This window comes from Chinchilla lanigera, unplaced genomic scaffold (assembly GCF_000276665.1).
Source record: "Chinchilla lanigera isolate Chin_1 unplaced genomic scaffold, ChiLan1.0 scaffold00039, whole genome shotgun sequence".
In the NCBI taxonomy this organism is placed as follows: domain Eukaryota; kingdom Metazoa; phylum Chordata; class Mammalia; order Rodentia; family Chinchillidae; genus Chinchilla; species Chinchilla lanigera.
Window position 1 is genome coordinate 16,391,189 of NW_004955440.1, and position 144,179 is coordinate 16,535,367.

At 40.6% G+C, this 144,179-nt stretch overlaps 2 long non-coding RNA genes across 6 annotated transcripts; one reads left to right on the top strand and one right to left on the bottom strand.

The window, feature by feature from the left end:
• Positions 1–50,933: 50,933 nt before the first annotated feature.
• Positions 50,934–76,770, top strand: LOC102030478. 5 transcript variants are annotated; one of them, XR_001235238.1, is made up of 9 exons: positions 50,934–51,141; positions 56,452–56,581; positions 59,007–59,162; positions 59,871–60,035; positions 67,091–67,229; positions 71,016–71,157; positions 73,626–73,845; positions 75,165–75,241; positions 76,700–76,770. It is a non-coding gene; the product is annotated as an uncharacterized LOC102030478 (long non-coding RNA). The 5 variants fall into 5 exon arrangements; XR_001235240.1 differs by lacking the exon at positions 71,016–71,157; XR_001235239.1 differs by lacking the exons at positions 75,165–75,241; positions 76,700–76,770 and having other exon boundaries at positions 73,626–74,289.
• A 7,902-nt stretch (positions 76,771–84,672) lies between these two features.
• Positions 84,673–87,695, bottom strand: LOC102003383. The gene is made up of 3 exons (XR_262033.1): positions 87,390–87,695; positions 85,988–86,146; positions 84,673–84,914 (listed from the first exon to the last, which is right to left on the bottom strand). It is a non-coding gene; the product is annotated as an uncharacterized LOC102003383 (long non-coding RNA).
• Positions 87,696–144,179: the final 56,484 nt, after the last annotated feature.

Genomic DNA, 144,179 nt, shown 5'->3' on the forward strand with positions numbered 1-144,179 from the left:
TCATGTCATCTGCAAATAGTGATAATTTTACTTCTTCCTTTACTATCCTTATTCCTTTTATTTCTCTCTTGTCTAATTGCTCTGGCTAATGGTTCTAGAACTATGTTGAACATTTTCTCACTAGTGTAAGACCTGAAAGAGTGAACAAAAACTAGGAGGTATGATAGACATTGTGAAACAAAATGAAAATTCTCAAAAGTAAAGGGCAACTGGGGTGTGGGAAAAGAAAAGGGAAAGAAGGGGAAATTATATAAGTATGTATATACAGGATAGCTAACATAGTTGTACTCCTGTCTTATATTGCTCTACAGAAAGGAACAGTTAATGATTACTTGTTTAATCAATCTTGTATGTCTCTATTTGTTCTCCTGAGAAAGCACTGTGAAGACATCAGTAAGTAATACAACAACCATGGTTAGTTTCCTACAACTTTGTCTGTAACTTTGTTTTGTTTGTATTGTTCTTATGCTATTTTGTAAATGGATGTCTGTTTGTTAATATGCTTTCCTTCTTTTATTTTTTAAAAGAAAAAAAAAGCATGTTTGAAGGACAGTGCATAAATAGAAGAGCATTTACTAAATGCAGAGAAAACTCAAATTTAACTGCTTATGAAGACGGATGTGAGTAGTCTGATTCACTCAATCTCAGACTCCGGAAATAAACTTGAAGTGTCTGAGATGCTGGGGAAATGGTGTGGCTTAAAGTAAGGCATTTGACTGAAAGCCTGTAGAAGGATCCACCAGACCCCAGTGCTCACTAGCTCGTACAACTAGGCAGCTCTGTGCCCCACCTAGAAGAAAATCAGATGTTTATTCTGTGGGGAAATCAAAGCAGAAAAGCTCAAAAATCAGCAGTCTGTGATTTAGGAAAAGGTGGAGTGAGTGGTCATTCCGAAAACAGGAGGAGCAGTAAAGTTCTCCATCTTAGTGTGCAAGCTCTCCTGCTTGGCTTGCATAATTCTGGGAAACACACTTTTCTCTAGAGAAATTGGCCGGAGTAAAGAAAAAATACAGACAGTGGAAGTTATGATCTCCCAATTAATTGGTCAAGTCCCTGTAATTATCCTACTATAAAATAAATGATAACAACTAGAACAATGATAAGTATCTTTCCCCCCTACACATATGCACACAAAAATATAAATTTAACCTGGCTTTACTGCCTCATTCTTAAATATCAACAGATAAGCAAACTAGACATTCAGATACATAAAAGAGGCTTCTAACATAAGAAGCAAAATGACCAAGGGAAGAAGAAAAGGAACTAGAGGAAAAAGGAATGGAGGAAGTATAAAAAATTTCCAAATAGCATTCTATAATTCATATCATCAGAAAGATAAAATGTTAACAACTATGAAATAAGAATGGGAAATTGTTAAAATGGAAAAGTAAGAGAATATAAGAAAAAAACTGAGGAAAAATTTAAAAAGATGAAAGTAAAACTGGAAAACTCCCCCAACTGAGAAACAGAATAATATAAAAGGGGGAAAAAGAAAGAAATGATATGAAGGCAAGAGGATAAATTTAGAATTTTAATTACATGAGTACCATACAATACAAGAGAGAGGGATAGAAATTAAGGATGTAATAGAACTTTCTCTAGCACAATAATGAACATCTAGACTTTAAAAACAATAGAAATTCTCAGTAAAACAGTCACATTATGGTAAATTTCAAAATACCAGTGAGAAAGAAAACTAGGGTAAGATAATCTACTGACTCAAAAAAACTTGAAAATCAATATCTTGTATAACATTTGCATCTAGGATATATAAAGTGCTTTTGACATTCACAAATAAAAAAACAAAAATCTAATAAAAATGGATAAAAAAATCTAGAAACATCTTTGCCAAACATGGACCAATGATAAATAAGCACATGAAGACATGCTCAGTGTCATTAAAATTAAAGAAAGTGCAATCTAAAACCACACTATTACCACTACAGATATAATATCTACAATTAAAATGGCTTCTCATACCAAGTATTGGTGAGAATATGATACTATCTTGTAATTGTTGAGAAACAAGTTTGAAGTTTTGTGAAAAGTTTGACATATACACATGATCCAGTTATTGCTCTGTTAGGTATTGACCAAGAGAGATGAAAATGTGTACATCAGTGCTCAGAGTAGCTCTTTGTGTAACAATAAAAAGATAGAAAATAACCCTATTGTCCAAGAACAGATAAAAGGATAATAAAAGCTATGACATATTCAAACAATAGAATATTACTGACCAATAAAAAGGAATAAGCTACTAGTACATACATAACATGGAGGAATTGTAATATAATTGGGGTGTGAACAGATGCAGATCAAAAAATATATAGCATATGATTATATTTACATAAAATCCTAAGAGGTGCAAAATAGCCTACAGAGACAGAAAAAATGATTGCCTTGGGGTTGATAAAGTGGATAGAAGTACAGGGGAGGATTATAAAGAAGCTGGAGAAAATTTATGTGAATAATATATATGTGTACTTTTTGGTTGTGGTGGGTTTCATCTGTACGTACATGTCATATGTTGTATACTTTGAACCTGTGTCATTTGTTGTATGCTAATTTACCTAAAAGTTTTTAAAAACTTAAAAGTATAGAAAGAAAATTATATAGAAAAAATTCATCAAGGAAGGTTAAACCTCAAAATGGGAAGATGAGGAAGCTGTAACAATATCCAAAAAGAATACAGACCAGTACTAATGTTAAAAACTAGGTAGATTTTGAAACATATTTATTGGGTTTGTGTAGTCAGGACTCAGTATATATTTGAGAGTGGGGGTGGGGTACAAGTAGGTGATACCAAAAGATTACTAAAGATCTCAGCTCTGAAGCCTGGATTACTAATTGGCTGGAATTCCACTGAGGGGCAGACTAGTTAGGAAAAAATTATGAGTTCAGTCTGCAATACATGAATTTAAAAAAAGAAATAGAACTCCCAAAAGTAGTTGGGTAATGGAACTAAAATTCAGAGTGGTAATACTGGAAATCCCCAACAAATGGAAAATGATCCATGCAGATTTTAATTGGTTGGGTCATCTAAGAATTCAACTAAGACATAAAGGTTCAGACTTAAACTCTGGGAAAAATTAATATTTATGATTGGACAAGACAGGGCCTTTCACAATGTAGACAGAAATGTATTCTGTTAATTGAAACTTCAAAAACATCTATGTCTGTTACTTTTTCTCTTTGCTGAGTCAAAAATAACAGACACCCAAAGTTAAAGGAGGAAAGTTTTAATTGGCTCACAGTCTGCAGGGATTTCAGTCCGTAGTTGGGTGGCTCCAAGGCAGAGTGGCATGGCAGAGGAGAAACAGTTCATAGTGGCCAGAGGTAGCAAAGGAGCGAAGTGGCGAAGAAGTGAACAGCAAGCAATAAGCAACAAGCAGCAACCCACTATCCCTTGTAACTTATCCAGGCCACTCTGAGGGTCTGAGATCCTTAATTCTAGCATCACACCATGAATCAATCCCTGCATCACAGCCTTGATCCCAGAAGCACACCTTAGACCCAGCCACCTCTAAAAAGCCCTATCTATGACCATATGAGGCTTTGTGGAACATCTAGATACAAGCCATAACAATCTACTTCAGGGAAAAAGAAGTAACATATATACGTGGACATTATGACTCAACAGTCAGAGAACTTTCACATCAGCCAAAAACTGCAAGTCAACAACAGCTCATTGTGAACTGGCAGACATTCTGCTCTGGTTTTCAATTGCAAGAACTCTATGTGGGCATTCAGGTATGCAGACAATTAACTCCCACCATAATACCTGCTTTAGAGGAACTTTGCAGTAAAAGCCTCTTGGCTTCAGACTTTGCACTAATTATGGCAGCTTCACTCATGGTTAAAGGGGAGAACTGACTGAATTCCACATGGTGTTTTTAACCCCATAAATTTGAAATGAGGCAGTTTTTCAACTACACTGCTGCTAACTTTTACCCTGCCCACACCTGGTCTAATATTTTAATGTACTTGGAGTTATTAATACCAGCTTTGACATGTACCAATATAATGACTAGAAATTGTTCATGATTCTTGAAATGGAAAAAATAAGTCATGTGACAGACATATAAATGTGCTATTATGTTTTCCCAAATGATATTTCTTTGGGTCATTTTATAAATACTGAGCAGGAAAGCTATAATTACAACCTCATATATAAAACTAAATATTATATCTAGTAAATGCAAATAAATGATTAATAACCCATTATTTATTAACTACCAAAAATAGCCCTTAAAGCTCAGACATTTTACTCTTAGGAAACTCCTAATCTGATTCCATCAACTCTTATTTTAGATGTGCCCAACAAGCTTGGTTTACTAGCTTACTTCCCAAGAGTAAACTATAAGTAATCAGCTTGATACAGACAGGGTCTCATTTTGAGACAAGTGCACTAATAACAGCAAATTATGATAACAGATAAAGAGAAACATGAAAAGAAGAGGAGGAGAAAAAGATAGCTTTCAGAAGCAGACATCAGAACCCCAAGGGTAGACTAGTTTATGTCTATTCAGTGTAAAGTAGGTGAATCGCTACACTTCATTAGCCTCTGATGAGTAACAACAATAGTTACCAAAGTTTCATACTGCCTGTAACACTATATGAGTTACTTAATAAGATTTCAGTGAAGTTAAAATTGGTAAGAGTTGCAGAAAAGTGTTTCTGTTGTTGATAAATTTTGCTTATGTGAAGTAGTTTATTTGTGCATAATGCATGCTCACTCTTAAAATAAAAACCATTCATGAGAAATGAGAAGTAACATCTTTAAAGATTATTCACTATTTCAAATCCTAAGTACCTATTAATTGGCCAGATTTATCTCTTTGTGTTGCTTAAGGCTTCTCGACTTCTGCCTATGACTATAGTTATTTGCACAGAATTGTCCTGGTCCCTGTTATATTATTAGACATTAGCACATGGAAGGTAAATACGAGACACTTGAATTCATCTTTGTATCATGTACCAGGTGTTCTCCCACACTCTGCTGTAGCTAACATGTGTAAAGTGTTCAACAAATGAAGAAAAATAACGTACAAGTGCACACACCCATGTCCTTTGTTCTTTTAGTGACAATAAATGATAGTATCAAATTTTACCTTTGAGTAACACTGTAAAATGTAAATCATATAAAGACTCATTAAATATGATTTGATCTCAAAATATAAAATTAAGCAAAAGTTCAAATGCATACATGAATAAAAGTTGGAGTTATTAAAACTCCTTAAGGAATTACAGTATAACCAAAAGCTAATATTGCCTATTAATGAATTTTTGAAAATATAGAGGTTGACATTATTTATTATTATAATTTCAATTATATGCATGGTAATGAGTGAGATCACAATTTGCATTTTGTTTTGAGAAAAGGCTTAAAATTAATACAAAATTTTATTTGCATGCTCCCCTTTTAAATCATCATACATTTCTAATTAGTAGTGTCCAAAATAAAAGATTTTTATACTATACATATTCAAAATTATGTACCTTGCATTTTAAAGCTAACTTACATGTTATTTGCAAGGCAATTTGTTAAGGTTTAATTTTTATACTTTTGAACACAGAGAAATGTGTTTAAAATTCACACCCAATGAAATAATCTTTATCTTGAATAGTATTTCATAATCAATACATAATAGTCATGCTCATTGGGTTCAATCACAAGATAATGAGCAGGACTCATGGTTCTATTCAGAAATAAGGCAGTAACACAGCATCATTATTTTCACAAAAATACTCAAAATTTCTCGGATTGTCGTGCATTTGTCCTTTTTTGATGCTTACAGTAACACACCATAAATATTTAGAGAATAGATTTCAATTAATAAGATAATGACATATGAGTATAATTTGCAACTTTGATGTCTAGGTGTATGTTTTGAGTAATAACAAATGAGAAAAAAACTCTGAATAACAACAGACAAATCCTCAGAACTCAGTCACCCCGGAAGATTGGGAGCCTGAGGCAGGAGAAACACAAATTCAAGTTTTGCCTCATCAATTTAGTGAAACCCTGTTTCCAAATAAAAGAGCTGAGGATGTAGTTCAGTGCTGGAGCACCCCTGAGTGCACTCCCTAGTACTGCAAGAGGAGGGAAAAATGTAGATCTGTAAGTTCGCTAAGCTCTTTTATTAGTATAAGCTTGTGAGTGATCCTGTTTTGAATAGAAAACTACTAGGTCAGAGCAGGGGACTATTTCACTCCTTCATTCAGTACTGAGTGTTGCAATGTACCGGTCACTGTGCCAGAGGCAGGAAGTATAAATACAAATATAACAATCTTTCCCTTAAAAAGTGTATGCATAAAAGAAATAATTGATAAGCTGACTTCATCAAAGTCAGAAATTGTAAAAGAAACAATGTCAAGAAAGTAAGACAAGCTATAGACTAGGAGATAGTGTTTACAAAGACACATCTGACAAAGGATTATTATCCAATTTACAGAGAATTCTTAAAACTCAACAGCAAGAAAATAAACATCCCAATCCACAAGTAGCAAAAGACCTGACATCTTATCCAAAAGTGCACTCAGATGATAATAAAGCACTTGAAAATATCTTCTACTTCATATGTCTTTAGGAAAATGCAAATTAAAGCAGTGACGTACCAGTACAAACCTATTAAGCTAGCCGCAATCCAAAGTGCTGACAAAGCCAAATGCTCATGAAGCTGTTAGTGTTGCAGGAGGTCTTGTTTATCACTGGAGGGAATGCCAAGAGGAAGACCGCTGGCAGTTTCTTACAGATCACACACCCTTAACATACAATCCACCAAAGAGCGCCGCTGGCGTACTGGTACCATGCAAGGCTCCCCATGCAATCCAGCAATCGTGTTCCTTGGTATTTATTCCAAGGAAATGAAAGCTGATGTTCAGAAAACAGCCCTGCAGGTGAATGTTCAGAGCAGCCTTATTCAAAATTGTGAGAACTCAAATACAACCAAGACATCCTTCAGTCGGTAAATGCATACGCTGTGGTGTATAGCTAGATTATAACATATTAGCATGAAATGAGCAATCAAACTATGGAAAAATATGGGGAAACTAAAATGCATGTTATTATGAAAGAAGCCAATCTGAAAAGGCTACATGTTGCATAATTCCACTGTGTAACATCCTGAGAAAGGCAAAACTGTGAAGACAATTAAAAAATCAGTAGTTTCCAGGGGGAAGAGGGGGCAGAGATCGAGAGTTGGAGGACAGAAGATTTCTAAGCAGTGGAACTCCTCTGTATGACACAACAGTTATGGAATGCTCTGTTGCTCCAAATCCATAAAATGCACAGGAGCAGCAGACCCTACCATAAACCAGTGGGTCTGGAGTGATGTGTTATTAATGTGGGCCCACCCGCTGTAAGAAATGCACCTCGACATTTTGGGGTGTTGACGGAGAGAAGGCTGTGCGTGTGTGGGACGAGGGGAACGGCAACAGTCTGTACTTTCCACTCAACTTTCCTGTGAACCTAAAACTGCTCTAAAAAGTCTGCAAAAGCTCTGTGGCTGCCAAGAAATGCAGACAAGCAAGCAAAGGATGAACCGTGGGATGTCAAGTGTTACATAGCACACATCTCTGCACAGGAAGACAGCACAGAAACACGGAGAAGGGCGAGAGGATGTCCACACTGGTGAGAAGAAAGGGGTGTCGCGGAGGCCGATCTTTGCGTATGTCCCAAGTCCATAGCAGGAAAAGCCCTCAAACACATCCAGGAGTAGAGAACGAGGAGAAGAAGTGGCCAAAGTCCTCTTAAAAGAGGCAAGAAACTGACAAGAAAGGAAGTTCAGGAGTTGATGGTGGAGGCGGCCTGAAGACGAGTACCTCACTAAAACCTAGGGGCGTGGCATCCGAAACATTTGCATTCCGAGTATTTTCTATGCAGAGGCTGATTCGAGAGTTCATGGAGGCGACACAGTGCCAGGGGGAAGAAGAGCACAAGCCTTTTCATTTACTCCAAACGCAGAGAAGTTCACATGCTCAGTCAGCAGGTATGTGATCAGAGGTCCTCACCAGCCACTGCCATGACAGACTTGTGACTGAACTCTGCCACCGAGCTGCCGCGTTGCTTACCCACCATGAGCTTTAAGAATATGCTCAAAGACATCCCAAAAACCTGTGTTACTATGTATCTGCTTACCTTAATGAATGGTCTCTCCAAGTACTCTTTATATTTCTTTTTTAAATTAGTAAATAAGTACTCTGCAGCTGAAATAAAACAACTGAGGAAATTTGTAACCCACATAATTGTTAAAAGTATTTAAACTGGATTATAAAATCACAGAAACCTACTACATGTAGAAATAAGTAACAGTTTAAAAAGTATAAATAAATGAGAGGATATAATAGGAAATCAGAGATTAAATTAAAAGTGCCCACCATGAAACTCTGTGCTACTAGTGTATAAACATGGCAAATCTTTTTGTAAACAAATAAAAAAGCATTTGGTCATTCACACAATACACGATGTCATTAAGAAAAAAACAAGCCAACTCCCAAGGAGATGCTAAGTCTACAATGAAAACCTACCCAAGGGCCAAAGTTTTTCCAAGTTTACTGAAAAATGATAAGCTCAAGGAGTTCAATCCATCCAAAGAATAAGAAATATGAGGAATTCATACCAAGTGTGTTACAATCAAAAGAATCAAACCAGTGATAGAGAACCTTAAAAGCAGTCAGAGAAGAATTGCACATTACACACAGAAGAGGATGACTAAAGATTTCAGAATGTTGGAAGACGGTCATGCAGACTGTGAGAGTTAACTGTTAATTTCAGTAAGAAATGCCCAAATAAATCGGCTCGGCATAGTTCTGGCTGCGGCTGGGAGGCTTTACTGAGAACACAAGACCTGCCCTAGGGAGCCTTTAGCCTCTGTGGCACAAAAGGGAGGTAAAGAAGGAAGGCTCGCTTCTCTTTCTTTGGAGGAGCGCCAGTCTTCACCTTCACCTTGGACATCATCTCCTGGCTTCCAACACTTCAGCCTCCAGTGAAGACCCTTCGGCCTTCCATCACAGACCCTTCAGCCTCCTGACATGGACTCGCACGGGACACTGCAGTGAGCTCCAGGACTTCGACTGGATCCTTCGGATCCCCAGGTTACAGGCAGACCTTCTGCGCTTTTCCACACCTGACTCTGATCACAGACGCATGTATATTCGTGTATGTATATTCAATTTAAAATAGCTACTTAAAATAAGGGTCAAAAAGAGAATTGAAATATATTATGCACATATATCAACCCCCCCACAAGGAATGTAATCATGTACTGCAAATATGTAATAATAAAGTTTAAAAAAAATCTTTAAAAGGTCATTCATTGCTTGATTAGGCAAAAATAACAACATGTAGGATTTGTACATATAAGTGAATCATTTGGTAGCAAATGAAGTGAATTGCATAGCAATAACATATAGGCCATGAAGGGAAGAATGGAAACACCATTATAAGGTTAAGTGGTACAGTGTCAATTGAAAGTAAACTGTCATGAGTTTTAAAAAGTATACTTAAATCCAAAAGCAACATCTCAAAGAAGGTGGAAAAGGAGAGCAAGGGAAAAAAATAACAGATGACATAGGCAGAAATGAAACAATAAGATGGTAGATTTAAATCCACCATATCAACAATTGTATTAAATATAAATAATCTAAACATTTTAATTAGAAAGCAGAGATTATCATCTTAAATAAATATGCAAGCCCCAACTATATGGTGCCTTTAAGGAACCATTTTAAATATAAAGATACAAATAGATTAAAAGTAAGCAGATTTTTTTTTAAAATGTCATGCTAATACAGATCAAAAGAACAATGGAGGGGCTGGGGATTTAGCTCAGTGGCAAAGCACCTGCCTGGCAAGCGCAAGGTGATGAGTTTGATTCCTGGTACCGGAAGAAAAACAAAACAAACAAACAAACAAACAAACAAAAAGAACAATGGAATAACTATATTGTTATCTGAAAAATAGATTTCAGAGCAAAAAATCTTAACAGGACTAAAGAAGCTAATTTCATATAGATAAAGGGATATTAAGAGTATGTAAGAATCTTAAATATTCCTGTACCTAAGACTAGAGCTCCAAAACACAAGAAGCAAAATTCATTCGATCTATTAGAAGAGATAAACAAATCCAATAGTTTAGTCAGACATTTTGCCATGTCCAATAAATAACTGACAAAACAACAAAGTACAAAGGCAAGGACACAAAAGACTTGAACAATACCGTCAACTTAACCCACTTTGACATTTATAAAGCACTCTGCCCAACAATAACAGAAGATGCATTGTTTTCAAGTTTGCATAGATTTTGTACCAAGAGACCATCTTCTAGGTTGAAGAGAGCTACACTTTCCTGCATATTAAAACAATTATTTACTGGTGCTACTTGGAACACAAAGTGAAGGAAAGAGAGGGTAAAACAATATGAAAGGATATCAGAGGTCAGAGCCTGATTTGTAGAAAAATAGGGTGGAGACATTTTAAAGGCAAAGAAATCTAATATCCAATTTTGAATTACACGTTTTGTTAATTCCCCTCCCCTCAATGAATGTCTCACACACAGCTGCTTCTGGTGAGGGCAGATAAGCAGGACATGTAATAAATGGTCCCACACTGGACTTAAAGCCATGGCAGAGATAAAGGAGCAGCTTTAGGACTTAGAGTAATGAAAATTCAACAAAAGCAGGAAACTGGAGTCAGAGGTGATTAGCGCAAATATATCTTCAAAACTCCTGATGACGTTGTTCTTGCTATAAAACACTGTGGCAGGGTTTGAATTGACCTTATCCTGATATTTGGAGCAGGATTACCCCTGGAACATCTGCATTACATTTCTTTTCTCCCCCAGCAGACAGAGAGAAGGGTAGCAGTACAGATTTATTACTCTGTTGTTATAAATGATATCATACCCCTACAAATAGTCAAGGTACAGACAGTGGCTACAAATAGTTTTTAAGTACATTGTCCACTGCATACCTATCACCTCACTTAGTTTAAGCAAGGTATCTCAAAAGGCACAGCCACAAGTGGATACAAATGGTAAAACAAAAATTAGGGTAAGAGGGAGGCAGGGAGAAAGAGAGGGAGGGAAGGATGGAGAGAGAAAGAGAGAGAGAGGGAGAACAGAGAAAAGAGGGAGGAAGAGGAGGAAGAAGGAGAGCAGGAGAACAAGGAGAAGGAGGGAGGGTGTTATGGTTTGTGTCTGTATGTCCCCCCAAAGCCTCATGCGGCCATGGGGCAGGCTTTTAGAGTTTGACTGATTATGGGTGTGAGAGCTACATCCGCCTTGGGGTAGATAGTTTGCATATGTAAGGGAGAGGAAGAGGCTGCTCGTGGCCACTCCTCCCTTTTGTGCTTGTTGCTTTGCTGTGTTCTGCTGCCATGAGCTGTAGCCCTCTGCCATGTGCCACTCTGCCTTGTAACCTGCCAAGTATGGACGAAAACCTCCACAAACTGTAAGCAAAATAAACCCTTCTTTCCTTAATTGTGGGCATCAGATATTTTTTCCCAGCAATGAGAGAAAAGTAACTAAGACAGAGGGAGAAAAGAAGCAGGCAAGCTAGGATGTCTCCAGGATGGGCGATCAGACTGATAAACAGGAACTTATTCTCAGCATTCGCTGGGCTAAACTCCAGCTAGTCATGTGTCTCTGCCACTACATGTTTTTAACATTTTAAAATTGAAAACATATAGGGATGTGGAAATGCAAATCACATCCTCTGTTTGGTTGCTCATACAGGCTCAGGATAAAAATAAAACAGAAGTTTTCTGCTAGTCATAGCAATTTCCAACTTTCTTTCAAGTATCTTGTCCATAGAGCGAGGGCTCAGGAGCTCAGGAGCTTACTTTAGAGTTGCAGAAGTGGGACAAAATTCTCTGAATTTGCACTTTTTAAGGCAAGGAATCTTAGCCTCCTAAACTTTGGAAAGCACCCTGGTCCCTTTGCTCAGACCATAGGACTTCCATGCAAGGAGCATCACCTGCAATCAGCAAGTGCAATGGGACAGGGGTGAGGTAGAACTCAGGTCCCAGGGCAGGGAGAATCTCTAACAGGCTAAAGTCAGCATATTATGCTGCTGCCATCTTTCTAACTGTCTGTATTCCCAAAATGTTATTTTACAAGGTGGGGAAATTTTCTAGATCACAAATTTTGCATCTTTGATAGCTGGCATAGTGCTACCTAACCTAAAAGACTGCTCACTTAGTGGTTGTAGGTTGAATTACAGTAACTTCAAAGAAAATAAACAAGCCTAAAAGAGAAGAAAATATGATCATGCCCAAGGTAAGCCCTTCAGTCACCAAGTCACAATAAATCAGATGTCCCTCTGAGAGATAAAGGTATGATTTTTTCCAGCAGTCTAAGCAAGATAACCCATTGTACTCAAGTGACACATGACCAGAAGGATAGTTTATGTTATGGAGATGTTTTTTCTTTTTTGTGTTTTTGAGACAGGGTCTTGCTATGCAGTTTAGGCTGGCCTTGAGCTCACTTTGTAGCCCAGGCTGGCCTTGAACTCACAACAATCCTCCTGCCTCAGCCTCATGAGTGCTGGGATTATAGGCATGTGCCTCCATGCCCTGCCAAATTTAGAGAAATCATGTGTAGGGCTTTTCTTTTATTTCAACACAATGTACTATACAAATAAAATTAGAGGCCAATGTACAAAGTAAGCAACAATTTCAAAATTATCTCTTTCTTCTTTCTGTGTCTTTTGACCCTTTTTCTAGCACTGAGCTCCTTTTATCCCGTTTTGCTAAATCTACCTCCTTCCACTCTTCTGCACCCATCAGAATAAGCTAGTTTCTGAGTAACCAGCACCCAAGTAATACCAAGCGTCTTTTCCTTTAGAAGATAATAGTTTGGGGGGCTGGGGATTTAGCTCAGTGGCACAGCGCCTGCCTGGCAAGCGCAAGGTCGTGAGTTCAGTTCCTGGTACCAGAAAAAAAAAAAGATAATAATTTGGGTAACAAGAGAGATGGTAACAATTGGATAAACACATCCTTAGCAAGGTGTTGACTACTAAGCATTTCGCGTGTTACCCTTCTCCGGCATATCTGCATTTGCATTGCTGGAAAGTACATTTTAACTTACAAGAATGTACAGTGATGGGAATACGTAAGGAGCCAAAAACCCTGGGTACAAAAAAGGGAAGAAAAATGAAGGCTGTGCAGTAACATTATAATCCAGCATCAGAAGAATCACTTGTTTTCATCCAAACCATATGGAAGTAAAAGAGTGGTGCTCTTCTCACTGGCCTCCAGCCATTTCATCTAGAAGTGTTTGCAGTGGAATAAAAAGGAATGCAATAAATATCTGGAATGAACATATTAGAACTTAATTTCTCTGTTAAGAAAACTGCATAACCTTGCCTACGTGTGCTTCTTCTTTAGACATTAACAGAAAGTGTAAATGAGAGTGAGAGTGTCTTCTAAAGCAAGTGAAATAGAGACGATAGCAGGTTCTCAATTTCCCCTTTGTCTTTGACCTTGGTTCCTTTTTCTTTCTCCATTCAACCACATATTTTTTCTTTTTTTTCCTACCTCACCTGCCTCTGAACCATGACTAACCAACAAATCACAAGGCTTGCAAAACATCGCTCTGAAAGCACTCTCTGACAGTTACCAAATGCAATCACAACAACAGCCCTGAGCCACAGGGATGAAAACCAGAACACTCTCCAACTGAAAGTTTCACAGCAATTAAAGACAAAAACCACCATGCTAGCCAAACCACAAAGTATACACTCCTCTCTCTGCCTTACTGTATAAAATGACAGCCCTGTTTCAGCTCCGTGGTATCTAGTATTTAGGTTTTTCCTGCTGTGCACAGGGTGAATGAAATCTTTTAGATTTATTTAATGTATTTATTTAACATATTTTCTTTTCATAGTCTTAATGCAAATGTTAACATTCAAATATAAGCTTCTGCTCATCGAGTTACACAGTTAGATATACATACACATACTGTATCAGTTGGCTTTCTGTTACTATAACAAAATACCTGAGGCCAGGCCCTTTAAAATAAAAAGATTTAACTCCTGGTTCTGGAGGTTCACAAACATAGTGCCAGTGTCTGTTCAGCCTCTGGTGAAAGCCCTCCGGGCTGCCTCACAGCTTGGTGATTGACATCATGACCAGCACTGTGCATGTTACAGGGACAGACCACACGGTGAAACAGGATGCCAGAGAAATCAAGGGTCTTTTATAACAAATTTTTCTCCCAGAAGCTGACTGGGAGCCCATGGTAATCGTACCAGTAGTGACCTAATCACCTACCAGTAGGCCCCACCTCATAATGGTCCCACTGCCTCTTACATCTCCAAATTGTGGCACACATCATGAATGTGTTTATAGGTATGCATGTGTACAAATCACACATATGTGATTATTGCAATTTTTACCAATGGCATCTTCTACTTCCCTTCTAATCAGGGTCGGGATGTCAGATTTTGCTGCAAAAGACTCTTAAGGTTGCATGGTTACTCCTGAGCAGGTAGGAGCTAAATTTCTACCTCACTCACTTTCTATCCTACATTTCATTAATATTTTCCCCATTTCTTTATCTTTGCAGTTTAAGATTCAGACAGTTTATCTGAAAAAGACAAAAAGTAATTAGTTAGTCTGGGTATGTAGCTCAGCATTAGAGTGCCTGCCCAGCTTGTGTGAAGCCCCAGTTCAACCCAGCACCAGGCAAAAACTACTACAAAGTAACGTGCCATGAATTCCTTATGAATATTGTGTGTGCTTTCCACTGCTGTGACAGAATCCCTGGGATAAACAGCTTCAGAGAAAAGATGTACTTTGGCTCACGGTTTCTGTCCATGGTCACATGACTATACAGGATGGTAGAAGGGTACAGCAGAGGAGAGCTACGCTCCCTTACAGGTGGTCAGGGGAGAGAGAGAGAGGGAGAGCCTGGTGTTCACTAAGTCCTTTGAGAGCACACCCTGTGACCTACTTTCTCCAACTTGACCCCAACTCTGCCATCAACAGGGATCAAAGCCTTTGTACATGGCCTTTGGGAAACATCTAAGCTCCTAACCATAACACTCAGTTATTAACCATTTACAGAAATAAAAGACTTACAAAGCTGCTTAAAGAGAGCAGGCATCAATTTGCTTATTATACTGCTATGACCTTTTGTCAAACTTGTATATGATGTAATTTTGTTCAGCTTTACTGAGGTATAATTGATAAAACTGTATAATTTTAACTTATATAATGTGATGATTTTATGTAAATATACACTGTGAAATTTGCACCATCAAGTAAATGAATATATCCATCACCTCATGTGTATGTTGAGAAACTTTAAAATCTATCCTCTTATTAAATTTGAATATATTATTAAATATAGTCATCATGCTATTATTTATATCCCCAGAACTTATACCTTGTATAACTGACAGTTTCTAAGCTTTGACCAAGTGTTATAATTTTTGGTTTGCTAAAACTTCCTAGTTTATATGGATACATTCATAGATTCTGAAGAGTTGAAAAGGAGACTTTGAAAGTCATCACTTATTTGTGCAGTGAGATTTCCCACATACGTAATCAAATTTGTTTTACAGATATTCAGGCTTTCCGGTTTGAGTGCGAACGTACAGGCACGAAGGTGTCCAGTGTTTCCTTAAATATAACTCCCTGGTGAGCTCATTTCTTCAGGACAGCTCTCTCATTCTACTAATGCTGAAAATTCTAGCAGAAATCATACCAACCAGTGAGAGCAAATGTAGCTATTTAATACTGGTAGCTGAATCTCAGTGGTCGAAATTTCTTATCTACACAACTGCGGGAAATCCAGTTTTCATAGAAAATTTCTGAGACTATCCAGCAGTGTCTATGTATCATGGTTCTTGCTCATCACTGTAATCAGCCAACCCAAGATGTTTCAACAGCAACTCCAGACAGCTCAACTCACTTCAACATCAAACTCTCCCCCATCTCGGTTTCCATTGGAACTGTTTGCATTTCCTGGAATCTCAGCCTGGAAACATGTATCTCCCTTGTACAACACAATCCTTGTGTATTATTCCCAGTATCTCAGAGAGCCCTTGGCAAGGCTACTTGGGCCCAGAATTGTTAAGCACATGATTCTTCCAATTCACACACACACACACACATACACTCACACACTCACACACACACACTCACACACACTCACCTTCTTCTGAGGCTAAGAGCACACATCTAGAGTGGCTGGGACAGGATAAGACAAAAGCTTAGCCACAGCCAGGCAACTAGAACTGTCATTTCCTTCCAGGGTACAGACTCTGGCACCGGCTGTGGGGTACCCTTTACTCTCTCGGGTCTACTTTGCCTTTTCCTACAATCTGACTGTGACAGTTTCCCTGACGTACAGTGCTTCATAAAGTGGATTTGAAACCAACTTTTACACAGTTAATCTGTCATCCCCATTCATAGGAGTCTGTACCTGCCAGCCCAAAAGTTCCTAAGCTTCTTTCAAAGTCATTACTCACATACATGCTGAGATTATGTGGTAACTGCAAATCAGTGAACACTGAATACTCAGAAGAAGGATTGCTCAAGAGTGGTGGTGTCTTACCAGAATCTCCACTTCTTCCAAGGTGGGGCTTCTTTTTTTTTTTAATTCTTCTAAGGAAAAAAAAATCTGTATCTTATTATTAATCTGCCCTTTCATTCAAGATTTACGTCTGGAGAAAACTTCTTTTTCATGAAAATAGAGATACCTATGACAGTCTGCTCCTTTAGGGCGGAATATACCACTTCCTTTCCCCCTGCCGCAGGGAACTGAGCCTCTATCGGGCTGGCCACCCCGCAGCACCAACCCAATTCGCTGGCATGTGCCACAAAATTCAGTTGCTCCAGCTCCATGCCTACTTCAGCAGGGTGTAGCTGGGCGTGTCCTTTCTTTCTACCAGAAAGTTCTAACCCTGAACTAGTCATTTTAATGAATTCGAGTTCCCCCAGATCAGACCACATCACACTGCCTGCTCTAGCTAAGGTCACCACTGACCTTCGTGTCGCTGAGCTATGACTGGCTCTGTCCAGTAACGCCTACCTCAGTCTTGACGTGCCCACACCTGAAACTCTCTTATTCCTCTGCCAAAATGGCCACGCACACTTTGTCTCATGGAAGTTCATCATTTATTGTTAGTATCTTCCTTTCAGTCTCTCAGGCAAAAAATTAACCAATTATTTTTTTAAAACTTGGTATTTAGTCTTGAGCGCTTTTATCACATCTGCTTATAATTCATCAGCAAATCCAGTCGACTTTTTTTCAGAAATACTCCAAGGTTTCCGTTCACAAATGCAACACCCGCCTCCAGCGTCGCCCCTGTTCGTGCGTCTGCCCTCTTGTGCCCAGCTGAGCTCAGCAGCCTCCCAGCTGGCTTCCTGCTTGTCATACAACAGCCAGTGCGATCCTGTTAAAGCGCAAGGCCCCTAACAGCCCTCTTCTCAACCCACCCTGGCGCTTTCCAAGGGAAAGTCTGGTCTCCACAATTTCCTGGCGTGCCCTGCGCTTCTGCGCTCTCTCCCTCCTTTAGCCACTCCAGCCGCGTTGGTCTCCTTGGCTCCTGGATGTTCCAGACACATCCTAGGTTCACTCCCTTACGGTGTTCTTCCACAGATGCCCCTATACCTTCCCTGCCCACCTCCTTCACATTTGCATGCAAATAGCATCTCATTTTTTTAAAAGGCTGGCGTTTAATGGACTATTACTAAAAATTATTTCCATGAACAGGCAAACACATCTATTTTCTTCTATGTTACCTATTAAAACGTTTCAACATTTCAAGTTGAGAAAAAGATTTTTAAGCTTTTCTTCCTAAGAATTCTAATTATAGAATAAAAATACTCAAAGATGTTTGACTTCTATCTTTTGATTCGTATGATGGCATTCTAATTCCTAGTCTAAAATTTTATATCTTTGCTTTTCTAAAATGTGATGATCTGCTTGCCCAAGACCTTTTGTCAGAAATCCACTCTGCACCCTGCTCTACTGGCTGCCTACAGCTTCCACTTCTAGACGTTTGAGCACACCAGCCCCTCCTCTGAGGTCACCACCGTGGGAGGGCTGCCTCAGCATGGCTGATTTCCTCCATATATTTATTCTATGGCTAGGTAAGACGCCACCTCTTCCATGGAATCCTCACAGAGTTACCTCTTCTTTCGAGGACCCAAAATTTTGATTTGCATTTCACCTCAGTGTATTTTTTTGTGTGTATGTGTCGTCTTTTTCTGTGACCTGTGTCCCCCAAATGGAGATCACATATTTATCCCACAAGGCTTAGAAATACCTCTCATAAAATGAGAATTCAATAAAATATTCATTAAATAATTAGATGGAAATAGAATGACTAACAACCAAGTTAAGATATATGTATTTTTCCACTGCTCTATTTTATACCTCATTACTCTTGTTATTCAAATGTGTGTCATTGTTATTTTAAATAAATATTAATGATTATTTTGAGGTCATTATCTAAAATATATTTTATTATTAAAAAATTATTAGTACTATTTTCCTCAACCTCTCATGTTCAGGTGTGGATGTATTTAAATATGTATATATATCTCAGATTTGCATTTATTTGCATATATATTCAACAACCATCTTTCATCAAAGAACAGGGAAGCAGGTTATACTGCCTATGTAGGTGTGTGTGTGCTTGTGTTTGCACAAACATCACATAACTTTTCAAGTGAGCTCTTGAACAATGGGAGTGACTAATATAAAAGCCCTGGGCTTTTCTAGGGACTAGGATACTTTGAAGTATTTCAGCAAGAACATATTGACCTCTTTGGGGAAAAGGATTATACGTGGCAATCAGACAGGACTATCTAATGTTGAAGATCAAAGGGTATTGACTGAAATCTGCAGTTGCCATAGCTACTGAGCCCTGTGAATTTACTATAGCTCTCTTATTACAAGCACAAGATTTACAGTTAAGACCTTCTTTATTGACAAGAGGGGTTATCAGTTCACGAAATCTGGGAGTTTATGGGAGTGATTTTCGGCCCACGTTGTTTTGCTAAATTGAATCTGATTCAGTAAAATTAAAATACAGTGTTCTCAAGACACACATTTATAATTTGCTCTAACTCTATCCATCTTTTTAGGATGTGCAAAATATCTTGAGAGTAAGTCTGGTCCTAGAGGATGAGACATTTGTAACGCATGTTTAAATAGGGCAGATTTTCCGGTGACGGCAACTTCTGAAACAGACGTTCAGCCTTGCAGGTGACAAGGTAGGACCGAGCCAGCAGTCTCAAATCGCCTCCCACGAAATATCTTAATACCTTTTCCCTGGTGGTACCAAGTGGATTTCAGAAGCCGGGTTTTGAATCCCAAAATCTCAATCATCAAAGCATGCCTGGTTATCTAAAGCTACTTTTGGAACCTTCCTTCAAATGCGGATTTTAAAAATAATCCTACCTTTAGCTGCCTTCCCTACAATTGATCTAGTTCTAAATTTATTAGAGTGAAACAAGTGCACATGCAGTAGTTATCCTCTTATCTGAAGCCAATGAAGCGGAGCACATTCACAGGCAACATGTTACATGAAGCCCGTTTGTTATTTATACAGAGGCAGTAAGGGACTAAAGAAGCCCAGGTTCCACTGTGAGATGCCCCCTAAAGCTCACGAAAAGCTGCCTGGGTAGATGTGAGGCCCTCCTTGCTCATCACAGTGCCTCCAAAGGGAACCCCACCTTGGGTTATATACCCTGGGGCAATGTGACTACCGGGGCTAAAGCGATGAAGGACATCTTGCTTCCAGAAGGGAGAGTGGGAAAGCCCCAACAGTCCCAGGTCCCTCCTTCTCACCTCAAGTATCACATTCAATGGACAGCAGCAAGAAGGTAGCCCAGGCTGTTCCCCGTAGCACCTCCCCAGTGTATCACATGGTTATAACTGAGAACTATAACCATTAAACTTTGGTAGGAGAGACTGGGCAGGTCCAAAGCCACCTAGAGAATTAGCCTGCATGTACAGGTCTGTTAGTTTAAAACTCACTTCATTTATTCATCCTTCTCCTGACATTTGCTAATGAACCACAATTACTGATGTTTTCTTAACTAAATGGGTGTGTTTACCAGAGAAGGAAAATGGGGGAAAAAAAGAAGGCCAGCAAGGATTTAACTTCTTTACACTCAGATCTAAAAAGATGTCGTAGGAGCAACTGGCTCCTCCCTAGCTGTTATTTGCCTTTATACTCATGGATGTGCCCTTCTGTGGTTTGCTGGGGCCTGAAGAGAAAGAATTGCCTAAGCCTGCCTTATTTCTTGCACTATAAATGGAAAGAAGTGAGCTCTGAAGAGCCCCTCACGTTACTCAGCCGGCCCAATTTGGCCTCCATGCTGTCTGCCTACCACTGAAACACAAGGTTTGCAAAAGAAAAGTTTAGTCTTGAGGCAGCCAAACTTGCAGAGACAGGAGAACAAGTCTCAACTCTGGCTTCGCAAGGATAGAGTTCAGAGGAGGCTGTGGCTGGGGCAAGGGTGGTATGCGGCACAGGGAAGGGGATTAAGGACAATGAGTGAAATAACCTGCGGTCTGCTGGTGGTAATCGAAGTTCACAGCTGTTCACAGGGTACGTGTGGGAAGCATGGCGGACGACAGCACTAGGGAGATATTCAGGTAGAGCTCTGGCCCTCTGATATCAAAAAGACAGCATCAGACATCTGCACAAGCCTAAGGGAAGGGGCCAGTAGCTGCAACATGCAGCTCTAAATTCTTGAAAAATAATAAGCAATACTCACATTCACATATCAGATGTGTTATCTAGAGCAAAGCTGCTGGCGGATGGATTAATACTTCACTGCTTAGCTAAGTTACTTGTAAAGTCAGGCATGAGCACTACCGACTAAAGAAAGGGAAGCTTGCGGGTTTATTCAGATTTCTCCTAGTTTTCACAGGTAGATACTAGAAAGTTCCAAAGTGCGATCAGTGGCCAGACCGCCTGGGTATGGACTCTCGGCCAAATCGCTGAGTCTCAGGTCTCTCAATTATACAAAAAAAAGCTTTTACCTCTAGTGCTTCTGTAAAAGCTGAAGGAATAAATGCCAGAAACATTTAAATATGACTCGAATATTGTGAATGTTTGAAATATTATGAATATGCAAGAAAGTTAAGCTAGTATTTTCAAGTCACCCTGTTTTGCTAAGAAGTTTCTTTTTTAAAAAAAATCTGGAAAAGAAAAGAAAAAATACTTGATTTTAAATATTATATTTTAAAATTCAATTTTTTTTTACCATGCCCTGCTCCCCTCTGGAAAGCCCCCAGAATTCAAGTTTTGTTCTTAGAAAACAGTAATTTGGAAAAATGGCCCAGTCTTCAGATCTTAATAGAAATACTTCAAAGTCATTAGATACAGCAAGTACTTATCCAAGTTCAGAGTATTAGGACACAATGGAATATTGTATCACAGTTTTTGGCAATGAATTATAATTGAAATTGACTCCAGTTTCCCAGTGGGGGGGAGGCAAGACTTTTCTGCTTTATTTTTAAAGCATCTCTCTAAGATGCTGTCTTCACCCTTAAAACAACAAAAGTAAAATATTCTGGAACTCCAAGGAAAAAGGCAATGACTGTGGTTTCCTTAATAATAGTAGTCTAAATCTACATGTTCTTAACCAGTTAAATGTGTAATTTTACCAAGCATATTGTAGAAAAGAAAGATGTTTTGTCTGAAGTAAAAAGCATCACACTTTCTTTTCTTTGCTTTTAGCGTGCCTCTGTTGGTCAGCAGAGAAGAGATAAACTAATGACATGTAAAATACCGCAGGATATAACCATCAAATAAAAATCAAGCTGGAAAAGTGGTACTTGGAAAAAATTTAGTTTCCTCAGGCTACATGCATTCACCCAATTGCTCATTCATCCTGAAGTCAAAAATTCTTTTCTCTTCCTCACGTGATCTGTAGCGAGGCCTTCAGGCAAAGCATTCTAGAATGTGAACCACAATTCCCTTATGTCTCTCCCAAGGCTTTCTATTTACATTTTTATCTGCACTACTTAGCTCTACATCAAACCCAAGGAAAAGCCAAACTAGAGTCTTTATTCAGAGCATACACATTGGAATCAACACATGAAGAAAGTTGCTATTGTGATAAATAGAAGTTGGAGCAAATATCCCCCTCTAATGAGAATTAATGCAGTTCTCTGTTGCTCTTATTCTAAGAAAGCTTTGTTGTAATTTGGCAGGATTTAGGTCTGTAGAGAGCTTTTTCCGGTTGGTTCACGAACAATTTTGATTTGAGATGGGACAATAATTGCTGGCCAGAGTATTGAAGCCCACAAGATAATTAAATAACTCAGAATAAAATGGACTTTGCAAGCTGTATTACTGTCACTGGACAAAGTCCAAAAAGGTTCCCAAAGAGAAGGTGAACCTTGACTCACCCTACCCACAGAATAAGTTCACTGAATCCTGTCACAGAAGTTTTAGGACTAGTTATTAAGAAGCACAGAAGAGATTTACTTAGGAAGAAGAAGTACAGACACGGTAGAGCTGGGCATTCAGAAAGTGAGATGTACGCATTGTAGTCTGAGGCTGTATGGGAGTTTGGGGTGTGTAATGGTTCATACATTGTGTCCACTTGAAGTCTAGAAGCTTAACTAAGTAACTCAGCAGTTCTACATTCTGGGGTGTGAAGAACATGCCCTTACCCTCTAGGATGTTGTTCACTGTGTCAATCTGAGAAGTTTAGAAGTTTAATTAAGTGAACGAGCAGGGGGCCAGGGTCCCCACTTTGTAAATATACTGGGTTTATGCAAGAGGAGGGCACACAGTTGGCATAGGTGGATAGCCAGCATACAATAGAAAGGAGGAAAAGAGGCTCGCTTCCCCTCTTGTTGCTTTTGCTGTCTTCTGCCACCTTGAACTGTTGCCCTCTGCCCTGTGCCACCCTAGCTGGGAGCCAGCCGAGTATGGACTGAAACCTCCACGAACTGTGCTATATAAACCTTTCCTTCCTTAATTTTGGGTGTCGGTATTTTGTCTCAACAACGAGAGGAAAGTAACCAAGACAGGGTGGAAGTCTGTAGAACTTGGCCCAGCCACCACAAGTGGCTATAAGTATCGTCCATCCATAAGGGAAAAGTTCATTGTACGGTTCTGCAAAAATTCATGATCTATTCTACAGGCAGAAGGAAAGGCCATGATGTGCTGTGTTTTAAGGACTTTTGAAAACGTTTCATTGGGTTTGTTCTTGAAGCTGCAGTTTTTATTAAAAGTACAATTTTAAAATTATTATTTGCTTTATCTCATTTCTACCTATATTCATTTTTTTCCTACTTCATGATTATTTCTTATTCTGCCAATCTGCTTTGAATTCAGATATTACCCAATGGTTTTATTATGCAGCTGTGCTCTGAACAGCCCATATACTAAAATCTAGCTGGAGTTTTCATCCAAAAAAATTTTTAAAAATTAAAGAAGTAAACTGTAATGGTTTTCCCAAATGAATGATACTAAAACAATCTTCTCTTTTTTCCTATAAGTTGGGTCTGTGAGTCTAAATCATGACAAATGTTGAAGCAGAGCTAAAAGATTCACAGCAAGCAAGGACTGGTGCACCTTGGACCTTAACTGTTATCAGCTAAAAGTATGACCTGTATTCTTCCTTACCCTGACTCTCCCAAAACCTTATCAGCCTCAAAAATTGGGTACATCATGAAAGCTAGGTTCCCACTGTTACAGCATCTCCAAGAATAAACTACATGAAAAAACAAAATTGTTGCCGAGGGACAGAGGACAAACTCCCCGGCCTTTAACTTGTTTCTCCTTAAAAACATTATTTGTGTTATTTTCTGATGCAGTCAGGTACTTAAAAATGCTTTTGCTAAAACAGCAACTCTTCACTCATGCCTACTGACCCTGAATGAGTAACTAAAGAGGACAAAGTTTCACATCTCTGCCTTCCTTTTAGAGCATTCTCATTATCACCGTATAACTTGAGGTCAGACCCCTGCTCAGCCTGCCATTGTGGGTATGTGTGTGGAAGGCAGGATAAATAATTTATGGAGTGTCTGTCAAAATTTGGTGATATAAGGATTATTAGCTCTAAATTTACCTAACCTATCTCATCTTCCTTTAACAATAAGGACAACAAAATATGAGTTTTCAGGGACATTCAACTCTGAGCTTTTATCCCCTGGAATAGGCACCTAAAATCTCCAGTCATTGCCCTAAACCTGCAGTCAACTCGAGATCTCAGCAAGTCCTCTGCAAAACTGAGTCTCCTTTTCCACAAACAGGAGCAATTATTTAATTGTCCCTCAAGCCATAAGGATCTATCTAGAGCTGAAAAACTAGGACTGAGATAATGATCAATCATACCTTGCAGTCCCTTAAAATTATGTGCCTTTGTCATCTGTTAGTGGGCTAGGTTAACTTTTTTTGTCATAACTGTTTTTTCGTAACTTTCCTTTGTTGAAGGGGTTGCCCCAGTCTCTGTCAAGGCAATGCCTTCTTCAGCTTATCTTCCCCTGAAGCTAAAGTTCTTCCTGGTTTCTCTTAAGTGCCACTTAATACTTTTGCCTATAAATTTCTGCAGTTGCCTCAGGTTTAATTTCTATTATCACTGAAGCAAGGACCCATGCTAGCCTGTGACAGTGGGGGAATGTATTTATGCATTTTTCTGTTAGAGATAAAAATGAATATGTTTGTAAACCAATGTCATATGTACAAAAATTTGCCAACAGATACATTTTCAAGTAGTTATTTCAAATATTATTATGAGGTCCCTAAAGTTGTTCTCTTACTAATTCTAATTTTATAATTTCAGTTGCTTCTGAAACTTAGAGTCAAATTTGAATTACTTTTCTTTGTTGGAAACATTTGACATTGCACTGTAGAAACAATAATTATCAGTAAATGCTACTGAAATAATCAAGGCAAAGACATTGAAAGTGAATACTGCAACAAAAAACCTTGTTAAAATCCCTAATTTTCTAGGACGTCCAGGAAGGTGGTAGGATGATGAGCAGCACAGAAAGAGCCTGTCCAATATTTGGAATCCAGATGATGAACTATAGCAATGTGAGAAAGGGAAGGAGGAGGGACCTGGGTCACAGGACCCATAAAAGTTCTGAGGTGAGAATTGGAGCCCACAGGGAGGGTGAAGAGAGGGACCGCAGTGCAGAGGAGGGAAGCAGCAAGTGACGCTTTCTCCTTGAGTCCCAGCCATGGCATGAGAGGGGCAGCTCAGACTTACAGAGACACAGTGGCTACTGGCAACCCCAGAGGCTGCCATGGAGAAATGCACTAGTGTAACGGAAGAGTGGATGCTGCAGAATACAGTGGCTGGTGGGTTATTCAGGTTCAGACGTCTTCCAGGAGAGGGTGATTGAACAGTAGCCATTTTATAAAAGGGACCAACTCAAACCAGAACTCAGAGCAGCCGCAGGTTGGCTCCACCTAGTTGCCCCAAGTGTCAGAGTGAGCCACAACCGAGTTCAAGTCAGCAGGAGGGCAGGAAGCTGAGACCAAGCTGGCAGGAGGCACTCACAGTGTCATAGGATGAAGAACTCTGGTGCCAGCCTCACTGCCAGAAACCAGAGGCAGCCTGAACTTCAGTGGAACTAAAGGCCAGATTTGCTGGGACTATCCACCACTGCCAGAATTCTACTGCTGGATTCCTGAGATCAATCAGCACAGATCTGGGCTCTATCCGCCCTCTCTGTCAAACCATGACAGCAGAGACATGCCCTGAGGGGGACATTTTTGTCTGCTTTTCTTTCTTTCTTTGATTTTTGAGTTTTTTATTTGTTCATTTGTTTTCTATAGTTTTTCTCTTTCTGTTGATGTTTGTTCTTGTTTTTACAGGAGAACATTTTCTGTAGGTTTTTATTCTGTTCTTGTTTCTCTTTCTTCCTTCTTTCTCTCCCTCCTGTCTTCTTCAACAGTTCCAAAGCTTGTGTAATCTTAATTTGCCCTCCATTCATGCTTCTAACTCTTTCTCTTCTATTTCTCTGTTTTTTCCCCTAACCACTTTTAAATATTCTGCACTGAGGGTAAAATCAGCATATTTTTTTTGTTTTTGTTTTTGTTTTTGTTTTTGTTTTTCTCCGGTACCGGGAACCGAACTCACGACCTTGCGCTTGCCAGGCAGGCACTTTTGCCGCTGAGCTAAATCCCCAGCCCCAAAATCAGCATATTGAGGACAAATTTACTGTACACAATTTCTTGGCTTGTTTTAGATTTTGTTATATAACTACAAAGCCTGTTTATATGGCTAAAGGTAGCAAATTAATAGTTACCATAGTTTATCATTTTTAGGGTGTGTTTGATGCTATTATCACTAATGATTGTACTATTTTATCCAAAGTGACATAACTGTTCTCGCCAGGTGTTTTCCTTATGTGCCAAGAGTGAGATCTCCAGAGGGTCAAAAACAATACTATAGGCCAATGCCAAAAACCAGGGACTAGGCCAAATAGGCAGTGACTTCTTATGCCCAATAAATTAAAGAGGTGGGATTTTGCAACAGATTCAAAATACAAAAGTCAGTTGTACCTGGAGCACATCTCTGACAAGCAGTCATTTCCTAAGAGTTCTTAATCCAAGCAATAAAGGTACTCACCATAAACAATTCACAAGCATCAAGGCAGGAATTGAACTTTGAAAAAGGAAAATGAGATGACATGGAAGCAACATGCAACCCCAGAGTTCCATCTTTCCAAAGGCAACCCAGGGAGCAATGACCTGGAACAATTCAAAAGCCACCTACCTGGAAGTTATAAAATGCAACAGCAGACATCACAAAGCAAATGAATGAGGCTCTAGAAAAAAAATCAATTCTGAAATAATTTCTCAAAAACTTCAGAGATGATGACCACAACAAAAACATGACTCAAGAGTGACCCAAGAGAGGATACAGTTTAAAAAAAAATAGACTAGCTTCAGAAAATGATAGAAACTGTGAATGCCCAACATTGGAAAATGAATCTATGAAACAAATTCAATCAAATAACCAGGAGATTAAATCCTGTGGAAAGTTTATGCAGAAGAATGAACCAATATTAGGACAGAATACCAGATCTACAAGACAGGGTTGCAGTTAGTGATCTTGAAAAGAAAGATTTCTTAAAAATAGAAAGAGACCATGAAAAATCAATCTAGCAGCTGCTACATGATGTGAAGAAAAATAATATAAGGTTAATTGGAGTTAATGAAAAAGGAAGAGAGAGTGCAAGCAATATTTAAAAACAATCTGTTTAAGGAAAAAATGGTAGAAAACTTCCCAAGCATGGAAAAAATTTTGACATAGATATCAGTGAGGGGAATTCCAATTAGAACTTCAGTTAGGCATGATCAAAAATTATCTCCATCCTGGCATATAGTCAGGATTCTAGAAATTCAACACAAGAAGAGATTACTAAAAGCTGCTGCAGAAAAGAAACAAATCACTTATAAAGGAAAGCCAAACAGAATTACAGCATACTGCTTAATACAAACCCTTAAGTGCAGCAGAGCTTGGAGTGGAGTATTTCAAGCCCTAAAAGAAAACAACCTATAACCCAGATTAATGTACCATGGAAACTGTCTTTCAAAACTGATGGAGAAATAAGATCCTTCATAACAAAGGACACCTGAAGAAATTCATGACCACAAAACCAGCACTCCAAAATGCTCTGAAGCACACTCTAGAAACAAATAACAAAAACTACAGCTCCATGAAACTCCACAGAAGACAGGATAGTTAAACAAAAGGGAAAAGAAAGAGAACCAACAACAGGAAAATAATATGACAAGGACAACTGAATACATATTAGAAATATCAGTGTAAATGGTCTTAATTCACCAATCAAAAGAAACAAACTGGCAGAAAAGATCAAGAAACAAGATCCAACAATATGCTACATAAAAGAAACATATTTGATTTTAAGGGCTGGGGATTTAGCTCAGGGGCAAAAGTGCCTGCCTGGCAAGTGGAAGGTCGTGAGTTCAGTTCCCGGTACCGAAGAAAAACCAAAAAAAACAAAACAAAACAAGAATTTTGGGCTGGGGATTTAGCTCAGCAGCAAAGCGCCTGCCTGGCAAGCGCAAGGTCGTGAGTTCGGTTCCTGGTACTGGAGAAAAACCAAAAAAAACCCAAAAAAAAAAAAAAAAAAAAAAAAAAGAAACATATTTGATTTTAAAAGAAATGTATAGACAAAGTCAAAAGGATGGAAAAAATACTCAATGTGATAGGAACCCAGAAAAAAGGAGTAGTTATTCTACTTGCAAAGTGGATTTGAAGCTAAGACTGATCAAGAGACACAAAGTCACTACATCCTTGTTAAGAGAATAATCTAAGGGGAAGAGATAACAGCACCAAATACCAGCACAACAATTATAAAAAACAAGTCTGAAGATATTAAAAATCAAATGAGCACTAATACAACTGTAATGGGGAACTTCAATATTCCAGTCACAAAGAGATATTAATCTAGACAAATTATCAACAAAGAAATATCAGAACTAAACAAAATATTTAAACAAATGGACTTAGTAGATGTCTACATGGTGTTCTACCCCGCAACATAAGGATACATATTCTTTTCAGCTGCACATGGGATGTTCTCCAAAATAGGCCACATACTAGCTCATAGAACATGCTTAAGTAAATACAAAGCAATCTAAAATATCCCATGCATATTATTAGACCATAGTGTAATAAAATTGGAAATCAATTGCAAAATAAATCACAAAATTTCATAAATACATAGAAATTAAATATCGCACTCCTGAACAACCAACAAGTGACAGACAAAATTAAGAAATCAGACAGGTTCTACAATTAAATGATGATGCCTATAGAATATACCAGAACGTATGCGATACAATGAAAGCAGCACTATTAGGGAAATACATAGCAGAGAACTTCTACACCAGGGAAAACAAAGTGATCTCAAATAAATAATCTAATGTTCTAATGTTAAACTTCAGATTTCTAGAAAGACAAGAACAAGTCAAGCCCAAAGTTTGTATGACTCAGTCAATTATAAAGATCAGAGCAGAAATTAATTCAACTTAGACAAGAAAACAATACAAACAATAAATAAATTCAAGAGTTTGTTCTTTGAAAGACAAGTCCCTAGCCAATGTTATTTTTTAAAAGGAAAGAAAAGACTCAAATCTGTGCAATTAAAAATGAAAAAGAGTGCAATCACAATACACCCTGTGGTAATCTAGGAGATTATCTGTACCTACTCCGAGAAACTGTACTCAAATAAGATGGGAAACACAGAAAAAATGGACAGATTTCTAGGTACATATGAATTATCAAAGCTGAATCAAAAGCATATGAACATTCTAAATAAATCAATATTGATCAATGAAATTAAAGATTTAATTAAAAGTCTACCAATAAAGAAAAGCCCAAGACCTGATGGATTCACTGCCAAATTTTATAAGAAATTTAGAGAAGATATAATTCCACTACTGCTAAAATTTTTAATGAAATTGAAAGGGAAATAACACTTCCAAATTCATTCATGGAAGCATGCATTACCCTGATACAAAAACTGGAGAAGGACCCAACGAAAAAAGAGAAATGCAGGCCAATCTCCCTAGTGAATATAGATGCAAAAGTCCTCAGTAAGATACTGGCAAACAGGATACAGTAATCAATCAAGAAGAGTAGCTCAGCGGCAAAGCGCCTGCCTGGCAAGCGCAAGGTCATAAGTTCGATTCCTGGTACCGGAGAAAAACAAAAAAAAAAAAAAAAATCAAGAAGAGTATACACCATGATCAAGTAAGATCCATCCCAGGGGTAGGGATAGTTCAACATGTGTAAATCAATAAATGCAATAACCCATATCAACAGAGTCAAAGACAAAAATCTCAATAGAGATTATACCCTACAGAAAATTGAAATCATTTGACAAACTTTAATACGCATTCAGGGTAATACCCTACAGAAAATTGCCATAGATGGTCTTTATCTCAATCTGATAAAAGCCATTTATGACAAACTAACAGCCAACATCATACTAAATGGACAGAAACTGAAAGATTTCACTCTAAAATCAGGAATAAGACAAGGATATCCACTATCACCACTCCTGTTCTATGTAGTTCTGGAAGCATTAACCAGAGCAATTAATCAAGAGAAAGAAATAAAGGAATAGGGGTAAGAGAGGGAGAATTGAAATTATCAGTTGTGAATGACATGATCGTCTGTGTAGAAGACCCCCAAACTCTACCAAAATACTTGTAGATTTAATAACCAAATTCAATAGCATAACTGCACACAAAGTCAACACTCAAAAATCAATAGCATTCCTGTACACAAATAACAAATTCATTGAGAGAGAAACTAGGGAAACCACACCTTTCATGATACAATTTCCAAAAAAATGAAATACCTAGGAATCAATCTAAGGAAGAAAATAAAAAACATTTACATTGGAAACTACTCTGATTACTCTCAGTACTCTGAAAAGGAAGATCCAAGAGGATACCAGAAAATGAAAATATATCCCCTGTTCTTGGGTAGGAAGAACAAATTCAGTGAAAATGCCCATACTTCCAAAATAGTTATACAGATTTAATGCAATTCCAATCAAAATACCGATAGCATACCTCACAAAATTATAGAAAACTATGGTAAATTCATTTGGAACTAGAAGAGATCTAAAAAAGCAAAAGAAATTCTGGGCAGCAAAGGCAAGGCAGGGTGCTTCACAACCCTGACTTGAAATTTTACTATAAAGCTAAAAAAGCATGACACTGGCAAAAAGCAGACCCAGGGATCAATGGAACAGGTTAGAAGATGCAGAAACAACTCTAAACACACTCAGACATCTTATCTTTGACAAAGGGACCAAACACCAACACTGGAAGAAAGCTTCTTCAACAAACGGAGCTGGAAAAAGTGGATTTCCACATGCCAAAGACTAAAACCAGACCCATGTCTCTCACCATGCACTAAACTAAAATGAGAATGAATCAAAGATCTAAATATTAAAACAGAAATACTAAATCTATTGGGGGAAAAAATAGGTAGAACTCTTCAAGACACTGGTGTAGGCAAAGACATTATGAACAAAACCCTTATCATACAAAAAATATAAAGAATCAATGACTGGGATCTCCTTACAAAGATTTGCACAGCAAACAAACAACCAATAAAATGAAGAGACAACCACCGTATGGTCAGCTGTTCCTCAGACAAAGGACTAATATCCAGAATATATAAATCACTCAAAAAAAATCAGACCAAGTCCAAAATGAGCATTTCAAATCATAGACATTTCTCAGATAAAGAAGTACAAATGGCAAATAAGTACATGAAAAAATGTTCAACATCACTCATCATTCAAGAGATGCAAATTAAAACAACACAGATTTCATCTCACTCCAGAAAGAATGGCTATTACCAAGAAAACAACTAATAACAAATGCTGGTGTGACTGTAGGGGAAAAGGAACCCTCCCCCACTTTTGGTGGGAGTGTAGACTGGTGCAACCACTGTTCAAATCAATGTGGAGATGCCTCAAAAAACAAAAAGTAGAGATTCCATTTGACCCAGCTGTCCCCCTTCTTGGTATCCTCCCTAAAAAATTAAAAATATCATACCACAGTGATATATGCACACCCATTTTTATAGCAGCACAATTTGTAATGGCTAAATCTTGGAAACAGCACGTGAACCAATGAATTGACAAAGAAGATGTGTTTCTTCTTTTACATTATAGACTATTCTGCCAAAAGTATACACTTGTGGTAGTGCTAAGTAAATAGATGCACCTTGAGACCACAATCTTCAGTGAAATAAATTGGACGAATGTTCATACATTGTATGATTTCTCTGGTGTCAGAAACTGAAAGTGTAAATAAGGACCAAAACATATAGGAGATATTTCAAAATAGAAAGAAAATGTTCAAATGAGAGGGGGAATTAGGGAGAAGGGAGTGGAAAAGAGGGGAAGGGAAAAAATAGAGAAGAGAAAAAAATTGGAAACAAAACTTTTAAAAATATGGAGCAGAAGGGGGCTTTAAGGAAAGGGAAGGAATGGGAAAAAGGAGGAGTCAAGTTATATCATGTACAGGTACAAATTTCCTGTGATGAAGTTATCAGTATGTATACCTAAAATGTACTCATAAAATTAATTTAAAATAAAATAAAATGGAAGAAAATACTCACAAATCATACCTCTGGTGAGTATTTATTAGGTAAAATGCATAAAAACTCAACTAACTCAATAACAAGAAAACAATCTATTCTTAAAATGGGCAAAGAATTTAAATATTATTTTAATGAAAATAAACGCACAAATGGCCAACAGATATATGGAAAACTTCTAAACATTATGAATCAATATAGAAATGCAAATGAAAACAATGTGATGTATCAGCTTACTCCAGTAAGAATGGGAGTGTAGGGGATTAACAAACAGTCAAGTTATAACACTCAACTGAACTAAGTCAGCGTGGTGCTGGGTGTGGAGGGCCCACCTGAGGGTTGCTGTCAACAGCATAAAAGGAGAACTGGAGGAGAAGATGATGATGCTGATTCTCCTGGAGAAGCTTGTCATACTGGTTTCCTGGTATGAATTCAGCTGTTCTCATCAAAGGAGGGGCTCAAGTCCTTACTGTTACTGAGGATGGATTCAGTTCTTCTGCGGGGAGCTCTGGTCCTTACTTTGAGCATCACTTCCTGGAAACAGTGCAGATCCCTCAGCCCACTGGCATAGAACCTTCAACCCGCTGGCGCAGACTTTCTACCTTCCACTACTGACCTTTGGGCCTTCCCAGCGCAGATCCTTGATACAGACTTGCAGTAGACTTCCAATGGGCTCTGGGTCTTCAGCTGGACTTGTGCAGGATATTCTGTGGGGTGCAGGATATTCTGTGGGATCCAGGGCCTCAGCTGGATTCTTTGGGTCTCTAGTGTGTGGACAGATCTCCCACACTCTTCTGCATTTTACTCTTTGAGTGAATATTATAAAATAATCCTAGAAATTATGTGTCCTGTATTAAATCTGTTCCCTTATACGCCCTGACTCCAACAGCTAGTATCAAAAGACAGTTGATGATAAGGCCTAGCAAGATGGAGCAAAAAGACAGCACTTGTACTCTGTTTGTGGGAACATAAATTAGCATAGCAATTATAAAAAACAATATAGAGGTTCTTCAAAAAGCTTAAACTAGAGCTGCAATACGATGCAGTGATCCCACTCTGGGAGTATACCCAAAGAAGCAAAATGAATATCTCTAAGAGACGTCTGTACCCCCATGTTCATTGTAATATTCATTGCAATAATCACAACATGGAAACAGGCTACAAATCCATGGAGGAGTGGGTAAAAAAAATGTGGTACATTTCCAGGATGTAAAATTATTCAAAAACAACATAGACAAAGTTGGAGGACATTGTGCTAAGTGAAATGAGACAGAAAAACAAATACTACATACTCTCATTTTTTGTAGTACCTAAGTTAAACTCAGACTCAGAAGCAGTTAGAATCTTAGTTGGAGGGAAGAGGGAAGTTAAGAGATTTTAGTTACTAGATACAAAAGTTCAGTTACATGGAATGTATTAATATGATCAGGAAATCAAATATACAATATAGTGACTATAATTAATAGCACCACATTGTACACTTGAAATTTTCTTTAAAAAAAGTAGATCTTAAATGTTACCACAACACACACATAACTGTAATTATGGGAAGTGATGCATATTTTAATTAGTAAAATAGTGGTAATCCTTTCCCATCACATGTTTCCATATATCAAAACCTATTATACACCTTAACATACACAGTTTTTATCAGTTATACCTCAATAAAGCTGGAAATGGATAAGTCAACAGAAAGTAAATATATGTGCTGAATTAGAAAAAAAAAATTTCTAGAATTATTTTTCCAAGTTGTGTAGGAATTTATTTAAAACAAGGTCTACAAAGAAAAATGAAAGTAACGTAAGAGTTCTCATTAAAGATTTGAATAGGTACAAATAAGAAAGATTGAAAATATTTCATCAATACTTTTGTTTTAGAAGAATTATTCTTTTGAAACTGAATTCACAGGTACAGACAATAACAAAGGACCACTGCTGGAGAGAGAAAGGATTGATTGATTGATTGATTGATTGATTGACTGACTGATTGATTTAGAGCCACTTGAGAGCTTTGCGTGCAGTGTGATCTTAAAGAACTGACTTTCAGAAGAGGGTGAATCTTTTCTAGAATGACTTGAGGTAACACATTAGTTTCTTTCATATGGTCGAGTGACTCATATCAGTGCACGTAAAGCGCCTTGACTGCTGCAGCCAAAGGGAAGGAGAGTTTCGATGTTCCACGCTAGGGAGAAATAAGCACTTTTAGCAATCAGGTAAGTCTGCTGAAAATTTGGAATCTGGAGTAATCCCAAATGCAGGAATAGTTCTTTCCAATTGCCACTGATTCTCCTGCACAAGTGTGCAGTGATTCAGGATGCATACAGGTGAGCTGGAATGTCAAGGCTGGTGGTGCTCAGAGCTTGTTATGGCTTGTGTCTAGATGTTCCCCTAAAGCCTGATTAGTCACACGTGGGCTTTTTCAAGGGTGGCTGGATCTAGGATTTGTGGTACTGGGATTAAAAATGTGTGATTATGAATTAGTGCACTGACTGGCTTGGCACCCACCCTAAGTCAGGTAGCCTAGATAAAATGTAAAAGAAGCAAAAGGAAGTCTGTTGCTGGTCACCTGCTTGCTGCTTTGGCTACCTCTTGTCTGGCACGAGCTGTTTCTCCTCTGTGGTCCCCCTCTGCCCCTCCATCCATCCTTGGAGTCGGCAAACTATGGACTTCAACCTTTATAAATTGTGAGACAGATAAACCTTTCCTCCATTAACTGCAAGTGTAGGGTATTTTGTCTCAACAATGAGAAAAGTAACTAAGACAGATCTAAAGTCACATTTCAAGGATGTCTTTAATATGCATAGGGTGGAATTTGACCTCAAGACATTTGGCACAAGAAGTACATTGATTGCGGTGAACCCAGCCTCAAACCCAGCTTAACTCCTAGCTGTATCTCAAGATCTCTCTACAATTATCTAGCAGAGGTAAAGAAGGGGAGATTCATTCTCCCACAAGTGTTCTTTAAACATAATGCCTATCATACAATAGAAAATAATAACATATTCAAAGAAACAGCATAATGTGACCCACAATCAAGATTTTACAAAATAAAAGAACCAAAATCACGAATGATCCAGATACGGGATTATTATACCACAACCTTAACAAATCATAAAATTTCAAATAACATAAAAGAAAAGGAATTTCAGAAGAGAATACTCTAAAAAAAACCAAGTGAAAATTTGAGATGTTAAAACTATATCTGCGTTAAATGTTTACTAAACAGTCTAAACCCACTAACCTCAGTAAAATAATAATTAGAAAACTCAGAGGTCAGTAGCAATAATATAAACTGAATGACATTTTTAAAAGGAATAAAAAAGAGTTTTAGAGATATGCAGGAAAACAATGAATAGTCTAATATGCATGTAATTGGAATTGCAATCAGAGAGAAGAGAAAATCAGACAGAAGAATTATTTTAAGACATGATGGCAAAGAGTTTTTCCAAAATCAGTGAAATGTATTGACTCCTAGATACATGAAGCTTAGAGAACCGATTGCAAGCTAAATAATAGAAAATCATACCTAAGCTTATACTATTACTCTCTTTAAAATAAAAAATAAATAGAAAATATTACAAGAAGATAAAAAGTCACATTATATTTATAAGAACAATACAGCATTTCTCACCAGAAATAATGAAAATTAGAAAAAAAAGTGACTGCTGTCATAAGGTTTTGTAACAAAAAACAACCTAAAATTCTATATTTAGCAAAAGATCTTTCAAATTTTAAAAATAAATAAAAGCACTTCCAAGTGAACAAACTCCTGAGGAGATTTGTTATCAGCACATCTGCACTACAAGAAATACTAAAGGAATTTCAAAATGAAGGGAAATTACCTCAGATGGAAGACCGGACATACAAGAAGGAAATCCTCAATAAACAGTACTACTTTTAAAAATTAAAATAAGTCTTTCATGGGCCCACACAATAAAATTAATAATGTGTTGTGAGCCTTGTAATACATATAGCAGTATATGATAAAAATAAAGCAAAGTGTGGGAGGGGATAAATAGAATTATATGTTCTTGGCTTTTTGTTTTTGGTGCTTCTTTGTTTGTTTGCTTTTTGAGACAGGGTCTCCCTAGGTAGTTCAGGCTGCTGATAAACTCACTATGTAGCCCAGGCTGGCCTTGAATTCATGGTGATCCTCCTGCCCCAACCTCCTGAGTGTTGGGGTTATAGGCATGCTCCACCACACCTGGATTCTTAAAGTGATTTAATACTAATTCAAGACAGCTGCAATGAAGTATGGCTGTTTATTATAATCTCTAAGTAGAAATACAAAAAGTGGGCAACTGAAAAGTCAGGAAAGATGACTGAGTTAAAAGAAAAAATTGGTTCCCGAGATCATGAAACAAACAAAAGTCGTGATAGAACTCAGCCTTTGTGCTTAAGAAATAATTTTCCATTTTCATATAATTATTTATCATAATAATTACATTCAAAAAGGAGATTTTGAAGTATTTGGGTCCAAAATAGTTGAGGATTTTCAAAAGAAATGAAATATTTTTAGTTTACTCCTGCATGCATCTATATTTAAGTGATGATAAAGATATATTTCCTCAAGTGTATTTAAGAACCCACCACTGAGAGAGATCATTCTATTAAACCCTGCAAGGAGAATAATACAATAAAAGATGAAAGTCATATTTTATTAACTTTCAACATTCATAGTAGACCATTCCAAGGTGCGGTTTTACATCTGTTCAATATACCATGTGATTAATATTCAAGAATCCCATCAGTGGGAAGAAAATCAATGGTTTCCTGCAATTAAAACATTCCAGTTTACAAAGATTTCATCCCCAATTTTTTCAGTGTCAGGTATTAAGGACACAGAAGCAAAGACTTGAAGGGTCATAGTCATGAAAATAAATGAAGAGTAGGACCGGAGAGCTGAAGTCCTTAGTCAAGATTAATGAAGGTAGGCAATCTTTAATCCCAAATTTTTACTCAATTGCTTTGAATTCAATACAGTGAGAACTCAAATGTCACTCTCCTTGGATGCCCTAAGCTGAATGGAGAAAGATAGACATTTCAGGGACTGAGGTATGGCTTAATGGTATGGCGTTTGCTTAGCACGAAAAAGATACTCGGTTCCATCCCCACCAATAAATAAATAAACCTTTAAGTGGAATTTCCGTACTCCCTCTAGCTATGTTATTGTATCAAGTGACCTTACTGGACATTATGTAATTTCTTTACATCAAATAGTATGCATAACAAAAGGAACTGTGGTGTTTTTAAAATGTGTCACGAATTCTTTGACAACCCTCCCACTAAGCAGTGGGATCTATTTCCTTTCTTCATCCATCTGAGTTAACTCTGATGACTTTTAAGTAATAGAATGAGACAGAAGCAATGCTGTGTACTGTTAAACCTGGGGGAAATAACATGGAAAACTTTCCTCCTGGCCTTTTCTCTCTCCCTCAACATCTACCATATATCATTATTCCCCTTACTGTGAGGAATCCACACAACATAAAGAGATCCAATGTAGATTACCCAGCCAGTAGACCTAATTAAGATCCCAGATTTATTCATCGTCAACTACTGCGTAAGTCAGTGAATTCACCTTCAAATGATTCCAGCTCCCAAACACTGACCCCTCTTGGCTACCCCACATACCCCAGAGAAAGCTGACCTTGCTGAGCCTTGTCAAGATTGCAGGTACATGACAAGAAGAGTTATTATTGTCCCTTTAAGCGGCCATGTGCTGGCATGGTTTGTGATGAAGCAATAGATAACCAAAGAGGACCTAAGATTTATTCATTGCTTTCTGTATTTTTATTTACATAATTAAGATTAAATAATTTAACCTCAAGTGTCTTACAGAAGAGAACACTGGGTTTCCAAAATGTTACATAATTGCTGCCAAGTTGATCTACAGACTTTCTTGCTTGACCTCGACAGATTACTTGGAGCTGGAGAAAATCATATGTCAAAAGTTTGCCACATGGGTAACCTGAGATTTTTGCCTTTAAAAATCTCAAGCCTGAATTCCAGCCTATTGTTCTACACACCATTGCGTTTCTAATTCCAAATCCTTCCTGGGGTTGTGGGCAAAGGGTCACATAGATGGGAACAGGAAGTTAAGTAACAGGTACACCACAGAATTCCTCAAAAGACAGGCTTGGGCTACTGAGTGCCGCTAAATTCAAATGGAACTGCTATGTGATAGTGCCAATAAGAACTGTTCAGGTAAAATTGATTAAATTAGGATCAAATAGGGAGGCGAGTCACGTAGCAAGGGGACATGGATACAGAACAGGGGCTTTTCCTGTAAGGGGTTGGGTCAAGGACTCTTCAAGGTGGTCGCTACCTATTTAGAATATCAATCCCTGATGTCCATCCCTAGGAAGGTGTGTGGGTGCATTTGTTTAGTCTTTGGTCTTGAGATCTGGCCCAAAGCAAGTACCACCGCTCCATCTGTAAGGTATCTTGTTTTCCACACTGGCTCCTTCGAGGGCCTGGCCCTGTCTGACTGCCTGTAATATTTCTATCTAACTCAGCTGCCTATAACAATAGGACCAGAAATGTGTTTTCTCTTGATGATGAAATTCCAAAGCCACTCAGGATTAAAAAACAACAAATTCTCAAGAGCTTTCTTTGTTCCCCAGTTGTTTAAATGATAGTCGCAAGCCCCCCCCCCCCAGTTAGGGAAAAGAAAAGATGAAGACCCACTTAAACTCTGTTAAAAGATAATGGATAGACTTAACTAATGACTGCCAGAGGTGGCTTATTAGAGGTGCTCTCTGCCCAGGCAGATTAGGCTCAAATAATCAGAAAGACAAAAGCAGCTAGACTTAAGCAATCAGAAAGACAAATGCAAAGAAACTAAACTCAGGAAGGTCCTAAGTAGTGTGATTAACATAAATCCCCTTTACTTTATCCTTAAACCTAAACTACCTATTCCTAAACCTCCCACCCACAGTCCCAGCCTCCACCAAACAACAGGGAAGGTCATATAACCAGAAGAGATCCAAGGGAGGACCAAAGATAACCAGGGAGCCAATCAGATTTCAGGAGCCTTTATGGGCTAAGGATCTCAATAGAAGGAGCTGTACACAGGAAATCCACCAGTATTTCCTTTTTGAAAGCTCCCTACTCATGCAGAATAGCTGTCTTTTTCTCTCTTTCCCCATCCCCCACGTTCAAATAAATCATCCACTTTTATTTTAAACTCTGCTTCTTCTTTCACGGACGCTGGGCTTAGGATGGCCAGGAGCTGGGTGCTCCCACAGAGCAGCGCCCGGCATGGTGCGGGTACTGTACATCCCTCCCCAGACATTACAGCAAAATTCAAAAACATCACCTTTTTCTTCATCTGTTCATGGAACGTTAGCCTACTCAACTTCACAATCATTTTCTTTTTACAAAATAAACATCACACTCTACCAAAAACTTTTACGCGTGTGCTTCTCCTTTCTAATGGTCCCCAAAATTCAGATTTTCAGAGTCAAGCTTTTCTCTTTATATTGCTTCCTTTCTTTAAAAGCTTCAACTTTGAAATATTTTATTAAGTGTTCTAAAATCCATACTTTTACAATACATATTAGGGCATCACTAGAACTTAAGTTAATTTCTGCCTGATCTGGCAGATACTATGCACTCCTTCAGCTGGCATCTTACTAAATAGCAAGTCTTACTGTACTGTGAATAAGAACACAAGATGCCCATTACGGGTCTCCTTCAAGATTTTAAGGCCATTCGATCAAAAATCGATGGGAGGTTTTTTCATTTGATGCTGTTCTGCTTCCACAACAGTAATAGTTAATTAGCCACTGGAATCCAAGAGGTTTTACTCACTCTAAGAGCAAATACTTCAAGTGAATATACATACTGTACCATCTAAGGGTGGTCAGCAAGCTGCTCCTTTGCTGGAAAACATACTTCCTGGACATCCTAAGCCCAGCACCAGTAAAGAATTAAAGCAGCCAAGTTTACAGTAAAAAAATGATTTATTAAGCCAGGCACGGTGGCACATGCCTGTACTCCCAGCACTTGGGAGGCTGAGGCAGGAGGATCATTGCAAGTTCCAGACCAGCCTGGGCTACAAAGTGAACTCAAGGCCAGCCTGAACTGCAGAGTGAGACCCCTGTATCACAAAAAACAAAAACATTAAAAATATAAGATGATTTCTTCAAAAGTGGGGAAGGAGGAAGAGAGAGATGACAGACAGCTGCTCTGGATGAGTAGGGAGAATTCAAAGGCGAATTACTTGTGGGCTTTAGTCCCCAGCTCTATTTAGTGAGTTCCTTCTCCCTAGGTACAATTCTGGAATTTGATTGGTTCCCTGGGTTGTCTTATCCTAACACTAGATTTCTGGGAGGGACTTTTCCCTGTCCTTGAGGAGGCATAAGATTATGGGTGGAGCCCTGAAGGAAGCTGGTTTAGGTTTAAGGACTGAGTAAAAGGGAAGTGTTGACTCTTTAATCATGATTCCTAGGACCTTCCAGGTCTTGAGCTTCTTCCTCATTCTTTCCCTTTGTCTTTTTAATTGCCCAAATTCAGTCTGTAGAGGCTGAAGCTACCTCTAATAAGCCTCTCCACCCGCCCTTCGTAAATTTTCCACTAACATTTAATGAAGCTCAGTGAGGGTTTCATCTTCTCTGGGGGATAGCATCCTGCCTTGCTTACTTTTCTCTCATTGCTGAGGCAAAATACCTGATGCCCAGAATTAAGGAAGGAAAGGTTTATTTAGCTCACGGTGTGTGGAGGTTTCAGTCCATACTCGGCTGGCTCCAAGGCAGGAAGGCACATGGCAGAGGGCAACCGTTCATGGAAAACAGCAAAAGCAACAAGAGCAAAAGGGAGGAGCAGCAGCAAAGAGCAAGTCTCTTTCCCTCCCTTACATTTTATGAAACTACCTGCTTCAGGGTGGAGGTAGCGCTTACACCCATAATCCAAACATTGTACCATGGATCAATCACAAAGTCTAGAAGCCCACCCCATGACTTCACGAGGCTTTGGGGGGACACCCAGACACAAACCATAACACTTCCCTACGATATGTATATTTACATAAACATTTTTACATATGTTACAATACAATTAATTATATACATGACAAACGAGTACCGTATTTAATATGGTGTTCCTACATTTTCTATGCGATCCTACTTACCCTACCTTGGAACCTCTGATTAGATAAGTGGTTCACAAGCTTTGGCTCCCAGTGGAATCACCTGAGCATCACACAAAAAGGGCAAACTCGGAAGTCAAAACTGTTCGTTGCTATCTTTCTCTTACGCTCCACAGCCTCTTCAAATATAATTTGATTTATTTAATACAACCAGAAGCAAAATAGAAACTTCGCTAGTCTACTTTTTATGTTTTACATGGGACTCCTAAGCCAAATCTTGTTAGAACAAATTGGAATTTCCAATCATTATTCAGCCACTGCTACTGAATGAAACAATATGTTTGGACTTAGCAGATGTATGTCTCCAGGATTTGTCCTTCAAGGTTTCCAGCTCTCCCTGGGACGGGTCAAGTACGCTAATGGCTTTCTTTTACTCTTTGCCAACGAAGCATGAAAATCTTACTGGAGGAAGAGTCCCTGACCTACTTAATAATATTCTAATTGCACTACTAATGTCTGTAGAATCCACAAGGTATTCACAGTCTTTGCAGAACCAGAGCCCAGGCACATGCCTGACTTTTGTAGCATTTGAGTAATGATGTTGCACCTTAAAGAGTATGAGGGAGTTTTAAAAATTCTGGTCTTGTACTAACTTTTTCAACTTCATGTGAAAAACATTTTTTTTTACCTGTCTAAGAATGGTACAGGAAGCATGGGGAAAGATAAGGGTAATTCTTTCTGTCCATAACTTATTTCTATCTTAAATATGACCTACTCTTTGAGAAGTTTGATTTACTTGGAGGATCACATCATAATTCTCAATTGCCAGAGCTGTCTGTCTTCTAAAAGCTTGACTTTTTCAGTGAAAAAGATGCCTAGAAAAATGAACATGTCTGTAAAGTTATTAGTCACCTTCATTAGCTTAAATATCTAGACAAAATTTCAACAACACTTAAGCAGTGTGGTTATAATAAAACTGCATGCAAAGAGATCTAGAAGTGAATTGGAAGCACATATTTCCACAATCATTTTTCCAACTGACAAAGAGGTATTTTTTCACTCCCAGAAAGTAAACTTTGATAGGAGTAAGCGCAAATATCAGGCCATACATGTGGGTTGGAGGTCACAAGTTATGTAGATAACTACACGCTTTCCTGGGAGAGGGAGAATCTGCATGATGGATGCAAGAATGACTTTATGAGAACAACCACAGGAGGTTTTCTCCTCTGAAAAAAATAAAAGATTTGAGAAGACTCCAGTGTAGAAGACATGATTTTAAACAGAAAAAAAAAAGTTTCACATGACAAATAAAGTTTTCCTAATTTCACAGATTTTGTTTAGATTTCTCCTGTTTTAAAACATTAAAACTAAAAGTAAGAAATCTTCACTCTCTGTCAATGCCAAGAATAGTCACTGCCCTTTCTAGTGACTGTGCTGTGAGCCAGGTTCTATAACAAGCCCTGTTCATGTATTATCACACTTAATTACCACCCTCTCCCTACAAAGTTATTACACCAGTTTGTATTCCTTATCTACCGGTGAGTAACAAATTACCTCCAAAATCCGCAACACAATCCAATAAAATGTATGATTTCTCAGTTTCTGTCAGTTAAGCCTCAGACACAGCCTCCTGGTCATTAGCAAACCTCACGAGATGGACTTCCACACTCGCGTGCTGCAGGCAGTCCCACTGATTAGCCAGGGACATGCCACCTGTGCCTCTCGCCAGGGCTGTGCCTAACATGGCAGCTTATTCCCCTCAGAGCAAAGAATTCGAGAACGAACGAACACGGATTTTCAGGAAACAAACTACAATCTGCACAGGCCAACCTCGGGGCCATCTCCTGTCTCAATGCCATGTTTTATGGATAAGAATGAAGTCTCTTACTCCAACCTTCTAACAGGGAGAGACAGTTACACAGGTATGCATTCCAGGAGGTGTGAGTCCCTGGGACTGTGTTAGAGGCTGACTACCAGAGATTACTTATTATTTAAAAGTAAATACAATTCTGCTTTAGAAAAAGTAGATAACTTCCCCCAAGTCATTTGGCTGTTCCTCGGTGAAAGAGGGGTTCATTTCCAGGCTATTGGGGTCCAGAGAGCAAGTTCTCAATCCATATGCAATAGAAGAAATATATACTATAAGCAGCTAATCTCTTTTATGGCTGAAAGCCCTTCTGATGGCTGCTTCGGTCAGTGCTCACTAAGGAAACAGAGTTAATGCAAGATGTACAAATATGCAAGAATTCACAAGATTGGCTTACAGTGCCCACCCACAGAGTCAGGTGTGGGAAAGTGCAGAATGGCTGTCTGGGTGCTGGGGAGCTGAAGGATCCAGTGGAAGGCCTGGAGCTCACTGCTGTGTCTCATGGGAGTCCATATCAGGAGGCTGAAGGATCTACGCCGGAAGGCTGAAGGGTCCATGCTGGAAGCCAGGAGACGCCGACCAAGGTAAAGGGGAAGACTGGAGCTCCTCAAACAAACCGAGTGGCCCTTCCTCCTTCACTTCCCCTTTGTACCATCCAGGAGCCAAGCCACCCTAGTGGGTCTTCTGTCTTCAGTGAATCCCTTCAGCCATACCCAGAACGGTGCTGCTCCAATATGCTTGGGCGTTTCCTACTTCAGTTGACACCATCAGTTAACTATTACAATAGGCATTTCCTTTTCCACAGGGAAAAGCTGAAAGCCACTGGGACTACTTTAAATTCATCTAGTGCATTACAGGTAAGGCTGTCATGCTAGATTTCAGATTGGTTTCTAAATTTCAATATTTAACAGTTTTCTCAGGCATGTCACTCTTTCACGTTTGTATTTGAGTCCAAGAAAAAGAAGCAACTGAGACACATTTTGGTGATGTTTTATGGGCTGGTGTTCTTAGAAGTGTTTATTTGGTTTAGGGTTCATGTCAAAGTGAGAATATTATAATTTTATTCAGATGCAGTTTTATTAGGAAATGACCACCAGTACCCAATCCTGCCCTCGTATTACGATACAGTTGCTACAGTCTTCTTTTACCTCAGACAGAAAGCAGATACCAGACCCATAGGCCTCGGATCCATAGGCAGTTATCCCCCGCGGAAGACTAGCATCTTAAGGCTTTTGTAGGTGCAGTTCATAGCCAGTACAGGAATTAAAACAATGTGGAAGCAGCGGAGGAAACTAGACAGGTTTCTTGACCACTGTGTTCTCAGACCCACCGGCCCCCTTGTGCAAACCTTGCGGGCCATGTTCCAGTTGGCCCAGACGGATTACCCAACTATCGTGCTCTCCCCACTGAAGGTCCTATCCTGTCGCAGCTGAACCGCCACGTTAGGGCTTTCATTTGTATATGTTGTTCCTGTGGAGAAAACTGTGGACTAACCTACACTCCTCAGATACTCACCTTCATTTCTTTGACACTTAACACGTGGCTGGCCCTTCATAAAGCTTGAGAACAGCCCTGCATCTTTGTGAACATATGGGTGGTTTGTGCTTTGGATTTTCATCTTTGCATGGACTGGAACCAGCTGGTAACATAGGTGACAAAATTCTGAGAGACACGTTACTTGTTCACAATGTACTCCATTCAGCAAAAGCAGAGAAGGCTGTAAATTTTTCAAGACAGTCATTCCTTATGGAATTTACAGATCCCTGGCACCTATGCTTTGAGGATTCTCTCTAAAATCACACTTTTGCTTTTTATTTATCTAAGACACTATTTGAAGAAACTAATTTGTACTGGAAAATCATCTTACCAGAGCAGTTAAAGTATTCCATACTTGTGAATCTTGGTATCTATGTAACAACCCTTGTGGACTACATAAATGTTGAAGAAAAAATATATCTTTTTCTTCAGAGGTTGATGTTAATATTAGTGAAGAGTTGGGTGTGGTTATGCCTCCTATTGTAACCCACATTTCTATATTTCCGATAAATTTCTAGATGTAATCAACTAAGTGTAATTACTTGGGAAAATGTGTTGATTATGCTCAGTAAATTTTGAATAGCCATTTTTCATTATTCTATGTGAAAATGAAAAATGGCATTTTCTGTGGATTGCAGAGCAAGCCATTGCCATGTTAAAACAAACATGAAGAATTGAATAGTTCCACGTGCTATAAAGACTTTTAATATAAATAGATATATCTTGACATAATAATTTAATTTTAAATTAAAGAGAAAATCATATTGAAGCTGTACGTATAATTGTATCGAACCTGGCATCACCAGGATTTGGAGCAAAGTTAGTCTCTTCTCAGTACAGCCTTATTCTATTTTTGCTTTGTTTTGAGTTCTTTGGGAGAAAACAAAGTTGGGGCCACTGAGAACCGAACCAGCAGGGAAGAAATTGAGGGGGCAGGACACAGTGTAGAAGAAGGGACAGGTCAGCTTTGTGCGCCCTGAGCCTTGGCCGTAGCTCCCCACAGTTCACCATCCAGCAAGTGTGCAGCATGGCCAGGAATTCCCACTCAGACGTGTGTGCCCCTTGGCCTACTGTGCTTTCAATCATCCCATGTTACCAGGGTCGTCAGGAAGGTGACAAAACTTCATTTATTGAATGCTTGGCGCATTAATTGATCTTCCCACTATAATCCCAAAAGCTCAGTGGTAGTATTACTCCCATTTTCAGGGGAGAAAAGGGAGGCTTCAGGGTCAAATTATTTGCCCGTGTTCACAGAAATAGTACACAGTTCCGCTAGAATAGCATCGAGTCTCCCCGACCACCCCCCTCCCCTCCTGCCCAGTGTGGCTCACTTAATTTTTGAAAGGATCGTTCAGAACTGATGATGCCATTCACGCAACACAACACGTGGAACTTGCAGGATGAAAACTAAAGCTGTCGCTTTGGTTTGTTAGCAATATGTTTTACCTAAACTACAAAATTTAGTCTGTCCGATGATACAATGCAAAAGTGAGTAACATTCAACGGAGCTGGTCGGCAAAATGGCGCTCTACCTGCAAGCTCATTTATTTCACTCTTAATGCATGTTTAACGTAGAAAAAGGTTTCCTCTGTGCAAATATTAATTTTACCCATGAGCCTATACAACTAGATTCTTTGAGATTTCAATATATGCAATAACATATTTCTTTACAGTATCATAAGTTTTCCCAAATACCGTAAGTATGGCATTTCTGTCATAAATAAATCTTACCATCGACCTTTCTATCAAACTTAAGAGAGATGTACCACACTTTTAATCTTCTGAATACATTTTAATATTTCTTCCTTTGGGGGGTTAATTAGAACAGGTAACACTTCCATAGCTACAAACCTTTCTGTTTTATTTTGTTTTGCGTGAAGCATTTGTCCCATTAGCCTGATCATTAAGCCATGAATGAAACCAGAAACCTTGCCTGATGGCTTTCGTTACTGTTGAAAGTGCAACACTGTTTTCTATTTCATAAAATCTGTCACATGGCTGAACACATGCAGCCAAGCTGCTGTGACTCCGTGCTGGAAGTTGGCATGCTCCTCTCATTCATTAAACCACTTCACACCGCTTTGAGGAACAAGCTTAGACATTAAAGACAAATGTTACATTTCTGGACGTAGACATTTTTAACCCTCTGCTGATTCCATCCAGGACTCATATCCTCGGCTTCGGCGCCCAGGCTGTTACACAGAAACGGGCTTCGGAACATGTGCTCTGCATTTGTTTCCTAGGATGCAAATGGCCTGGGCCTATGCTGACTAACACACAGAACACCAAAGGGATTTAGTAGCGTCGCACAGTTTGGCAAGCATTTCGCTGTGAAATTTGGGTCAAGATCAGAAAAATCATGCTGTTTTTAAAAATTCTTAACTTCGCACACTTGAACAGCTTTTCAGATTTTTAACCAATTTTACTGATGCTGAATCAGCCTGTACTTTAGAGTGAACATGCATAAATTGAGTTAATATCTTTATTTATCTGTGAGTAAATTTTCACATCTAATTTAGCCCATCAGTTAATGAGAACGAGCCTTCCGCCAATAAAGAGGAAACCCGAAACCGTTAAGCACAGCTACGTCTGTGATCAGCAGAGCCCAGTAGAGGGCTTTACTTCAGGGACATCGGATCCGTGTGAGGAGAACCAGAATGTTCTTTAAATTAGCATCACAGTGCAGCTTTCCAAAGCGCCTTCACTCTGCTTTGGCAGGCTTGTTTGGGAAACCCACAGAGAGATTAAAACTGGCAGTTGCTTCATTTTCCCTACAGATCAGTTACCAAAATTTATTTTTCCTTACATTGTTCATTGAGCCAAAAGAATGCTTACAGTACCACATGTTAGATTTGGGACTATTAGCCAGAATCACTTTAAAATGAAAAATTTTTGGAAAGTGTATTACAGCTCTAAAGAAAAGCAAGCCACTCAACTTTGTCTTGATTTTAAAAAAAACCACCTTTGAGAATGGAACAGAGATTGTCTTTTTTTCATATTTTTAATAACATTATTTCAGTGTGGATGTGTCCACTAGGATTTAAGTCACTTCCTCTTTGTTTTTGGTGGTTTGTAAATATTTGGGCATTATTTACATTTGCTTTTAGTTTTTGTATGCTCATATATGTCTGATATATATGCACATATGTGCCAAGTATATGTGCATAATTTATATGTACAATTAAATATAAATGTACCCCTGAGAGAGAGCTCTATTGCTGCTTCCCACTAGCAAATGAAAACAGTTTCTATGATTGCTTTTGGAACGAGTGAGCACTTTCAGGCAGAAAAGTGTTTGTCTATAAATTTGTTGGACAAGTAATTTATCCCATACTGAACAGTCACAAAAACTAGATAATATGTGTTAGCATTTCCCTTATAGACTCTCAATTAACGGAAAAAATTTTAAAGATGATAAGAAAAATCACTATTATAATTTAAACCTTGATGTATATAAATCAAGAGGATTATCATACACATTTCGGTTAAAATTTTAGAAGAATTTTAAGTTGCTTTATGATAGATGGAACCATACATCTATGTAAAATAAAAGCAAAGTCAGACCCAGCTGGGTACCTTCCCATCGCTTTTGGTATGATACTTTGGATTTCACCTAGATGATTAGCTAAGTCTGTCCCTCTCTGTTGCTGGTGTGCAAAACAGAATAGGCATTTAACAGAAAACAGATGATTCTCCTTGTCTCTCAGGGAGAGAAGGTAATATGAGCACCAGCACCTCATCGGGGAAAATCACACCTCTGACCACATGAACCTAGCCCTGGGTAAAGCCCTGGGCCCTGCAGCAAGGGACGGAACAGCCCACAGGGAGGCCACAGGTCCAGGTGTCTGGGAGGGAAAGCAAGCATGAAGATCACATAAGAAATGTGAAGAGGAAAAAGGAGCGAGCCACGGAACGCGTCCTTCAGGGCTTCCTCTCTCAGCTTGCTGATATTCGCCTTGCTGATATTCGCCTTGGCAGCGTCTCTTTGCTTAGCAACCCACCACAGAGAGACTTCAGACGCTCACACAGGGACATGCTCCCACGATGCTGAACCAAGTTTGAATAATCAGAAAGTTGCCTATTATTTATGACTTAAAAAATATTTTTTAGACTTGAGGCTGTAATCTACATTTTAGTCTTTATTTTAGAGTATTAATTGTTAGCTTCCCAAATCCACAAAGTCTTTTGCTGATCTAATTTTCATGTCCATATATTTCAATTATACCAGAAAGAATAATTTCTGAGCTGTGGAAATGTTTTATAGAATAAAAAAAGCCTATAACTTTGAAAATTTTGTGACTGTGAATATTAACTTTATGATGGCTATTATTTTATAGAGATGTATGGTACTGTTATAAAGCAACTTAAATTCCTCTAAAATTTTAATGGGAATGTGTATGATAATCCTCTTGACTTATACATCAAGGTTTAAATTATAGTAGTGATTTTCTTTACCATCTTTTAAAAATTTTCCATTAATTGGGAATCTATAGGGTAAATGCTAATGTGTTATTATTACTTAAATGCACAATAGAAATTCAATAAGTTAATTAATTACTTAATTTAAATATAGCAAGTGTAATGTACAAGTGGTGCCTCGGTTCATGAATTTAATTTGTTCCACGATTCTGGGGAGGAAGGCTGCCTTTGTGCTCACGTGGAGAAGATGGCTGTGATGGCACTCATGACCGATGTGTAGTTTGTGAACGGAACCAAAATTTTGCCAAACATTTCTGTGAGTGAGCCCAATTGTTTTTAAAAACAAGCATTCATGAACCAAGGTATTACTGTATTCATAAATCCTTTAAATAGTAAATCCTCCATAAAATTAGCTTATAAAATAGAAGCTTTTCTAATCTTCTAACATCAGCATTGAGGAAAATCCATTCATTTCATAAATGCAAAGAAATAACAACAGAAAGAAATATTTGTGATATGACGCTATCTATGTTTTAATGTTTTAGAAACCAAGTCTCTGGAGGTTTTTTCTGGGGAATTTTTATGCCCATATCCTGTACTTTGAGTAACTACTCTAAAGATAACAATATGCAATATATTAACTATTGTTATCTCCTATTACTTTGTTATGAAATTTTATTTTACTTTTTTTCCTCCATAAAATAAAAAAAGAGCTTTTCAGCCATAGATCACGGCCAGGCGTGGTGGCGCATGCCTGTAATCCCAGCACTCAGGAGGCTGAGGCAGGAGGATCCTTCCGAGTTCAAGACCAGCCTGGGTCACAAAGTGAGCTCGAGGCCAGCCTGAACTGCAGAGCAAGACCCTGTCTCAAAAAAGACAAAAACAAGAACAAAAACAGTCACAGATCATGACCTAACTCATTAAATATTTACCAGAAAAGGCCTGGGACTAGACAGTCCTCGGCATCTCTGCACCCTTTATCCTTAAAAGCACAGAATAATTTTACTGTCAAATGGTACACAGTATGTTTTTCTCAAGACTTTAAGTATGTGTGTGATCACGTTGTCCTTTACTCTTTCAGACATTTGCAGAGCTTGCCAAAATTTTATGACAAACATAGTTCTGAGCCAGCTTCTAATTAGTATTATATAAGCTATCAGACAAGGGAACCTCTTCTGTTTTCAAAACCAGAATACTTATCTTCCCAAAGTAGTATCTGTTGGTCAAACTTCATAAAATCCATCTTTACACCACTATATATTTATCTCAAAGTCAGTGTATTTTAAATCAACCTCCAAAGTATATTTCTTAACCGCTTTATTATGATTTCAACAAGGCATATTATTTAAATGATATTTGATTACTACCTTTGGGAATGCAAGAGGATTCAGAAGAAAATAGAACCTTTTAAAAATTAAAGGTACTATGTGCCAACCAGGGTCAGCACTTTATAAAAATAGGAATATGTACAATTACTCATACATGCAACTTCATCCCACAACAAAGGGACTGACTGACAATAAAGAGGAAAAGGCACAAAGTAGTTCTTTCCACTTCCCAGGACAACCATGGATCCTGCGGTCTTGTTCTGCTTTCCCTTATTTTAGTCACCAGTTGCTACCATCTGAGGCATTTTCAAAAGATCACAAAAGGGGAAAACATTAAATATTGGTACTAAGACTGTTGGTGTACTTGTTTCATTGTGCGGCGGTTAAAATAACCCAGGAGACGTAATTGTCCCAGACACAGTCTTAGGCTCTTTGTGTCTCTCCCATTCGAGTCTGCCCACAATCTTAGAGCATAAAAAAAATACCAGCTCTTTCCATAGGTGATCAAACTGATCACAAGGCACAGGTGCTAAAGGTCTGGCAGCCCGTGATGTCACAGAAGGTGACAGAACTTCTAACAGAGGCGGGGCCCGGCGAAACCAAGTCAGGTCATTCGGGGCAGGCCTTTGTTCTGGCCCTTGGGCTCCCTTTGCCTTCGCCCCCCAGCCCCACGAGTGCACAGCCTCCTCTGCCACCAGCTTCTGCTGTGACGGACTGTGACGCCACAGACCCGAAGCAACCGGGCCAAGAAAACAGGCAATGAAACCTCTGAAACTACAAACCCAAATAAGCCTTATTTTCCTTGTAAGTTGATTACCTCAAATAGTCATTTCCAGGCCAGCAAACTGACCAACACGCTGAGTACCTGGAGTAAAGTGAAGGGTGGAGCTGGACAGTCAGTGGACTTGGGCCAGCGATCACTTCAGAGGCCACGCTTTTCTCCACTTGGTAACCCTGAGCACCATCCACTCACTCCTTCCGTTCAGAGCCTGCAGGACACGGAGGCTAACTGAGTAGCGTGCCATAAACTTGAGTCTAGGAAACTGGCCTCTCTGCATGAGACACTGAGACAGTGGGTGGGATGGGCACAGGCGCAGGCGCCACGAGGGCCCCTATTTCCTCGCTGCCTCCGTTCAGAGCTGCCCCTCTGCGCTGAGCCGAGACGTGCCCGGGCCTGTCACACTCCCGGAAGTCCAAAGCCCCTGCTCCATCCCCACTCGCACCCATCATAACCCCTGACGGTCTCGACCCTTCGGGCCCGGGGCAGGGAATCCGGCCGCTTTTTGCTCTGAGTCCTGCTCCTACCTGTTTGGTTAAGATTCTCCTCATTTGAATTGCAGCACAGTTTTCAACCTTGTAGTCTTTCCCGGGCATTTCAGGGAGATAATTAGTACCCAGGGGAGCTGGTTTGAGTAACCATTTTCCCGGTCCCCCCAAAGGGAGTGTGTGGCTGATACCGTTCTACCTGCAGAAAAGATGAGGTCATGTATTACGTTCAGTGGATGTCTTTGGGCCTTAGGGCTTAAGTTCCTCTATTCCGAGGTCTGGTGGAGTTTCTCATATGTAGTGTGTGTCTACTCTGTATAACGCCCAGGATGACAGCATCTTCATGACTTCCAGGAAATTATTTTCAGATATCTTTGGGTTTTATTTCCTCCCTTTATTTCCTTTCCCTTTGCTCAGTCAGGTATAGGCCCCTCTACTCATTGCCTTGGGAAAGTCCTGTAACAAGATATAAAAGGTAAAGAAGCTGCGTCCCTAAGGAGCCCAAAAGATCTGCTATCTATACCTGCACTCCCCTCCACTAGTAGGGGCCTGTGGTGGGTTGATAACTGGTGGTCAGCTTGTAACAACCAGCCGAACCAAACCAGTGTGGTGCCCGCTAGACACAGAAGGCCCCCCTGAGGACGGTTACCAGCAGCATAAGAGGCAGAACTGGAGAAGAGCAGAAGCTGCTGAGGAGCTGTTAGGGAGCTGCTGGTTCTCTTGGAGGAGCTTGTCATGCTGGATTTCTCGATGAACTTGGCCGTTCTCATTGTCAGAGAAGCTCGGGACCTTATTGCCACTGAGAATGGCTTCGGTTCACTTCTGGGATCTCTGGTCTTTACTTTGAGCATCGCTTCCTGGCTCCAGAGGGGAAGATGGTGTATGGCCAGTCTCCCGAACAAGCTTGCTGCGTTGGCTTTCCTGATGGGAACTCAGCTGTCTTCACCGTTGGAGGAGCTCGGGACCTTGCTATTGCTGAGGAGGGCTGTGGTGCTTTTCGGCGGAGCTTTGGTCCTTACTCTGAGTGTCGCTTCCTGGCTCCGTGCAGATCCCTCAGCCTGCTGGCACAGCTCTTTCATCCCGCTGGCACAGACTTTCTAGCTTCCACCACTGACCTTTGGGCCTTCCCGGCTCAGGTCCATGAAACAGGCCTGCATGAGACACTGTCATGGGCTATAGGCCTCTAGTTGGACTCATGGGAGACACTGTTATGGGCTCTAGGTCTTCAGCTGGACTCATGCAGGATATTCCGTGAGATCCAGGCCCTCAGCTGGATTCTTCGGTCTTTAGTGTGTGGACAGATTTCCTGCACTCTCTTTGTATATGATTCTTTGGGTGACTATCAAAAAATAATCTTATAATTCAGTGTCCTGTATTAAATTGTTCCCCTTGCAAAATCCCTGACTATAACAGGGCCAAACTGTAGAGAACTGCCTGGTATAGAAAACACGTTTGGGGATTAAGGAAGAGAACCAGGGGCATGCAAATTTTCTTGCTGCCCCGTGAGAGAAAAGTGATTGTTCTTGCTATGAGGTAGAGGAGAGTCGTCTATTGATTCTGAGAGCAGAGGATGTTCACACTTATGCGCAAGAACTGAGACAATGGTGTCCTGGACAGCGATAGTCGCAGCCTTGCAAAACGTCCTGGTACCTCAAAGGTGATCCAGAAGTCAGCCTCAGGCCCTGAAGGGTAGAACCAACTTCTCATCAGTAGCAGCTCTGACCTCAAAACCACCTGCCCAGCAAACCCCAGGCAGTAGCAGCACACGGGAAGCCAGGACTCAAGCGTAGCCTAGGGTGACAAAGAAAGGTAATGACAGGCTGTGCTTTCACACCCGTGTCAGCGGGACAAGACCACAATGCTAAAAGGGTAGTTCTATTTTTTTTCTTACATATGATTACATTGTAATTTAGACAAATTTATTGCTATGAGGGGCAGGCCTAGATCTGAGTCTTCCGGGTATAATACATATTATGTCCACTTCCAGAAAAATTGTTTTACTCTTGTTAAACTGAGACCATAATGGACGGTTCAGACAATATTAAAAGCAAGGAAATATTCATGGAAATCACTGAAATTCCATCTGATTAACTGTCCTTCCAGATTTATCTCTATGCATTCATAATTCATGGATTATGGACATAGCTTTATGTAAGTAAGAGAGTCTTCTAAATATTCAGAAACCTGCTAAGCTTATTTCTTGTTTCAAAAAAGCCTAGAAAAATAAACATTTAGTTTACATTAGCTAATTAGGAAAATATTTTGGTAGAATATGAATTGCTACTCCATTTGAAAACAATGAATAGATATAATCAAAGAAGAAAATATATACAGACAGATAAAGTAGCAGATGTGCCATGCATGGTAAGTTGGGTAGATCACTCTTCTCAGAAGTACCTCTCATTCTTTTTCTTAAAAAACTACTTCTGGGGCTGGAGATTTAGCTCAGCAGCACAGTGCCTGCCTGGCAAGTGCAAGGTCATGAGTTCAATTCCCAGTACCAGAAAAAAACAAAAAAACAAAACAAAACAAAACAAAAACCACTACTTCTGCCTTAATACAGCATATATGGAAACAACCATAAGAACTGAGGACAGAAAGTTAGGTGACGCAGTATTCTGGTCTGCAAGCTTACATTTCATATAGAGATAGTCAGTTTACAAAGTTACAACACCAAGATAAACAAATCCCACTACGTCCCTGGAGGTTGAGGACACGACAGGAAACAGATAAACAGGGCTCATGTGTGTGGTAAGGATCAGCCAGTAATAACAGGTTCTGCCTTTTTCTTTTGTTCTCAGAGAAGAGATCTGCTTTTCTGCCTCGATACTACACAGGCTCTTAACTCCTTGCCACCTAGTTTCCATGGCTATAGCTCTGTTATTCTGCACAACCAGAAGCTCTGAATGACTCATATTGCCAACCTGTGGGTCTTTTCTCGGGTTTCAAATATACCGTAGACACTAGGAAGGAAGACAGAGGTAGAGACAGTGCAGGTCTAGGTGGTCCTTGGCTGAAGAGTATCAGAGTATCAAGGATTTGGGCAAGGAGGCTGAAAACCTCTCATGCCCTTCCTGACTGATCTCAGGGTCGTTGTCAGCTTTGCCCATGATCACTCATTACATGTTTCTAGGTAAAGCATCATTCTTCCTGGATAGAAATCTATTTGTCTATTCACACCGGAACACTGGACACCTAGTCAAAAATTTTTAGTAGAATCCTAAGGCAGATAAGCATGTGTTCACTTGCAAAGTGAGTAATGGCCTTTGGTACCGTCTTTGTCAGATGCATAGATTGACAGCAGATTCTCATCAAACAGTTCATATATGTTGGCATGACAATGAAACTGTATATAGTAATGTGGAAATGCTTAAGTCTATTAAAGCAGGAAACATGCATATACTTATAAAATATGTTATTTTAAAAATCACCAGAACTAAGCAAGGTATTCGTTTTCCTTTTTCCTTGGTATTCCTTTTTTTCCCTAGCCAGACAGAGTAGTATTTGTTATTCATAATTTGTGGTAAGTCACTGCCTTTTATAATGGAATGAGAAACATAGAATAAACTATATAGATTCTGTGATAAAGAGTGCGCACTTGAGACCCTGAAGGAAAGCAGAGCAGACCCCATCATCTCTCCCATTGCAAGCTCTAAATCTTATGATTTCCTGTAACAAACTCTGTTGCCTGGAATTGCAGGGTCACATTACCAAGGAAGCCTGGTTGCAATGTGATAATGTAAGGTGGAAATCTGTGATGTATAATTCCTCTAAGGGTTGGTGATGCCTGCAGTTTGTCTGGAGGTGTTTGATATTCCAAGAGTTTCCTAAGAGACCCACAATACCGCTACAGGCTCCTGTCTGCCACTTTGGTATTTTAGGATCATGTCTGGAGCATGCTAAAGAGTTTCACACAGCCAAAACAACAACTGTTTGGAAATATGCTTACGATCGCAGGAAACATACACTAAAAATTCAGGATAAATTTCAGTGAAATTGTAAAGCACTAGGCATTGGAATGTAGTTTTTTTAATTAACTTTTTGCAGTGATTTCACATTATAAAATCAGACTTCTTTTGGATAAAGAAAAGAATGATAAGACTTATTAATTATTAACAGAGAACATTTTTTTCATTTCAGTAATCTATTTTATCCTAACTTAGAAAGCCATATTTCTTGACCATATTTTTAAAAATAAGACTATATTATCCCAAGAGAGAAAAATAGAGTTATTCCTCCTACTTTAGGATTGAGTTAATATTAATACATTTAATTTGATTGAACACCATCTATTGTGCTGGGGCTCTAAAAATGATTCCCCGGACAATGGTGCTTTCACTTACTGAAATACAGGAGCCAACTCGAGGTCCCTCTGCCCTTCCTGATCTGCCTCTTGGTCTTTTTTCTCTGGAAAGGAATAGAGAAGGGATGTCTCCGCATTTGTCCTTCTCAGACTAAGGAAGCTCCTCTAGAAGGAACACAATTGCTTCCAATTTCCTCCCTGAAGGCTCACTCTAACCAGGGAAGATTAATTCTTAGGAAAGAAGATTGAAGTAACACCACACTCACAGGCCAGGCAAAGACTGTCCCAAGGCAGTTTCTGTTCTCTGAGTTTATTAATTGCTCCCCACCTGACCCCAGTTGTTCACTCTCCCTCTAAAAGTGCCTACAGTGCCTCCTCTGCTCTCCTTCCTGTGGAGAGTACTCAAGCCTGGAGTCCCACACTTTCATACAATAAACTTGTATATTTCCCTCCTGCTAAATTGTCAATTATCAATTATTTCAGCATAATCAATTATGGAATCTTCTAGAACTGAAAAAAATATTATCTTGTTCTTTTATATTTAGTTTACCACCCCAGTGGAAGAGACCTATAGAAAAGTAGAAAGGAACTGTGCTGTGTGGTTTAATTAATGCTGAGGTACAGGAGAACAGAAGGTCCATGGAACACAGAAGAGAAACATCTAAAGATTGCTGGGTAAGTGGCTCACTGAGCTTAGCGTCAAAAGACAGGAATGAGTTAATCCGGTGAGAAAATTAGCTTTTCAAACCAAAGGTGAACAAGTGCCAAGCCAGGAATTGCAGGTGACAGAGTGTGCCCTGGGAGGAGTAGGAGAGTGATCATGAGCTTTGCAGAGGGTTGTGTTTCAGACCAGAGCACTGCATCTTGAATTGCATGAGGAGTGTTTGGACTTGTTTTCCAATGCATACTCCATGGCTGCATAATGCTTCCTGAATCCAGTCTGTAGTGATTATGAGTCTTCCATGAATACTATTATCAGCAGAGCAACTTTCCAATAAATATCCTTCCCAAGCACCACCTTCAAAGATATTGACTCAACTGATCTGCGGTGGATCAGAGAAGGATAGCTTCTGCAGCTAGTTCAGACGTTCAACCACGATCAAGAATCAACAGTGAAGCAACTGCACTTTAGCAATATGCCCAGTGGGTCTGATGCCCATCACTGCTTTAGAACTGTGCTCTGAGGCTCAGGGCAATACAACTTAAGTAATGTTCACCAAAGCAGTTGACCTCAAAATGTGGTTCCCAAGCTAGGAGCATCAGCATGACCTGATGTCTTAGTCTGTTTGGATTGCCACCATACAAATACCATAAACTGGGTAGCCCATTAACAAAGTTTATTTCTTACAGTCGTAGAAGCTGGGAAGTCCAAGATCAATACACCAGCAGACTCAGTGTCTGGTGAGAATGTGTTTCTCGATGCAGACAGTACCATCTTGCTGTGTCCTCGTATGGTAGAAAGAACAAACAAGCTCCTTGAGGCCTCTTTTATAAGACATTAATCACATTCAGGAGGTTTCTCCCTGGTGACCTGATCACCTTCTAACAGGCCTTGTCTGTCAGTTTTACGGCATGGGGGGTTAGGGTTCATCATAGGGATTTTGAGGGGCAACAACATTCAAATAATAGCCCGTGGTCACTTGTGAAAAAGACCAATTCTTTTTTTTTTTTTAATTTTAAAGAGAATAAATATGATAAAAAAGCATTCAAAACAATATGGAATTTCAAAAAACAAGATGATATGAATTCAGCAATGGTTGTTATATTGCATGTTGTCTTCTTCAAAGGAGTCATTCAGATTACCAGATACAAGCATGCAAAACTGGTCAAAAATAAAATAAAATTAAAAACTAAGCATTAACTTTTCTTTCAATAAACCAATAGAAGCTAGTAGTACAATTATCTTAGCTATCTTGTATGTATACATATTTCTTTGTTTTTTCCTTTCCCTCATCCTATCACATCCATTGTCCTTTCCTTTTGAGCAGTTTCTTTTCCTTTCATAATATCTATTGTGCCTTTCAGATTTTATTTACTCTTTCAGGTTTTTACACTAGGAAGACAATATGATGTTTATACATGTGGGTCTGATTTTAAAAATACCAATTCTTAGACCTTTCCCCATACTTTCTGAATGCGGAACTTGGAGGCAGAGCAGGGGGCCGAGCAACCTGCACTATACCCCAAGTCTTCTGTAGTGGTTCTGAGCACTCACGCCTGAGCACTGTGTGCGAAAAGCTGCTGAGCTGCGTGCGTGCGTGCGTGCCTGCGTGCGCATGTGTGAAGTGGCAGGGTGGGGGAACCGGAAGGTGGTACATGGATGTATCTCCCTGAGATCCTAATTAAGTTGCGATATTTTTGTAATTTACTTTTCTTGGCATATGGCACACTTCTGTGTGACTTGCAAAGCATGAAAAACATTGTCCTTTTAATTTGCCTTTTTCTGTTTTTTCACCTTCTACTGACCATCTTGCCTTCATTTAGCAGCTGAAGCTTGATTACTATTTAACAGGTGTGAGAAAATAGAGACTAAAAGGTAAATTCTGGATGACATAAACTCTTAACAAAGTACTTTTCACTTTCCTATTGTTTCAAAATGCATAGAATTGGCACATCGCATTTTGTCTCCTCAAGTGTTTAATCCAATCTGCTTTACAAAGAGCCAGGGAGGAAGTGTCTGACTGGGTCACCCTGAGGCACGTATTTGCTTAATGTCTTAGACAACCTCAAAGGTCTTCATTGCTTCTTGTTTTCAAAAAATTCCACCCTTAGCAAAGGCTACAGATGTCTAATGAAGTGCCACTGCGAAGTACCTGCGAGGTTTGCCATTCTGTTATCTCTGGCTTTGGGTTTTCCTTCTTTGTAAGGAAGTGCTGCGTTAGCTTTGGGAAGAGCATGAGCTTTGCAGTTATGTAGACACAATCTCATGACCAAGCGAGTGTGGCCTGCGGCTCTGGGAACGCTGTCCAGTTATTTCATCTTTCTGAGCCTTCATTTCCTTCCAGGATAAACGAGGGATAAGTCCTTCCTTCACAGGGTGTTCTTAGCAAGTGTGTCACAGGGGAAAGGTTCAGTTACGTTATTCTCTTCGCCTTACCAGACAGCCTTCAACCGAGCTGCTGTCAGAATGGCTCTCTAGAGTGGTTCCGGAGTGTTCTGAATCCTGTTCTTCTCATGCCAGCAGGAAGCCCGGCATAAAGGAAGGCAGGTTATCTCCTGAGGATGTGGACAAACTCTATTTACAACAGCGGACAGTGTAAGCAAGGATATGGGGTCATGAAAGTTTGTTGCAAGCACTAATTTAGTTAATTAAGTCCAGGGGCCAGGGAATTTTGTTCATTTTTTTCCCCAGTACTGGGGATTGAACTGAGAATATTCACATTGAACTGCATCCTTTTTTATCTTTTACTTTGAGATGGGGTCTTGTAAGTTGCTAAGTAGCTCCAGGTAGCCCGATCTTGCGGTGCTCTTGCCTCAGGCTCCCTGAGCGCGGGGCTGCAGGTGTACACCCACACTAGCTTGACGGTTTCTTAGAACCCACCTTTTTTCTTGTTTGGCTGCATCAGAAACACTTACAGGATGGATTTCCAGATGTGGCACAGACAGACCATCCCCCCAGTGCAAAAGCTGCATGACGCTGCTCCTGAGTGGTACACCTGCGTCCGGCCTGTATCACACCGAGACCCAGCCAGTGTCACAGACACACACTTGTCAGCTGTTGCACATAATTCTCTCACTGGTCAGACTCCTCATAATAAACCTGATGCTGGTACTGCCCCAGCCTGACACCCACGGGGCAGATTATTTGAATGCAGATTTTTTTTTATAGAAATAGTGGTGCTCACCTAGGTCTGTGTAACACCCCATAGATCTGGGCAGCACTCAAAATCAAATGTACTGATACTTCTGAAACATGATATATACATATTTACTGCTACCGTATGGATCTAAATGTCCCCCGCAGGCCCGGATGTTGACAGCGTGGCCCCTAACCCGTGACACCACTGAGAAGCACTAGAGCTGTTAAGTGGGGGGAGGTTTTAGGTCACTCGAAGCCTCTGCCTCAAACATGGTTGAGGACCCCTGCTGTCTCTTGCTGACGCTCTTTTCACCTCCTGGTCACTGTGAGGTAAGCAGATTGTTCTCCTGCAAACTCCCCACTATTACGGAATGTGCTGCCCCTTGCCCCAGGCCCAAAAGCAATAGGAACAACTGCTCCTCCACTGAAACCTCCAAAGCTGTGAGCTACAGTAAACGTTTCCTCTTTTCAAGTTCCTACTCTGTTATTTTGTTTCAGTAACAGAAAGTTGACTGATGTTCACAGTAGAGGGATAAATGAACACCGAATGAAGCTCATCTCCAACTCATGTTTTGCCATAAAGTAAATACCGTTCCACAGCAAAATGAGAAGGGAAAAATACAGTTTTCAAATTTTGGACTTCACGAGTACAGATAAACTATTGAAGACCTGCGCTACATCTTCTCGCATGGCATTTTGAATTCTCATCTCATAGGCAAGCTCAATAAAAGCATTTAAGATCACTTGCTCAATTATGAAAGGGCATGAATTATTTACAATTACTTATTATACTTTGGACTTGGGAGGGTGACATACTTGTTCACAGTGACATACTTGTTCACTGTGAGGTATTACCCTATGGCTGAGAAAAATTGCCAAGTGAGAATAGAATTTATTTTGTCAACTTTCTTAGATGTTCTCAAAGTTTGATAGGATATTTGAGGGAAACTGTTTGCTGTTTATAAATTATAGAACACTAGACTTTTTAAAATAGTCAATGAACTTTTAGCTCCTAAAACACGTGATGAGTAATCATGGAGCTCAGCAGTGCTATTGCATTTCACCCTCTGTTTTGATGGTGTTAGAAGTGGTGACAGATCTTTAGAACCTACCAGAGTTCTGTGGTACCCACACCTTGCCAGGACAAGCAGCAGACAGATGGGGAGATGCAAAGCTTCCATGTGACTAAAACAAAAAGATTGTGCACATATTGTGCACTGGGTATTATTATGACAACACTTTTGGCTGATTATATTTTGGATTTTCCCAAATAGATCTATGCTTAGAATACCCTTGTGATATTATATAGAGATCTCATAGGCTTTTATTCACTCAATCAATTACTAGGTGCATATTGTGTGCTAGAAAGACTCCTACCTCCTTGAGGTACAGTGATAAATAGAAGCCTTTTTGTTCTGTTTAGAGTACAGTGGAGAGGCATAAACAATCTCTAAGGAAAAGAATTTATGGTAGATGAAAAAAATAGAGATATTTGATTCCATGATCATCACATTTTCTAAATATGCTTTGTATACTTTAAAATAATTTGGGATGTCTACCTTTGGGTAAAGTGAAAACAGAATGTAGCTCATAAAAACAACTACCATTTATTGAACAATTTGTATCAGACCTTTCTGTTAGCCCAGCTACATAATTATCTTATTTTAGCCTTACAACCACTCAACTAGGAAGTACAATTATTATTCTAATTTTATAAATAAGAAAACCTAATATTGGAGAAAACAAAGAGTCCTTTTAGGACCACACAATTAAGTACAGGTCCAACATCCCTCAATTATTTTTCCTAAATCCAAAATGTTTTGAAAACCAAACATTTTTCATAATCATTTAACATCAAATACTGCCCTGAACTATCATTTTTATAGTTTTCACTTTCCCTATGAGTACCAAGAGAAAGCTCCTATATTCACAAGGATATTAAGTAATAATAAGGTATTGTATTACCCTTTTCAAATAAGAGTAATTCTAATTTATGTTCAACTCTGGTTTATTTATCACCAGGTGATTCTCACCAGAGTATTCCTTACAAGACTTTTAACAAGTCCATGATACTTAAGTAGAGTGGTCATATAATTTATCATCTAAACATTTCAGAGGAAAAGAAAGCATTATAATTAATTACCCAGTGACACTGGGTGTACATTAGCCTTCCAGGCAAACAAGAATGTATAGCTGACCCCCACTGCAGTGGCCAAGTGGACAGAGGGACAATGGATGCCTAGTAATTGTGAAGTCATTATATCTCATCTGGACTGTATTTGCTGCCTCAAGGAATGTGAGCATGTCCATTTGGAAGTTTCAGAAAGACACTGAGTACTGGAATGGCTCTTGGTTTGGAACAAGCTCCTCTGGGTCAAAATGGATGAGCCATGGGGTATGAAATATGTACAGCTATGAGGAAAGAGGTTTTTATATTAGCAAAAACAATACTGTGGACAGAGGTCCACGCTAGACTCAAGGGAAGAAATGAAATTCTGATGATAACCACTTGGATATGGAGGATAAAGGAAAGGGCAGAATCTAGGACAACTGAGGCTGGGGATTTAGCTCAGCCTCACAGCACCTGCCTGGCAAGCACAAGGTCATGTGTTTGAGTCCCGGTACCTGAAGGAAAAAAAAAAGAAGAAGAATCTAGGACAACTGGGCCAGAGATATAGCTCAATGGCACAGCACCTGCCTACTAGGCACAAGGTCCTGAGTTCTATTCCTAGTACCAAAAAAAAAAAAAAAAAAAAAAAAAAAAAGTATCTAGGACAATTCCCAGTTTTGTAGCTCACTGAAATAATTGTTCTGTTAAGGAAAACCAGAAAGAGTAACTACTCTGGGGAGAATAGTCTGAGGAGTTTAATTTTGGGATGTCTTTGGGATACTTCAAACTTCCTGTCACAAAATATTTAGATGCAATTAGGTAATAAGCTTCTTAACAGAAAATTATTTCTTTCTACCACCCCATACCTTAACCCAAGTGGCCTAGAACAATGCTTTAAACATACTAGATGCTAGCTGGGCATAATGATGTACACCTTCATCCCAGCACTTGGGAGTCTGGGGCAGGAGGATCTCCACGAGTTTGAGGCCAGCCTGGGCTACATAGTGAGTTCAGGACCAGCCTGAACTATCTAGGGAGACCTTATCTCAAACAACAACAAAAAAAAACGGTAGATGCTAAATTGAGGTATTTTTCTGTTACCCAGAAGCATTCTTAATGTTTTGACCTCTGCTCTTCAGTATGGTAAGGTCAACTCCAAGATTACTTACTTGTTAACATGTGAATGACATTTGCACCCACAGTAATCTTTCCTTTCAAAAATGCCACAGACTCATGGAAGTAAGGGAAAAGCGATTTTGAGGATGTTGTTCTAAGTTCCGGCTCTTTCAAATTATTAATATATGTGTACATTTTAACATCTTTCCTATAAACACATCTTGGTTCCAACTGTTGCAATTTCCACAAGAACATGTCGACTCTGGGATACACAGGTTCTCAAGTATTATTGTACTGTAGAATTTGGCACTGTCCCAACAAAGCACTATAGTTCCTGCAGAATCTGTATTTATAAAAACTTTATGAGGTGGAGGAGGAGGGCCAATTCTTTGATGGACTCTATTCTTTCAAACGAGCTCAGGCTGCATGGTTATATGGAGAACATGGTGATGCTCTACCAGCACCAAAAGCAAAACTCCCAGCTCTTAAACGCTCATCTCTGAACAATATCAAAACAAATCTAATAGGTGAAAACACTAGGTTGACCATAACCCAGTAGGCAAATACTGTGCAAAGGAATGATTGCAGTTGGCCAATCAAACACACATGACATGATAACTTAAGCTACATTCACAGAGCACAGCCATCACTGTTCACATTTAGTTTTTAAAAGCTGCAGGCCAGAGACTTCAAGGTCCTTGAGATACACTGGTACCTTGGTTCATCAATTTAATTTGGTCTATGATTTTGGAAATGACGGGCATGTTTGCATTTGTGTGGGAAAGATGGCAATGGTCATGTCTGTCATCCAACGCAATGTTCAAACAAAAACCAAATTTTGTCAAATGCTTCTGTTTGTGAACCAAATTGTTTGTAAACAAAAGCATCCATGAATTGAGGTATTGGTGTAAATGTCTTTTTTGAACTTATAATGTTAACTTTAGACATATAAACAGGAAAATTTTCATTGAGTTTCTTTGCTGAAGGGGCTTTAAGAAGCCCACTAACAGGGCCAGGGATATAGCCCAGTGACACAATGCCTGCCTGGCAAGCACAAGGTCCTGAGTTCAATTCTTGGTATTAGGAAGCCTATTCAACTTTTAGCAAATCAAAAAACTTTTAAAAGCCTTGGTTTCTTTCACCTGTAGACTGAGGTGAGTACTCCTATACAAGGCAAAAGTCAGTCTATATACATGATTCGGCTACCGTGCCAGGCAGAATACTCAAAACAAAGTACATGCAACCAAAAAAAGCAATGGAGATCCAGGGGTGGTGGTGCAACATGTAATCCAGCACTCAGGAGGCTGAAGCAGGAGGATCACCATGAGTACAAGGCCAGCCTGGGCTACACAGTAAATTCAAGAGTGAGACCCTCTCTCTCAAAAAAAAAAAAAAAAAAGCAATGGAGTAGGCATCAATCTTGTCCTTGTGCAGTAGCAATATGGTAATTGGCCAGATGGAGATATTGAAGCCTGGACTGAAATAAACTTTGAAGAACTTAGATTTAGGAACCACATTAAGGAACTGACAGCTCAGGTCCACTAGGAAGAAAGTTGCGATGTACAGGACAAGTGTGACCGGGTTTTAGTGCTAAGCTTTTACTTTCCAGACAGACAAATTGGGAGATGATGCTGGACAGTAAACACACCCGAATCACCTTGAGCCAGTCACTCTCAGTGGTACTGCACCTTCCATGAAGTGGAGTCCTCAGTGACACAATCTCAAACTGACACTGGAGAGGAACACTATTATCTAGTTTGTTGTTCAGAAGTCTTACTGTAAGAATATCCTCCAATCAAGTATCTAGCATTTGATTCTTTAACATTATTCTTTTAGTTTAAGGCATTGCTCCCTTAGAAAAACAATATAGATATGGAACTTTGAAGAAGAAAGTTATTTCAGCTACCAATAGCTATCTTTAGGTTGAGAGAGTCTCAGCTCTGATAAAACAAAGGCTAAATAATTAAAATATAATTGAGCGGAGAGAGATCAGAAATTTAGACTAAGGTGGCCTAAAGGAAAGCTAGCTGATGAGCAAACTCTTCTGAAATCTTGGAAAGAGCAGAAAAGCTCTCACAGGAGAGCAGAGCACCCATCTGGAGAGGGAAGACATGTCACACCAGCCTCACCCAAAGTCCAAGCTTGCGCAGCACTGGCCTTGAGCCCTGAATCTAGGACAAATGCAGATGGACTTGAGGAAAACATTTCAATGGGTCGAAATACAAACATATGTCATCTCTTCCCTCGTTCAATTTCTTCCTCCCTATTGCTTCTTCTCCTCCTTCTTCCCTTCCTTTTTTCAAGGCTTTTGACATGGTTCAAGATATCCCACCCCAAAATGTGAGACCAGATTGTGCTATCCCAAATATACCTGTTCAGTACAATGATTACTTTGAGTTTTTTAAAAATTATTATTTTATTTCCACAAATTTATGGACTGTAAAGTGATAATTCAATATATGTTTATGGTATAGAATGATGAAATCAGGATAGTTAACATTTCCTTCTTGTCTTTAAACTTTTGAAATTAACTGTACATATTTATAGTACAAACTGACATTTCAATACATGGATGCAATATCAACTGATTAATCTGGAGATGTTATGTTAATTGGTTATTTAAAAAATTATAGATACGGAAGTTCCAAAAAGTTACTCCTTCGTGAAAAGTTTGCAGAAGTCATTTCCCATCACTGTAAAAAAATCACTAAAATAAACAAGTTAAAAGAGGAAATGTTTATTCTGCCTGGTGATTTGGGAAGTTCCAGTCCACGGCGGCCTGGCCACACTGCTTGGGAGCCTGTATACCATGGTGGAAGCATGTGGCAGAGGCGGCTGCTCACCTCACAGAGGTCAGGAAGGAAAGAGAGCAGAGAGAAAGGACCAGCGTCCCAGCCACCTGACTTTCTTCCACTAGGCTGCATGATCTTAAAGTTCCACCATCTCCCCATAGTGCCAGTGGCTGGCAACCAACCCTTCCCCTGGTGGCATCTGGGGGACCTTTAAGATCCAAACCATAACATCTACAGAGGAAATCTGCCTTTGTCAGGACTAAACCATTGGAGCTTCAATCAAGAGAAAAGCCAGCCCCTGAAATCTGCAGAACAGACCTGTTCTTTATTTTGTGTGTGATTCCTGGCTATGCCACCTTGTTCAGACTTTTCCTCCAGCTCTCTTTTGTTGGTTCAGTAAATGTCAGTACTTAAGTCTAAACTTTCAAGCAACTCTTTCAGATTCACTCTAGAAATGTACTCCTCTGAGTTATCACCCATGTGTACAGAAAGTATATTTGTTAATACACTTCCGTTTATTTTCCTCTTGCTAATCTGTCTTTAGTTACAGGGAGTCCCAGCTAAGAACTCATGATGGGTTAAGGAGAAAATTATTTTTCCTTTCCTCCACCTTTTCTCCTTCCTTTTTTCCTATCATTTCTTCCCTGTATATTCACTGGCGTTCAAAAGAATCACATAGCTTCTTCAGATAACTGACTGAATCATAACCATTTATCAAAAGGAAATGTTTTGCAGGCTGGTTTAGAACTGTGTCCGCGGCACATGGATGAATAGCTAAGATTTTATAAGCCAAAGTAAAATGAAAGGCTCTCTGAAGCCTAAATACTAAACATGAGCATTAAAGTATCCCCATGTAGATAAAGAGAATGTACATGTATTTACACAGTAGCAGTTGAGTTGATCTCATGAGCAGAAACAGAGCGCGTGAGCTTCGCTCTCACTTCAGACACTGCGCTTCACGACATCAGTGCTTACGGTGGGCTGTCTCACTTCAGACACTGCGCTTCACGACATCAGTGCTTACGGTGGGCTGTCTCACTTCAGACACTGTGCTTCACGACATCAGTGCTTACAGTGGGCTGATTTCCTCTGCACAGATGTGGAACCTAAGGGAAATTGAAAAACTTCCTTTCTAGGTTTTGTATAAAAAAGGGATATTTCTTTTACTCTGGGCAAAACAGGAAAAGGAGTATTTAAATGTTCTACACGTGTACGCATACGTGTGCGCGTGTGTTCTGAATGTAGCCCCGTTCTTACTAGGAGTTTGTCTTAAGAAAGAGCAAGCGGCACCACAGGCTTGGTCACCCCCCCCCCAACTTGGCTGTGTTGCCATTTTCTTAATGAACGTCTGTTCCTTTACGTGGAAGGTGAGCTGCATGTACTGCCGACAAGAGGGAGCCAGCTGGTGAGTGATCCAGACCGGAGAAACAAATGCGTCGCACTAGCAGCTTGTGGAGGATTTTTCAGCGCAGGATTGTAACTACCTTTCTGGCAACTGAACTGAAGGTGAGTTTTCACCTACTTGTTAACTTAACCCAGGAGCTTACGAAGTGAATCCTTGAGCATGCAGCACAGTCAGATGGGACCAGGACCGTGTTAACTGCTGACGTGTCTGAAGTACCTCCATATTACTAAGGTTTCAGAGTTATCGCCATAGTTTCCAGTCTAGGATGTTCTCAGAGGGTAAGAGAGTCAGCAGGAATAGGAGCAAAGTGCACGCCGCTGGGTCCTGGCCCCCTTGTCTATCAGATCTTGGTAGGACACAGGTGATGGACACTAGAGCTCTTCTTGGTAAGAAACGGTGAAGGTCACAGGCAAGAGAAAGATCAAGAATTTCAGTTCCCCTGAAATGTTCATACTAAGCCTTGCTACATGTTTGATTTCATCCAGAGCATAACTAATCTCTCCAGTAGCCAAAAGCAATTCCCCGCGCGCCCTTCCACACACACATATATCATCTACACACACACACACACACACACACACACACACACACTCCTCCAGACAGTGGATGCTTACTTCAGGAGATGATAATAACAGTGGCCCTTACTCACCTCAAAAGTATCCAGATCTTGGCATAATTACCTCTTATGCCCTCATGACAGCAATATAAAACAGTATTATACCCCCACTTTACAGATAGAGAACCTGAAGCCTAAGGCCAGAACTACATCTAGAAGGCAGTGGAGCCCGTAATTAAACCCGCTCTGCATGACCCCCGACCACTACTCTGTCCACCTCGTCTGCCATGCGTGCACAACAAGGACGCCATTCATTTTGCCAAAGAAGAGGTGAACATAGGTATGAATCAATGTCACTGTCACCTGCCTACATCCTGTCCAACAGATTATCAGACTGGAGGAAAAGGATCATTAAGAAAGAATTTTACAGAAACTGTAAGAATTGAGATTCTATTGAAACACGTCATAACAATGATTCAACCCACACTATTCCTCAAATGCCTTCTCTGGCTCTTTATTGAATCTAGTTTCTGTTTGCTCAGGTTACACTTCATTATGTAGAATTCCTTGAAAATAAAAACATCAACCATCAAAGCTGAACTTGTTTTCTGACCTATTTTTGATACTCATTGGAAACAATGAGGTCTCTGCACATCTGTTCCTTTATGCTCTTCTGCTGCCATTGCCCCCTCTTCTGTAATTCATGACACCCCAAGCCAATTACTACATCTTGTGAAATGCACAACTTTAAAGGGAATTTCCATGCAGTTACAGAAACTGAATGCTGTGTTTCTGAGCAAGTGCCCTGCCTTTGGGCATTGTGGATTTGTCCTTCCATGCTAACGGTTATGGATGGAGACAAACTCTTTATCAGTCTCACAGTGTATTGAAAGCTCTCTAACTATAACTGTGCTTTTAAAAGCAGGCCCTGGGTGCCCGCCTTAAGCAAGTTATCTCTACGTATCTTGCCTCCGAAACACAGTTGCTGCTCATTTAACCACTTGGCTAAGGATGCCTGCCTCTTTGTGAAGACAGAAATTCCACAAGGACCCATCTCAACTCTTTTGATGAGTGGGAGGTGTTATTCCAGCTCCGGCCAAGGCATATCCATGCCCCAGTTTAAAGCTGTCATCTTTCCAGCTATTGGGCCAGCTGCCCCTTGCCTAGAGCCTATGCCAAGCATGAGCAAGGCAGCCTAGACTCCTCCCAGGCAGCATCACGCATAGCCCAAACTTGAGGAGTTTGTTGGACTGGTGAAAATTGAGGGCTTTTGTTCTGTTTTACTTAACAGAATTGGTATTTCCCAAGAATTATATCAAAATGAAATTTCTACGACTTTCCTTTTTCAGAATTCTTGATGAGACATTGTTAGAGCAGTAATAAATCCTTTAAGTGAAGATAAAAAATATTTTTGCTCCATATCCATATCTTTTTCAAGAGGAATGATGAAGAAAGAGAGAAGTACTGGGCAATAATCCCTCCAGAGGAGGTGACATTCAGATAACTTAGGTACAGATATACTGGGGTCATATGTAAGTACTCATTAAAGGAGAAACCTAAATATCTCCCACTGACTGACAAAAAACTAGTCACGGAAGCTTCCAGAACCTAAACTCTCATTTGTTAACTAAGGCTTACAATGTCCTTTTCAAAGAGCTGTGGAGAAAGCTATTCAAAGTCGCGCCTATGAAAATGCCCTGTAATGCACAGGATCTCTGCAGCAGGAACGCCGCACTGCGGGGAACAGAACCCAGGGAGCTCGGTACTTGTCCCACGTGGGGACCAGACTGGGGGAAACGGCGCCTTTCTGCCCTCTCCCCTCTGCCCCTTGTCTTCGCTAAGCCCATCCCACTTCTTGTGCGTACCTGCCCACCTCTGTGACTGCAGCCAAGTACTAACTAATAATAATAAGAAGAAGAATATTAAAAATAGCAACCAACATTGAAAGCACATTATGTTCATGGATTAACTGCATCAGTAGAGTTGCTTTCTTCACTGTCTCCACGTCTTCCCTCCTGTCCTGGAACACCACTATTTGCTTATGCCCATCATGCATCGAAATCGCTGTGGCAAGGCCACTGTCGAGCTCCAAGCTGCCGGATCTAGCTAAGCCTTTCTTTGTCCTGTCTTGCTCACCTCACGCGTGGGTTTGCCAAGCCCATCCCTCCCTTTTCTGTGGAATAGTTCCTTCGCTTCTCCTCCTGGGTGTCGCTGTCCTTCCCTCTCTGTCACAGGCTGCTCCTCTTCCACTGCCTTTGCTGGCTCTGCTGAAGGGCCCGGAGCTGTCTGGATCAGGGCATTCTGTTTCAGGCTATCAGGTTTCTCCCCTCCTCTCGGCTCTCATCTTTATAGGCCATCTCCTCATCTGCTTTGGTCAGAAAGTTTGTTACAGCAATAGAAAATGGACTAATGCAACCACTTACTCAGTTATCCAAGTCAGGTTAATTGGCTGGAATTGTCCCAGGGATGGTCAATCGACGGAAATGTGTCCCCTCACCACTCTGCAGGCAAGTCTGCCATCAGCAAGTCTGCTGTCAATACAGGTTGGTTTCTTCTGCGGCCTCCGTTCTTGGCTTGTAGAGAGCTGTCTTCACCCCGCATATCCTCTTGGTCTTCTACTCACATGGTTCTGAGTCCTAATATCCATTTCTCACAAGAACACCAATCATACTGGATTAGGACTCAGCCACATGACTTCATTTTACCTTAATTTTCTTTGTAAATGACCTATCTTAATATATAGCCACAATGTGAAGACTTACATAGACGTATATAGGTATGACGGCGCACACCTATAATCCCAGCACTTGGGAGGCTGAGGCAGGAGGATCGCTGTGAGTTTGAGCCACGTGGGCTACTTAGTGAGGCCAAAGCCAGACTGAACTATATAGCAAGACCCTGCCTCAAAAGAACCACCCAAAAATATGCATTTTAGGGAGTATATAGTTCAGTCCACAATACACATAAATACCATTTCTTCACTTAAATGAATAATGGTGATCTCAAAACTAACATGACCAAAACCAATCTTTACATACTGTTCCACTCACATGTCCCTTAAAGCATCATTTGTTCTCAGCATTATTATCTATACTCAGTATGTATTCAGCCTCTCCTTCAAGCCACATACCATGATATACACCGTATATCCATGTTTATTATCTAACTCCCACCAGCCAGGTAGGAATTTCACCCTGCCTGTTGCCTTACCTCCAGCACTTGGAACAGCTGACAAATGAAAATGGCCACTCAGTAACTAGCTGCTGAATATATAAGTAAAATGCTCACGACAGCTACGTTAGGCAGCTCTCTTATTCTCTCCCCTTCACAGGTGAGGGAATTGAACCCAGGGGAAACAAGTGAACTGCTTAGTCGTGCAGCAAGTGGGGAATGGAACTGTGATTGGACGGGTGATATGGGTCCAGGCTGATGAGCAACCGCATTCTGTGGTGGAAAGTGCTCCTTCTCAGGAGGTAAAGGTACACTGGAGTCTATGGGAGCGACCTAGGAGTTATAGGCCTGTACCAAAGCTGTCAGAGGTGACCATTGCAGGCTGAATGTATTACGGCGCTGGTGTCAGTCAACAAGGTCACAACATAATTAAGATCTACTTCCAACTTCATTAGTGCCTTAGGAAGAAGTAAACTTAGCAGGAGCTTATAGACCGCTGAGAATCCGTGAGGAGGTTTATAACTCCCTAGTGGAGGCAATCAAAACCCAGGTCCTTTACAATTCACAACAGAAAAGCAACAGAAATAATTAAACCGCTTACATAAAGAAAGAACTATTGTTTTAAAACCAGAATAAAACCTGAGTTGTCTTTACTTGAATATTTGATTTTGCCAAAGAGAGCCCATCATAGTATCCATCATGTAAATGTGGCAATAAAATTCATTCCTGACATCACGTGAAGTAATTGGTAAAATTTTGAAACTTAGCTAATATGCATAACTGGAAAGAAATGAGAAAACAACTTCTAAAGTATGCCTCTGTCTGAAAGAATGCTGCTCAGAGCTTAGGCTTCCATTTAAGGCCATTGATTGTCCTTAGTATTGAAGTCATCTAGCATATGCATTCCACTGCCACTCCATATGGAAATGGTATAAAGTTGATTTTAAGTCTTGTGGCTGGACAGGCCCTAAGAGCTATGTCCAAGTCCAGATACGTACTGTATCAAAAGAAAGCATGCCCCCACCTAGACCACATGACGCCCCCATGGTGAGGCTGGGAAAAACTACATGGAAAGACATCCTGTTGGAGGATGATCACTGGACTACACTGACATAATCTGTATTTATCAATCTGATTCATCAGCTGTGTGCTTTATCCATTCAGAGGATAGGCTTCAAAATAGAGAAACAGTAAATGTTTATCAAATTTCATGTAAAACCCTATGATGGTATTGACAAACCAGACTGAACCTATTCTTATAGGTTAATTTGTGAAGAATTGTCAGTTTTAGACTATGAAATCCAACACGCATTATCGTGGTATGACTCTTTAGTTCTTCTACTTACACATCTTAGAGCAGATTTTCTCACCCTAGGTGCTATGTATATTTGGTGCCAAATAATTCTCTATCACCCTGTACACTGTAGAATTTTTAGCAGTGTCCCTGGTCTCCATCTACCAGATACAGTACCAGTAGCTTATTCTACCCAGATATGACTAGCAAAAATATCCCCACACACTGGCAAATGTCCCTGCCTTCTATTTAGAACTACTTTTCTAAAGAAATTCTTGCACACAGTACCATTATGTCCAAATTTATTTGTTACAATATTGTTTACAATGCAAAATATTAGAAAATACTTGATCATTTATTAGTAAGAGTATGTATGCATAAAACTTGATTTATTGCTATAACAAAATTTTATTCAACAGTGGAAATTAAATAATGTAGTTCTATCATATTCTATAAATGTGAATAAGTATTGAAAAACATAATGCCAAATTGCAAAAGAAACTTTTGCATAAGACTAGTATCATGTAGTACCAGTAATATACATACCTAGTACTGAAAACAATATTCTGAACACCGTCTTAGTCCAACTGTGTTGTTAAGATACAATACTGGTTATGGGTGATTTATAAAAAGAAATTTATGTCTCATGATTCTAAAGACTGGAAAGTCCAACATCAAGGTGCTGGCCTCCAGCCAGGGCTTCCACAGACATCACCCCAGCACAGAAGGTAGCACAAGAGAGTAGGAGGAAGAGCAGGACGGGCAGACTTGGCTCTCCGAGCAAACGCAGCCTCGTAGCAATGACAGCGGTACAATCACTTCTTGAAAGTCCAGGTCTCAACACTATCACACAAGGTTTAATTCCCAGCCAGTGTTCTCTAGGGGGCACATTCTAACTTTAGCTCTCAAACAGTACTTTTAAAGGTAAAGTTTTAACTGTATGGGAATAATTCCTAAAAATCCCAGGGTGATGGAAGGGTCTGAGGATGGTGGCAGTGTGGTAGGGCTTTATCTTTAGTTTTGTTAATTTTGTCCCTTCGCAAACAAGCAATCTGAAAAAGTTGTGACAGAATATATTTTAAGTCTAGGTAGTTGATTATGGGTATCTGTAATGTCATTATGGCTGTTACACGATTATTACTTCATATGAAAATACAAATTACAATTATACTTTGTAATAACCCTATGAACTGCCTTTTGAAAGTCTGAAATTGGAAACTGTGGGCAATTTTAGACGTCAGCTCAGATGCATCAGGGGCGTCTAGATGCCTGATCAAGTGTTACTTCCGGTTGTGTCGGTGAACATGTTTCCAGAGAAGACGGGTGCGTGTCCGTGAGCTGACTGGGGAGGGCCTACCCTCAGCGTGGCTGGGCACTGTCCAGCTGGCTTTGGACCCGGGTAGAACAAACAGGCAGAGGAAAGAGAAGTTCTCTCTCTTTGCTGGAGCTTGGATATCCTTTTTTTTCCTCCCTCAGGTTCTCAAGCCTGCAGTCTGGGCTGAGAGTCACAGCATCAGCTTCTGGGACTGAGCCATGCTACCCAATCCTCTCCTTCTCTCCGGTCTCCAGGCGGCGCTTCGTCGGACTTCTCACCTCCATTGGCTCAGGAGCCAGCCCCTCAGTGAATCTCCAGTCACGTACATACCACGTGTTCTAGAGAACTCCGATGAGTACAGAAACTTGCACATTTACAAGAGTGAGTTGTTTTCAAATATTTCGGTAGATTTTTTAAACTACTTCTGGATTCCCCTCAACACTCATTTGTAAAAGATAGTTAACCATTTGTTTCACAACACTATTCCTCAGTCAGTAATACAAATACCGCAGCATTCACTCCGAGTAAATGCTAGGATCTATCAGAGGAGCACCTAAGTTATCCACGTACAAATCACGCTTTGTTGACTTTCATGACGCTTGAACATTCAAGCCTTAATAGCACACTTAGTATTTAAGTTATAACAAGTTGAGGGCTGTTTCCTTATACTGGTGGTGAAGACCATCATTACTCCTGAGATTAAGAGACCATACATATTAGTTGATTTATTGACAGCTCTGCAGTGACTACTTACAAGTGCTATAATTTTACAAATGCCATATCTCAACTTTGACAAATACAATGAACTCATGGGCGTGATTAAAACTTGTCCCTTGCCGTGACTACTGATAACTTTATGGCCCTTCAGCATCCATTTTGAGAGTGGGGTTGACTATCTCACGCTGGATTGATGCAGATTATCTGCCCTATTCCTAAACCTTCCTACAGGACATAAGTACACACTGCCAGACTCACCCCACTGACCCCACAGTCCAGGGGAAGTGTGCAGTTGTATCACAGTGGCCACTCCTCAGCTATAGCATCCATCCATCAGACCCATATCTGTTTAATCAGAGCTCCCTGGGGGAAACCTGCCTGAGTAACATCACCGACTCCGGGAGAGGCCACACTCTCAGGCCACCTTTCTCTGCCTCCCCACCTGCTGCTGAGTAAGGTGCCCTTGAAATCTTCCCATTATTCCATGTTGGAACCCACTCCCTCCATGGAAATGAGAACGATGCAATGCTTCTTCTGCCGTGTATATTCTGCTTTGCAGCCTCCTCTGTCTCATCTGACCAACATGCCCAGATCTAACTTCTTTTCTGGTCAGGGCTCTTCTAGAAAGAGGTTGTTTTAGCAAGAAAAAACTAGGCACAGTTCATACAAGAGCCATAGGGTGTGTGTGTGTCTGTCTGTCCGTCTGTCTGCCCATGCGAGTAGTTTCCTGTGAGAATACCCAGTCATGGGTGCAAAAGGTAGGCCTTAGGCCCTGCACCGGAGCAAAGAAGTACCCTGTAACAGGCAGGTTGCAGACGGCCATGGCCAAACCCCTTACAGGCTCCCCGGGGCGGTGCTAGTGTTCGAAGATAAGCCTCAGAAAGATAAACCTGAAGACCGAATGAGAAAGAAAAAGAGAAAATGATCCTTCACCTTTTCTAATCACCATTTTTCATCTTTTATCAAATGGTTTTCTGAGGAAGAAGTTGTACAAGGGTGGAATATATTGTATCTCTGAGACTGGCAACCCCGAGGGGCCTCCAGCTGTGTCTACTCGAAGGTCAGTTCGATGGACGTTCCAACTTCCTTTTCAATTTCTATTCTTTTAAAAGGCCACGTGACTTAAAGTGATTCCTCTTATACAGCAAGAAAATGGAAGGTCCGAAATGCGGGGAGTAGACGATAATAATCATAATTATGATAAAAGTGCCATCAGTGTACTCCCAGATGACATTTTATATAGCATTAAGAGCTTGGTACAAAAAAAATGGGAAAAAATGTTCTTATAGTGCTGGTGTTCGGGCATTTGAAAGCAATCATTCTTCACTGACACAAAATAGTGTGCTAGCAGGTGTACAATTCAGAAGTAGACAATAATTTCCCCTTTATCTAAAAACAAAAATTGAATGCATGTATCCAGTTCCATCTACGAGAGATAAGTTAGCTGCTCAGCAATTATGACTTGGTTGGTAACCCTATGACTTCCAGACATGTAAACTGTTTGCAATTTAAACGGCTTTGAATTAAATTTCAAAAGTTAACACCTACAAAACAAGGGAGACTTTTTCAACTCATAACTTATATACAAAAGAGTCATTTTCACCACTTGTATTTAAGTAATTATGATAAAATCACGGCAGCAAGTAATTCCTCCCAGGCCAAAGGAATTGGAATAGAAAGAGCCTGTTAAACGGCTACCAGCAAGTAGAGGTCATTTGAGACACTTGAAAACCTTAGACTTGGCCTCAAAGCACAAGCTGCAGGGGGTCAAACAGCACCACTCACCAAACAGACTCCACACACATTGTACTTTACTGCAAACAAGGAATGAAACAGGTTCAGCCGCTGTGCACCCCAACTGCGGCCATTACCCCAGCGTTAGTTCCAGAGCTGCTGGAGCACAAGCTACTGCTCTTCTGGCAACAGATGAGCATTTCATTTTCCAAGGATTCTAAACTGCCCAAGGGAAGAGACCTAAAGGTAATAACATTGGAGTTCTGATTGGGAAAAAAATTTTTAAAAAACAAAAAGCAGGCAGATCACTCTCAGGAGGGCCCATTGCTGATTAACCTCAGTCTCGCCAGAGTTTCTAGTTAGTTTTGGATACTGAGTCCTTCAACATGAAGCAACCAATAGAACTCATCAGACAAATAGGAAATGTCCCAAATAATAAAAATTGGAGAGCAGATAAGCAAATTAATAGGCAGGAAATAAAAAATTGTGCAGGGACTGTCTAAGAATGTGTGTGTTAGATGCAACATGGTCACCTGCATGTGGCCACAGGGGGCCGGGCAGCAGCCCGGGAGGAAGTTTCTCATCACTGCTGGGTCCAGGGCGGGGACCTGAGAGCTGCACACCACAGAAGAGAAGGGTTTCTGCTGCGCAGATCTGTAGCTGCCCACCATTCTCCAGGAAACACGGGAAGTGATGTCAGTTGAAAGAAGAAAAGGTTTACTCGAAGCTAACTCCAAAGAGACAGGAAAACCTCTGCTCAAATCTCTGTCTCACCCTTGTTCAGGTGTGCAAGCTCTTTTAGGAAGACCGGGTGGAATACAGTGACACAATGGACCAGACCTCTGCCAGATACACTACTTCACCAACGGTCAGTTCTGCCTCTCATAGAGTCCCAGTGCATGAGTCTGATGTCCTTCAGCCAAGGTCCTTGTCATTTCATAGTGAGGCCAGCCTTTTCCCCCCGTTTGCAATATTATGTTCCTCATCTCCATCGAATACGTCATCCGAATAGTCTTTGCAATCCATGTTACCGCCAACATTCTGATCTGGGCGCTTGAGTAATCTCTAAGAAAAACAAGCCTTTCCCTACACTCCCTTCTTCTGAGGTCTCATGAGAAGTGCTTTCTCTGTTCCATTCACGACTGTAAAGGTTTTCCCACCATCCGCTCCAAAGCTATTCCTGCCCCTACCCATTACCCAGTCCCCAAACCATCCCGCATTTGTAGATACTTACTATGATTACATCACACTCTCCTGGTGCCAATTTCTGTCTTGGTACATTTGTGCTCCTTTAACAGAAAACCATAGATTGGGGCGTTTATATTTTAGAAAATCATTTTTGACAGTTCTAGCAGCTGAAATTAACAGCATCTGGTGAGAGCTTTGGTGCATGACCACACAGAAGGGCACCAATGACAAATGCTTTGTCCTCACATAGTAGACGAGTAGGAGTTCGAAACAAGAGTCAGACTTGCCCAGTAAAACCCCTCAGTGTCATGAACAGGACACCTGCTCCTACGCATGAGGGAGGAGTCTGCAAGGTTTAATCATCTTTTAAAGACCCCACATCTCCTAATACTTTCACGACAGCAACATCTGAATTTTGAAAAGTTTATGTGTGAGAAGTATGCTCCCAACTGAGCCCTTTGCTATCTCTAGTAACTGGCTTTTCCTAGGAGGAGCAGGATCTCCACAAGTGTTCAAACTTTCCAAAGCCAGAGCAGCAAGAACACAGAAAATAAGAAAATACAGTCAATGTCATTGGTCCTGCCAGGCACACATACCACACAGATAAATATAGAATCTAAACAGAACACAGCTAGAGTGAGTTATAATAACACCCCTGGGGGGGAAAAAATCTAATAATACTGTCAAAAGGTAAGTAAAAAGGTTCTGCATACATGAAATTCATACTTAGGGCAATTAAAAAGAGATCACGCTTGTTGGTATGTTCTGATGTCTCAAGAGAAGTTATTGCATATAGAAAAGATAAGGCAAAATTTTACTTGGATTTAAATGCTTAGTTTAAATTTATTACATTTTCAAAACATTTTTCTTAAGCTTTTAGAGTCAATTTACTGATTTTCATATTAAAGTTTTATATCAGCAAATTACAACATTCAGTTTTTGGATGTTTTAAGTAATGTTTGTTCTTATTTGCAAACTCAGTAATTAAAACACCCTGAATTTTTAAACTATATTGAGCTACCTCTTAGTGTTTTTTTCAGTTATCTACTCAACAAGCAAAACATTTCCATAAATGTAAATAATTTTGATAAGTTTTCTGTTCTGTCATCTCTTGCTATATAGCAAGTGATTCCAAAGCTTATTAAAATTGGGAGTGGTAGAGTTGAGATTACTCAACAATGTCTAGAGTTCTCAGCAGGAAAGAACTGAAGGCTGGGGGCAACTCAACCCCCAGGAGGAGAAGAAATAATTGGAGGTCTTACCATCATATCTGGCTGTTGTGACCAGCTGTGCTCTATAGCTTCAGCTGGAGCTGTAAACCCTATAAGCCCAAACACCTAAACAAGGGCATTCTACAGTGGCTTGTGCTTCCTCACAGCATGGCAGCCTATGACTTCTCCTATGATACTTTACAGGTCCAAAGACAAATGTCCCGAGAGGGGAAAAGAAGCTTCAGGGCTCTTTTTAAAACCCAGCCTTACAAGTCACTTAGCATTCACATTGCTCTTTTACATCTGTTGATCAAACATATTTTAAAACTGCCGTAGTATTATACGTATAAAGTAATTGCAGCTAAATTTGCTCAAATGTACTAATACTGTTCATAAATTTAGTAATATTTTTTCTTCAAACCCTTTCTGAATTAACAATTCATGCATTTTATGGGAAATACAAGACTGCTCCTGGATGGCGATATGGTTTGGCTGTGGTTTGGCTTTTGTCCTCCACAGGCTCATGTGTCAGGAGCTTGGTCCTCAGGATGGCAGTGTTGGGAGGTGCAAGGACTTCAGGAACTGGGCCCTGGGGGCAGGGTTAGGTCACTGAGGGCACTGCCTTCAGAAGTGATTATTGTGGGGCTCATGGGCCCCTGAGTCAATTCTTCTGAGAAGATTGTTACAAAAGAGCAAGACTGGCTTCTCCTCTCAGTCTGGCTTCCCTTCTTGCTGCGTGCTCTCCCACACGTGCACACACACATGCACATGCACCAGACATTGCAATGCCACCCACTAGTAGGTCTCACCAGTGCTGAACAGATGCTGGCACTGTGAACTTTGACCTCCAGAACTGTGAACTAGATAAGCCTCTTCTCTTTTCTTGTTTCTTGTTGAAGACATTATTTAATCCCAAAGTCACAGCCACCTTTTTGAACTACTCATTCCCTGGGTGTCACTTATGCATATATGAAGTATACATGTTATTTAGGTTTCTATTTGCTTCTCTCTTCTTAATCAGTCTTTTGTTACAAGACTTTGTACCAAATAAAACTGTGAATGGTAGAAAGAATTTTTTTCCTCTGCCACAGGTGTAAATGAATGGATTCCCTTGATGCCAAGCCAGAGACTACTCCTAGATACCGTACCTTGCTTTGTGACTGATGGGATTAATAATCAATGATTCAGACATCTGATTGTGTATTTGATGGAACGAATCATCATATATGTTAGTTATTGATGATGTTCTCTCATTGCCATGTGCAAAGGAATAAAAACAATACGTTCCTCTTTTCCAGGAAGGTATGGTCACAGTAAAGACACAGAAGTTTGGAAAGGGGAAGCTGAAAGGGCCAGAGAATGACCACAGAGGACCTCACAGTGAAGTGGCACCTGTGGATCAGAGTTCCTAAGGTCGTAGGGGGTCAGCAGATAACAAGGAGAGGAACAAGCATTCGAAGTGGTGACGAGAGAGAAAATGTAGAGGCCCAAACACTGAGTAGGTGTTCAGGACAGAATGAGCAAACACGGGGGCTGGAAAATACAGGAGATAGAACTGGAAAAATAGTTATAACAATTCATTTGTATGCAGGAGAGACTCAAATGTTTGTTAATCAAAGTGATTGGAGGCCAGAATGAGCAGGAAAGTGATTTGAATGGCTGAAGTTTTTAAGACCCAAACTTGGTCCTACACTAAGGTGAGAGTTGCGGCCAGAAGGCAATTAAGTGGTGCTCCGGGCATAAGAAATGATAGCTGAAGTAAGATGGTGGCCATGTGATGAGATCAGAAGGAAAGGGATGAGTTGATTCTAAAGAATTGTAGGGGTGGAAAGGTGTGCTATCTTTCTCAGACAATGAAGCCTAACTCTTCCACCCCCACTCCTCGGCTGGAAGGGGCCTTGGCTTGGCCTGTGGCTATCATCCACCTCTCCTTGACTTCCCTTTGCTCCCCGTCAGTCCCACCCCCAGTGGATTGGGAGAACTTGCTTCTGTGCTCCCCCGACTATTAGTGGGCATGTTCTCCGTTCTGCTCCAACTTGAGTGTAGTTTGACTGTCGGCATGGTGTCCCTCCCCGGCTCCTGCCACTTCAAATATCACCGTTGCCTTTCTGAAGAAGGTAGGGTGTACCCTGGTGTGGTTAAGGCCACCTCCACAGCTAGTCTTCCAAAATATTCCTTGGGTTCAGTCTCAGCCTTTCACTGTATCGCTGCCATGACAGCTGAGGCTGTCCTGGAGCCCTGCACCAATCACAGGCCTGTACCTGGACCAATCACAGGCCAGCAGCAGCTTTAAACATAGTGAGGGAGTGCTCCTTCCAGTGTACTACACCCCTGTGCTGACTACAGGCCCTGTTAAAATAACAGCTCATTTGGTGATTATATAAACCACTCTTGATTTATTTCTTGGGTAGTATGAGCTCAAAAAGTCCTGTAAATCAGCACAGGATTCTCATTGTCGATAGCGTGAATAGAGCAGTGGGTTCAAAAGAAAGAGCAATAAACACCAGGACCTATTACCACTGAAAGAGCTCCAGAGACCAGCATCCAACACAGATCAGCAGGACAAGCCAGCACCAGGCATCAGGACCACTAGCAGAACTATATTTTGCTTGATTCCCATCTGAATCAAGAAAAGGAACCATAGATGGATTAGAACATCTCACCCGTACAACTCACAACCAACACTCTCCTGACAAAGGCCAGATTAACAAGAGAAAAACAGAGCAGATTTATTTAATCAGAGATGCGTGTAACAAGGACCCTTCAGAAATGAAGACCCAAAAGACTGAGGGAAAAGTATCCTTTTGTACACTTAAATTTGAGGAAGAACCACAGCCGTGTAGAGATGTAGCTGAGCAAAAGGGTACGGTCGAATGTAGTAGGGGAGCCCAGCAAGCCCTGGCTGCTCAGGTGCTTGTGGGCCTCTGTGTGCACAGCGTTCCTTCCCTTCAGGGATAGTGAGGCTCTTATCGGGTAAAGTAGACCAGAGAATTTTCAGAGCCTTCCCAATAAGCTGTATCCCCAGACCATTTATTTATTTACACAGAGGGTCTTGCTAAATCTCTAAGCTGCCTAGGCAGAAAGATTGGGAAGTTTGGAATAACTGTGTAGATTCCTTGGCTGGTTTAGGGGGAGAGGTGATATCACGTAAGGTAGACAGACATAGAAGACAGTACTATGGTACTAGATTTTTGCAAAAAGAAAAGGCTTTTTTTTCTTCATCGCCAACTGGATAGAAGGCCAGGAGCTGGTAAAAACCCCAGTATGCCTCCCCACCCGTTGGTAGCAGAGCAATTTTTAAGAAGGGGAGAAGTTGCTTGTGGGTGGGAGAGAGAGAAGGGGAGCTCAAGGTGTGTGTGTGTGTGTGTGTGTGTGTGTGTGTGTGTGTACAGGTACAAACGATCATGGTCAAACATTTCTTTTCATGGGGATTTATGATGTTCTTTCTTCAGGAGAGATTTTGAGCTTGTGACATCAAGAGGTCATTGAATGGACAAGCTGGGTCCTTTGGGCTTTTTTTTTTTTTTTTTGGCAGTGCTATGCACTGAGCTGCATCCACAGCTTTTATTTTTCAAACAGGGTCTCATTAAGTTACTCAGACTAGGCTCAAACTTGCCATCCTCTTGCTGTAACATCCCAGGGTTCTCAGAGTAGAGGCATGTACCGCCGAACCTGGCTGCCAGTCTATTCCTGAACAGCTTGACCCAAACGTCCGGTGGATTCTGGAGTCTGACCCTGAGAGACAACTTGAGCACTTGTTTACTTACGGAATTTATGTCTGCATGTATCCAGCCCTTAGCTAATTTCAGAGGGGCTCTAATTTTACGACACACCTTGGGGAAGAGGAGTTACATTTTTTGCTGTCTTTCTTGGGGAAGGGGAAGCTACACAAAGACGAGCAGGCAAAGGTGAGGAAGAGACTTTCCTGCTGAGTTCCACGCTAGCTCACTCATTGTAGTGCTGGCATGCCAATGCGCCATGCTTTCAGTACCACCTTCCGAACACCAACAAAGTGAATCGATAGAATTTGGTTAAGTAAAAGGAAAAACATTGATTAAAATTGAATGTCAAGGGTAAGAAATGAGGCTCTGAGGCGCAGATGTTGTATCTCTCCCTCCTGCCTGTTGTCTCACGTACACTGACAGAGAAGGAATGGATTTAAAACCGAAAAAGACAACAGCACACTTTGTAATCTAAGGGTCCTGGCAAGGAGCGTGGAGTCTGACTGGCACAGAGATGCGGTCACTATTCCTGCATCTGAGAGACAAAGGGCATCTCATGGGGCCTCTCTGACAATTCTTTTTCCTGCCGATTTCCAGGAAAGGAATATATATATGCAGATACTTTCCCTTGAGCATTTTTTTGGGTGGTGAAAATCCACTGTCAGTATTCTCATTCAAAGCAGACTTTCCCCAAGGCCACACACAGCCAGCCTGGCAGCGGGGACCTGGCGCCACGCCTTCCTCCCCTACCCTCAAGATGCCTCCTCTTCGCAAATTAAACTGGCGTGAGGAAGAGAGCAGTCCCAGGGCACAAAATCTTCACAATGTAAGCACCACATACCACATAGAGCTCACTGAGTCACTTTGCATATGGGCATCTGCCTCAAATTAGAAATACTTGTGAATGGAATACCACAAATGTCTTTGAAGTTCATTACTATAGAAAGTTATGCACAAAGGGGGTCTTTTCCTTGTTTGCATACAGCGTGCTACGGTCTCACAGAGAGACTAAGGGAAGTAGAGTAACTGCTCTGGTTTATATTATGAGATGGCTCAGCAGATGAAAGGATTTCGTGCATTGAGCCACTCTGCCTGTGTTATTACCACCAAGGCAGACTTTGCAAAGAGTAAATCAAGTTAATCTGCCAGAGCCCTGGGTTATATACATGGAGATCATTACACGAGACAATCCCGTGCTTCTGGGAAGATTCAAGTTTGCAGAGGACTGTAGGACCTCTGAGCCTATTTACAGGCTATGTTGTTATAAGTCTTTGTCACACCTTCTCTTCTTATAAGAGTTTAATGTCTTTATACTTGCTTAATGGGCAATTTTCTGACATTTAGTATACTAGGAACCTACAATTTGGAGGGCCTCAAGGCAAAAAGCAGATCAGCAGAGTTTAGAAGAGAGAGACTAACACACAGGTCAGATAAAACAGTCAAATACGAACTTCTGAACACTCAAAACTTAATTGTTTTAAACATCCTTGTGCAGGCCAAAATAAGTAAATAAATGAAGTGTACAGGTGGCATTGTGTTTAATGTGTCTCAAGGTGGAGAAACCAGAGAACCAGGGCAGAGAGTAAATGGGGAAAAGACGTGACATAAACGCAGATGCCACCAAAGGTATTTTGTACACACTCCTATCCGTACTTGGGTTCCTTTGGTCATTTTTCTGTTACAATGGGAGCCGGAAAGCACATGTTTTAGGAAACATTTATAGTGAATGATATGCTTTTTTCCAGCCCTGTTTCCCCTTTTAAGACTTTTTATAATAGTTCTTATGCTCTACTCTTTAAATATGTCTATGGCCTGTTGAATGCCCTTAGAGACCAACTTTATCTGAACAAATAGAAAAGTTTGTAATTTAGTAGAACCCCTTCCACTTGAAAGCACAGCAGCAGAATTCCTCAAGCTCCCTGGTGGGTTTTCCTGGCTTGAAAAGCTGCCTCAAATGCAGTGTGTGCTTCCCTTAAGGGTTTCATGGAAGTTGACAAGGAAGGACACGTCCTTAGTAGCCTTTCTCCACCTTCACCTGGGCCCACCAAGCTACCTACCAAAGCAGATGGAGATTAGTGAGCACCCTTTTAACACTGGTGTGAAGCTGCAAGCAGAGCTTCGAAAAGAACAGAATAAGACCACTTTGGTCATAAACACTTAGATCACTGTTCGTCTCTGGTCCCTGATGTGCTTTTATGACAGCTATTCTCACCTGGCAGGTATGAGTAGGCACAGACCTTCAGAAAGGCGGTTTGGTGTGTGTGTGGCAGGATAAAGGAGAGAGAAGTGTGTGGGAAAAAAGAAACGAGTAGACTGCAAAAGCTAAGCAGAAGTAGCCATAAGGTAGACTTGACAATATTCGCATAACCCCCACTGCTAAGGTAAGAGTAAGACCTGACTTACAGTGTGTTAGTGTTCCCAGCGAATTTCCAGACACATCCAGTCACCTCCTGACTTGATCCCTCTACTGCCTTCATTGCCATGTATTCCTTTAAGAGGTCACAGTATCACTGGATGGTGTCTGAGGTCATCAGTTTTCCGTAGAGGTGAAGGGGTCCTCCACTTGGCCTATTGAAGTAGGTTTTTGACTTGCATTACGGAAAAAGAATTTCAGGAAGCATCAGTGTGAGGCACAGGTAGGTTTATTAGACAGAATTAGAAGTTCTGAGGAAGTAAAAGGGCCCCAGCCTGAGTAACTGGAGGTAGCACACTCTGGAGCAGGGGTTCAGACTGGTTTGCTTACCAAGGCACAAGGCCAGCTTTTCAGGATTAGCTGAGATGCTCCAGGGTGCAGTCAACCTTTATCTCGGTTCTGGTTTTGTAGCTCCAGAGGAATCCTTTTGACTTAAGGGATAACTTGATTTCCGAGAGATGATTGCTGTTTGGAAAGGGGTACTGCCTAAGTTCCCATAATGGGCTAATTACTCCTTGGAGGTAGATGAGCTCATCACGGGGCAGTCTGCAAGGCTCTGCTTTTCCTAGAATCTGCTGGAACTGTAGGTTTGAGACTTCTAGGTGTCACTCCAGGGGACATCGTGAAAGCTGGCAACTAGCTGTCCTTACAACCCCCCAAGTTACCTTAGTTACTCTCATCTTTGTGTCCTCAGCCTTGAAGTGGGATGAAGTAAACTAGGTAAATCTGGGGCTAAAAGTTTTGCAATAAAGACACTCCATAACTGGTTAGCATGCCGAGGCGAAGAGCTGGGGGGGGGGGGGTCCTGACCCAGGCTTTTATGATAATAAGAGATAAAAAATTGTGTCCTTTCTACCTATATTTATTTAATTCTCTTCTACCTCAAAAACGTCCCCTATTTGTAATTTTACAAAGTTATGATTCTCAAGTATTTAGCAGCCACTTTTCAAAAATGCATTTACTTTATTAAGGAAACCAGCAGGATGACAAAGTATGGCCAAAGACAGGGGAAACTGCAGTGGATCGTCAGTGGAAGGACTGTAGTCATAACATCACCAACTATTTTTGTTTTTGGTCCCACCACCACCACCAGGAATTGAACTTGTGACCTTGTGCTTGCCAGGCAGGTGCTGTGCCGCTGAGCTAAATCCCCAGCCCCATCACCAACTATTGATACAGGAAAAATGTAACTCCCGGCTGCTTGGTCTCACAACATTGAGAATGAAGTCCTGAACAAAAGGAGGAAAATAGGAGAACTTTATCTCAGATAGAGGAAGAAAAGTAGCTCCTGGAAGTCCAGCACAATGAGTGGCCACCTGAATAAGTAGCCGCCCAGACCCTTTGTCAGGGGCAATTTACACAGCAATATCACAGTGTGGGTACAACATGGGAGACAATCAACCTATAGGGTTACAAGCATAGCTGCTTAGCTAATATTGATCCAATAGGGAAACAAGTCATGTAGCCAGGGTACAGGACAGAACAAAGGCATTTTGGGGAAGGGAGGGGATATGGGTCTCCACGTTCTGATCACCCACCTGATGCCTGTCTGGGCTCACTAGGCCAGCCGTGTTATTACCGATAATCTCAAGTTGTTGTTTATCTTGCAATCCTGGCTATTGCATCTCCAGCCTGAGCCCCGACTCTTCTCAGATTCGCCTTCAGCCATAATTCTGATGTCTTTGCTGTTATTTTGTCTACAGGACAGATGTCATTTTCATCTCTACTAAGCCAAGATCATTTGCAACTTTTTGATCTTCTGCCAGATACCGTCTACCTCTGCCATGCCTGGATCTTTACCAATACTAACTCAGACAAGTTAGATGACTTACCAGTGCCGCAGAGACTTGAGTAACTATCGGTATCACCTGAGACTGTTACAGCTAACTGCTGGACCATACCCCAGATTTTCCCATTCAGTGGTCAGAGCTGATGCCCGAGAACTGATACTGCTAAAAAGTTGCAGGTGACGCTTCTGCTGATAGTAGAGAAACCAGCACTGGCTACTACTGTCATAGTATGACACTGAGAAGGCTTGCAGAAATATTTCTGTCTATTTTCAAGTATCAACCTATGTTGGGATAAATTATGGAAGTTTTTAAAATAAATTAACAGGATTATTGGATATCTTTGATGGAAAACTAGGCATGGTCTAATTCCAGATTTTCTGAATCACTGGGGTTTTCACCTTTCATTGTCTTTGAGCAATTCAGAACTCTGTAATCTGTAGATAACTAATAGCATTGCAAATGATGCTTACCCATAGACATGCGAATAACTTCTTGCAGGTGGGAGGACAATTGATTTCCCTCTCCCACCCTCTGCCCTCACCCCTGTGCAAAAAGCCATGTTCCAGTTATTTGTAAATTCATTCCCAGGATTTATTTGCATATACAAACATAGTAACATGATATATTTCTATAAATTTTCCTCTGAACTAGTTGCCACACTGCACTGGTTCCTACAGCTAGTGTGTTAAATAAAATCTGTGCCACATGTTTACTTTATATTGGTATATTTGTATGACTATGCCTTCTGTTTTAAAAAATCACTTAATAGATACGTTTTCTTAAAAGTAATCCCCAAGTTGGGAATTTCACTTTCTCATTGTCTTCAAATAAGTGGCTGCCTCCTTCTCATAGAGTTAGCTTGTGGCTTCTTTATTTCCTCACATTTAACAGTCGGCTTTCAAATTTAGTCTACTGGGACACTGACCAGACTGGGACCCTATGGATTCCAGCTGCCTGTTTCCTTTAGCAATAACACAGCTGCTCCTATTTTCTAAACCCCTCTTCACTGTTGTCATTATCTAACAGAGTTAATTTGTATTTACTCTGTTCAAAATGCATTATTTAGGGGGTTAATTCAGCCATTTGTGCTCTTCAGGGTGTTGACCTCAGTTCTTAAATAGCAACAGCAAAAGCACAAGTCATGTGCTACCTGTTTGAAAGCCTGGAAGCTCTGCTAGACACGTGCGGTGTGAGCAGCAGTGTGGTTCTGTGTGTGCCAACATAGAATCCTTTCAGCTTCTGGGTCGGCAGGAAATCCTTGCCGGCTGGTCTGGTCACAGATATTTTAGGATCTAAGTTCATGACCCTGGATGCTGCCCAACTTTTGATCGGAACTGCTTCCTTCCAATGGAGCATCTGTGTTCTATAAGAGGAGCTCTGATTCTCTGCGTAGCCCCTGGAAGAAGCCCTTCCTGGGCCCCTCAGCCCTGGAAATCATAACAGACCCCTGTTTGACTCCCACAGCTCCATTCTTCTTCCATAAATTCTCAGCAACTTTATTTGGAAGATCTAACATCCAGTTCTACCCAGGAACTATCAATTGTGATGTCACTATTTCCCACATGACCGCAAAATGCTATAGGTTGTGTTGTGGGGAGGACAGGCTGGGTTCACTCCATGTAATTATTACATGCCAAAGAAGAAATGATACTATTTACTTTAGGGAAATAAGGCCTTGAATTTTTGAACTAATTTTCTCACAGTTGTTACTATGTATGAAGTCTTCCTGATTACCATTTATTCTTTCTACCCCAAGAACATATGCTTTCACAGAAAACACAGTCTGCTCTCCAAAGTCACCAGCTCTGCCTCTGCAGACAATGAAAAGGAGATGGAGTATTTGAAAAGCAGAATTTTGCCTATGCTGAATATGTGCCCTTTTCTTATTATAACAGTTGTCTTACTATATTGTTTACGGCATAGGACAATACAGTATAACAACTTCTATATGTCATTTATACTGCATTAGGTATTATAAGTCATAAAGACAAAGTAATAGGTTAATAGGATAATAGCTTATATGCAAATGCTATGTCATTTTTTAAGAGATGTGGAAATTCACAGATTTTGCTCTCTGTGGAGTATCTTAAACTCTTCTTCTCATGAACATCAAGGGCAACTATATTCCTAGCATAGCATATTTTAACTAACACTTTACAATAGTTTTCAAAAGAGGGTATAGATCACTATGGATCACCTTAAAATTACATTAACATAAAACTGCTCCCTCAACATTTCCTTAGGGCCCAAGGGTTCTCAGATATAATCAGGTTACCTGTGTTCTGACACATCTGCTCAATCTCCAGTTGCCAGTTATTTTCTATGTAGTCAGCAAAAGGAAGATGCAATGATAGAGTTTTTAAATGAGAATAAGAAATAAGGTGTCACATGTTGTTTATCTGAACTCCAAATTTAAATGGACAGTCTGCACTTCATTTACTAAAGCTGGAATCCCTAGTAGGGATAATTTATTGTCCAAGTATATCTGGAGAGAAGAGGTGGGAATGGGGGGTTGAGGGCTGCACAAGTATTGCAGATCGTACCAGGCTCTGATCTACCACTTCGGCTGTATGCTCAGGCGCACTTTCTCCTGTGAGCTTTCACTCATTCAAACACTGGACACCATCTCTGGCCCCAGAGATCGCCACTCAGTGCCAGCTAGATGCTTACTTACTACTCAGGGTGCAGAGGGAGGTGGCTTTGATCAGAGCAGAAATGTTTTCAGCTGCCCTGATTACTGTCACCTTTTTGCCTGGATTCAGCTTCCTAATGAGTTCCTGGAATCCTCTCTGCTCCTCAGGCCTTGCTATCAGTCCCAACTCCCTAATTCCCCAAATATTTTCACTCTTGAACATTTTTGCATCTGAGCTACTGTCAAGCCTGCTAGGTTTGCACAAACACCCTTATCTAAAAAATAAACATGTGCCTCAGTGACAAGCAGTCACTCCACAGAGAGGTTGCATGATCAGTACTTGAATTACAATGTTTTAATTCTCTTCCACATAGGAGAGCAGTAAAGTTTATATAAAGCTGGAGAAAACAAGGCTCAAGAGAGAAGACTGAAAAGTTAGGATTAAACATCTTGAAAAAGAGCTGTTTTAGACACAACCAGTTAACAATGCACTAAAAGCTAAAATTAGTGTTAGCAAGGAGTTCTCCATCTCCCATAATCCTGTTTCTAGAGAGAAATATCTGGTTATTGAATAAGAGAGCTTGATCACTTGTGTCAATAGCCCTCTTGAGCTTGTGTATGCCAAAGGGGTCATATTGAGAACAAAGTGACACTCGGGTATTATAAGCATGTGCCTCCTCCCAACAAAATACTTCCAGCATCTGAGGTTACAGGTGCATACCAGTTCTGGAAATTTCTTGAGATGCCTTATTGATAATATCCAGTTGACAAAACTTTAGTCAGGGTCCCATGAGTCTTCTAGTTGGAAAGACCTGAAATTAGGCTTTCCTTTCTGTCCTTGAAGAATCAAGTTTGAGCAAGATTGCTGATAAAACAATGTATCAGATGTTCCTCATCCTTGATATCTGACCACCCCCTAAGTCATAGCATTCTACCTGCCCTTAGCAGTTCTCCTGTCAAGACATTTTAGCCTGAAAGTCCTTATCCTTAACGTTTCCTTTTAGCAATTTTTCAGGCACTAATCCCTCAATACTATACCTTAGTTATAAACCCCAACCACTTTTATAAGAACTGAGTCCAAACTCTGCCCCAAGATAAGACCCCATTGCATTGATTGCTATATCAATCAACATGGCCTATCATGAATACAGTTAGCCTCACCATCTTTAACAAGTGTTGTGAATAATTTTATTCTTTAACACACTAAAGATAATTGTGAATAGCATCTCCCAAATTTTGTGCTTTGTAAGAACTTGGGTATTATATCTATCAGATCTCTGTAGATTAGAAGTGTTCTGTCCTGAATCACCCCAGAGTCAGGAACTGGACACTAAGAAACAACCCTTGCATTCCAGTGCTTACTAAAGACATTCAAACAAGCCAGTACACTTCCCACTGAGTGGCTTGCCATTCTTGGCCAAGTACTTCTCGTGGAAAGCATTAAAAAGGCTCTACCTGTTTTCCATTTACTCCTTCCCCTAAACAATCCTGATATTTCTTTACATGACTCTCTACAGCCCCCTCATCTTAACTCTGAGTAACAAACTATCTTCCCAAGGACAATATTCTCCTAATCTTTATGCATGACTATATAAGAATATAAACAAATCTGGAAGGTGTGGAGGGGAGCACATCCCTAGCTCTAGTCTTTTAAAAAATTGCAAATTTTGAGAGGACCAAGATGGTGGAGTGGCACTAAGCAGAGAAAGAGACTCTCTGAAAGTCACCATCCACACACTGGAATATAGCAATAGGTGAAAGACAAGAAGGAGGGAAGTGGGTCTCCTGAACCCTGGAAGGATCTGAGGCACAAATTAAAGCTGACAGAGAGAATGAAGAGAGAAACTTCAATGAAGACGAAGCAGGTAGCTGGTGGCACCTTCTCCCTGAAATGGGACTCACTACGTGAGAGGAGTGATTCAGATCTGCAGACACGCAGTGACTGCTGGTGACCCCAGAGGCTCCATGGAGAGACACAGCAGTAGAGGGGAGCAGTGGACATGAAGAACTGCACTAGCTGGTGGTGAGTGCTGAAGGATCAATCATCCCATGAGAAAGCTATTGGCCACAAGCTATCTTGGAGAGGAACCAGCTGAGCTCAGAACTCAGAGAGGCTGCTGGCCCCATCCAGTAGTCCCCAGCTGAGCTCAGGCACCACATAGAAGGTGCACTGACAGCTACAGGCCAAATGAGTCTGGTCTCAGCCAGAAGGTGCAGGCTTGTTGAAATTATTCACTACCCTACCAAAAAGCTACTGCTGGCTTGCTGGGATAGATCACCATGGATCAGGACTCTGTCTCAATATGCTGTCTACCAGTGACAAAATAGATAAACCTGGAAGTGAACATTTTTCTTCTTTCTCTCTCTTGTATGTTTTGTTGTTGTGGTGGTGGTGGTTTTGTTTTAGTTTTGCTTTTTCTTTTCTCTCCTTCATTGTTTGATCTGGTTTTCATATGAGTGTGAATGAGGTCTCTAGCCCCTTCATGCTTATGATTCTGTTCTGTTCTTTTTATATCTTCCTTCTCTCGTTTCCTCCAGTCTTCTGCACCAGTTTCTAAAAGTTACTGTGATTTTCCTTTGTCCTCCAGCCCTACTTCTAATCTCTTTTCTCTTCTTCCACTTCACTATTTTCTCCCTAATCCATTTTAAACTTTAACTCCTGAGGACAAAATTGACATATTAAGGACTTGTATACTGCATACAATTTTTTGTTTTGTTTAAGATTTTGCTATAGGGGCTGGGGATTTAGCTCAGTGGCAAAGCACCTGCCTGGCAAGCGCAAGGTCGTGAGTTCGGTTCCTGGTACCGGAGAAAAACCAAAAAAAAAACAAACAAACAAACAAAAAAAACAAAACAAAACAAAACAAAAAAAGATTTTGCTATATAACCAGAAACCTAGTTCATATGGTTAAAGGTGGCAAATTAATGGTTACCTCAGTTTGTCATTTCCTAGGCTGTGTTTGATGCAATTTTCATTGGTACCACTATAGCCAAGAGATTATAATTGTTCTAAGCAACTGTTTTTCCTAGTATTCCAAGATGGAGGTTGACTAATGGTCAAGGAAATACTGTGACACAGTGCCAAAGAACCAGGGACTGGACCAAACAGGCAGTAACTTCTCATCCCCAACAAATTGAAGAGGTAGGATCTTGCAACATACTCAAAACCTAAAAGCCAGCTACACCTGGAAGATAACTTAGAGAAGTAGTCATTTCCTAAGGGTTGTAAATACAAGCAATAAAGCAAACCACCCCAGGCAATTTACAAATATCACCCCAGAAATTAAACTAAAAAAAGAAAAGAAAATGAGAATACACTTTAATAACAACCCAGACATCCAGTTCACCAAAGGCAAATCCAGAGGGCAAGGAAGTGAGACAATCCAAAAGCTACCCGTATGGCCTCTCTGAAGTGGTAACAACAAAGTAATTGAATGAAACTGTAGAAAAAATCAAATCAGAAATAATTTCTCAGATAAATGCAGGGATGGTGTCCACAATGAAAACCATGCTTAGTGACTCTAGAGCAGATACAGACAAAAAAAAAAAAAAAAAAAAAGAGCTTAAGAAAATGGTGGAAACCATGAATGCTCAACATAGGAAAAAAATGGAATCCATAAGGCAGACTCAAGTAGATATCCAGGAGAATAAAAATTCCATCGAACGTATTCACACCAGATTAAGCCAAAGTGAGGACAGGATCTCAGATATAGAAGAAAAGCTTGCAGTTAACCATCATAAAAAGAAAGATTTCTTAAAAATAGCAAGGGACCATGAGAAATCAATACAGCAGCTGCAAGATGAAGCAAAGAAGAATAACTTAAGATTGATTGGAGTCAATGACAAATCAGGAGATTGCACAAATGATATGAAAAACGTGTTCACAGATGTCATAGCAGAACACTTCCCTGGTAGAGAAAAAGAATTTGACATATACATAAGTGAGGCATACAGAACTCCAGTTAGCCATGACCAAAAAGAATCTATAGCCAGGCATACCATAGTGAAGATTCCAGAAATACAACACAAGAATAAAATCTTAAAAGCTCTTAGAGAAAAGAAACAAATCACCTATAAAGGAAAGCCCATCTGAATCACAGCTGACTTCTCAGCACAAACCCTCAAGTCAAGGAGAACTTGGAGTGAAGTATTTCAAATTCTAAATGTAAAAAAAAAAAACTTCAACTCATATTGATTGATGTACCCGACAAATGGGTACCTGACAAAACAGATACCCGACAAAATGAGCTTTCAAAACTCATGGAGAAATAAGATACTTCCATGACAAAGAACATCTGAGGAAATTTATGACCACCAATCCAGCACTCCAAAATGTTTTGAAGGACATTCTAGGAAGAGATAACAAGAATTACAACTCCAGGAACACCAACAGAAGAAATCTACCAGGCAAGGCAAACCATTAAACAGAGAAAGGGAAAAAAAAAGAGAGAGAGACAACAGCAGGAAAATGACATGACAAGGATACATCAATGCATATCAGTTATACTCATCAATGTTCATGGTCTCAATTCACCAATCAAAAGATACAGACTGGCAGAATGGATCAAAAAACAAGATCCAACAATGTGCTGCTGCATATAAGAAACATTTAATTCAAAAAAATTCATAGACTGAAAGTCAAAGGATAAAAAACAATACTCCATGCAACAGGAACCCAGAAAAAATCAGGAGTAGCTAGTCTATTTTCAGACAAAGTAAATTTCAAGCCAAGACTGATTAAGAGACTTAAAAAAGTCACTGCATCCTTGTAAAGGGAAAAATCCAAAAGGAAGAGATAACAATCATAAATATATGTGTAACAAACACCAGTGCACCCAACTATATAAAAAATATTAACAGGCATGAAAAATCAAATAAGCACTAATACAATTGTATGGGGATCACAATACCCCACTGTCACAAAAAGACAGATCAACTAGACAAAAAAATCAGCAATGAATTCTTAAAACTGAATCAAACTTTTGAACAAATGCACTTAGTGGATGTCTACAGAGTGTTCCACCCCACAACGTCAGAATACACATTCCTCTCAGGTGCACATGGCACATTCTCCAAAATAAGCCACATACTAGCTCACAGAACATGCTTAAGTAGATGCAAAGAAACTGAAATTGTCCCATGTATATTATCTGACCACAGTATAATGAAATTGGAAATCAATGGCAAAAGAAACCACAAGAACTTCATAAACACATGGAAATTAAATAGCAGGCTTCTGAACAACAAATGGGTCACAGATAAAATTAAAGAAGAAATTAGACAGTTTCTACAATTAAATGCTAACAACAACATAACATACCAGAACTTATGGGACACAATGAAAGCAGTCCTAAGAGGGAAATTTATAGCAATGAATACCCATATCAGGAAAACAGCAAGCACAAATAAACAATTTAAGGATGAACTTCAAACTTCTAGAAAAAGAAGAGCAAGCTAAGCCAAAAGCTTGTACAAGAGAGGAAATTACAAAGATCAGAGCAGAAATTAGTGCACTGGAGACTAAAAAACAGTTTAAAGAATCAATGAATTGAAGAGTTAGTTCTTTGAAAAATTAAATAAGATCAACAAACCCTTATCCAACCTAATCAAAACAGAAAGACTCAAATCCACACAATTAGGAATGAAAAGGCAGAAATCACAATGGACCCTGCAGAAATCCAGAGGATCATCTATACCTACTTTGAAAATCTGTATTCTAATAAGATGGAAAATGTTTCCAAATTTTGAGGCAAGTTCTCACCAAGTCACTAAATTGCCTAGGCTGGGCCCAAATTTGGAATGCTCCTGCCTGTCTCCCAGAGTGGTCAGATTATAGGAGTGCACCACCAACCCAGCTGAAATACACCTCAAAATGGTTTTGTAGATCTAAGATTCTCTCTCCAGTGGCTCCCACAGGGATCAGCTCTCAAGGTGTCCTGGAAGCACACTGCTTGCCCAGAAACTTTCACTACCAGTATAATGGCAAGGAGCGAGGAAAGGAGAAATTCCTTCTTCCTCACTGCTGTCCCACTGTCAGAGCTGCAGACTGCCCTTTGAAGACAACAGCCTCAGCTTTCCTGTCCTGTTACATAGAGCTTACATGCTGGTTTAGGGGAGCAGGGCTAGGAGTCAGCTCTCCCACTTCCTATATTCACTCCTCCCACCCAACCGCATCCAGTCCTAGGCCCTTTTCCCCAGGGAATTCAATTGACGTGGCTCTACTCACACAGCTGCCTGCCTTTAGATTCAGAAAGGGGCAGGCACAGGTCTCAAACAGAAGTCTATCTACTGATGACAAGAAAGATCTTTAAAATCCATGTGCTGTTAAACATTAGGATGACTTTCCAAGATGGATTTATATATGCACCTTCTCAGACTTTATTGTTTTATTTTAAAGAGAATAAAGAAAAAAATTAAAAAACAAACTATACAGTTCACTAAACGAGATGATAGGAATTCAACAATTGTTGTTGTATTACATATTGTTGTCTTCAAACTAGTTGTTCAGATTACTGGATATAAGCATGCAAAATTGGTCAAAACATTTAAAAAAGGAAAAAAAATTAAGCATTAACTGTTCCTTTCAATAGATCAGTAGAAATCAGCAGTACAATTATCCCAGTTATCCTTGTATATACATATATATTTTTCCCTTCCTTCTTTCTTTTCTCCTTTCCCTCATCCCAGTTGTTCCTTCCCTTTGAGCGGTTTCTTTCCCTTTCACAGTATCTAATGTACCTTTCATATTTTATTTACACTTTCAGGTTCTTACACTAGGGAGACAATGCAACGTTTAAACATGGGGGTCTGATTTATTTCACTTATGAGTATGGTCTCTAGTTGCATCCATTTACCTATAAAAGCCAGTTCTGGAAAAATACCCAGAAGGGGAATAGCTGGGTTAAGTGGGACCTCTAATCCTAGTTTTCTGAGGAATCTCCACACTGATTTCCACAGTGGCTTTACCAGTCTGCACTCCCACCAGCAGTGGAGAAGGGTTCCTTTTCCCCACAGCTGCTCCAGCATTTGTTATTGGTTGACTTCTTGATGATAGCCATTTTTTCTAAAGTAGGGTAATCTACCAAATTGAACCCTACATTTTTCTATACTTTATTGAACTGTATAAATAGATATGATATATTGCATGTATATACATATGTACCATATATAAAAGTATACAAATGGATATATAATATGTATTTGTAAATTATATAAAGTAAAAACATATTGTCAAACATAATATATTATCTCACAGTACATGTGCATTTTCCCTCACACAGAAGCAGAGATAGAAGCTGTGGAAAGGCTGAGTTGTTAAAGAGGATCTAAGGTAGGTTACGTGTCCAGAAAGCTCATAATCATTGCTATTACTTTCCTTTCCCACTACACACAGCCTGACCCTACTGCAGATATAATAAGCTCAAGGCAGAACTGCAGGAAATCTCTTTCCAAAGTCTTCTCCAAAAGGAATTGTCCCGGAGTGCTAGCTGCTGTCCAAATACTTTTAGTATGTGGTAATCACATAGGGTAGTGAATAGGCGGAAGATACTATCTCTTTAAATGACTGTTAACTCTGCTTCAAAGTTTTTCTTTTGTTTGTTTGTTTCAGATGAGTCCCTTTAGAGGACTAATAAGGAATTCCGGGGCTGGGGATTTAGCTCAGCGGCAAAAGCGCCTGCCTGGCAAGCGCAAGGTCGTGAGTCCAGTTCCCGGTACCGGAGAAAAACCAAAAAAAAAAAGGAATGCCGGGATCACCTAGTCACTACACCTCACTCTTTTTAGGTGACCTAGACTGGGCTTTGCTCATTATGTTACTAGACAGTTATTCTCAATTTCTCCTGATATACAGTCTCCTCATATTCCAAAGAATTTAGCAGAGCACAGAAAAGTAGTAAGCAAGGCAGAGAGCTTTTTAAGGAAAAGTACACTCTGCAAAGTAGGAGCAAGCCAACGAGAAAATTCAACAGTGAATTTGACTCAGAGTTGGCCTGTATGTTTTAGGTTTGAGGTTAAAATGTACTTTAAAGCTCCAGGAGGGCTCCCAGAGGGCAGCACTCCTAGGTGGCAACTTCCAGTAGCGAAAGTACATCCTCTGTAAGGGAGGGAAGGCAGAGGCAGAGATGCAAATGCAGTGAGGGCCAGGGTTGTTTTCCATTTCCCTAGGATTCAGGGAGTAGTTAGTGGTAGTAACTAACTGGGCTTTTTTCCAATTAAGTGTGAGTCTGTATTCTCACACTGAGAAGGGGAGTTTGTGAATATATATGGGCCAAGAACAAGCCAGCATGGTTGACAAAGTCCACCAAGGGGTCAGAATCACAGTGCTAATTTAGGTTTTATAGTGACTGTGCGGTTGCCCTAGAGGACATGCTCCTTTGACTCATGCCAGAGGTCAAGGAAATATGATAAGGCCAGGAGCAATTTTTTAAGGCTGAAGTCAGGATGTTAAGGAAATATGGTGAAAGCAAAATGCCCTTGTGATTTCCAAGAGACAGAAAGCATCCTGTTTGTTGTGAGTTAAGGCCAAAATGTCTCCCATCTGCCTATCTCCTTCCTCAACTGTAGCACTAGTTCTTCACCCAGGGGCATTCCTTCCCACCATTGTTTTGAATGTGATGTCTGACTTCAAACTGAGCATGCTCAGCAATGTACCTCCCCTGACATGTAATGATGTCTTTCCTAAAAATACACTGTATAGGTTTCCCCAATAAAAGCCCCTCATTTTCTTTGTCCAGGGAGGCACTGCTTTGAGAATTATCCTTGGTACACTTCTTACTTGCTCCAAGTAATAAACTTTTCTTCACTCTTATCTCTTGGTTGTGCTTATCAGCGCTGTACTCACCGACAGGCAAACACACTACATTTGATTACAATGGGAACTGTACCTGGTATTGTGGAAATGCCTAGCCTGTCATCAAATTCCTATTTTCTTCAACTGCTAGGCTCTCTGCATAGTTATATTTTTCGGCTTGTCAGGAAATCAGGCATGCCTGGGTGACTGAATTCAATCAATGGAAAATGAGCAGAAATGGTGTGCACCTTTCCTAGTCAACCTCCTCGGGATGCTTGCTGAAGCTGACAATGATGGTGAGGAATAAAATAGAAGTTGCCAGGTTGTGGTGTCCCTACCTGGACAGGAGCTACCCTATAATCAGAAACACCTGCTTAGGGTTGAGGTGAGCAAGAAACTGCACATCAACACATCTGAGCCATTCTACATGTAGGGACCTGTTTGCTGCCACAGCCAGTACTCACCTACTCAGATATGTACTGTTGAACTGTTTGACCACAGGTTGATATTTCTATATTCCTCAGCAAACGCCAAAAATCATTTTTTTATTTCTCTTGGTACTCCTACATTAGAAAGGCTGAAATTCCACAGGCTGAGGAATCTTATAAATATAAATCCTACTGGGAAATATTCTTAAGGTCTATATCCCCCCAAAACCTATGCCAGGTGACACCCAATAAACCAGAATATGCTTTGTGATTGCTTTTAATTGGTACCTGTCATCTGCTTGGTAGAATTTTATTAACAGAAGTGTAAACATTCATTGCAGTCTCAGAACACAGGAATCTTAAGCAGCTTATGAAATTCAAAGTTCCTTTTTTTGCTTGGTGCTTGCTGATAACTCATTAAATGTTTCTCAAAGTTACAAGTTCTGCAGCAGAAATGTGCATCCCAAATAAAAGCGGTAAGGTAGAGATGTGAGCACAGCAAAGCAATTGAGAGTTGCTCAACACTGTACAAAATAGTACCAATTCTTTACTACAAAATTCTACTATAAATATAATAGATAGTGAATAGTACCATTTGTACTTCCACTTCTTGACTCCTGGGCCCATGACCCCTGGCTATGGGAGACACAGTGCCGTACACAGCCTTTAGAAGTACCTTACCCCAGCCCTGTAAGCTGTTGCCCCCTACCGGGTGCTGTAACTCTGCCTTCAGAAGACCATTCCACCTTTCTATCAATCCAGCCACTTCTGGATGATAAAGGATATGGTAAGACCAGAGAATTCCATGAGCATGAGCCCATGGAAAGTCCTCCAGAAGTTTAACTGGAGGCCGAGAGCCCATGCCAATGTCTCCTGCAAGTCTGTATCAAGGATCTGCCCTGGGAAGGCCCAAAGGGCAGTGGTGGAAGCTAGAAAGTCTGCACTGGTGGGATGAAGGACCTGTGCCAGCAGGCTGAGGGATCTGCACTGGAGCCAGGAAGTGATGCTCAAGGTGAGGACCAGACCTCCCCTGAAGACAACTTTAGCCATCCTCAGCAACAGTGTGTAGCCAAGCTCCTCCAATGGTGAGAACAGTTGAGTTTATGTCAGGAAAGCCATCGTGACAAGCTTCTCCAGGAGAATCAACAGCGCACCATCTTCCACTCCAGTTCTCCTTTTATGCTGTTGGCAACAGTCCCCAGGTGGGCTCTCCCCACCCAGCACCACGCTGAATCAGTTCCGCTGGGTGTCACAAGGTGACTGTTAATCCACCACATCTTCTCAATTTCATCAGAGCCACCTACTCTTCCCAGACAGAAGTATACACGTACAAGTGCGTGGGCTAATATACCCATGAGCATATACACATTTTATAGAATTTAAGTCATATTATTAATCCCTGGAAATTTTATACTTAATCTAAATCCTACTGGGAAATATTCTCAAGGTCTATTACCCATTTGATTTCCCTGGAATGCACAGATTTCATTATTTATGTGTTTTCAGTACCTCAGTCACTGATGTGTTAAGTAACAATGTGGCTAGCTAAACTTCAATTTCTCCCCGATTAAAGTGCATTCATAGAATAGAATCAGGTGAATAGGTAATGGCTATATTAAAAACAAAGCTGTGTGAGCTTGATAGAGTGGAAATCTTCATATCTAGGCCACTCTGTACTGCTGAGCTCTGGCCAAGGTGTGTGTTTCTTGATGATCTCAGGTGAAGCTTCCCTGAGCTAGGCACCAGAAATTGGTAGATTCTTCTGGAGTTAGGTGGTCTAGCTTCCTTGTAGTGCAGGAGAGGACACACTCCGCAGAAATCTCTCAAGAACACCGTGGAAGGTATATCTGAGAAACTGGTCTCAGCCACTTACAGCTATTGGGAAAATCTCTGCTCAAATGTCACAGAAGCCAGTGTGACCAGAGGTCAATAAAACTATGTTTTGTAATTATGCTCTCAACTGGAACCCAGCCTGTGTTTTCATATCTAGCCACAGTGAAATCTGAATAAATTACCCTGCTAATATTTACCACATCGCCATGTATCTGTGAGCCCACATGTGTAACATCTGCCCATGCAGGCTGGACGTAAGCATCACTAGGAAATCTTTCCAGGTTTTACACTGTCTTGTTTTCTTCTCCTGTCTCTTGGCACAGTTGGAGGTATTTTCTCCCACTGTGGCTTTTTCTGAAACCAGTCTTGCACAGCTAGCTAATGCTTTGACCGACATCATCCGTGGATTGGCCGATGACTCTTCTGGTGGCCTCATTTCTTCATGCCAACATGGACACAAGAGCTTCACCCCATTTCAAGATGGCGCTCCTACAGTTATCCCCCATAGATGTCAGTGGAGGTCCTGTCCAATTGAGATTTAGTCCTAAGTTTCTAAGAAGATGACAGTGTGCCCCTCAAGGACAGCTTCTGAAGCTCAAGGAAATACTCAGTGCCGGTTCCACTTCCTCTGACCACCACTCTGCCAGCATCCGTCCTGTCACTTTTTTATTGCTATGGGAGTTAAAATCACATTGGTAGACAATTGTGGATGTAAATCTTTGGAACACAATGGAATTCTCTTGCCCACAGATAAAGCTTAGCTGTTACAAAGCTTAACACTTCTATTCCCAGGCCTGCTTCTCCAAAGCAATGCTGGTTAAATTCTCCTGTCTCCCCACACTATGTTCTAAAAGTCTCACCCTGTCTGTACAGGATCCCTTCATTTCCTAGGGATGCAGCAGGCTCTTTTAAGGCTCCACTGCTGGGTTAGGAGTGCTTCTTGGTGCTGCAGATGGTGCACCTTCCCATCCCCAGCATGCAGAAAGCGGTGGCTGGCACGGAGCAGATACGCAGTGCACTTCTGATGAGAAAAACTTTTTTATTTTTATCATTTCAGAGAAACATATTCTTCAGCATGACACCATGACTATTATCTCTTCCCTTCATATCGTGTTCTCCCTTTCCGCCCTTGTAATCACTTCAGAAGAGAAGCCGCACTGGAAATCGACACCCTCTTTCATCTGTAATAAATTTCACTCTAATCTGACTTGCCAGCAAAATGACTTGGGGCCAGGGCACAGCCCTGTAATCTAATGGCTAATGTGCATTTAGCAGGTAATAGATGTTTCAAAAATTCACTTTAGTTTCCTTTGACTTCGGACGCAGCAAAAATAAATAAAAGCCTTTAGCTACTCTTCCTTTTCAAATAAATACAATGTGAATCTAGGAGATAGTAAATTAAGTTTCAAAACCAGTGGGCTGACCTTGTATCTTCTCTCAGCCAAGTGGTCGCCAGAGTAAATAACACTCATTTCTCTGCATGTCAAGACTTAAGTTCAGACTGCTGCAAGTGTGGCTGTGTGTTCTTCCCTTTGTGCCTGGGACTTCACCCGGAGTTTGGCTTGGGTCTCAGGAAGCAGACCTCATCTGGTTTACATTTCCTTTGGGCCCCACTCTAAAGGATAATGGGGAGATTTCAGATTTCTTTGCTAATACTATGTTCTAAGTGATGAAAATCCCAGTAGAATTCAGACTTCCTCAGCATTTATATATGTCTGTAGGGCAATTGTGAGTTAATAATCTTTTCCTGAGACCACTTTATATTTAACAATTATTTCTGGCATTATTCCCTCTTTTCCAAAGGAAATTTCTGTATGTTTTTTACTAGAATATGTATAAAATGGTCATTCTAAAATGGTATATTGTTTAGCATTTTAGTTTATTTAAACAGCTTCAAAAATAGTAAAGTCTTCCTCTATTTATTATATTTTACATAAAGATATTTTGAAATGTTTATAAATAGGATTTTTCAGAAATATTACACTTGATATTAATTAACAATTTTTTGATCTAAACAAAATCATAAATTTCTCTGTATTTCTTCCTCATTTTCTGTTTACTTCAACAATATAAATTTGTTCAGTGGGGTTGAATTTAGTTCAGTTTGTATCCATTCTCCACAAAAGGATTCAAATTCCACACTTATGATTAACTTTGGGCACCAAGGATGTTCCGTATTATTTAGAAATTAGGACTTTAAATGTCTTCCGTATAACTCACCTCAGTTACATAAAAATTTTTCTACTGTAGATTACCAAGGCTGTAAGTTATGACCTAGATGACTTTCATAGCTATTTCCTTGGCTTGAAATATGACCAGAGTGGTCATGAGTGACACCACAGAATACAAGTGTTAATTCAGAACTTGCAGATCTCTAGCTTATCTGAGGCAACTTAGAGAAGCTGGATTCTTCTACCATCTCATGGGTCTTCTGTCCCTCTCAAGGCTTCTCAGCAGCCCAGTGAACTGCACCTGTAGGAATTGAGCTACTTCTCATTTGAAATCACCTACATCGGTTTATCTTGTGTTATGGGACACTCTTTGAGTTGGATTACTGCCATTGCTAATGAAGCAGGTGATTGGTCAGCCAACCTAGTTGAGGGGCAGCTGGGAAAAGGAGGATACAAAAAGGAATGGTGAAACCAGGATTCTATGATTGCTTCCTCCATTAGTTTATTAGGAGACACCAGGCTTAATTGTTCTCTTTCAAGCAAAGGCAATAAAATTTATCTTAACCATTTTAGAAGACTATCATAAAGTTAAAAAGAATTTGATAAATTCTTTTATCAGTTAAAGTTCCCAGCAGTAGCCATGCCACTTTTTTAACATTTGACTGCCTTGAAATTTTTTTTGCCAGATTAATCAGTCCACTGCCGCCCTTAATCTTAGTCTTAAAATCAAAGTCTCTGGACACAAGCAAAATGCAGACAACCTTTTGGCCAAGCCATAACACACATCATCTGGAGTCCAACAACCAATGCAGTCCTTCTTCCCAACAGAAACCTCTCAAATCCAGTCTTTACCAGCAGGATTTTTATCAGCTTTTTGGACTTTTGATCTCTGACCAGAATCTCCCAAACAGAACAACCGAAGGTATTTCAGCTCTATTTTTTAGGTGACATCTCCAAACCTTTTTAAATTCTTTTTACAAGCCATTTTTAAAGGCTCTTGAACCACATGGTCAGGTATAGTCATAGCTATGACCCCACTCCTGGTACCAAATTTTGTTTTGGTTATTTTGTTGTTGTTGTTGGTAAGACAAAATACCCACTGCCCAAAATTAAGGAAGGAAAGGTATATTTAGCTTATACTTTATGGAGGTTTTAGTTTATATTTGGCTGGCTCTGAGACAGAGTGGCACATGGCAGAGGACAAATGTTTATGGTGGCGAAAGGTAGCAAAGCAACAAGAGCAACAGAGGGGAATGGCAGAGGGAGAAAGCCTCTTCCTCTCCCTTACATTGTAAACAGGCTACCCCCACCTAAGGGGCATGTAGCTCTGACATAATCTCCATGCTCTCCTCTTCCACAGGCTCAGGATGTATACAAAGTAAGCACCCTGGCTCCCTGCTGAGTCACGTAGCCAAACCTCTAGACTCCCCAAGTTGACACAATGTATCAACCATAATAATTAGCATGCTATTATTTAAGAGGATACTACAAGCTGAGAGGAAAAATAAACAATTTGAAAAGGCAATTCATAAAAGTAGAATACCGGTAGTCAGAGGCATATAAAATGTTAATTCTTTAGTGGCTAAAGAAATGCAAAGCAAACCAGTGAAGTTTCAAAAACTCTGAACCCTTAGGCCAGTGTGCATGGTGGGAAATGGGTTTTCCTACACATTCTAGTGGAAACATAATTTGGCAAAACAATAATGCACAACCTTTTCCAATGAATGCAATTTAGTGTGTGCAACCTTCTTCCAAGAATTCTACTTATAAAAATCCATTCCAAGAAAATAATCAAAAAAGTATGCAAATGTCTATGAATACACATGATTTGTATAAAATGATTTAGAATGGTGAAAAGTATATTCAAAACAAATAGGAAGGTTATCACTAACTGTACATAAATGACATGATGGGCAGAAATCCTTTTACATGCCTTCAAAATAAGAAAGAAAGTCACTACATTATTAAATGGATTCACCTTTTCTTCTAAAAGTAAAGCTTAAAAATACGGACTGCTCAGTATACATAGAAAGTATTTGGATTATATTCACATTTTCAAGACATAAGTTATTTGTCCTAGTCATTCCTTCTCATTCTACAATCTCCTTTACTGCTAAATTAAGATCAGAGTTCTTAATTCAAATACACTCCTACTACACTTTCCCTACTGATGACCTACATGTGTACATACATGCACTCCAGGTTAGTAAAAATACTAAAATACTAATACTAATACTAGTAAAAAATGTCTGAGAAGTTATCCTTACTCTAGGTTAATGGCAGTGACTTTCTGAAGTAACTTTCTGAAGGTTAAGGAAGCCAGTCCTGTAGCCTTGGGCAATACACCAATTCTTGTTTTCTTTCTTAGTCATTATTTATTATTTCAATTGTACACAAGTGAGGCAAAAGAGGTCAATGTGTTCAGAAAGTCTCGAGAGGAAGAATGGATTTTTTTTTTCAGAACACTGACACAGTTCAGTATTTTCATGAGAACCTAAAATACAGCAAGCGTTTGAGAAATATTTGCTGAATACATAAATACGCTCTGCTGTACTAGAGACCCAAAGTACGAACACAGCCCTTCTGAACAGCCTCATCACAGCTGACAAGCCTCACACAGCGCTAAATACATAACAGAAATAAAATGACAGTGTTTGAGTTTTTAAAAAGAAATTCTTCCTCCTTGATAATAACTTAATAAGGACTTGAAGCATGACAATATCTCCATCCTTAGGTGGTTCCATATCACCAACTCATATGCACCAGAGATAGATTATTAACAATCTTTAATGAGAAACATTTACTAATATGAAGAGACATTATTCCTGTTCCGTCAGTTCTTCACATGCCCTTGACTCATAAAACGTAAGTTCTAGGGATCTAGTATACAGCATACTTTATAGCCATGTAAGTCCCTTTTCTGTTGCTAGGACGAGGTACCTCATGCACACAACTTACAGGAGAAAAGATCTGGCTCACTGCTTTAGTCCATGGTTGGCTGACTCCAGCACGGCAGAGGGAGGGGCACAGGAAGCACGCTTGACTCCCATCCTCAGAGAAGCACAGTGTGGGAGAACAGCAGAGCAGAAGGGTGTGCCCAAAGCCCACTCCAAGGACCCACTTCCTGCAGGTAGGCTGCACCTCCTAATGCCCATTTGGCTGTGAACTCCTCCAGGCAATAACCCTCTGATGAACTTAGTGCCCTAACAATTCAGTCAGCATTTCCAGGAGTCTCTTAATTGAATCAAATTGACAATCAAGATTACCCAGCACAAGTGTATACTATAAATTTGCTAAAAGTAGATCTTATTGTTCATGGCGCATGTGCACAAGCACATGCGCACACACGATGGTAACTATGTGAAGAGATGGACACTAATTAGTTTGATGGTAGTTCAATCCATGCACGTATATCAAATAACACACTGCACGCTCCGTATAGACGATACATATAGAAAGATAGATAGATAGATAGATGATAGATAGATAGATAACTTGTATCTTTAGAAATAAAGAAGAAATTTTTTAAATTTTTAAAAAGAAATGCATTCTATTCTCAGGGGGCTAAAGCTGTTTTTTACCTCACAGAGAGAAAAGACCTCCTGATCATTCAGCACCACAAAATGCAGTCTTTTCCTCACCTCCTGAGGTCATGTCCCATTCTGTCCCATTTGCCTCCTCCTGAGGTCATTTCCTGAACACTTTCAGAAATTCTCACTGTGCTCACACCAAGCCAGTGTAACTATACCCATCATGATTCACAGAGGTAGCCAACTCCATTCTCCAGTTGATTAAGCTATTTTCCTCAATGATAGCCTACAGTGGTGAGCTAAGCCCAGTAATTTATACACCTATCACTTTAGAAGGAACTCATTCCTTCTAACTAATCACAGTAATGAGATCTTCTTAAAGCCGCCACAGGAAGGGGAAAGATATCTCAGCCCAGAACCTCTCATTCAAGTAAAACAGAATATAGTAGTAAACCAATTATGGAGTTATTCCGGAAATTGATGCATTTTAATTTGATGCATGAATATCTGCTTTTCTTCACCTCTAAACCTCATAATTAATCTGTAGATGAGGAAATCTATATGGCTTAGTTGTACCGACATCATGATTTGATCATACTTCACTCAGACTTACACAGAAGTTGTTTCTATACTACAGCCTTCATAATGATGTATATCCTGGGGCTAGAAGTACAGCTAAGTGGTGGAGCATCTGCCAGACAAGTGTGCAGTCTGAGTTCAGTCCCCAGCAAAAGCAACAATAACAGTAGTGATGTGCGCTGTTATAATTACACTGACCTTCCTCGTGTACTGTCCTGTGGAGACCAGGGAAACTTAAGCAGGGCCATTGATGATAATTCAGTTTACAACAGTCTCTTTCAAAAGTTTCACCAGTCTGTTTGTCATCTGTACCTTGTCAAGTTGAGCTTTACTTTCTCTTGGCTTGAGCCTTCCTGCCATGAAGATCTACTCCCAGTTTGCACTTCGTACCCACCCTGCCCTGTGGTGGACTCCTTGGCTTGTCATAGCAGGCTACTCAGCAGACATAGTGTCCCTTGATGCCCATTTCTGTAGCCTGGGCTTCCCTGTTGCACAAAGTCACCCATTAGAGTCACTAGCTGTGTTCTGCACCTACAAGTTTTACATGAATGCAGCTTATGTTGTGGTACTGGAACATCTGAAGATGAATCCCAACTTGGAAATAGGGAAAACACTTCTGTTTCCACTTTTCCCTTCAATCTATTCAGTACTCCCTTTGCCCTGAGTTTGTGACCTGGAACTATATTAGGGATGGGTGGGATGAGAGCATGTATCTCACTGTTCACTTCCCTAACCTTCCCTACTCTTTTTCTGGGCATTGTTCAGTATTAGCACCGTACCCTCTTCCTTGAAACCAGAAATGAAGAACAAAGTTCAGCTGAGGAAATAATATGAATCAAAGGCTTTTAAAATGTACTTTAATTTTAAAATAGAATTTCTATGTAATCCAGCAATTCCAGTTCTGAGAATATATCCCAAAGAATTGAGAGCAGGGACTCCAAGAGATATTTGTACATCCACATTTATGGCAGCGTGATTTACGCCACCAAGAGTCAAACAGTGAAAGCAATCCATGTGTCCACTGCTGAATAAATGGATAAACAAAATGTGATACACTTACATAATAGAATATTACTCAACTTCAAAATGCAGGGAACTCTAACATCAACTACCACTTGGGAAAGTCCTAGTGAAATAAATCAGCAAGAAAAGACAACTACTAAGATCCCAGCTCAAAAAAGGAAAAAAGGGGAGTATGGGGCTAAGGGTGTCACTCAATGGTACAGTGTCATGGCTTGGATCTAGATGTCCCCTTAAGCTACATGCAGTCACAGGTGGGGCTTTTTCAGAGGTGACTGAATCTGCAGTGTGTGACTGATTCATGGTGCAATGCTAGGACTAAGGGCGCTAGAATTAAGGGTGGATGATTACTATGTCAGTTCACTGATTGGTTTGACATTGCCCTAATCCTGGAAGCTTGGATGCAATATAAAGGACAGAATGGGCTTGCCTTGTCTCTTGCTTGCTTTTCTACTTTCTGCCTGCCAAGAACTGTTTCTCCTATGCTATGCCACCCTGCCTTGGAGCCAGCAGATTATGAACTAAGACCTCTACAAACTCTGAGCTAAAGAAACCTTTCCTTCTCTAGCTCTGGGTGTCAGATATTTTGTCTCAACAATGAGATAAAGGTAACTAAGACTCACAGCATCCATCCAAGAAGAAGGAGTTACTGTTTAATGAGTACATAATTTCATTTTGCAAAATGAAGTCTTGGAGACATGGTTGCCGAATATTAATACCCTTAATGCCACTGAACGTTATACTGAAAAATGGTTAAGATGGTAAATTTTATGTTCTGTGTATTTTACAACAATAAAAACATTTCTGGCTGCACTTATCACACTTGTTTGCAATCAGCCCAAGAACCTGAACAGGAATAGCTCTGTGAGATGACATGTGGAGAAAGCCAGTGTGCGTTTAATTCTGAAAGGAGAAAATAACCATGGAGGAAAGAAGGAAAGACGGAAGCAATGGGGGAAGAAAGAAGGGGAGGGAGAGCAGGAGAGAAAAGGAGGAATTACACAAAATATGGCTGTGCTTGTTTCCAGCTAATGGATCGTTGTGAGCTGTAGACATCAATTTGAGGAGGATGTGATGCTCAGACGTTCGGCCAATCCCCAGTCTCAATGCAGGCATCTTTTAGATATAATTAATATTTAAATCAGGAGACTGTGAGTAAAGTGTGCCTGTGCTCCCCCTCTGTTTCCCTCTCCTCTCCACCCCTTTGTGTTCTGCTTTTGTAGAAAACCCTCAGTAACACAGACGTGGGTCCTAGGAATAGAGTTCTATAAATCCTCATGTGCCCTATCTCACCCTAACCCACAGTCTGTGGGTGTGACATTAAGGAGAGATGCCCAAATTAGGAAAATCCAAGAAATGGATAGATCAGTAAATGTCCATTAGGAAAAGAATGGCAATTGATTTCTCATGACTTGCCTACTCTAATCTGTGAGCAGACACTACCTGGAACACTGTCTTAAATGTAAATGCACGGCCCAGCCTAGGCTTAACAGGAGAACATACTGTCATCTAGCACTGGTATTTATTTGTTCAAGGCCCGTCCTGAGCTATGTGCTTACCATATTTGCTTTGAGAAATATTTCCTGTGATTATAAGGGTAAAGAAATTTCTGGAGGAGATATGTGGTAGTGCCTGCCTGTAACCCAGCACTCTGAGAGGCTAAGATAAGAGGATCACCAGTTTCAGCCCCAACTGGGCAATTTAGTATTTATCAAGACCATCTCAAAATTTTAAAAATGTAGAAAAAGGGCTTGGAATGCAGCACAATGCAAAGACTCTGGATTCTGGGCTCAATCTCCAGTACTGCTAAACAAATATCTTTAAAAATAAAAAAATCCAATATGTCTAGATGGTATATTTTGTCTTTAATGAGCTTCAGATGTTTTCTCTTCTTGAAAGTTTATAGACAGTTAATTTAGTAGTGTTTTCCTTCAGTCCTGTGAAAATCGCATACCACACTCTGCCAGCCCGACAAGTTTCTGCTGAGTAGTCTGACTGGTTTTCTTTATGTTGTAAGAGATATTCCTTCTCTTTACTTATCCCACTATGTTCATATTCCTTTTTTCAATCTAGAAAAAAATAAATCAAGGCTTCAGCCTTGTGGAAGGCAGGACAGGGGTAACTGGCCCCCTTGACCTTCACCTCAGTACACTCACACCTACAAGAAAGCTGCACACTTCTCCGAATCTCAACCCCAGACCCCGAAATATATGGTTCATGTATAAATTTAAAAATTATACTTTAAGAATTATTTGAAATAACAACAATCTATTTTCTATGTCCAAATCATGTAATCCAGCAGTAACTTTGATTTATAATATAATATTGTTGAGTTGGTCCAGGAAGATTTTTATCTGATTCCCTCTAAGAAACACCAAACACAGTTACTGAAATATTCAGATTTCCTGTCAAAGGAATAGAAGTTCTTATACTGGACATTCTAGAGATTGTAATAGATAATGAAATTTCCTCTTGATCCATTCCATTAATTTATTCATTTATTCATTCTCTCATCAGGCTACCAAGTATCAAGTATCAAAAAAGAGAAGTACATTTTCAAGGTGGTAAGTCCAGCAGCAAAACTCAAGAAAATACACAATTCTAATACTGTAAAATAAGTGCTATAATAGAGTTGTGCCTAGATTTTATTTTTGGAAGCAGAAAAGAGAGGTGATTGGCTACCCAAGATAGTGAGGTGTGTTAGAGAGGTCTCCCTTGGGAAAGACAGTGTTTCATCTGCATCTTGAAAAGCAAGAAGTGATGCAGGTGAAGGAGGCACAGTCTCTAGGTGAGAGAGAACGCAGCTTCTCCCTGGAACTACTGTGGATGTACAGGCAAAGGGGGCAAGAGAAGACACTGAGATAGAAGGTCAAGGCTCTGTGATGCCTGTCGAGGGAGTTTTGTGCCATTAGAAGAAAGAGTCTCAGCCTGAACAGAAGCCACTGAACTGAATAAAATGAGGTGACAAAATCACTTTTGCTAGTTAATTAGTTCATACGTCTCCTTTTTCCCCTCTGCAATACTGAGGATTTAACCCAGAGCATTTTCACTGAGCTACATCCTCAGACCTTTAAAAAATATTTTTGGATCCATGGTCTCCCTAAGTCATTAAATTGTCCAGGATGGGTTCAAACTTGGTATCATCCTGTCTCAGACTCGCAGCATGCTGGGGTTATAAGTATGTGCACCCGCGCCCAGGTACATTCTCCACTTCTCGGCTTGTATTTTAGCAGGAATACCTTAGTTTCAATGAAAACTTTGCGTCAGATGGAGTCTAACCTGACACTAGTGAAGGACCTGTTATAGTAATGACTCATTCAAGAAGCACTGAAGAATGAGAAAGGAAGTAAGGGAGTACAAGGCTAAGGACCAGCAAGGTTGGATTTAGCAAATATGAATTGATGGGAGTCAGCCAAAACTCAAGAGAAAAGATAGTATGGCTTAAATGTAGGAGCAAGATATGTCTTCTGGTGAAAATTATGCAGATCACATAGGGTATATTTCTTGAAATACATCAGTAACAACAAGTTCACTATTTATATTTTCAAGTAAATGAAAATATTTTCATTTCCTTAGGCTGCGACACATTAGCCATACCGCTATAAGCTGGGAAGGATGTCTGGGAGAAGGGCATTCAATTCACACTGAAATGATGGGGGGACACCTCTCCGGGTGCTTTGACTCCAGTACATCTCCTCACCACCAACTTGTTTTTTTTGTTTTGTTTTGTTTTTTTGTTTTTTCTCCGGTACCGGGAACCGAACTCACGACCTTGCGCTTGCCAGGCAGGTGCTTTTACCGCTGAGCTAAATCCCCAGCCCCTGCCACCAACTTGTGATTCTCTGAGTATTTGAGTGATGTTATGGCTTGTGTTTAGTTGTCCCTCCAAAGCATCATGCAGTCATAGGCAGGGTTTCTTCGGGGCAGCTCAATCTAGAGCGTGTGATGAATTCATGGTGCAGTGTTAGAATTAAGAATGAGTGATTACTAAATCAGTCCACTGACTGGTTTGGCATCACCTTAATCCTGATAACCTGGATATAATATATACGGGGCAGATAAAAATTGCTAAGGTCCCTTGCTCACTCTGCTTCCTTCTGTCTGCCAGAAACTGTATCTCCTCTGCAATGCCACTGTGCACCAGAGCCAGCAGATTATGGACTGAAACCTCTACAAAGTATGAGCTAAATACACCTTTCCTCCCTTAACTTATGGGTGTTGGGTACCTTGTCTCAGCAGCAAGAAAAGTGATTAAGACACGGGAGCAAAAATAATGAACCGAACACATCATAAAGCATCAGCATTTGACTACAGAAAGCATGTCTCAAATGACATGACTATATTTTTACTTCTTATTCAGAGAATTCACATTATAAAGCAAGTATGATGCAAAGATTTGACTTAAAGGTTGCTAACCACTTTCCCGACCTGCTCCCCTTACTCAACTCTCAGTAATTTTTTTATCTCGTGTCTGCATCTGATCATAGCATACAACTCTCTGAATCAATAAGCCACCTTCTATTTTTGCAGGTCCAATCATTTCATTCGGCTATTTAAAAGCTGAGAATCCAAGAATACTTTGCAGGGCCCTGTGCAAAATATAAACATGTGACATCTTGTTAAAAAAAATAATTAAAAATTTTAAGAGGGCAAGGGCAGAGCATTAAACTAAGCACCAGAGTTTTCTAAGTGTGGGAACTATGGAACTACAAAGATAATAGCCTCATGAAACTGGCCTTGAACCTTTCTTCACTTTGTGTGAAGCAGCTGAGCCATTATGTTATACATAATGCAGAGAGCGAAGTAAGTTTTGTTATGTGTGATGCAGAGACAGAAGAAAGAAACAGAAACTTGCTACACTTCTAAAATAAGAGAAAAATCTCTTTTATTGTCTTAAAAAATCATGGCAGCCGCAATCTGTCCTATCTGTGCTTATCACCAACACTTTACCCATTAAACAGACAGGTTAACCATCGGAACCCAGAATGGAACAGCTGAAAATACTGTTAACCACTGTGACTGGGAATGTTCTTTGTGAAAATGAAACTGTGAATGGATGTGTCAACTATCAGGGTGACAGACCAGGTAAACTGAGCATGCTCCACCCACTGTGTTAGAGAATCAAAGGAGGCAAATCCGGGTGTGCAAACTTTGCCTACGTCCTCCATGGCACTTGAACTATGGCTGGAGTAAGGATCAGTAGTGAGCTATGCCTTTGACATCACAGATGTAACCTCCTCCACCTCAGTTCCCCAGCTGATACCCCTTGGCAGCTGTGAAGTAGGACAAATAAAGGAGAAAAAAATACAGACTCTTGCTGTAAGCTGCCTGAGGTGATCCACAAAAATGGTTCAGTAAAAGAGTAGCAAAATCATGAAATCAAGAAATTTAAATCTTTGCGCTCATTTTAAGAGCACCCATGAAACTGTCCAGGCCATCAAGGATGTGCACAATTGAAAAGTCACCAAATGTCTGAAAAATGTCTCAGAAGAATCAGTGCGCGCCAGTCCGCATTGCAGAGGTGGAACACGGTGTCCACACTGTGGGATGGACTTAGGGTCAGGGGCTCTTTGAAAAAGAGTGAACTTTTTGCTGTACTTGCTCTAAAATGAAAAGAGTAATGCTGAACTTAAGAATTCTGATCTAGAGTCTCTGTTGATTGAACACATCTAGGCACAGATTCCCCAAGACGTGCAGTATTCACAGAGTTCTCGGTCAGGTTAACCCCTACCTGAGCTTCTCTTGCCACACTGTGATAATCCTTACAGGAAAGGAACAAACTGTCCCCGAACCAGAAAAGAACGTTGCAGTCATGAAAAGACATTCCCAAAGAAACTGAAGAAATGAAAACCTGTGGCACAGGAACAAGATCAGCATAAAATAAAACAAATATGGAAGCAAAGTACAGAAATAGAAATACGGGAAGGTCCTATTTCTAACCTAACCCCTAATTTGCCCTCAGCAGGCTGGGTGGAGGAACTCCCTCTGAAAGTAGAAGCTGCAGGAATCTAAAACTTCATTCACGCCTCAATGTGTTTTCAATTAGTCCACTTATTTATTCATCAAAGTAAAACATGGACACACCAAACACACACTCATATTTTGGGGCCCGTACTGGGTTTAGAACACACTACGATCTTGTGATCTGTGCTCTGTAAGGAACTCAGCTCAGACAGGAAACTCTCCACACCACAATCATAATGTGAGGCAAGAGGTGGAAAGCCGCGAGTACCCAGGGTCCTTAGGAACCATTGAGGTTATCGCTTCAGCTCCCGAACATTCTTCCCAGTCATGACGAGGGGTTCACACACTTGGTAAAATTTAGTATAAACAAAGAACACCATATTTAAAGAGAAACATCTCTCAGAATTATTCAGATTTAATGTCAGTAATATTATCCTAAAATTATGTTTTATACATTTATATTGCAAATCCTTTCGACCCTAACTGCTAATCCTATTTTAATATTTTTATGAACTGGGAGGAAAAGCTATTCTAGGACTAAAGCAGAGAGGCAAGAAAGGATGTCGGGAAAGATTGGGGCTCACCATGCCTCCCCGCTACTCCTGTGCCGCTAATCCCTAGACGGGCCGCTTGGAGCCGCTCTGATGATCTTCCTGTAGACTAAGCAGGGTGAAATGAAATTAACTAGGAACTGGTGAGGGTTGGGAAGGAAATGTTTAAAACTGGTAGATTTAAGTGTGTCTGGTATATTTTTCAGACCAAGACTTATTTCTCTTTTTTGGGGGAGGGGTATTTTGCTAATTCTAAAGGGAAATCAGGAAAAGAGGCATAGATTTCAGGCCTTCCAGCTCACTAGTTTAACAACCTTTGGACATTCACTTAATCACTCTAAAGTTCAGACTTTTATCTATCTTAGTTAATTTTCTGTTCTTAAAAGATTGGTTTTGTGTCATGGTTTTAGAAGCTTTAGTGCACGGTCACTTGGTCCCATCACTGGGGGCCTGTAGTGAGGGCGACATAAAGACAGGGAAAACACGCTGGAGCAACACTGCTCCCCTCTTTGTGGCCAGGAAGGAGAGAGAGACAGACAAACAGGGGAGAGAGAGAGAGAGAGAGAAAGGGAGAGAGAGGGACAGAGAGAGACACAGCAAGAGAGAGAGAGACAGAGAGAGATGGAGAGAAGGAGGGAGGGAGGGAGAAAGAGGGAGAGAAGGAGGAAAGAGAGAGGGAGGGAGGGAGGAGGGGAAGAATACAGCTCAAGAGCACATCCCTAGTGACCAGCTTTTCCCAATAAGGATCCACCTGCTAAAGATCCCATTCTTTCCCAGTAGTTTCATCACCTGCGGGTCAAGCCTTCAATGCATACCTTTTGGAGGACAGCTAAGATGCAAACTATAACACAGTCTGTAATGTAGAAATGTAGATACCTGCTCCTAGGATTTGAATCCTGGCATTGGATGGGGAGTTTCTGGATGGGGAGGTTCAGCTGCAAGAAGGCACCGAGGCCAAAAGGAGGTAGCCAAGTACCTTTATTCCTGTCCCTCCTCCTCCTACCACATTCTACACCTTGCTGTACTTTCCCTTCTTTGTATCCAGGGGATTTTGTCATTTTCACCTTTCTTCTTTTCTTCATCAGCTCATAATTATCCCCCTTAAGAGGTAGTATGACCAAGTAGAGGTGTTCTGCAACCAGGCAGACCTGGATTCGAATCCTGCTCTCCACCAGCTGTGGGAAATTGAGTGAGTTGCTAAATCTTTCCATTGCCACTTCTGTCCAAAGAAGACAACAATGGAACCTCATAGATTTGTAGTGAGCATGGAACAAACTTATACCCATGTAAATTACCTGACATGTGTTCACCCATGTTGTTAAAACTCTTCTTTAGCTAGAGTAGGGTTCCATTTACCTTATCACATTGTGAACATCGTTATCTATCAGACCTGAAGAAGTTTCTAGAAAATGTACTGCAGTTCCAGAAATTCTAATTCAGTGACTGTTCTAAACCAGGAAGGAAAAGAAAGCTACTTGGAGCAAATAAAGCCATAGTTCTAATTTGAAGAAGATGTTTTGATTATTTATATAGTGATATTTCATGACACAAGAGTAACTTTACCCTATTCTCACATAAGTCCTGGGTATCAAACATGTTACAGTTTAATAAACTTTTTAATGAAATGACCCCCAGATTCCATTTATATTTTCCAGTGAAATTCTATCTCCTCAAATAATTCTTAAACATATGGAATTTATTTTCCCTCACACCTGGCTATATTTAATTTGTTGTGAGAGATTCCTGACTATGTTATATGACCTATTCCCATGATGCTTAAGGGTTAAATGTGTTTCCTGCTTTCCAGAAATTCAAATAAACTGAATAAAATAACCAATCTGTGGATACACAAATGTAATATCCTGAGCCTATACCCCCACACATACACACAATGTTCCTGTTTTTTATTAACTTTCAGCTTGTGGGTAAGAGGCAGGAGAGAAGTAATAAGGACAAAGAAATGATGAACTCTTTAAAGAGAATTACTTAAAATTTTCATATTGTAGTTATTCTTAAAAGTTCCCAACCATTTCAAATTTTAGTCCATTGCTGACACCTTAATAAGTTATTTAATTTGATTTTTCTGGATTTTTGATGAGTCAAATACTGAAAGTACTTAGGATATATCAATTTAAGGAAAAATAGTTTAAAAACAATAACAATATAATACCTAATTCAAATGTAGCAATATATTTTGGAAAGACTTAAGTCTGTTATAAAAATAAAGGCTAAAGTGTGACTTTCAATACTCATCTTTCAAAGCTTGACTCTTCTACATACAATTACTATGACATACCAAGTCAGCCTCATAAAGACATTCTTACATCTAGACCCATAATCCCCACTATGAAAAGTTCTCTTACGCTGTCAGAAATGTGGAGAGACGGCACCTCATGCCTGGTTTGTAGGTAGAAAGGTAGGATTGCTGGAAAGAAGCACTTTCTGTGCTAGACACGGTTCCTTCTGCCACTTGCCATGGGCGGGTTTTAAATAAGTCACGCTATCCCATGAGCTAAATCAGCTCGTCTGTAAAATGCTGTTTTGCTCATCTCAGCCCCAGCTGTTAGACAGTGTGATTCAATGAGGAGACTATGAGGACAATTTCCGCAGTATCAGTTGCTAGCTAGGGAGAACCGGGAAGGTCATTCGATCTCCGGACCTTGGTATCCTTGCCGAAAAGTGAAAACTAAATTTGCTGGTCCCTGTAAGTCCCTAACAGTGCTCTGGTCAGAGCCCAGTGATGGTCAGGTGCCAGGGTTTTCTTTGTTGATCCAAAGGGGCCAATACGACACACAGGGAGGTGCTCAATGAATCTCAATGAATTAATTTTAACTCACATACTATCTGGGGTCACCTTGACCCATTTTATAGCCAACAGAAAATCCAACACTTTGCTGAAGAATTTTATAAAAACAAAAAGGTGAGTCTTACTTTTCTCACCATATTTAGTTCAGATTTCTAGCTTCTACTGTTTTATTTTATTCTGTATCATAAGCATTGTGTCTTTAATTTTCATGATTACTTTTCATTGATTTAGTCTACCTCACCCACCCCACACACCCCCAACACAGAAAACTAGGTGCTGCTCTCTCTCACAAATAAGCTCTTTATTTTTAATTGCTGGGGAGAATTAGGATACAATGGTGAATGGGGTTAAATTACAGAGTTACACACAAAGAAAATTATCCTTAAGCGTTAAGTTTTTACAAAATCCTTGGGCCATAGGATTTTCCTAAGGGGGGAAGTTATAGGTTACAATTATTATCACTCCTCTAGTAATTATGTTAAGGACATGTATCATTCTCACAAATATTTCAGCAACCAGCATCAAAGTCTTTCCTGGTTTCCTGGAACTTACGTATTTAACAAGTTTTTTTAATTTACCATGGGTAGGGATTAAAAGCAAGCAAGCATAAACGTTCTCAGTTCTCCCTTAAATTGACCTCACCCTTCCACCCAGCAGGGCCCACCTGAGGTTGAGTACTGCAGTCTCTACCTTCTACACAACCTGTGCTAGCATCACAGGTTTCATTTCAGGAACATTCAGCAGTTTGTTTAGGAAAATGCCATTCAGAGAAGGAAAAGAGACTCTGCCTAGATCCAAAATTAGTCTCTCTAAAAAAAAAAAAAAAAAAATTAGTCTCTCACTCTGTGTATTGCCACAAATTGCCAAGATATTCGGGAAGAATGTAACAGTGTTTTTCAGTGTATTCTTTTGTAATTTAGAAACTGTTACGGCTTGAAATGAGACTCTCAGGAGATGAGAATGAAGCAGTACAGTAAATGTGCTTTTGGGCAAAGGGATCATTTACTCTAAGTGAAATGTTCTAGTTAATGCTCTTCCCCTGCTCTGAGGACTATTAGGAATACCGCAGGTGTGTTTACAGCGCATGATGAATGAGAGCAATCCTACTCCTTCAAGAGACCGACAGACGCTACCTACAGCGAGCTGTCTGGGGTGGGGCCTGGGATGCTGTGTCAGCAATTGTCCCAATCTCTAGAAGCAGTTCGGTGTTGGGCATTCTTTCTTCCTTGTAGAAAGAGCTAGCAAGCCAGAAAAACACTGCTGTGTAGGGAAAGACCAAAAAGATGTGATGTGCCTTTAGAGAGCAAGCGCTTGAAGAATTTCGGAACGTATCGGCCCCGTTTCCCAAGATAGGCACCATGCTCATCATGTTACCATCGTGTGCTTGTGTACCATGATTACAAGCAAAACAGTTCAACAAACCACCTCTAAGGTACTGTGCCACCCATTCCCAGGAGAAGTGAGGAAGGTCCAAGAGTGTGAAATTACTCTGCCTGGGGTCCAGTCCTGGCTCTGTACGTCGCAGCTCCTCAACCTTGTGCATGCAGACATCCTCTCTGTGCCTCAGCTTCTACCTGGGTCATTTGGGAGTGATAATAACCTAAACTGCGAGGTAAGAAGGAGACGCACAGTCACAGAAGGAAAACGGAAAGGTATGCAGTCAATCCAAGCAGCATCCAAACGGTGGCATGTTAAAGCAGAAGGACAAAGCACGTGCTCGTAAACCCCAAGGAAAAGCACAGTCACGGCTGGAGCTCACAAGGGATGGTGCAACCCCTCTAACGTAAAGCGGGAAAATTACTGTCCAAGATGACCCAAAGATGAAGCTTGAACTAAAAACAGGGGTTTTATTTACACACATATCCTCGTTTATATATATAAATATAAGTAATGTATATAAATGTTGATTCAACCATGCTTCTTGCCTTCTGATCTCTCTCCAACTTACTATCTTAACCACGTATTATGGACTCTTGAATTCCAAGTCCAGGGTGAATTTAACACACTAAAATTCATTACTCAGCTGGTCCACACCACCGAAGATAGATGCAAACCACTAGCAAAATGATTATTGTCAGCAAAGTACATATTCTTCTACAAGTATCATACAAATAATCCTTTAAATGACTTGCATTCAAACTCCCGTGTAAAAGTCATAATGATGGGTACCTTTGCCCTGAACCCTTTCCCATACCAGTCACCACGCAATCCACTAACAATACTGTTTTGACCACATCTCCCTCTCTTATGGTGCTGAAAACTCAACCTCAAGCTGAGACAATCCATAAAGACTGTAGCAATAAAAAATAAAAAGTGCAGACTTTTAAAACAGGTCTGAGAATGTCATTGTTTCCTGTAGGTAGAAATGCAACGATATAAAGCTCTGGTTTGAAGCATGGAAACTGTTAGCAGCTGGCATGGAAATTACCCCATTATTTATTACTGTTATTAGGTGAGATTCTTATGCTGCATAACTCAATAGAGAACAACATCTATTTGATTGCATGGGGCGAGAGCCTGGCCCATTATTATTAATTTTCCCACTCTGTAGCCATTAAGTAACTGCTCTTTTGGTCTATAAAAAATAGTGCATGAATAATACAAAAAGGTTTTCACCCTTTCTCAAGAAAATGAATGCCAGCCTCTGTTCCAACAAAAGCCTCAGTCACCTGCTTGGATATCTTTCTGTGACTGGATTTAAGAGCAGTACCACTGGGTCCCACTTACGCCTAGTGAGCAAGGGTTAGTCCTTTCCTGGGTTGTTGATCAGTTTAGAACTCTGGATTTCCATGAGAGAGATTTGTGAGCTCCCTGTTTCCTCCCAAAGTTAATGATGGATCGGTCAGTGCAATTCTACAACACCGCAGCCACTTGGCATCACCAACAGTGTATTCATCTCTCATGTTCCTCTTAGCTAGTTGGAGATGTTAGAGTTAGCCATAAAAGCTTTTGTTTTTTAAACATGTGAAAAGAAATAATTCTTTAACAGCAGGTATACTTTCCTCTGCTTTTGTTCTTCCTTTCTTTTACATCGGGTTTTGCTGAAGCTAAATTAAAATCTTCTGGATGACCGTTTCACAGGTTGGTTATTGGTTATTTCAGGCCAAAGATGCAAAATAGGTTTTGGCCCCTGGGACACAATGAGGGCCTGCTGGCCAGTCTCCAAATGGAATCTTATTGCATCCTAGGCTGGGCAGCTCCTGAATTCCCCCTTGTGCTGATGCCAGTTAAGAGACCCCCACACACACTCCATCAAGCAAAGAGGTAGGAATCTCTATTTACCTTTATGTACTACCAGTTGGCTACCTCAGTGAGGGTCTGCTCCCCAACATCATGCCTGGAAACCCATTGGTCTCCCACCACAGGCCATTTGCATTGAATTCCTTGTCCTTCAAAAAATATTGATGAACTTCCTCACAAGCATGATGACTCCTTTGCCATGTCTGCTCTAAAATCCCAGTGCAGCAGAATTGTCATGCTGAGATTCATGAACTCTTCAAAAAGACCACCTCGGATGGCCTCATATTTTTCTCTGCACTCTGCTTCTGCTTTTCCTGCCTCTTTCCAGCTGGGTCTCTATATCCTCAGGGTCACCCTCCTTTCTGTCCACTGTGCTGGGACAGAATATAAATCAACAGACTTTGACCCCTGGGTACATTTGCTGGAGCTCAGTATTAAGTCACCTGGTCCACTAACCCGTATTCCCTCGCTGGCCTTCTTAAAAATCTCCTGACTGTGCGTCATCTAATTGGACTAGGACTTGATGGTCCCAGGGAAATTTCTGGGACTCACACAGCACTGCGACTGCCTGCTTTCAAGATCACTGGTGTTCTCTGTGTCTGAAATACAGACAACATAAAATTTTCCATTGTAACCACTATATAATGCAGAGCAAATCAGTGGCATTAAGTGCATTCATACTGTTGGTCAAATATAACTATCATCCGTCTCCAGAACTTTTTCATCATCCTAAATTAAAACTCTATATCCATTAAACAATAACTCTCTCTTTCTCCCTTCGCCCAATCCTGCTAACCACCATTTTACTTTCTATGGATTTGGGTACCCAATGTAAGTGTAATCTTATAATATTTGCCCCTTTGTAACTGGCATATTTTACTCACTGTAACGTCTTCAGAGTTCATCTATGCTGTTGCACTTGTCCACAGAGTTCATCTATGCTGCTGCATGTGCGACTTCCTTCCCTTTCAAGTCACCAACTGTATCTTTCTGTGCACCACACATTATATGTTCATCTATTGAAGGACAGGTGGGTTGCTCCCACATTTTTCCCATTTTGAATGATACTGTAGGGGATCTGTACATTTAACTTCATAAAGTACTTGGGATTGGCAGTGGCATCAAGCTGAGAGCTTCATATATTCTGACCCACCAAGTACAAACAACCTGTTCAGAAGACACATCTGAATTCTTGCTCACTGCCGTATGGAGAAGCACTACCATTAGAGAACGAGAAGGAGCTGAAGGGAAGAGTATATTAAGATGCTGACGTCCGACTTAAGGTGAACTAGTCAACAAGGGCTTAACTGGGATTGGGTAAAGATCATGAACCATGACATAATAGTTTATCAGGTGCAGCAAGAGAAATTTTGTAAAGAGTCTAAGTCTTGGAGTTAAAATGATCATACCATCCTTTCTATTGGTGGATGTTTCAGAAAGTCTTGGAATAAACAGTAGTAATTTACAACTTTTATTTTTCCAGGAATGTGAAATTACATTAATGAAATCTTAAAATCAATTTGATCTGTGTATTAAGCAGGATAGATGGTTTAATTCTGACACCAGTGATTTCCCTAACAATACTGGAGGGATGCTGATCATTACTCCCCAGACACCTGCCTGGGGTCACGACGTGGGAGAGCACCACTGATGGGACCCTAACCCCTGCTCAGGCTGCCTGCAGACCCTCACCCCAAATTCTGGCACAGGTGATGACACCAAATCTTCGCTTGGTCATTTGCCTTTATTCTGATTCCATAGGACCTAAACTCAAGCCTGAATTGTTCCCCTGTGGTCAGGGACTCACAACAGTTCTTTCCCTCACCTGGGACCTGTCACTCACTGCCCAGACAGCTGTTACTACCGTGACACAGCACCTCTCCTGCAGAGCCAACTTCCTCCTCACCTCAGCTCCCCACTGTGTGTATCCTCGTCCCTGTCATTTCCAGAATTATAGTTTGTGTTTCTTTGAACCTCTTTTGACGACATGCCCGGCCCTCTCTAATTATCATCTCTAGAGCCGGTATCCACACTCACATCATCTTTTCCCACTCTTATGTTGCCATACACTGGGATTTTCTGTTGATTTAGAATTGTAGCCTCTGGGCCTTTTTCAGCCAATTGCCTGTTTTTGTGTGGTTTATAACCTATGAAGAGTTTTTACACTGTTAAGTTTTTACACTGTTAAAAAGTCAAAAGAAGAATATACTTTCATGACATATAAACGGTATGTGAAATTCACATTTTAATGGCCATAAATAGTGTCACCGGGACAGGCATACTTGATTTACATGTTGTCCATGGCTGTGTTCAAGGGTACAGTCAAACAGCTACAACAGCAACCTTGTGACCCGCAAAGCCTAGAATACAGACTAGCTTGTCCTTCACAGAAAGAGCTCACTCAGCCCTCTGGCTTAGGGCCTGGGCTTCCTTGGGTTCCTTGCAGTCAAGGTAGCTTAACTTTCAGATTCACCCCGTTTCCAGATCAGAGCAAACTGCATTGCAGAGGTTAAAATTCTATTTTTTCTAATTCAACAGTAATATATTCAGCAATACCTGCACGGTACTAAATTAAACAAAGGAAACCAGGACGCCCCTCCCTCAGGGAGCTGAAATCTCTGTGGGTGGTGTTTTTTACCCATCTTTCATTCCTTCCTGGCACGTAGCTTGTGAAGCAGTGAGAGAGATGTCCACCGGCCTTCTGGGGCTTCATGCTCACACCGTGACCCTGGGTCTCGCTTACTGGCCCCCATATCCCCCATATCCATTCGTGTGCTCTGGGTGTTTGTGACCCTGCTGGGTTCCTACTGCTCTGGCCTATGCTGCCCTCCACAGCTGACTCTTCTCCTTTCTTCTCCCTTCCTTTCTTTTCCTTTCATTTCCATTCTGTTCCTTTTCTTTTTCCTTTCTTCTCTCTTTCTTTCTTTCTTTTTACTTTAGTCATTCTTTACTGTTCCACATTGTTATTAGTGCACATTGAGTAAGCAGTTTCATTTTGATAGATTTCTGCATGTACGTAACACATTTACATCTCCACACACACAAACATAACCTTCTCATCTCACCCTCGTTCCCTCCTACTTTCATATATTTGGGGGGAGTTTTAATGTATACAATATATCTCAATGTATATTCATGACCCCTATGACCCACCCTTACACCCCTTCTTCCAATCCCCTCTCTGTTGGTGCCCCAGGCAGTTCGAGGTTAGAGTGCTGTTTTTCATATGATCTAACAACTGTCATCTGTGTGCTCAATTTCTCAAAAACAAAATCTATATGAAAGCTTGTTTTTGTCTTCTTTAGGTTCCAATGCATTATTATCAATACTTCTTGGATGCTCAGTACATTGCATAAATAACTGGATGGCTTCATGATGGACATTAGCAATAAGAGGATCAGGACTAAGTCAGTTGGATAAGCAAGACAACATTTGCAAGGGGAAACACTGTTGGAATTTGGTGTAAGAGTGGAAGTATTGGAGCACAAGGGGAGAGAAGGTATAATCTCTTGTCACTGTTTCTCCAGTTTAGTAAAACTAAGTTTTACTGAACTAAGTTTAGGTTCTATTTCCAGAAAACTCCTCTTGGTAAAAATGTACTGTGAGGTTCACCTTTCCTTTCTGATCTTTTGGATTTGCCCAGTGTGTTAGTCAGCCTTCCAGTAGCGTAGAAAATTACCTGAGGCAATGAATTTAATAATGAAAGACTTATCTTGCCTTATGTTTCAGAGATATTAGTCTATGGTGTCTCAGTTCCATTGGTTCTGGGCCTGAGGTGAGGCAGACCATCACGGCGGAGAGAGCATGGAGCAAAACTGCTTACCTCATGGCACCCAGGAAGGAGAAAGATAGCCAGAGACTAGGGACAAAATATACCCACTCAAGCCCCCTTGTTGATATACTTCCTATAACTGCACCCCACCTTCTTGAGTTTCCATCATCTCCCAAATGTCCCATCAGCTGAGGACCAAGCTTTCAGTACATGACCTTTGAGGAGCATTTGATTCAAACTAACATACACAGAAATATACGCGGCAAAGTGAAACACAATTGCTCATTTCTTTTTTTTCCCTTTCCTTAAAACAATTTAATTAGAAGTCAACAACAGAAAGAAAATAGAATTAAAGTTACACCTGTTTGGTAATTGAAAAATGCATTCCCAGAAAAACATGGGTTATAGTTTTAAAAATGAACAACAGTCATACTTATTAAAACTTACAGAATGCAGGTAAAGTGATCTTGCGGCCTATACTTGGAAGTCCCTCCAAAGCCTCATACACTCTTAGGTGGAGGTTTCTGGAGGTGGCTGGATCTATGGTGTGTGAATATGGATTAAAAGTGTGTGAAAATTAGTCCACTGACTAGCGTGATTCTGGATGTGAGTAATGGAAAGGCCCATGGTGGGTGTGGGTTGCACCAACCAATAGGCTTTTAGCCTGGATGAGATAAGAAGACTCCATGCTGCTGCTTGCTGCTTCCAGCCTGCCCTGCCATGGACTATTTCTCCTCTGCCATGCGCTCCACCATGTTGCTCTGCTTTGGAGCCTGCTGATTATGCACTGAAACGTCTACAAACTGTGAGCCAACATGAACCTTTCCTTCTTTAACTTGTGGGTATTGGGTATTTTGTCCTAACAATGAAAAAGTAAGTGATCTTCGTAAAAAGACCAGTGGTCTTCGTAAAAAAAAAAAAAAAAAAAAAAACTAGAATATTAAATTTATTAAGAAATAATATTCTATAGGTCTCATGTTGGCTCTTTCCTCTTCACTTTTCTTTAAAACACACACTAAGGCTGGGAATATAGCTCAGTGGCATAAACGCCTGCCTGGCAAGTGCAAGGTCCTGAGTTTGATTCCTGGTACTGCAAAAATAAATAAATCAATAAATCAAACAAACATGCTATCTACTTACTGTAGTTTTTAATAGATGAGATGCTAGGCTATCTCTTTCGCTTTCTTTGTCTATTTAAATCAGACTAAATCCACTCAAGTTTGTACTTGGAGGTGAGATTAAGCAACAAATAGAATCACTCTCCTGAGCTTTGTAAAGATTCTTTCTGAACGTTTGCTTTAAGTTATCTGTTAGTCTTAACTTAAATTATTTTTTTCCTTTCTCAGGCAGATGTTGGTTTGATTTGGGTTTTTTTATTTTATTTTAAAAAGAAAAAAGTAAAAAATAACACTAAAACAGTTTCAGAACAAGCTAGTAGGAAAGTAACAATAACTGATACATTGCGTATTGTTATGGTCATTGTAGTTGTTCAGAGTACAAGATATGGGCATGAAATATTGTCCAAAGAAGTATTAGCACAGAACTTCCTTTTCAGTGAACTGAGAGCACCGAGCTGTGTGACTATTCTGACTATGTGGTGGATACATACATATCCCCTTCCATTCCGCTTTCTCCTTTCAAGGTGCCTATAATCATGAGAGAGCTGAACAAAGCGGGGAGACTACACAGCCCAGATGGAGCTGTGCAGAGGGCCAATGGCTCGCCAGGGCACAGAGGCAGAAGGACGGGGAGAGGCGTGTTGGGGAACGGTTTGAAGATGGACAGTGTTTCTCTCCACAGCGCCTGTGCCTACCCCCCGTTTGCTTCAGAGCCGCACTCGGATTCACAGTTCCTATTTCATTTATTTATTTCTGGACAGAAAACCAAGCGGCAGCCAGACCGGACCCCACACTACGCCTTGCATTTATTTGTATCTTCTTATTTGTTTCACTTTTCTTCACAGCATCCGTACACAGCATGCCTTATGTTCATCTTCTTTTCTTTCCAAATCATTTCCTTCTTTATCAACTGTTCTCAATTTCTAAGACGTTTCCCTGAGACCTGAAAAGTCACATGGTTGTCCTTTCCGTTCTGAGGACACTCATGCCACCACCATTTACTCACGAGGAAATGCAGGCTTTTTGGATTTGTCTCACTTCCTTATCTTGTGTGAACGCCCATCTCTGTAATTAAAGCCAAAGACAGAAGAGATAATGGCTCCTCCACACGGCTCCTTGTGCTGCTGCAGTCCCTCTGTCAGAGCTTTGCACATGCTACAAAGACAATAAATCGTGACTTATTGTGGCAATTATAAGGTTTCCTGGCACTTGAGAGATGAGTTTTAATGTTAACACTTCCTTCAAATTATAAGCATAACACATGACTTTCCCCAAATGGGCTCATAATACACTTATTTGTTATATATTAAATGAATTTAACCTATTAAGCAGTATTTATTTTCACCCTTAGAGCTGACTATAATTTCAGTGCTTGGGGAAGAAAATATTACTGGAAACCTCATAATTTCCCATTAATGTAGCCTAATCTGATTAGAACAAAGAACAACTACAATACATCTCTGAAGCGAATATTTCCTATAATTTTTTATCACAGTTAGTTCACACTCACTGACTTTCCTATGCTCTTCCAAATTCAGCAATATTGATTTTATTTAACAGCAATTACCCTTTTGGAAACCATCTGATTGCACATGTTTTTACATAACCTTTCTCCAATGAGTCCAGTGGATTTTGCCAAACTATTGACAAAAGGGGTCTGTCACTGTGATTCAGTTTTAGCCAGCAGAGTTATCACAACTTTAATATCTGCTTATTATAATTGCTCTAATAACATGAGCAAAATTGTATTAGTTGTCCCTAACATTCTCATTTATAAAATATAATCACTTTTTCTACCCTAAAGCTAGGATTTAAACACTATTTTCTGTTCCTTTTCTGTAAAATCTGGCTGATGTTACATTTCTAAAATTGATTTAAAATTTAGTCATTGCTTATTAATTTTATATGAACTATCTTCTACAGGCCTTTTACATGTATATACTAATCATTAAAACCCATGTCTGTTTTAACTACATACATCGATCAAATCTGCCTAAAATTTTATTTTTTTTTGTTGTTTTACATTCCTGTTTGGAGGGTTTAAGCAAATGAATCAGTAATTTTTGCTGATTTGTACTGTCCATAGATCTGTTCATGAAGACTCACAAGTGATAGTGCTTTACAGGGTAAGGTACAAGCAAGGTTCCCTAAAGATCTGAGAGACTGGGCACCATTCATCAATGATGAACTTTATCATTTCATCATTCATGATGACAGGGATGCGATACCGTGAAGGAGGGGATGGCTGGACCAGCACCATGCCTGTAGTTATCTATCACGTTAGATATCATCTATCACGTTATAGCAGATGAGAAGATAGAAGTTAATGATCCCAGTTATGACAATTGTTGGACACATTTAAAGGAGGTGCGGTGTCGGATTAAATTGCCAGATAATTTTAAGGATTTTGATAAATTCTTTTTTAAATATAAAAGCAGAAAAAAATCATCCCAAAACTACTATGGGAGACATATTTGTAAAACAAAAAATTTAGAGAATGTTATTTTAAGAAACTGGGAGTAAATGCTGTTTGTTTATTTTACTTAAAAATACATACACACTAAAGCCAGAAGAGGCAAATAAAAATAATGTGATTACATTATGCAACTTGAAAAATGGAGCAAAGAATAGACAGCCAGGAAATTTGCATAGAAAACCAATTTCATTGTCTGAATGAAAAATTAGACTGGAATAACAGCGAAATCAAATCCTAGTGGATAAAACCACGAAAGAGTTGTTCTGTGCCAGGTCACATCTGCCAAGCTCAGAAAGCCCGCTAACGACTTCAGCCAGTGGTAGACACCTTTGTGTTGCTGCTGCCTCAAGGGCTGCATCACTGACCTCTGCACCAGTACAAATGGTGAATTTGTTTAAGAAATAGTCATTAAATCATATATAAATTTCAAATAAAGGAATCAGGTTTTTAAAAGAAGCTTCGAACAATGTATGAACCTAGAGTTTTCTGTTACACTGAATCTGCTTAAAATGATGAATGTTGATATTTCTAATACATCCTAAGATAAAAGTAACATTCTATGAATGCAATAAGAAAACACACATTAGCTAGATAAGACTTTTTCAGTGTAAGGGATAAAGCTTGAAATGTATAAAAAACTGATATTAAAAGAGAAGAACCATAATAATGCTTGTGTTATAGAATTTACTGCATACCTACTGATTTCTGGCCCCAAATGTACTTTACCACCACAATTGCAAGGCCAGTTATTTTCTTCAATTGGCATATTACTAATAAATGAAAAATCACTTATTTCATAGGAAAAGGAAAGAATGAATCAGCACAAACTCAAGCTCAAACAAAAAGCCAAAGCTTACAGTTTGGCCTTCTGTCATATTTCCATAACCATAATGAGATGAAAAAGAAATAGTAAGGGGAAAGAAAGAAAAATGACTCATTCGGAACCAGAAAATACTTGTACAGGAGTCTTTGCTGTAGAAGTGCCTAGGCAGAGTGGAAGCTGCATAAGGTGTACTATGTCCGAGAAACAGTTCAGCCTTGTGGGCTGGTGTCTTCTCTCTGCTTGTGACTGGGAGGCCATAGTCAGCCCTCAGGCAGTGAGAAGAGCTGGCCACTCTGGGGCTGCCTTGTTGCCACCCAGCTTCCAAGACCAAGAGATAAGGCCAGAAGCGTGTTAACATCCTTAATCCCAAAGCTGGTTTTCATTTTGCACTGGAGTGGAAAGGAGAGATGATCTCTATTTCTGACAAGAGTCAGAAACTCAAATTTGGGACTCAAGAACTCAGTTCAGAAAGCCTTTTTAAACGCTCCTGGAAGTCACCTGCTTAACTGAGTTCCCAGCTCCTCTCCCACAAGGAAGAAAGCAACTCCTAGAAAACTGATGCTTGTGATGTCTTTTGGACTTTGAGTACTAACAACTCACTGTCACACATTCTCTGGCCTCTATTTCTCAATAGAAGTAAAAGTTTTACCTGGGCTTCTTGTTTTTCCTCAGCTGTACATCTAAAAAAAAACTTTAAACACAGTTGCATGTATAGGTATACCACTGGGGTAAACATTTATTAAAGAAATCTAAATGTGTTCTTAAAAACTTTAGGAGTCTTTGTGCAAGCAAGCAGCAACTTTCAACTAACTGAACAGTTGAGAAATGTAAAAAGCCTTTTGATGTTATACCAGTCAGGGCTTATTCTACTTACAAAAATAAATGAATAAATATGCAACTCAAACTCCTTTTAACCACGAAGGCATATACCCTCCCATATACTGAAGAGTGCAGAGCGCTTCAGGTTTCCAGCAAGCGTGGACCCCACGACCCAGCCCTGCTGCGAAGGCCCCAAGTCCTTCCACCTGACTCAAGCTCCGTTCTGCATGGAATCTGCCTCCCTCCTGTCCTCCTCCTGGTGCAGGATGGCAGAGGTCACCCTGTCATCGATACCACTGCATATAGGGATCCACCATACCGTCCCTCAAACACGGAACGGTTATCTTGCTCTGCTGGGTGTGTGAATCTGTTCAGGTCAGACAGCTTGCCTGGACCAAAGACTGTGGTCAAGGGGAAGGAACCACTGGACAGCTCACCCTGGTCCGGGTCACTGTGTTGTCACGGCTGTATCACGCCTGAATAGTACAGTACACGGCAGTACAGGGAATTTTGTTCTCCAGCACTAACTAGAAACAAACAGGTTACCACCAGGGCATCCACAAATAAATGGCTTTCTTTAAAAAAAAAAAAAAGCATAAGGAGGTTTCTTTCACTACATTAATTTCTTAGTCCCTTATAGATTTTTTCCAGAAGAATTCCAACAACCAGGTAATATGTAGGTGAAAAGAAAGAAAATAAGGTCAGGAGCTGAATAGAACATGAAACCCTTAACAGGACAGAATTAAAAAATTACAAACGTCTCTGGAATATATTTTATGAAAAATAAAAGTCACAGAATTTTATAGTTGATGTCAAGCTATGCATTGATTATAATAGTGATTTTATTGAGTATAAATATTGATTCTATGGAATATAGATATAGATGTTAAGATTGCACGGCTGTTCGGACAAGCAGTCAGTGGTTGTCTGGGTGTGGCTAACGGAGGAATCAAGGACTCCAACGGCGGCACCTGGAGTTATGCACAGGTGCTAGCGATGTCCGATCAGCACCTGTGCCGTGCTCCCTGTTTGGCACTTGGAAGCAGGACTAACTTTTCTTTTGAAGTTAGCCTGGGTTAGCTTCAGATTCTTGAAATCAATCAAGAAAAGGGGAAAAACAGGTAGAAGAGAGGTGGGGCTTCCTAAGAGAGATTCTCCACTTCTATTCATAGAGTACGGAGGGTCAAGTAATGAACAACAAAAAAACTTAAATGGAACACACGTAGAAGTAATCAGAACAGCGGGTCTTACAACTTCCAGTAAGCTGCCTGTTAAGACATGCAAATTTTGTTAAGTAGACAAGTTTATCAAGGAAAGCATTCTGCCTATTGTTTATCACACAAGCTCCCTGTCCCTGAAACCGGTGGAACTAAACCTTCAAAAGCAAACGAGTCGCGCCCAGCGCAGACCGGGCTGTGTTGCTGATTCTCTGTGCAGGGGCTGCGAGCCCTAGAAACTGCTGCTACACCGGCCTTCGTCCGAACGAGGCATGAGAGGGGAACAATGCCAGTCTGAGAAAGGTGCAGCTAAAGCAAGTGCGCAGAGGGAGCACAGCCAGTAGCTACTGTAAGAAAAGCACTGGACCCACACGAACAAGACACTGAGACTGAAGCGGTGCGTCTGAGGTGGAGGAACGGCCCGGGCCGCTCCCAGCCGCCTGCTGCTGCTCCTGCTGCAGACAGTCAGGGCTCCCTACGCACTGGCCCCCCGCAGCTCACAGAGCAGGGCCCCGAAGGCACGCTCAGCGCCGGGACCCCCGGCACCCCTCATCACGCAGACACAGGCCCTCAGGGGCTGGTGCGCAGCCGCGCGGAGGGCGGGCCGGCAGGTGCAGGTGGCCCTGACCGCGGCCTCTGCCTCTGGAAAAGGCTGCGATTTGCGGTCAGGTCTCCGGGGCTGCAGCGAGAAGCTGCCGCACGCTGAGCGCTGGCTGACAACGAAAGAAATGGGTTGTCTCATGGTTTTGGAGGCTGGAAGTTCAAAGTCAAGGCGCTGCAGGGCGCAGCTCCGCCCGAAACCTGCGGGGGGAATCTTTCCCGGCCGCTTCTTCGCTCCTTGCAAATGCTACAGGCTGGCGTTCCTGCAGCTGTGCAGCTCCAGCCTGTGTCCTCCGCCACCGCCGTCTCTGTGCTCACGTGAGCGCCTTCCTGGAAGGACGCCGGGCACACTGGGTCAGGCCAGCCCTACTCCGGTGTGACCCCCACCTTAGCTCCAGGCCGGCAACGGCCTTGTCCACAAACAGTCCCATCCTGACTTGCTGGGGCCCGGGACCTCACCTTCTTCCTTTTGTTAAGAAATACAATTAGGGACGTAAGACACACAAACTGGGATGAAGGAATTTAAGCCAAGTAAGAACAGCCTATCTATCACATGAAGCAAAAATATATATTTGTTCTTTAATCTAAAAACAGGCAAGAATTTTGTATCTGTATCATGTAATGCCAGATCATCCAGAGGTCACCAGTCACTCTCACTTCAGCCAATGGCTGCGCTGAGAATTCCCAAAGGCAAATCTCACTGCTCTGGGACTGCAGGGGGTAAGGCCCAAGAGACTGTATCCGCCACTGAACGTTTGGGTGGTCAGAAGAAAGGAAAGAGCATAGAAAACAAAATCAAGTAGAAGGCCATCAGTCGTGAAATCTTTCAAGTTCATCAACTATACAATGAAAAACTCAAAACAGTAGCAGTATTTTCTGTCTTGATAGCACTGTACTTTTTAGGGAAAGGAAAAAATAAGATTCTAGATCAAAATAAATTTTGTGCTTTTGTCCTCATTGGTATTTGTATTTTTTGAACAAAGTTTCTCTCTCTCTCTTTCCATATATATAAAACACATGTATAGTAAAAACATACTTTTTTAGATAATCTTGGTGAAAGAGCAAAATTTCACATGATGCTTAAACTTATTCTTAATTTTAACTTCAAAATTAAATTAATAAGTGATTTTATTTTTAATTATTTTTAATTTTAATTTCAAAATTAATAAGAGATTTTAAATCTAGGCGTGTTGTATGAAATCTATCAAATAATGTAAAATAAGTATGACTTTTGCTTGTGAGATTAAGCAGAAATGAAATGTGTTCTAAGAAGAGGCCCATGAGATGTATTCACACTCAAAGGTAGTGCCTGGTTTCAAAAAAAAGAAAACAAAAAGAATGTCTTTATGAGAATTTAGAACAAGATACTTGATTACTTGGTGTAATCTTTAAAGAATAATATTTCCAGAAGAAAATATACCTACATGACTTGCACTGGCTTTGAAATTCACTTTCTGCAATGCATTCAATTTTGTTTGTATCAACTCCGACATAGACTCCTGCCTAATCTATAGATTCCCAGGCTGGCTACCCTCGTCTTCAACACTCAGGTTATACACACCCAGCCATGTGGTCTTGAGGAAACATAATGGCTTTAATGAGTTGGAAATCAATTAGGAATTTTGACACATAGTGATATGCTTAAGCAATTAGGGCAGTCCTTAGCTAGGAGGCTCTGCTTTTAATATGACAATGAAATTGACTATGTCACTTCAGCCCTCTAACGGCTTAGAGCAACTTTGCTCATCGCCTGTCTCCAATCTGAATTCCACTTTCTAGGGAAAGCACGCAGCTGCAGGCTGGCTTGAATTTGTGTTCTGGATCAGCTGTAATTATGGGTGTGTGATTTATTGGTTTTCTCTCAACTGCTTTCTGTTTACACTGAAAATAATGAAATTTCTTTTTGTTCTGAAACTCCCAGTCAAAGCGAATTATTCTAAAGTGATGCCTGCTTAAATCACATGGATGATTTGAACTGTCAATGATCAAAAAGTCACTTAATTGCACAATGCATGGCAGCCTCCCATCCCCGTGGTTTACTCTAGGCCACTGTTAACACAGATACTGTTTACCCAGATCCCTACCATGTGATCCCTGGGAAGATGCTCAGAAATCCAGCAAGAGGTAGAGAACATGAGTCTTGGAAATTCTGTTGGACTAATCACCAAAAGCCACGTGTCATGGTCAAATCATTCAAAACTCTATAGACATTTTATAAATCTTAAAATTCCAAAAAGAAATTCCTAATCCTAAAATTTCTAAAACTGCCTAGCCCTGCTGTGCAGGGAAATGCTGGTATCCCACCGATGATCAAATCTGCCAGACCCTTCCTGTGCTGGAGTCAGCGGCATGTATAAGCCCCACGCTGACACTGGGCCTACATCAGTGAAGCAGACAGATCATACAATTCCTACTCTCAGGAGCCTGAGAGGGATGAGAAATTCTTTAGTTCCTGCCTCCCTGTTCACTTCACGTCATCCCTTTTTTTCTATCTATTGTTTGCCTGCCTCATTTTTGAACTGACTGATCTTCTCCGCAGTTTGATTTGCAAGCAAACTCTGTACATTTTTTGTGTGAAAAACACAGTGGGTTGCAAGAGAAATAGCCCAGTCTCACTCTAGCAACACAAACTACTAAAAGAAGAAAAAATATACATTGCAAAAGCAGTGCCAAATTATTATGGGAAAACAGGAAAAATCCAAAAAGGGACAGCAACAAGTAAAAATAAAATTCTCTGTAACCCTAACTGAGGAAACCCGGGTAGGCCTCCCGGCTTTATTTCCTCTCAGAGTTATTTTGTCATACTTGCTTTCTTTTTTCACTTAATGTGGAATTATTTTCTCATGTTTAAAATTTTTTTAAAAAATAATTTTACTGACAATCTTTTCCACGTATAATTTATTTCATCATTATGTAGAAACTACTCTAATATAGTAATCAATTTTTAAGAAGATACAGAAAAATGAATGTACTCATGTGCAATGATCCTTTAGGTAAAAGGTTAAAGAAAGAATACCTATTTTTTCCTTTTTAAATGGAGCTTTTTTAAAAAGCTATGCTAAATCAAATATACAGTTTTTTCCTTCTCTTACCTTACATCTGTGTAATGTCTATTGAGGCGCACGCCTGACATTTATGATTGTAGATATAACACAGATGGCAGGGGAGGAGGCAGAGGGCAGAGTTAGCTCATGTCTGCCCTGGGGAGTCAATTTACTCTGTCTTTACGAAGCTATTCTAAGGCTGTAGAGTAAACCAAGATCTAAGGCACCGGATTCAGAAAAGGATAGAATAAAAACCAATTACTAGATGGCAAAAGGAAAGAAGAAAAAGAAAGACGAAGGAAAGAAGGAAGGGAGAGACAGAGGGAGGAAGGAAGGAGAATTATTAAAGAAAAAGAAAGAAGGGAAAAAGGAAGCAATAAGAGAGAGAAGAGTGCAGGTGAGAGAAGGAAACGGGAAGGAGGGCGGGAAGGAAGCGCATGCGGCAGACCACGTGGAGCTGCGACTCCACAGCGAACGCTGTGTGAACTGAAGAACAATAATTCTCACCGTTTGCAACTTCGCCCTCTATGAAGCGGACGCAACAACAGCACCTGCAGAAACAGCCGAAAGATGAAGTGGGTAAACACTTGAGGTATCATAAAAACAAGATATACACTATTACTGTTCTGGTCTGTTATACAACTATTTATTTTAAAAGGAAATGACTGCATACGACAAGCGTTAGCATTTCCTTTCCAGGATGACATATCTATATAATTGATAAGGAACTGATCAGATTGCCTTGACCAAACAGTTACGTAGACGTTTCGCATGCAGATCCCTCGGCTTCATCTCGGCCTGCTTGGACCTGCGCTGTACACACATTTGTGAAGAGCTGTGTTTCCCGGGCCTCTTGCAGATATCCTGGCTCAGAAAGAGCAGCAGGACAGCAGCGATCCAGGAGCTGACATTTTAAAGCCTATTTCTGCAGTGGTTTTTTAGCATGTTCAGGTTTAAGAAGCTCCAGAGGTTTTCACCTAGAAAAAGTTGGAAGAAACATCTTTCAGTAAATATGTGAGGGGCTGGGGATATAGCTCAGTGGCATAAGCACCTGCCTGGCAAGTGTAAGGTCTTGAGTTTGATCCCTGGCACAGCAAAAAAAAAAAAAAAAAGATCCTCTACAATTTTGTGGCATAAGCGCCTGCTTGGCAAGCGCAAGTTCGTGAGTTCAATCCCCGGTACCGCCAAAAAGAAAAAAGGATAAAGTAAATATGTCAGTGCTTGCCGCAGCAGATTCAGAGAAAGTGATGTAAAATGTCAATAAACACATGAATTCTACATAAACCCTGTGAATTATTTACAAAGTAACAAGTAAAGACTGAAGAGTTTTTATATAATCTCCCTGTATACCAAATTCTTCCCCGTTCCTGGGGGAGATTTTCAGCCGTCACAGACCAACCACCTACATCAGCAGCCACCACACCCAGCACCACACGCACACAGTCAGGAGCAGCAGCCGGAAATAATCTGTTTCTACAACAACCTTGACTGGGGGGCAGGGGGTGACTGACTCTCACTTGGAAAAGCCGCTTCATAGGAATTATAGAACCGAAGTGGTGGTGCTGTAACAGCTGTTTAAAATACTCAGCCCGCAGTTCTGTTCACTTTGGCTCTTCCAGCAGCCGGCTGTCAGTGTTTCTGAGTCGTACCACAGGGATTACTACAGTGTTGTAAGAATTAAATGAGTCAACCCGTATAAAACTCTTAAGATGCTTACAGTACTGCTGCAAACACCAGGAACTCAGAAAGCATCCAGTACCATCCCATTTCGTATCCAACCCAACACCTGAGTGTTATAGCCGAGAACACTGAGGGCCAGACACAGCAGTACTCACGCTACTGACGTGAAAAGACAGATCAAGACTAGGTTCATGAAGTCTACACATAACAGTTTCCAACTGTATCTTGCTGAATTGTCAGAAGATAATTCTGTTCTCACTGGTTCTTACCCAGACTTCACCTGCTGCTTTGAAATAAGTAAACTACCAAACGAACAGTTAAAAATAATATTTTTCACATGAGACATCCAAAAACTGTTACCACTACCCTCTCCATGCATGAAGAAACAGATGATTTCCTCAAATCATTTAATTCAGAGGGGAGTTTTACAGCTCTCACATCTTTACAGCTTTGAAGGCTCGTATCAGTATTATAGAAATATGGAAGCAAAAAAAAATCAATGTGGAAAATAAATTGTGGGGTTGCCTTGCTGTGGCTTGTAATTGTGTTCCTTTCATGTATGCTAATTGCTTTATTACCTATTGTGGCGCGGCCCTAATTTTATTCATAGTTTTTGTCCTTCCTCTGGGAAATGTATGGATGACTCTGGCACACATTTCCTTCTCTTTTGAAATCCCTGAGACCAACAACCCATTTAATTATTTTTAGTAATGACTTTGGTAAATGTATTAGACACTCTGCTGCTTTACAGCTCATGCCAGAATTGGATGCTTTCCTACGCTTAGGTAGGACGCTGCCCCAGTGTTCTCTTTTGGTAGTGTTTTGGCAGTGCCTAAAAGATAATTTTGTGGATTGTCTGACAGCTTGTTAGTTTTCTTTTTCCATTCTGAACAGTGTGCATGGCTTCTTCTCTCTGTCAGGCTCTGGGTTACAACCCGGAGTGGATCCAAGGTTGACTATCTGGCCATGCGGCACCGCAGACAGAAAGACGTTGGGTGTGACTTTCTTGATCCCTCCTTGTTCTTCATCTTGTTTCCCCCTGTGTCAGTGATCTCCCCAGACCCTTAATATCCACACAAAATACTGTAGCTTTTTCTTTCCTTCCAAACACCCACAATAAAAACATTCTCTCTCCATGAGTTATTCTTTTAGAGTTGTAATAGGTAAATAAAATACGGTAATATTATGGAGCACTTGGAAGAGTGCTCTCTGGGGCTCTCTTACACAGTAAATTACATACAATGTTCATTAAATAAAAATAAACCTATTACACAATTTATTTTAGGTAAGTTCTTCCTTAATAATATGTGTTTGTTTTAAATAAGGAAATTTAATGGCATAGCCCAAAGGGTAGGAATTTCTGCACTGAGACCATGAAGTGGAAACATTTTAATCCTAAAAGTATTTTATAGCAAATGCACCGCCTGCTTTAGCCCTGGGTTTCATCCCTCAGAATGTGACGGAAGAGGGCACGTGGCAGTGCAGAAGTAGCACTTCCTGGGCTGTTCACTTTGTTGCCTCACTGCCACACGCTCCCACACGTCTTCTATTCCAATTGAGCCTGATTATTGACATCTTCAGGGCCTCTGCCCTGCTCTCCGAAATATAGTGAGGATGGCAGCTAGTAACTCAGACCTGCTTACACTGTGATACCTCTTCACAGGAGACGTGAGCAAAACAACAATGAAATCCTACTCCTAAGGAAGTCAGAACTTCCCCTGGTAACAACCCTAATCTCATTAGCAGTCATCTTATTAAAATTTAGAATAAAAAGTAGCCCTACATTCATTTTCCTCCTGAGATTTTAGTTACTAGGTTATTCTGCCTCTGCTAATTCTCCCCATCTCAGTAGTAGAGATGGAAATAACATCATCAAGGAGAGCTTGTATAATCTGATGTCACTGGAATTCAGTCACTGAACAGGCAAAGATGCCACGTTCCTCAGTCTCTTTTCTCTGGGACAAGGGAAAAGGAGTAGGTGATTGCCGTAAGCTCAGGGAATATCTTCACCCTCTCCAATCCACATTTCCCTCCTTCTACACAGGAGAGCAGATGTCCCCACCCCTGAAATGCCAATGTCACCCAGCTCTGGACGTTTCTGTCCTCTGCACAGGCTCCTCCTTGGCACGCATGGTTCACAGGAAGAGTCTAACCTGCGTTTGGAAGACTGACAGCCAGGAGCAAGTGCTCACATGACAGGAGCGGCTCGCCCACTGACTCCATGATGCCTCAGTTAAACGGGGACTGAGACCCCGAGGTGATTTGTGGGAAACTTCAAACTTCAACATGAGATGCAAACTCAATATTTCTTGACACTGGATTGGAACTTAGTTCTCTCTCTCAGATTTGATAGGGGAGTCAGTGAGCATTAGAGCTGGCAGGGACATTGGAAGAAACAAGTTCTCATTTTACAGATGAAAAACACAAGAACTGAAAAATCAAATTTTCTTTCATTCCAGCATCAGTTAGTGGCATAAATTCTCTGTCTCACCAGGATGGGAAGGCACTATACTCAGTGTTTAGACCGAAAGGTAAGAAAACCACAGCTCTTCTCAAATAGAAGCTTTAGATCAGGAAATAAAGATCTTTCCCTGAATGTCCACTGTAATTCAGTTCTGGGTCTAGCTGTGGAGTTGTCCATTCCATCTTTACCTGTGGACTACGGATGCACACAACTCTGACCACTCCCTTCTTTTAGTCTATGAGCGTGCTGGGGGGGACGAAGTCTCCATCACCTGTTGGTGGAGGTGCCCAGGTGCTGTATTAACAGGAGGCACAGAATACCGTAGGAATAGAAAAAAGGGAATCATCACTTCCACTTGTTCCAGTCCAGTGTGAGAAGATATTTGAACTGACCCTGGGAGGAATGAGATTCTTTTTTACCAGCCTGAGGACTTTCCAGGTCCTACATTTTTAGGTGGAAGAAATTTTTAGTCTAAATGTTAGATTTCAGGAAACACTTGTGATAGGAAAATAATGATCACCCCAAATGAGCCTATTTCTCAATCCCCAGAACCTATGAACACGTCATGTTTCAAAAGGGAATTAAGGATGCAGAGAAAATAAGTTTGCTAACCACAGACACTAAGATGGGAGATTACCCTTGATGACCCAGAAGGCTCAACTGTAGTCACAGGATCCTCAGTGCGATGCAATATGAGAAGGGTCCAATACTCTATTCTAGGTTTTGAAGACAATGGAAGAGGAGACAAGCTAAGGAAAGTGGAAATCTTTGAAAGCTAAAAAGAAGTCCAGAAAATGGATTATTCCATGGAGCCTCCAAAAAAGCACATAGGTCTGGCAAAGTCTTGGTTGTAATTTACTGAGATTAGTGTGAGACTTCTAACCTATAGAACTATAAAATAATAATTTGTGTTCTTTTAAGCCACTGATTTTGTGGTCATTTGTTAGAGTAGGAACAGAAAGCTAATGTACTGTTGTTAACCATAGTAAAGGTCCATCCTCCCATGGTCCCACTGGGGGAGGATTCCCACCTTTACAGGGAATGAGTGAGAAGCAGAGGCATGTTCTGTCCGGAATTTTCCTTCGTTTTGTCTCTCGCACACGTGTTTGGCTCAAGTTGAAGTACCTGGGTGGACATCACCTTTCCCTCTTCTTTGGCAGGGGGAAGCCTCTTCTAGGTGGATAAGACTAAAGAATGTCTGAGGAGTTTTCTACTCACTCACTTTGTCCCACCCAATCAGACAGTCCTAGCCCAGTGGCCGAGGGGACTCCACAGACCCCTCTAGAAGTAAAATCCCTTCATCCGCCGGGCTCCACAGTATGCACCACGGCTGGTTCCCACCTCCGTGTTTTTTCTTGCAATCTGGGAAATATGTGTTCCTCACTCCTCACTCCTGTCTGAGGTGTTGGTCATTGCTTTAACTAAACTACTAAAATGGTTTATTATCGCTTAGGTTCACTTCAGATGCCTAGTCTGGGGCCAGAGCTTGACTGTAGATGGTGACCCTAGGGACAAGGAGTCAGGGCTCAGGGAGGGTGAAACAGAGCAGGAAGGAGTAGAAAGGAAGCCTGAACTCTCCTGACTGAGACGGGCAGCAGGGTACATGACACAAGAGGCCCCAGCTGTATAACTGCAGATCACTGACTCAAACTGTGGTCAGACCTGTACTTTTCACACTGCCTGACTTCCAGGTTGAGTTTCAGCAGTATTTGTAGCACTACCACCCGCAGACTCGGGGCTTCCTGAATCTCAGGCCTGTAAATGTAGTCTCAGCCAGACTCACAAAAAGCAACAGAACGTAGCAGACACTGCGTCTGTCCATTAGAAGCAAATGTATTGTCTAGTAAAGAAAGCACGTGTGAACGCAGGAAAACAGATTCACGTCCTCCTAAGACGTCCACTTCCGCCGAGCTATGAAAAGAATCGGTGCAGCTGTCTTGTCATTGTCTCTTAGTGAGAAAATGCAACAAACAGAGAAAGCCTGGTATTCTTAATACTCATTTTCACAATACTGTGTTTTTCTTTTTCTTTACAGTGTTCTTATAGAGAATTACAGATTTGGCAACACTTTTGCTACAAGAGACTAAAAGGGGCCTGATGTTCTTGCTCAAAGCTGCTGGCTCCCTCAGATCCTACTGAAGTGATCAAACAGGCCAATCTGCAGAATCAATGGGAATGTTCTTTTTTTCTAAACATTTTTTGAGCTAACCAGTATTTCAGAGCCTTAGCAAAAGCTGACTGCAGTAAACGGCGATATAAGCCTGATGAGACAGAATTCTCCAAATGAGTGGCCCCTCTGAGCTGAACTCCATAACCACTGTGTTATTTGCAAAGCCAGCTTTGCTCCCTCCAAGGTTTCTCCACAACGCCTTCAGCAGAGTCCTCAGGCGCTGAAATGGCAGGACCGCCAGCTCCCCGGGAGCAGGCTGCTGCCACCGCAGCCTTTGATCTAATAGCTCCTGCTAGACCGTGTGCAAAGCTGCGATACTAATTTCCTTCCTCAGAGCATTCCCTGCCTCCCTGGCAGGCACCATACAATGTTCAGAAGCAGTTTCTTTAACTGGCACGGGGCGCTCAGAAGATGGCCGTGAATTGCATGGTACATATTGATTACCCTTGCTCCTGGACTTCAGAGTTTTATACACTGCAAGTCAAAAGACATAGCCTGACTCCTCATAAGAAGCAAGCCTCCTCTACATTTTTCAGTTTATTCTTTATTTCTCACCATTCTCTTTCTCTCTTCCCTTTTCCACCCCTGACCTCCCCCTTTCTCATCTCTTTCTCTCCGTTCCTATCTCTCCTAACCCCTCGCTCACTTCCTTCTCCCTTCCTTCGTTCCTTCTTTCTTTCCTTTGTTCCTTTTTCTCTCATACACAGTGCTCATAATGCTCTCTCTTCTCTTTCATTCATGCATAAATGGAAAACTTCCTAGCCCTAAGACAAACCTATCTCAAAAGCAGGCATCAGTTTCATCTTGCGCCCTGAAACGCCATTTTTTAAAACCACCTAGCAGTAAGCTGGATTTATTCTTAAATACATGTTTTTGAGAGAAGAATGAATTATTACTTATCAATTAATTAGCTGCCTGGTGTGCTCAAGAAAAGTGGTGAAACATTCACTTGTAAATCTATAAAGCAAAAATCCTTGGAGAAGCTTGTGTGCTATGTAATTAGAGTTAATTAACACATTTGCTAATTGACTATTATTTAGCACTCCAGCTGCCGAGGAAAAATCCATAGGCCCATTAAATATTAATTAGCAAAAGTCTATTGTCTGATCCTGTCAGCTTCTGTATTGATGAGATTTTCACAGGCACAGCTTTGTTAGCCTGGGTATAGAGCAGGACACAGTAGGCCGGCTATTGAAGAATAAGAAAATGAGAACCTCGTAACAAGCACGCAAGCCCTGTATTTCAGTCAATTACTTTTTTCCTCATTCAACTGATTATGTGACCAAGAATACCAGAAATAACGTATTCATCTCTGTTTGCAATGCTACCTACAGCCTTGAGATTTACACAATTCCTATTATGTCAGCTTCTTGCTGTGACCAGCCAGCCTACGTGATGCACCTTTTAGAAAACCAAAGAAAATTCACCTGCGATTGTGGAAACAAATGCTCTCTGTAGTTTCTTTAATAGCTTACTGCGATACAATTCATATAATTCACTCTTTCAAAGTGTGCAATTCAGTGGCTTCTGGTATATTATAGCACTAATTTTTAAATTTTAAGATTTTTTTAAATTAATGGTAAATTTTAAAAATATACAAAAATGGCCATTTTAACCATTCTTAAGTGCACACACCAGGTGCGTTAGTCATATTCCTGACAGTTGTGTTCACAGCTTTTGTTACATCGGTTTAAGTCTGTTTGTGAGTTAGGGCACAGTCTGGGAACCCATCCTCTGCCCTTCCTCCTCCCAAAGCTGCCGCTCGGTTTCACCAGTTAAGTGCACAGCTCGGTCAGCACTGCCCGGCGTGAAGACGCCCTCTGATCAGGATCCACTCGAGCACCTGCCAGGTTTTCCTTTCCAGCCTTAACTCTACTGCTGACACTCACGGTTAGACCCAAAGCTGTTTTGAATAAGAACTGTGTGCCCTCGTTCTTTTCTTCTGGGTGGGAGTCCCCGGCAATTTCTATTTCAACCAAACTGCTAGAAGTGTGTCTCCCCAGGCCCCCGAGGGCTCGCCTTGAGCTCTCTTTCTCCCTACCATCTGCCGCCCAAAGCTCAGCTCACCCTTTGTCCACAGGAGCTTCACTGCTAGGGTTTAAGTGTGATTTGTCCCCCAAGGGCTCAAATTTCAGAAGCTTGGTTCCCAGTGTGACAGCACTGAGGTGGTGGACCTCCAAGCACGGAGTCTGTTGAGAGGTTCTTAGATCACTAGGGTGCTGCACTTGGTAGTTAATGTGGGACCCTTAGTCAGTTTTCAGAAAAGTGAACTGTAGGAGTGATGCTGCACCCTGAGCGTGCTCCTTCTGTCTTGTGATGTAATCACTGGCTCTCACGTGGAATTGACCACGAGCTCCTTAACGGAAACAAGTCAGTGCTGGCACCAGGCCCCCGAGTCTCCAGAACTGCAAGCCAAACAAACCTGTTTCCTTCCTAATGTTACTTGTCACCTGTGCTCAAGCATTTCCCTAGAGCAACAAAAGGGACTGCTGCACCTACCAAGATGGCACGCACATGGAAGGGATCACACTGACTATAATAATTTAATTTATTAGCAATATAGTACCCAGCATTTCCAAGTAGTCCCCTGCACAAAGGTTCTCAGGTAATTAATTAACTTCTCCCTTGCTTCCTTCCTTTGGCAATTCTGGAAAAAAAAAAAGAAAAGAAAAGAAAAGAAAACAAAGACTAGGTCTTTCCACAGAATTCTAGCAAAGTTTAATTTGTATTAAAATAAAACAACTTCTAGCAAAACCAATTTTGCCTGTGAAGCTGGAACACTAGCTTATACTAACAACTAGTAGTTATTGTTAGCTAATACTAATAGTTAGTAATTATTCTTACATTGTAGATAATTTCAGGCAAAAAAAGGGTAAATGCTTCCTATCGTATCTCTGAATCCACAAGAGTCACAGGGATTATAGATTGTGACGTGGTGGCTGGGGGAGTCAGCGTCACACAGGTCTTAGCTTGACTTCTGCTTCCTTTTTGCGACAGCTCTTATCCTCCAGAAGGCTTAGGAAGACACCTCTTTGGGAAAGTGTGAAGAAATGCCAGCTGCCCATCTCCCTGGGACCTCGGCTTCTAGTCCAGTGGGAAGGTAATCCAGGCTGAGCTCCCCTGGTTGGAGAAAGAGAGGTCTCTAGTCCCAGCCAGCTTGTTAGAAAAGCAAAAACAAAACACCACTCTCTAGGTGATGTAGGCAGTCCTGTTTGTCTGTCCCTCTCTGGGTAACCTCCGGTCAGTGTTTTATCTTCCCACTCCTCAGTCTGCTCACCCTTCATGGATAATGATATTTCCCAGGAAGAGTGATTGTGAGAACAAAATTAAGAGTAAAACACAGTACTGAGCCTGGAACGATCTAAATATGAAATAAATTTTGACTCTTCTATGACCTTCACCTGACAGTTAAGGTGATGAGGCTGGGGGAGATTTAATAAAGCTTCACCTCAATTACCTCAAGGCAATGGTGTCAACCCAAGTGTGTCCGAAGATTGGTTCTTAGCACTGTGCCCTCTTGTTTACCCTTTCCAAGCTGCCAGAGTCTTGATTGAATCACCCCATTGCGTGACCCTAAATACGTGAGGAGGACTTTTCATTTGACGGGCGCTGACGCCGTGGTCAGACTCCTGACAGTGGTGCTCTCACCCCAGACAGCCGCTGTGCGCCTGTATTTAGGCTTGAAGTACACTCGGTAATTCCTGGAAACCCTCAGCTCTGTGTCGTCTGCACCACTACTGTGCTTTCTTTTTCTTCCTAGCTTCTAACATCATATTATTTCAGTCTGGTTGTGGTCTGCCACCTCTACTGGCCTCCAAACTCCACAACTTTCTCCACTGTGTTTCATGAGCCCAGAACACAGCCCGGCACAGAGTAAGTGCACATGAAGTCTTCATTTAGTGGACCAACACACTTTACCCCAATTTTGTTCCCAAGGTCATGCGATAGTTGCAGAAAAAGCTTCTACGATAAATTCATTCTTTATTCTATCCGTTTTCAGTCAGTTTTGTTGATGGGGAAGTTACACTGAAGAGCTCAAATCCCACCTGGCAAATGAGAACAGTTTAAATGATCAGAATTTTTAAGACTTAATAACATTTTGGCAAGACAACCCTAGATATTCCTTATTGATTTTAGGGAATAGAGCTGAGTATATCCTTTCAGAGTCCAATAGTCTAAGATCATAGTTTAGTCAAAAATTATCACTCAAAGCAA